This window comes from Aquarana catesbeiana, linkage group LG01 (genome assembly GCF_042186555.1).
Source record: "Aquarana catesbeiana isolate 2022-GZ linkage group LG01, ASM4218655v1, whole genome shotgun sequence".
Classification (NCBI taxonomy): Eukaryota; Metazoa; Chordata; class Amphibia; order Anura; family Ranidae; genus Aquarana; species Aquarana catesbeiana.
In genome coordinates this window covers 510,029,077-510,173,255 of record NC_133324.1, presented here as the reverse complement: position 1 = coordinate 510,173,255, position 144,179 = coordinate 510,029,077, and the positions used below count along the sequence as shown (strand labels likewise).

General features: G+C 43.1%; 1 protein-coding gene across 11 annotated transcripts; it reads left to right on the top strand.

Annotated features, from left to right (window-relative positions):
• Positions 1 to 41,545: 41,545 nt before the first annotated feature.
• Positions 41,546 to 135,614, top strand: LOC141103845 (transducin-like enhancer protein 1). Of its 11 annotated transcripts, none has more exons than XM_073593909.1 (23): positions 41,546 to 41,708; positions 49,191 to 49,282; positions 50,940 to 51,012; positions 94,775 to 94,837; positions 97,727 to 97,854; positions 98,526 to 98,589; positions 103,136 to 103,180; positions 104,751 to 104,813; positions 104,937 to 105,011; positions 110,871 to 111,057; positions 112,976 to 112,992; positions 113,444 to 113,548; positions 113,787 to 113,831; positions 113,942 to 114,097; positions 114,278 to 114,416; positions 114,524 to 114,693; positions 116,499 to 116,569; positions 124,101 to 124,350; positions 126,364 to 126,611; positions 130,348 to 130,495; positions 130,803 to 130,953; positions 132,339 to 132,415; positions 135,364 to 135,614. In XM_073593909.1, exons 3-23 carry the CDS (start codon positions 50,989 to 50,991, stop codon positions 135,469 to 135,471), a joined length of 2,334 nt encoding a protein of 777 aa, XP_073450010.1. In that variant the 5' UTR covers positions 41,546 to 41,708; positions 49,191 to 49,282; positions 50,940 to 50,988; the 3' UTR covers positions 135,472 to 135,614. The 11 variants fall into 11 exon arrangements, with proteins under 11 accessions (XP_073450010.1, XP_073450000.1, XP_073450025.1 ...); XM_073593899.1 differs by having other exon boundaries at positions 49,153 to 49,282; XM_073593924.1 differs by lacking the exon at positions 49,191 to 49,282 and having other exon boundaries at positions 114,281 to 114,416.
• Positions 135,615 to 144,179: the final 8,565 nt, after the last annotated feature.

Here is a 144,179-nt window from a genome sequence, read left to right as displayed (position 1 = left end):
AGAGAGAAGAAACCACCGGAGAGAGAAGAGGGAGAAGAAACACCGGAGGAAGAAGACAGTAGAGAGAGAAGAAACCCCCAGAGGGAGAAGAGGGAGAAGTAAGACTGGAGGGAGAAGACAAGATTTTAAATAAAGGACTTATCAAAAACCATCTCTTGTGTTTTGTAACATTACACTTTTTTTTGGCGAAAGGGTAGGGGTACAATGTATTCCATACTCATAGGGAGGGCTGGGATCTGGGGGTCCCCTTGTTAGGGGCTTCAAAATTCCTATAAGCCTTCTGCCCGCAGACCCCCACACCCACCGCCCAGGGTTGTTGGAAAGAGGCCCTTGTCCCCATCCATTAGCAACCGGCTATATACAGTGAATGTAGAGCAAAAAAACCCCACAAAGCGCAAATCGCGGAAATATTGTGGTAAAAACGTGAGAGTTGTGTTTTGGATGGGGGTCCATTGAAGTCTATTACATGCAAAATGCTGCATGCTGCAGGAAAAAAATCCCTGACCCGTTCCGAAAACGCAGAGGCACAAAAATGTATTGATGTAAACAGGTTCCATAGGAACTCATTTAAAAAATAATGTCCTGTGTTTCTGCAAAAAAGCATGAATAAATGCATTAGTGTGAATGGAGCCTAATAGTCAGATAGCAACAAGACCCAAAAGATCCACAGAAAGGTCTCCCAGCCTTAATGGCACACTAAGTAACCTAAAGACTAATGCCTAGTACACATGATGAGAAAATCAGACAAAAAAACTCCTTTTGGAGTGATCGTCCAATAATCTATTCGCTAGTACACAGCTTTCGAGAACTGATCAACACAGTTCATTCGAAAATATCCAAAGGGATAAGCACAAAAAAGTTTCTTGCATGGTAACAAAACGAGCGATTTTCATGTAATTAGTATTGTGCGGAGAAAATCATTTCACCAAGACCATGCATGCTCAGAAATGAAAGCATGCAATACAACACATTACATCACTTCTGAAGTTGTATTCTGTCATATGAGAATTTTCATAACTTTAGTAACCTATTGGTTTTTGATATGAGACTAGCATACAAAAAAAAAAAAAAAAACGGACACTCATTCGTCCAATATTCTTATCGCGTGTACAAGGCTTAACGCTTTACTCGGGAGGGGCTAACCCCAGATGGATGCTGCTAACCAGCAGTAGGTAGGAGAAACATTTGGCCAAGTCCTTTTAGGACAAAAGAGGGAGTGAGTGTACTCTGTCTGAGGGAAAGATTTAAGCCTCTTGCACACAGGATGTTTTTACAGCTGCTCTTAGGGGCGTCAGGTGTTTTTTTTTTACATCTTAAAAATGCCTCTCCATGTTATTCTATGTAAGATAAAAAATGTTGCACTAAAAATTATGATATAATGTGCCTATCACCTAAACAGTGTCGTGAATTGTATATAATAAAAATCACATTAAATAAAGTCCATAATATCCCAATATCAGTCCGTGCTAAAACAAATGCAGTGACAATTTCCAATGAAAAGAAAAAGAAAGGAAAAAGTGCTGTGTCCAAAGCCTCCACCGAGTGATCAAACTCGAGGCTTACCAGACAGAATTGACCACCTACAACAAATAGGTTAATTGATGCATATGTTGTAACAATCCTTGAATCCTTGATGGTGTAACCTCACTAACACTGTAACCTCGATAGCCGTCAGCTCCACATGTTGTATAGAGATAAACTATCTCTATAGTGTAACTCTGTAATATGTTGTTTATTGGATACAAAGTAATAGCACTCACATATCCTCCAGAAATAAAAGCGCTCTTCACATGTAAAAACCACTGGTGTGCACCAGTAAGCTTCCCAGTAGCTTCCAATACCGAAGTAGTGATGTCACAACAGGCTCCCCTTATGCATTTCGTCATACCTGGCATCATCTGGGGCACTGTTTTTCTATGTGTCCATACACACATAGGATTTTAGGAGCTGTAAGTGGCCTAGGCATTTTCAAGCTGCAAAAAAACCCAGGGCCAGTGCATTCTGGAGCCGCAGCCTTACAGCTATAAAAACGCTTGACGTGGCTAAACACGTGCTAACACTGTATACATCAAGCCTTTTTAAGCTGTAGTAATTGGATTTGGGAGTGAAAAAAAGAAGAGGACAAAGAAACGCTGCTTAACGAAAACACGACTAAACGTGCATTAACGGCAATGCAAAAGGCTTCTAAAAGCGCGTTTTTTACAGCCACTTTTCCTGGTGTCAGTACTGGCTTTGCAGCTCGTTTTCTAAAATGCCCTGTGTACATGATGACTTATGCTGCGTACACACGGTCGGATTTTCCGACGAGAAATGTTGTCGGAAATTCTGACCGTGTGTAGGCTCCATCAGACATTTTCCTTCAGAATTTCCGACAAACAAAATTTGAGATCTGGATCTCAAATTTTCCAACAACAAAATCTGTTGTCAGAAATTCCGATCGTGTGTACACAATTCTGACGCACAAAACTCCACGCAAACAGAAGAGCCGCACTGGCTATTGAACTTCATTTTTCTTGGCACGTCGTACGTGTTGAACGTCACCGCGTTCTTAACGTTCGGAATTTCCGACAAGATTTCTGTGACCGTGTGTATGCAAGACAAGCTTGAGCCAACATACGTCGGGAAAAAAAAACATGGATTTTGTTGTCGGAATGTGCGCTCGTGTGTACGCGGCATGAGAGTCATCACTAGTCCTGTGGGTACTTTGTTTAGTGCCATGTTGGCTCCAGGAAAGTTCTTTTACAGACTGGCCTTTTTAAAAAGAATTTTTTTTATTTTTTATTTTACCAATAGAGTTGCTTTAATTGTAAATTGCATGTTTCACCTGTCTGGCTGTGCATCGTGGAAAATGTATTTAAATAACAAAAGTGACTTACAGAATCACAGATCTTTGGCAGGTAAAAAGTAAATATATGTGTATTTAGCAGTTTGCCTGCAGTTTCGTTTTAAGTCACCTTTCACTACTTTCATAGGCTTTCCATTTGTTCACTTTCATGAACAAAGCCGTTTTTAGTTTTTCAGATGTGACAATTTGACAAGTATTCTTTTGTTTTTTTAGTCTTTGCAGCTGAACTTTTTTTCAGTACAGAGATTACTTTTTTATGGCACCATACATTTATATATGTAGACTTTTCACTTTTTAAATTATATGGGGAAAAAGGCTGAAAATGTGGGAAAAAAATAATAAATTTGGCCCCATCAATAGATTTTATAGCTAATACTATGCACAAATAAAGAAAACATATTTTTTCAAATAGATCTGACAGAAATAGATGGAGGCTAAACACAGAGACCAGTTATATTTATAAAGGGCTTCTTCTCCCTGACCACAGTGACCGTCTGTAAGTGACCTAGCCATAACTGTGGGACCACAGCTGTCTAGTGACACCAGAATCACGAGCCACAGGGCTGGGTTAGGATAAGCGATGATGCAGCTCATTGCTCTGCACTTCCTCAGCAGCTAGAGGGGCTTTTCTGAATGACAGACTCCATTCTGTGAAGGGAAGCAAAAGTAACAACATTGGTGGTCAAAAAATGCATGGTAAGGCCTGTGCACGCCAATGTGCCTTTCTTTGCTCACCCATGCTGTGTTTGAATGACAGCTTCATACAGCCATAGAGATGAGTGGAACCTGTTATTCATGCAGATTATGGGGTGTCATAAAAGAAATTAGAGCAAAGGGAGGGGCGAGGTGGCTATAATTTGTACATTTGAAGTGCAGTTATCTTTTAAAACATATCTCCATGATTTTATTTAATGCTTCTCTACTGGCTGCTTATAATAAACATAAATCAATTAAAATGTTTGACCTTCTTGTGCTCCAGTGCTGTCCTCTAGCACTGTTCCTCTTCTAGGTTGAATGACGTCCAGTTTCATGCAGCCCACTTCCTGTAAGCTCAGGCTTATGTATAATAACACTCGCAATAGAATGCTGCATAGACTGGCATTCACGCTTAATAACATAAGCATGGGTCTGTGCAGGAGAAAGGACTACCGATGCTGTAGAGCAGGGGTGTCCAACTCAATTTCATTGCGGGCCGCATCAGCATTATGGTTGCCCTCAAAGGCAGTGGTGGCTGGTGGGTTTTTCATTAAGGAGGGTGGAAAACTACCCCCCCCCCCTCCCCTTCCGGCACTTACCCCATTTAGGTGGCGGTCGGTAGATTGCGGGCAGCGGCTCCGCAATCCAGCATGGATGAACCTCAGCATGGCGGGCTGGGAGCAGCGGCTCCGGTGTCCTTTCCTCCATGGCTTCCGCTGTGCATTTCCTCTCTCCTCCTCCTTCTCCTTGGCATCCAATAGGATCGTCTGACATTTTGGCCAATCAGGAAACAGGTCTCAGACCCGCTTCCTGATTGTCAGGGAGGAGATTTAGTGTGAAAATAGCAGATATTCATTCACTATCGTCACACAGCTGGGTGGGCTCGGAGCGCAGTGCTCTGCGCCCTGAGCCCACCTTTTTGTGAAGCCTATTAGAGCCTTTGGCTCTAATCACGTGCTTCAAAACACACCGCCCCTATTGGAATCCATGCATCCAGCACCCTGTATGTAGATTGGGTGCCGGACACATAGATGGGGGGGCGGCGCCCGTGCGCCACTAATGGATGGGCCGCCACTGCTCAAAGGGCCAGTTTGTTCTTTAAAACTAGATGTTGAGAGGACCCCACCCCCCTTACATCAGATGTCAAGAGCCCCCCCACCATAAGAAGTCAAGAGCCCCCCACCCTCCCTTACATCACAGTTCATCCCTCTTTGCTCTGGGAAGAAGCTGGGGGCAGAGCTGGGATACAGAAAGTGCAGGGTCTGGAGGAGGAACCAAAGGGAGGCTGGGGTCAGCTGACAGAGTTAGCTGAATGCTAAGACCATGGGAGGCGGAGACAAGGGGATGCTGTGGCTGCACAGAGAGGGGCAGAATCTGAAGGAGCAGTCCTCCTCTCTGCTGCCGTCTGCTGAGACAAGGTGGAGGCAGAGGGGAGTAGAAAGAAAATTGGATCTGTGTAAAGCTAATAACTCCTACAGCAGGGAAATTATTTATTACATGTACTTTTATAGCGCTGTCAATTTACGCATCACTTTACATATATATTGAACATATACATCAGTCCCTGCCCTTAAAGTGTTACTAAACCTACAACAGTAAAATCAGTGTGTTTTTGCAGTAAAGCATGCTTGTTATACTCACTGTGGAACCTAAGGGGTTAATCCTCTGCATTGTGTAAAAATGCTGTTTGATCCTGTATGCACAGATCCTCCTCTTCCTGCATTGTCCCCATAACATGTCCGATCAAGACAGTTGTTGGTGTAATTTTTCTTCGGAGAGTGCATGTGATTAGCACAGGGCCAATCAGCACTGTCCAGGACAGAGGGTCATGGGTTCTGCATCCTGATAGGACAGCCAGTACAGTATGAAAACTCCTCCTACAAGCTTTAACCAGGCAAGGATAGCGGTCACAAGACTGCTATATACTGCTGATGAGAAAAGGTGTTTAGCAGTTTGTATTTACTAAAATGATTGCATTTCCATGTCTTGTGGGAGACCAGATATAGTGAATGCAGGGTCCTGGGTTTAGTAACACTTAAAGGAGCTTACAGTCTAAGGTCCCTAACTCACATTTATACATACATGTACTAGAGTCAATTAACCTACTAGCATGTATTTGGAGTGTGGGGGGAAACCAGAGTACCTGGAGAAAACACATGCAGAAAACACAGAGAGAATAAGCAAACTCCAGGCAGGTAGTGCCATGGTAGGGATTCGAACCAACAATGTAAGTGCTGCTAGACAGATGTGCTAACCACTTAGACACTGTGCTATGCACAGGTATGCTACTTCAAATACAGGGCACAGACTCTGTAAGCTTTTTGACCCACCAAAAGTTACTGTGCAATTGTGTACATTGATCACATCTGTCAGCATGCAGAGAATGATTTTGGATGTTGGAAAATGATCTTGTTTAAAGCTAAAATTTGACCAAAAAAAATCCCTAATACTTTAGTGACTTCACCTACCTGTAATGAAGTTACATAGTTACATAGTAGGTGTCGAAAAAAACGACACAAGTCCATCAAGTCCAACCTATGTGTGCGATTATATGCCAGTATTACATTGTATATCCCTGTATGTTGTGGTCATTCAGGTGCTTATCTAATAGTTTCTTGAAACTATTGATGCTCCCGCTGAAACCACCGCCTGTGGGAGGGGATTCTACATCCTTGCCGCTCTTACAGTAAAGAACCCTCTACGTAGTTTAAGGTTAAACCTCTAATTATCATTTAAAGTGGCCACGCGTCTTGTTAAAGTGGAGTTCCACCCAAAAGTGGAACTTCCACTCATCAGATTCCTCCCCCCCTCCGGTGACACAGTTGGCACCTTTCAGGGGGGAGGGGGGTACAGATACCTGTATATTACAGGTATCTGTACCCACTTCCGGCATAGATAGCCGCAGAGTCTGCGGTTATTTACGCCACTTCCTGCTCCCTCCCCGCTGCCTGCTGGGAAACACACGGGTCCCAGAGGCAGCAGGGACCATCCGTATTGCGCTGCGCGACTCGCGCATGCGCAGTAGGGAACCGGGAAGTGAAGCGGCACGGCTTCACTTCCTGATTCCCTTACCGAAGATGGAGGCGGCAGCACCCGAGGACGGAGAGACGCTTCGGCCTCGGGTGCCGACATCGCGGGCGCCCTGGACAGGTAAGTGTCCATGTTTTAAAAGTCAGCAGCTGCAGTATTTGTAGCTGCTGACTTTTAAAAAAAAAATTTTCGGCGGCGCTCCGCTTTAAACTCCCTTCTGCGAAAAAGTTTTATCCCTATTGTGGGGTAACCAGTATGGTATTTGTATATTGAAATTATATCCCCTCTCAAGTGTCTCTTCTCCAGAGAGAATAAGTTCAGTGCTCCCAACCTTTCCTCATAACTAATATCCTCCAGACCCTTTATTATCTTTGTTGCCCTTCTTTGTACTCTCTCCATTTCCAGTACATCCTTCCTGAGGACTGGTGCCCAGAACTGGACAGCATCCTCTAGGTGCGGCCGGACCAGAGTCTTGTAGAGTGGGAGAATTATCGTTTTATCTCTGGAATTAATCTCCTTTTTAATGCATGCCAATATTCTGTTTGCTTTGTTAGCAGCAGCTTGGCATTGCATGCCATTGCTGAGCTTATCATCTACTAGGACCCCCAGGTCCTTTTCCATCCTAGATTCTCCCAGAGGTTCTCCCCCCAGTGTATAGATGGCATTCATATTTTTGCCACCCAAATGCATTATTTTACATTTTTCTACATTGAACCTCATTTGCCATGTAGTTGGCCATCCCATTACATAGTTACATAGTAGGTGAGGTTGAAAAAAGACACACGTCCATCAAGTCCAACCTATGTGTGTGATTATGTGTCAGTATTACATTACATATCCCTGTATGTTGCGGTCATTCAGGTGATTATCTAATAGTTTCTTGAAGCTATCAATGCTCCCCGCTGAGACCACCGCCTGTGGAAGGGAATTCCACATCCTTGCCGCTCTTACAGTAAAGAACCCTCTACGTAGTTTAAGGTTAAACCTCTTTTCTTCTAATTGTAATGAGTGGCCCCGAGTCTTATTAAACTCTCTTCTGCGAAAAAGTTTTATCACTATTGTGGGGTCACCAGTACAGTATTTATAAATTGAAATCATATCCCCTCTCGAGCGTCTCTTCTCCAGAGAGAATAAGTTCAGCGCTCGCAACCTTTCCTCATAACTAAGATCCTCCAGACCCTTTATTAGCTTTGTTGCCCTTCTTTGTACTCGCTTCATTTCCAGTACATCCTTCCTGAGGACTGGTGCCCAGAACTGGACAGCATACTCCAGGTTATCGTTTTATCTCTGGAGTTGATCCCCCTTTTAATGCATGCCAATATTCTGTTTGCTTTATTAGCAGCAGCTTGGCATTGCATGCCATTGCTGAGCCTATCATCTACTAGGACCCCCAGGTCCTTTTCCATCCTAGATTCCCCCAGAGGTTCTCCCCATAGTGTATAGATTGCATTCATATTTTTGCCACCCAAATACATTATTTTACATTTTTCTACATTGAACCTCATTTGCCATGTAGTCGCCCACCCCATTAATTTGTTCAGGTCTTTTTGCAAGGTTTCCACATCCTGCGGAGAAGTTATTGCCCTGCTTAACTTAGTATCGTCTGCAAATACAGAGATTGAACTGTTTATCCCATCCTCCAGGTCGTTTATAAACAAATTAAATAGGATTGGTCCCAGCACAGAACCCTGGGGAACCCCACTACCCACCCCTGACCATTCTGAGTATTCCCCATTTATCACCACCCTCTGAACACGCCCTTGTAACCAGTTTTCAATCCATGTACTCACCCTATGGTCCATGCCAACGGTCCTTATTTTGTACAGTAAACGTTTATGGGGAACTGTGTCAAATGCTTTTGCAAAATCCAGATACAGCACGTCTACGGGTCTTCCTTTATCTAGATGGCAACTCACCTCCTCATAGAAGGTTAATAGATTGGTTTGGCAAGAACGATTCTTCATGAATCCATGCTGATTACTGCTAATGATATCGTTCTTATTACTAAAATCTTGTATATAGTCCCTTATCATCCCCTCCAAGAGTTTACATACTATTGATGTTAGGCTAACTGGTCTGTAATTCCCAGGGATGTTTTTTGGGCCCTTTTTAAATATTGGTGCTACATTGGCTTTTCTCCAATCAGCTGGTACCATTCCAATCAATAGACTGTCTGTAAAAATTAGGAACAACGGTCTGGCAATCACCTGACTGAGTTCCCTAAGTACCCTCGGATGCAAGCAATCTGGTCCCGGTGATTTATTAATGTTAAGTTTCTCAAGTCTAATTTTAATTCCGTCCTCTGTTAACCATGGAGGTGCTTCCTGTGTTGTGTCATGAGGATAAACACTGTAGTTTTGGTTACTGAAGCCCCCCGATTCACTCGTGAAGACTGAGGAGAAGAATAAATTCAATACCTTTGCCATCTCCCCATCCTTTGTAACCAGATGTCCTTCCTCATTCTTTATGGGGCCAATATGGTCTGTCCTCCCTTTTTTACTGTTTACATACTTAAAGAATTTCTTGGGATTTTTTTTGCTCTCCTCCGCTATGTGTCTTTCATGTTTTATCTTAGCCGTCCTAATTGCACCCTTACATTTCTTATTGCATTCTTTATAAAGTCTGAATGCTGAGGATGATCCCTCAACCTGGTATTTTTTGAAGGCCTTCTCCTTTGCTTTTATATGCATTTTTACATTGGAGTTAAGCCATCCAGGATTTTTGTTCGCTCTTTTAAATTTATTACCCAATGGGATACATTGGCTAATGCCCTTATTTAATATGCTCTTAAAGCAAACCCATCTCTCTTCCGTATTCTTTGTTCCTAATATTTTATCCCAATTTATGCCTTTTAGCAAGGTTTGTAGTTTAGGGAAGTTGGCTCTTTTGAAATTCAGTGTCTTTGTGTTCCCTTCATGTTTTCTATTTGTGTGATTTATACTGAAACTAATTGACCTGTGATCGTTGTTACCTAAATTGCCCCGTATTTCCACATCTGTGATCAGGTCTGTATTGTTGGTAATCAGTAGATCCAGTAATGTTTTATTTCTAGTTGGTGCGTCTACCATCTGACCCATAAAATTGTCCTGCAAGACATTAAGGAACTGGCGAGCCTTAAATGAATGCGCGGTTCCCTCCACCCAGTCTATGTCTGGATAATAAAAATCCACCATTATGATAACACTTCCCATCCTTGCTGCTAATCCAATTTGTGATAGGAGATCCGTCTCCACTTCCTCCCTCAGGTTAGGGGGCCTATAGCATACTCCCAGTATTATTTTCCCCTTAGCTTCATCCCTTTGGAGCTCTACCCATAAGGATTCCACCTCCTCTCTAGCTCCCTCAGTGATGTCATCTCTCACATTCGCTTGTACATTATTCTTGATATATAGGCATACCCCTCCCCCTTTTTTACCCTCTCTATCCTTGCGGTATAGGGTATACCCTTGAATGTTTGCCAGCCAATCATGAGAGCTGTTGAACCAGGTCTCTGAAATTCCCACAAAATCCAAATCCTCCTTGTACAACAGTATCTCTAGTTCACCCATCTTGTCCGCCATGCTCCTGGCATTGGTGAACATGCCATATAGTTTAGACCGGTCGCATATTGTCCTCGTATTGGGTGTTTCAAAATTGCAACTAGGACTTGCTACTATACTCACCTTGTGTTTTTGTGCTTTGGTTAACCTACCACTAATGCCCCCAATACTACCCTCTGGAATATCTTCCGCGCTGGCTATCACTGTCTCTGGACCCTCCCCCCCATCGCCTAGTTTAAAAACCCCTCTAACTTTTTGGCCATCTTCATTCCCAGCAGATCTGCACCCTCCTCATTTAGGTGCAGTCCGTCCCTTCTATAGTACCGGTTACCGACTGAGAAGTCGGCCCAGTCCTCCAGGAACCCAAACCCCTCCTTACTACACCAGCTCTTCAGCCACTTGTTTACTTCCCTAATCTCCCTCTGCCTTTCTGGTGTGGCTCGATGTACCGGTAGTATTCCTGAGAATACTACCTTGGAGGTCCTTTTCCTCAATTTAGCACCTAAGTCCCTAAAATCCTTCTTTAGGACACTCCATCTGCCTCTGACTTTGTCATTGGTGCCAACGTGCACCATGAAACCCGGGTCTTCCCCAGCCCCTCCCAGTAATCTGTCCACAAGATGTGCCGAACCCGAGCGCCCGGTAGACAACATACTGTTCGGCGCTTCAGGTCTTGGTTACAGATTGCCCTCTCTGTCCTTCTAAGAATTGAGTCCCCTACCACCAGAATCTGTCTTTCCTTTCCCTTTGCTGCCCCCCCACTCTCACTGGAGGAGTTCTTCCCCTGGCAGCTAGGAGAGTCCCTCATCTCCAGCAGTGCTGGTCCCTGACTGGTTTCACCAATGTCACTCAATGGAGCGTACTTATTGGGATGCTCCAGTCCTGGATCGGCCTCTCTGGCACTTCCCCCTCTACCCCTCCTGACTGTCACCCATCTACTCTTTGCTAGTGCCTGCACCTCTTTGTCTCCACCCGCCTCTGTGCTGGCCCCTGCCGGCACCTGCCGTGTACATTCCTGGCTCACCATTAATTTGTTCAGATCTTTTTGCGAGGTTTCCACATCCTTCGGAGAAGTTATTGCCCTGCTTAGCTTAGCATCATCCACAAATACAGAGATTGAACTGTTTACCCCATCCTCCAGGTCATTTATGAACCAATTAAACAGGATTGGTCCCAGCACAGAACCCTGGTTGTATGTCCCTCGTTGTGCTGACAATTTTTACTACAGGTATTCCTCTTCCTGTCCCTGAACTTCTGGCAATGGATAACAGCTTTGGGTCTTCAGGCAGAACAGCGGTACACATATTCTCACAGGGAGACACACCTCCTCCCTTGAGAGACATTCTTTTATTGATTATACTGCTTGTAACATGATCTGTGAATGGGGAGATTCTGATCAGTCACAGTATTCTCTTTGCCATTCACAGATCATGTTACAAACAGTGTAATCAATGAAAGAGCTTTTCTCAATGGAGGAGAAGGGAGGAGGGCTGTGTCTCCTTCAGATTATCTGTACTGCTGTTCTGCCTGAAGACCTGGAGCTGTTTACCACTGCAGCACTGAAAGTTCAAAGACAGGAAGAGGACAGGCACCCCTGCAGTGAGGATTTCTCCAAGATCCAGCTGCCTGCACAGTGTGGAACATACTTCTTAATAGGTGATGAGCTGTAGGAGTTGTTTTTTTTTTTTCTTTTTAGCTAAACCTCAGTCTTAAGATATTTTTTCTAGCTTTTCTTGAGGGGGTAATGACCATTCAGGGCTGAAACTGGGGGGACAGGGGGACTCATGCCCCCGCGCCAGCTTGAGGGGGCGCCAAATTGTCTGCAGTGCTGACACTAGCTGGGATTTAGGAGGTTGGATCAGGCTGAGCTGCATTTTCACCACCGGCTGCTCTGCGAGCCCACATTGCCACCAGGATCTGGACCCCGGGGATTCAGCCTGCTACTTTGCTGGTTTGAAGTCAGACCTGAACAGGAGGGGCGGCATTTGCTAGAACCAATCGGCTCTATTTTTCTCCTGCAGCCGCTGAAAGCCAAATTCAGTGGCTGCAGGAGGAAAATACAGCCAAATGTATCAGTTCTAGTAAATCCCGCCCCCTTCACCCCTCCTATCCTCTCTTTCTGCTGCCTGGGTCTCCCGTGTCCTTCCCCCCTGCAACACTGCTGGCTCTCCCGGACTGCTGCGGTATGTGTCAGGATGGAGAGCCGGGGAAGGGGCCGGTCATTTACTGTCCCCTTCCTCTTATGAACAGTGTGAGTGATCTGTACTGATCACTCACATTATTAATAACTGAAGCATAGTAAACTGTTATTTACTATGGTTCCGTTTGTGAATGAACGGGAAGCCATTCAGCACAGAGCACTTCCCATTACATAGTAGGTAAGGTTGAATAAAGACAATAGTTCATCCAGTTCAACCTGTGTAGGTGCACATGTGTCAGTATCTATAATTATTTCCCACATCCCTGTATGTTGTGTTCTTTAAGATGCACATGCAAGAGTCTCTTAAAAATATCCATACTCCCCGCAGCCACCACCAGTTGTGGAAGAGAGTTCCACATCCTTATTGCCCTGACAGTGAAAATCCCTATGCGCAGTTTAAGGTTAAACCACTTCTCCTCCAATCTCGTTGTGTGTCCCGTGTTCTCTAATGCCCCGTACACACGGTCGGACTTTGTTCGGACATTCCGACAACAAAATCGGATGTTGGCTCAAACTTGTTTTGCTTACACACGGTCGCACAAAGTTGTCGGAATTTCTGATCGACAACCACGCGGTCACGTACACCACGTACGACGAGACTAGAAGAGGACGCTTCAGAACCAAGCGCAGCACCCTTTGGGCTCCTTTTGCTAATCTCGTGTTAGTAAAAGTTTGGTGAGAGACGATTCGCGCTTTTTCAGACTCGTGGCTTTCAGATCGTTTTCTGCTGTTCAGTTTGTGCTTGTGGGTTTGTATCTGCTCTTCAGTGCGTGCAGTCAGTTCGTATCAGAGTTTTCTGTGTGATCTTGCCTGCTCGTTGCTGTTTTTCAGGTCGCTCTTCACAGGCCTTGCTGTTCTTCAGTGCGTTCTGTTACTTCGTTCTGAGCAGCCGACCGTTTTCTAGTCATGTTTCGTATGCGTACTCCTCGTACAGTTCGTGCTGTGCGGGGGCTTGGTGTTGGGGTCCTGACCTTGACACAAGTCCAGTCCATGAACAGGGTGGGGAGGAGTTCATGGACCAAGAATTGGTTGCTACAGCGTCACCAGTTCTCTCATATGCTTTTGCTCCGTGAAATCCGTGAGAATAATCCTGATGATTTCAGGAACTTTCTCAGGATGACGGACCCCGTGTTTCACCGTTTGTTGGCTTTGCTGACCCCTTATATTAGCAGGCAGGATACCTGCATGAGGCAAGCCATCACTCCGGAGCAGAGGTTGGTCGCTACCTTGCGGTATTTGGCCACAGGGAGAAGCCTGCAGGACCTCAAGTTCTCGACAGGCATCTCCCCCCAGGCTCTTCTTTGTGGACATTTACTGCTTGTGTTTGTTTGAGCTGACCCTGACAGAAATGTGTGGAGTGCAGAAAATGGCGTGATTGTGTAACCTTATACAAAGCACTGTTGGCTGTTATTTACTAAATGCAAAGACACTTTTCACTACAAGTGCACTTGCAACTGCACTGAAACTGCACTTGTAGTGCAAAGTGGATTTCCCCTTAGGAAATAACCCCCATTTTCTCATAAAACAACAATTACATCACCCCAAAAGTGTTGTAGCGTGAGACAATAATCCACACATTCTTGATGAACAATCTTTTTAATACCTGCACAATCACATGTGCATTTACCCTAGGTTTTTCTGACAAACCGACATGTTTGTTGTATAACAATTTTTGTGGTGTCATTATCCAAAATCAAAATGTGCATTTTATAGAAAACAGGCCTGTGTAAAACCAACAAGAAAGACACAAATCTTGATCTTACAAAGTTCACATTTGGTAGAACTGGAAGGCAATATCAGACATGAGTATTTAGGAACTGTGTTTGATATAGCGTTCAGATGGGGGGAAATCACCCCTGGAAAAGCCAAATTTGGAAGATGCACACAAATTTCCCAATGTCAACATGTGCTAGCTGCCATCACGGGGGATCAAGGGATGTGTTTTGGGGGAGAAAGCCCTTCCTCACCGCTACTTTATTATTGAGGAAGGGGTTGCACCCCCAAAACGCGTCCATTGATCTCCCGTGATGGCAGATAGCACATGTTGACACACTGTGTGCATCTTCCAAATTTGGCTTTGGGAAAAATCACAAAAACATTTTGCACATTGTAGCACACAAAAGAAGAAAGTGATTTGGAGGGGCTTTAAACTCGCCCCAAAACATCAATGATGTTTTTATATTTTGGAATAACATCATTGATGTTTTGCTTGATGTTTTCCAATTGTAAATTACACCCCATGATCTCCCCGATCAGGATCTGGGCACTTTCGGATGTGAAAGGATCTTGATCCACAACCTCACGATCACCTAAAAAGAGAGGAACCCCAAAATAAATTAGGTTTCCAAAAAATGCCGCAATCCATCTCTTATCGGAGCCTGTGGTTGCAGACACTCACCTGTTGTGGTAACTACTTCCACCACGTCTTCATCCTCCTGCTCAGCTTGTGTTGGGGGGATTTCCCCTTCTTCCAGAGGGGGGGGGGGCTCTGGTCTCCTCGGATGAGGGGTGTCCTCCGAGTCTTTTCTCCCCTATGTAAAACAAAAATGGTATAATTAGCACACAGATATTTGATGGCAGAACTATAAAGATAAAACATTGCTTGGAAGTGGGGTACAATTATCTATTTTAGCAGAGTTCCAACATGTAGCTTTTTTAGTGTCCTTTGTCAAGCTGCAATACTTTACCTGTTTGGTAAAAGCTTCACATATGTAGTCCCCCCTATAGTATACACTGGAGCACCTGTGTGGCCCCCTTATAAAAATGGTGTTCTTGTGTCCCACACTATAGTGCTCCAGTGTCCAGATGTGAAAACAGCTGCTCAGTGTCCTCTCCTTACACACAATCTAGTTTGCATTTCATTCTAGTAACAAAGCCATCTACACAACCCAATTCTTTGAAGACAAGTATAGGGCGTCAAAATGGTGGCCAAATGCATATGGCCTAAACAATGGTATTTTATCGTCCGAAATAACAATGTGTGATCCGAACGAATAATGTGCCAATGAACATGAAAGTTGCCATTTTAAACTGTACAACAGTCCCTAAAAGCACATGGAGCAGCACGAACGTAATAAACATAAAGAATAGGAACACAGCACAACTACTTACTTTTTTGCAGCACTCTCCGGATCTTTCTGTACTGCTCATGTTCTCGTAATTTCAGGTCCGACCACCGCTTCCTGAGCTGATCTTTCGATCGTCGTACCCCGAATTTCCGGTGCAGACTCCTGACCACTTTCGCCATGATCTTGGCCTTTCGGACATTGTGGTTGGGGTAAGGCCCATACTTTCCATCATAGTCGGCCTTCTTCAGGATGTCCACCATCTCCAACATCTCCCCAAAGGACATATTTGAGTCCTTTAATCTCCTTCTGGATCGGGACGTTTCAGGCTCTGGCCTTTCCTCCTCCTCCTCCTCCTCGTTGCTACAATTAGCATGATCCTGCTGTCTATCCGCCATGTGCTCTTCCCCCACTGCGCCGAACAAAAAGGGGCGGGGAATAGACTAGAAAGAACGTCAGGGGCGGGCGGAGTTATACGCATGCGCAGTGTGTATAAATCGTAACGCGCGCGTCTTACGTACGATCTGTGAGCGGAGGAAGGAGCATCGGAGACGCCGATCGTGCTAACGAAGGTAGGATCTAAATTTGGGCCTATACTGCTTCGAAATGGAAGCCTATATTGTAACAAGATTAGGGGAGTTTGGCCTGACATTAGGGTTTGTCTTGTGTTGTGTCTTACAGAGAAAATGGATGGGTTCAACGACCACAATTTCCTGCCCCTGTTCATAGACAAGTACAGGGAGCTGCTCTGTCTGTGGCAAGTGAGACACCCCCACTATAATCACAAACAGAAGAGGCAGGCAGCGCTGGAGAAACTGCTGGAGTTGGTGAAGCCGGTGGTCCCCACAGCAACCATCCCTTATTTGAAAGCTAAAATTGGTGGCCTGAGGAGCACTTATCTTAGGGAGCGCAAGAAGGTCACAGATTCCCAGAGGTCCGGAGCAGCAGCAGATGACATTTATGTCCCCAGGCTCTGGTACTACGAGAGACTGCGATTTCTGTCAGACCACACTGAAGTCAGGGAATCCCTCTCCACTCTTCCTTCCACGCTTCCTTCCATCCCAGCTGAGGCTTCCGATGTCCAACCTGGGCCTTCCAGCCAGGAAGAAGTGGAGGAGCCCAGCTGGAGTCAGGTATAGCATTCTTCTACAGATTTCTGGTCAATAAATAAATGATGTTTATTAGATGTTATTATTGATCACTAATTGCTGATTAAAAAAAGTGCTTTACATATCAATAAACAGTAGTGGGCACCCAAAATTGGGAAAAGAATGAAAACTGCTGGGCTCAGAAGGATAGTCTGTTATATTTGTTAACATTCAATTTGCAGCAGTCAGGAGGTGAAAATTGTGTGTGATTGATGAATAAAAAACTAAAACTATGTCCCTTTTTCATACACAGGAAGACCTCAGCCAGGAGGAGGTTGTGGAATGTGGCAGTCAGGAGGAGGCGGGGATTAGTGGCAGCCAGGAGGAGGCGGGGCTAAGTGTCAGCCAAGAGAAGCCAGGGACAAGTCGCAGCCTGACTGAGTCTCAGGTCCCTCCCCTCCGCCTGCCATATAAAGGAGCCAGGAAGGCCACTCCGAGTCCCGTGCAGGATTCAGCGTACAGGCTGATCCAGGAGGCTTCGGCGTCCCTCCGAGCCTTCCCCAGTCCTGAAGAGGCCTTTGCCTGCATGGCTGCCACAAAATTGCAGGGCATGCAGGAGGGTCAACGCAAGATCTCTGAGGACCTGATTTATAAAGTCCTTCGTAAGGGGGAGAGTGGGGAACTGACACACAAGACGGATGTCATTGAGATCGACGATCCTCCTCCTCCTCCTGCTGCCACAACTCCACCACCACAGCCAAAGGCTGGAAGGAAGCGTGGAAAGAAGACCTGAGAGTGATTGCCCTGGGTTCAGTCTGGTCTGACAGAAGCTGCAGTCTCTCGTATGACCACAGCCTGGGGACATAGATGTCATCTGCTGCTTTCCGGATCTCTGGGACTTCTGGACCAGACTGCCCTCCCTTATGATATGGACTCCTCAGGCCACCAATTTTGCTTTTAAATAGTTGATGTCTGCCCCGGGGGTCCAAGGCTTCGCCCACTTCTGCAGTTTCTCCAGCGTTGCCTCCCTCTTTGTTTAGTTGTGAGCCCTTAATAAAATTTTTTTGGGTAAATTCTACTCTCCTGTGTGTGTTTTCATCCAAAAAGAACAGTTTGTTGGTGACGATTCAGGTACATTTCTAAAGTACAATGTGAAATTAACAAGGGACAACAACACCAAACAATCTCCTACAGATTAAATAGAACAACATATTAGTGGTGTTGTGGGAACTTGTCACAAAAAACACACAAACATTTTCGGGAATACAAATCAAAATCACCAAAAAAAAAAAAATAAAAAAGAGAAACACAAAAAAAGAATCTACATTAAAGTCCAAAAAAAAAACAAATTTTGTTGTCAGATGTGAGAAATCAAAATATATTGAGGGAATCCCGATAAATAGTAACTAAATAAGTTTGTGAGAAGTGTGTGTGAATATGAGCAGCAAAACTACTTCATTCTTGTCACATTATAAAGAAGAAGAGAGTGCGCTGTATTAAACCATTTTGAACATTGCAGCGTGACGAAAGTGCTGTATCCATTCCGAACGCTACGTTTACCAGAACGAGCTGTCCCGTATCGGAATTTCTTCTGAGCATGCGTGGCACTTTGTGCGTCGGAACAGGCCACACACGGTCGGAATTGACGCGATCGGATTTTGTTGTCGGAAAATGTTATCTCCTGCTGTCCAACTTTGTGTGTCGGAAAATCCGATGGAAAATGTCCGATGGCGCCCACACACGGTCGGAATTTCCGACAACACGCTCCGATCGGACATTGTCCATCGGAAAATCCGACCGTGTGTACGGGGCATTACACTTCTTGAGACTAAATAGTTTTTTTCCTATGCTGGGATCCCCGTTAGAGGTATTTGTAAATCACTATCATATCTCCTCTGAAGCGTCGTTTCTCCAGGGAGAGTAGATTTAGTGTTTGCAATGGTTCCTTGTATTCAAGGTCCTCCAGTCCCCCTATAAGTTTTGTTGCCCTTCTTTGGACTCTCTCCAATTCCAGCACATCCCTTCTGAGGACTGGTGACCAGAACTGGACAGAATACTCCAGATGTGGTCTAACCAGAGTTTTATAAAGTGGTAGGATTATAGTTTTATCCCTGGAGTAAATCCCTTTTTTTATGCATGCTATTATTCTGCCGACTTTGGTAGCTGCAGCTTGACATTGCATGCTATTGCTCAATCATGCATCTACTAGGACCCCATAATCTTTCTCCATCCTTGATTCCCCCTCCTGTTCTCCCCCTAGTGAGTAGTTTGCATTTATGTTTTTTGCCCCAAGTGAACCCCCCCCCCACTCCAGACCAGGCGGAGTATACGTTATTTATCACTACCCTTTGGACACACCCCTGTAACCAGTTTTTTACCTAAGAACAAACCTTATGGTCCATGCCTGCGGACCTCAGCTTGTAGATTAAGCGCTTATGGGGGACTGTATCGAATGCCTTTGGAAAATCCAGGTACACTAAAGCCACAGGCCTTCCACTGTCTAGATGGCAGCTCACTTCCTTGTAGAATGTTAGCAGATTGGTCTGGCAAGAAGGACCTTTCGTAAACCCATGCTGATAACTACTTATGATATTTTTTTCCTCAGTAAATTTTTGGATATAGTTCCTTATCATCCCCTCCAATAATTTACCAACAATTGATGTTAGGCCGACTGGCCTGTAGTTTCCAGGGATTTGTCTCTGTCCTTTTTTGAATATTGGTACCACATTGGCTTTTCTCCAATCAGCTGGTACAAATCCTGTCAGTATGCTGTCCACAAAGATCAGGAACAATGGTCTGGCTATAACCTGACTGAGTTCTCTGAGGACTCTTGGGTGTAAGCCATCTGATCCTGGTGATTTATTTGTATTAAGTCAGGGGTCTCAAACTGGTGGCCCTCCAGCTGTTGCAGAACTACAAGTCCCATGAGGCATTCCAAAACTGACAGATATAAGCATGACTCCCACAGGCAGAGGCATGATGAGACTTGTAGTTCCGCCACAGCTGGAGGGCCACCAGTTTGAGACCCCTGTATTAAGTTTATCAAGTATTTCCTTCACTCCAGCCTCTGTTAGCCAAGAGGGTATGCCCTGTGATTTGTCACTAACAGTACTGTCACTATCGATATACCGCTCCTTTTCCTGCATAAAAACTGAGGAAAAGAAGGCATTTAGTACAGTTGCCTTCTCTGTGTCATCTGTAACCATCCTCCCATCCTCGTCTTTTATGTGGGCAATGTGCTCTGATTTTACCTTTTTACTGTTAATGTATCTATTTATTTATTATAGGTACTTATATAGCACCGTCAATTTACGCAGCGCTTTACGTATACATTGTACATTCACATCAGTCCCTAACCTCAAGGAGCTTACAATCTAAGGTCACTAACTCACATTCATACATACTAGGGACAATTTAGACAGGATCCAATTAGCATACCAGCATGTCTTTGAAGTGTGGGAGGAAACCGGAGTACCCGGAGGAAACCCACGCAGACACAGGGAGAACATGCAAACTCCAGGCAGGTAGTGTCTTGGTTGGGATTTGAACCAATGACCCTTCTTGATGCTAGGCGAAAGTGCTATCCACTACACCACTGTATCTAAAAAATTTCTTTGGATTTTTTTTACTCTCCTCCGTTATATGTCTGTCGTAGTTTTTTTTGCCTGCCCTGATTGCATTCTTACACTTCTTATTGCATTCCTTGTATTGTTGGAATGCTGACGATGACCCACCCCCTTGATATTGTTTAAAGGCCATTTTCTTCTCTTTAATCAGGCTTTTTAGATTACGGGTTTAGCCACCCAAGTTTCACCTTCGCTCTTCTATATTTATTGCCTATTGGAATGCACTGCGTGAGACCTTTGTTTAATATGCTCCTAAAGCATTCTCATTTTTCTTCCGTGTTCAATGTATTTAGGATTTGGTCCCAACTGATGTCATGTAGTAATGACTGCAGTTCGGAAAAATTTACTCATTTGAAAGTTAGCGTTCTTCTGCTTCCCTTGTGCCTCCGTTTTCTATGTTTTACGTTAAATGTGACCGTCCTATGATCGCTAGATCCCAAGTTGTCCCGTATTTCCAGATCTGAGATCAGACTAGGATCATTCGTAATTAATAAATCTAGCAGGGCATTCTTTCTAGTTGGGGTTTCTAGTTGTCCCACCAATTGGGACATGAAGTTGTCCTGTAAGACTTTCATGAAATGACAGGCCTTTAATGAGTGAGCTGTCCCCTCTGCCCAGTCAATATCGGGATAATTGAAGACCCCCATTATGATGAAATTTCCCTGCCTCGCTGCCATTTCTAAATGTGATAGATCACCCTCCTCCTTTAGGTTGAGTGACCTATAACATACTCCCACTAATAATTTCCCATTTATTTCTTCTCTTTGAAGTTCTACCCATACTTCTTACACCCCCCCCCCCCCCATCCCATTCACAATTTTGCTCCTCTCTACTACCCTTGCATCATTTTTTATATATAGACACACCCCTCCCAACCTCTTCTACCTTCTCTGTCTTTCCGATACAAGGAATATCCCTGTATATTTGCCAGCCAATCGTGTGAGCTGTCAAACCAAGTTTCAGTTATACCCACAAAGTCTAAGTCCTCCTCATGTAATAGCAGCTCCAGTTCCTCCATTTTGTTTGCTAGGCTCCTAGCATTTGTGTATACTCCTCTCAACGTTGTATGGGTGCAAATTTAATTTCCCCTTAGTTTTCCAGGGGCTTTGTTTTCGAATTGTCCTTGCATTCAACCCCAGGATTAGAAGTTACAGCTGTATTATCACTACTGACTCCACTATTAGCCTCTGTCCTATGCTCACTGCAGGCTTTTGCTTCCTCTGACCCCCCCCCCCCCCCAATACCTAGTTTAAAAGCCCCTCCAACTTTGTAGCGATCATACTTCCCAATAGGGCTGTACCATCCCCATTAAAGTGCAGCCCGTCCTTACTATAGAGCTGGTAACCGACAGAGAAGTCAGCCCAGTTCTCCAGAAACCCGAACCCCTCTTTCCTATACCAATTCCTCAGCCACTTGTTCAGTTCCTTAAGCTCCATTCATTCAGCTGAGGCTGCAGAGAAACCTATGTCCTCTATTCATTTCTCTGTCTTAAAATCGAGACATCGGGAGTCTGTTTAGACTGATATTTCATCAAATCCACTCCAACGGGCTCCAAAAAGATTGTAAAAAATAATTTAAAAAATAATTGTTAAAAAATGATAAAAAATAAAATAAAAATAATAAAAATAGAAAAATCACTAACACTGTCCACTTCCCTACCATCACTGTCCTCTGCCCTACTGACACCATCCACTGCTCTAGCGACTGAAACAATCCACTGCCTTACTGACAGCAACCTCTGCCCTACTGACACTGTCCACTGCTCTACTGATACTGTCCACTGCCCTACTGACACCAACCTTTCCCTTACTGACACTGTCCATCGCCCTACTGACACCAACCTCTCCCCTACTGCCACGATCCACTCTCTCTTACTGAAACTGTCCACTGCTCTACTGATACCAACCTCTGCCCTACTGACACCTTCCACTGATCTACTGACACTTTCCACTGATCTACTGACACCATCCACTGATCTACTGACACCATCCACTGCCCTACTGAGAACAGCACACAGAAGTCAGCCTTAATTAAGGCTCCATTCACACTGATGTGTTTTTTGATGCATTTTGCAGAAATGCAGGGAAATTTTTTAACATGATTTCATGGAACACATTCACATCAATGCATTTTAGTTTTGGAAAGGGTCGGGGACTTTTTTCCCGCAAAATACAGTGTTTTACAAGTAATAGACTTTAATGAACCCACATCCAAAATGCAAGTAACGCGTTTTTAACTCCATTTGCGTTTTTTTTTTTACACTGTATGTATCTGGTTGCTAAGGAGGGGGCCGGGAAGCCGTCCGCCATGTCCTTAACAACCGATGAGTCATCAGCTGTCAGCAAGCTTCCCCGCTGACAGCTGAAATAAAAAAAAAAAATGCTGGCTAAAAAAGAATCATGAAAAAAAACAGCATTGGGTCCCTCCCAGATCCATACCAGGCCCTTGGGTCTAGTATGGATTCGGAGGGGACCCCCCATGCCAAAATCTAAAAAAAAATGGCGTGGCCCCCCCAAAATCCATACCAGATCCTTATCTGAGCGATTGCCCCCCTCCTCAACCATGCCAGATCGCATGCCCTCAACATGGGGGGGTGGGTGCTTCTATACCCCCCACCCCAAAGCACCTTGCCCCCATGTTGATGGAGACAAGGGCCTCTTCCCGACAACCCTTGCCCGGTGGTTGTCGGGGTCTGCGGGCGGGGGGCTTTATGCAATCTGGAAGCCTCCTTTAACAAGGGTGCCCCCAGATCCCCCCCCCCCTTTGTGAATGGGCATCAGACACATTCTACCCCTACCCATTCACCAAAAAAAGTAGTATAGTGTGGAAAAATACAGTAGACAGTTTTTGTCAAGTCTTTTATTAAAAATATCTTCTTCTTCCCCACTTCTTCCTCCAGTCTTCCTGCATCTTCTCCCGCATCTTCCTCCTCCGGGTTTCTCCTTCTCCCGCTTCTTCTTCCACTCTTCTTCTTTCTCCTGTCATCAGGGAGCACAGCAGCAGAGGAAGAAGCATACCGGACAAAGAAGACAGGAGAAAGAGAAAGAGTGGAAGAAGAAGCGGGAGAAGGAGAAGCCCGGAGGAGGAAGATGCGGGAGTAAATGCAGAAAGACCAGAGGAAGTGGGGAAGAAGATATTTTTAATAAAAGACTTGTCCAAAACTGTCTACTGTATTTTTTCACACTACACTACTTTTTTTGGTGAAGGGGTATAATGTACCCCTACCCCTTCACAAAGGGGGGGAGGGATCTGGGGGCCCCCTTGTGAAAGGGGGCTTCTGGATTCCGGTAAGCCCCCCTGCCCACAGACCCCGACAACCATTGGGCAAGGGTTGTCAGTAAGAGGCCATTGTCCCCATCAACATGGGGGCAAGTTACTTTAGGGTGGGGGGCATGTGGCCTATGTTGGGGGCATGTGGCCTGGTATGGTTCGGGGGGGGGGGGCTCGTTCGTACCCTCCCTTTCCTGACCTGCCGGGCTGCATGCTCGGATAAAGATCTGGTATGGAGTTTGGGGGAACCCCACGGCATTTAAAAAAAAATTGGCGTTGGGGGGATCCCCTCCGAATCCATCCACCGGGGGGGCCACGCTGTTTTTTTTTTCACTATTTTTTTTAAGCCGGCAATTCATTTTTTTTTATATTCAGCTGTCAGCAGGGAAGCCCGCTGACAGCTGATGGCTCATTGGTTGTTAAGGACGTGGCGGTTAGCTTCCCAGCCCCCTCCTTATCAACCAGCTATATACAGTATAAAAGGAAAAGAAAACGCAAATCAGGGCAAAAACGCAGTAAGATTGCTGTAAAAACGCGGTTATAAAAAGACAGAAAGCACAGCAAAAAGCACTGCAGAAACACTCAAAAGCAGCATGCATACATGTGAATCGAGCCTAAAGCCTCGTACACACTGTACGGTTGTTGTCCAACCGAGCATCTGATTTTTGCCTTAAGGGCGTGTGACAGGATCTTGTCTTGCATATTAATGGTACACAATTGTCGTGCAACAAACACGAGCGTAGTAACGTACTACAAGAAATTTCAGCTCTTGAGCGCCACCCTTTGGCCTCTTCTGCTAATTTTGTGTTTGGTGAGCATTGATTCCGAGCATGAGTGTTTGTAATTTCGACTTTTGTGTGACGGATTTGTGTACTGACCATACGAAAATCTGATGTCAAACCGCTGTCCATCGAAAATTTACTAGCCTGCCATCCAACATTTGTTGGCCAAAAGTTGGACAACAATTGTCAAAAGGAGCATACTAAAGGTAAGATTTTAGGACAACAGTCTGTCAACAGGCAATCCCCTGCCAACAGTCGTACCGTGTGTACGTGTGTGTTTTTGGCTCACTTCTTCTTTCATGGCAACGCCCATCCTAATCCAGGAGGCTTGAAATCACAATCACCAAAACTTTTATTATTATTACCATCCTATGGCTTAGCTACGTATTTATTACACTTCCCTCTCTGGGCAAGGGGCTGGGAGTGTGTGGATTGAGAACTTCTTTCTAGAATGGGGGTGCCGGACATAGTCTTTGCCCCGAGTGAAAGAATGTATAGCTTCGTCACTGCAACCATTAGTGCAATACAGTAGCTGTTTGAAGACTTTTTCAAATCTTCTTCATATCTGATGAATAATTATTCCATCCATGGCTAGCTCTAAGTGCCTACTGAAAAGCACGCCCTTCAAATAAAACATCATCTAGCTCTACATTTCTAAGAACCATGCATGAATTTGTAATGATTTTTTGGAAGCCATGAAAGGGTTGAGAATTTGTGGCAGGTAGAATGATAATTTGTTCACCAAATGTAAGCAGTAAGGGGTTTCTTTGATGTAGACTAAGAAATTTAGTCTTGATCCTTAACACCCACCCAGAGTTCTTTGACACCTGTGGCAGAAAAAGTGTGTTGAATATTTGCTTTGATGTGTGGTGAGTTTAAATGAATTTGGGTTGCACCATCTGTCTGTGGTAAGACTGCACACCCGTCTTTCTTGAATGCCTTCACTGAGGAGGCTCCCCCAAGCCTACATACCTAAATATCAAAATCTGAAACATCTGGCTGTTTGGCATCCAAGTCATGCAGACATTAACAGAAATAGTGACAGTATACGTACACCATCATGTAACATCCACTTATTCAATGACCAAAAGGATGATACTGCTTGGTCGTTCAATACATAGGACCATTATTCAGAAAATAGATCTAAAGTTCAATTGTAAATGGGTACAAAGTTTTCCCACACAGATTGTTGAGGTGATCAGGTGAAAATGTGACTGCTGCTACTACTACACCCTACAGTATACATAGAAATGAACACACTAGCAATACACATATATGTAAACTACTGTACACCTTGACATCTTGTCGAATAAGAAAGAGAGAAGATGTGCATCGAATGCTTGTGCTGATCAATCTGTTTTGCTCTGAAGAAAAGCCTAGGTTAATGGGAAAGCTATGCATTTCTCGTGCCCTATATCAGCATTGTAGTTTAGGAGTGATGGCATGGAATTTTCATGGCACACATTAATGGCTCTCTCATATAAACTAATTAGTTCTATTAAATCATCTGAAATGTTTTTATTTCCACTAGGCTAAATAGCCATTTCCACAAGAAGGTTATTACAAGGATATTACACATTTAGTTGAGTAAAAAAAAAAAGTCACATCTAGGGAGAGAAGGAACTATCTACCAGTTTATTGAATGAAAGGAGATACAATTTAGATTGAGATGAAAAGCAACTTTTAGTGTTGCTTTAAGGAGAGTTTTTAATTGCATTCATCAATCATATTTAAAAATTGTATTTAATAGCTTTTTTAACAGCAATACTCTAGGCTGAGATATCCCTATTATATAACTCATTGGTCCTCTCTGTAATGTCTCTTATGCCCCCTGTTAATGCCCACTCCTCAGTGTCTCGCCCAATGTAGATGTCAGTAGCTTAAAGTTGAAATCAAGGTATAGATATTTTTACAGAGGTAAATTGGTCCAACTTGGACCAATGTAAGTATGCCTATACCTTACTTGTGAGATGCCCCTGGCCGATTAAAATCACTGTATTATTATTATTATTACTATACAGGATTTATATAGCGCCAACAGTTTGCACAGCGCTTTACAACATGAGGACAGACAGTACAGTTACAATATAATTCAATACAGGAGGAATCAGAGGGCCCTGCTCGTTAGAGCTTACAATCTAGAAGTAGTAGGCACCACTTCTACAGTGATCTCCACTAGCCTCTAGATCCTGTGCAGAGCAGCTGCTCTGCTGCATTGTGAATACAGGTAGTTGCCTGCTCGGCACAGGCACCTTTCAGAAAGCACTTTCTGCATTTTCTCAATGAACACAAAGCATTCTCTGATTGGATGAGGTAGAGAGTCGGGTGGTGACAACACAATTTTTTTTAATAGAGTAGGGGAAGGCTAGAACTTCTTCAGCACTTTCTTGTGGATGTCTCTGCTGCAGATTTTCTCTTGCTTCCTTTGCAGTGAAACAGTTATCACCAGCATATCTCTTCAAAGTAACCCAAAAAGCAGTAAACGCTTGACAGGGTTTCTAGTCCACCCCCATTCTATCAACAACAAAAAAAAAAGGGTTTGAATGAACATACACTTTTAACCACAATTATCAGCTCTCAGTGCTGACGCAATTTGAATGACATTTGCGTGGTCATACAACACAATTCTTTGAGACAGATAGAGATTTCTTTTGGTGGTATTTAATCACAACTGGGTTTTTCTTTTTTTGCTGTACAAAAAAATTGGTATACAATTTTGCAAATAAGTAATTTTTCGTCTTCACTGATGTGCGCTGAGGCTGCACTGATGGGCAATGATAGACTGCACTCATGGGCACTGATAGGCACTGATGAGGTGGCACTAATGAGCACTGATAAGCTGCACTGATGAGCTGCAATGATGGGCACTGATGAGGCCTAACTAATGGGCACTGTTAGGCGGCACTGATGGGCATTGATGAGGCAGTACTGATGGGCACTGATAAGCAGCATTGATGGGTACTGATAAACTGCACTGATGAGCACTAATAAGCTGTACTGATGGGCACTGATGAGGCTGCACTGATGGGCGCTGATACGCTGCACTGGTGGGTACTGATAAACTGCACTGATGAGTACTAATAAGCTGTACTCATGGGCACTAATGAGGCTGCACTGATGGGCACTGATAAGCTGCACTGGTGGGCACTATTGAGGTTGGCACTGATAAGCGGCACTGAAGGACACTGATAGGCACCAGGTAAGTAGAGGTTTAAAAAATGGGGGGGGGGGGGTCCGCTTTAAGAGGCTAGCTGGAGAATGGAGATACCTGAGGAGGGTCAGATCATGCCTCACCCTCTGACCACTCTCTACTGCCTATGGATGCCCTAGTCTTGGGAGGAAACCCACACAGGCTCATGGAAAACATGCAAACTCCATGCAGGTAATATCCTGGACAGGATTTGAAATGGGGACCCTAGTGCTGCAAGGCAGATATGCTAACCACTAATAGAGATGAGAATGGGCATCCTCCAAACCCCTCTCTAGCTGAAAGTTAAAGTGATACATTTTTTTTACTCCAATCAACTGTGGACATGTTATTCCCTGCCCCACAGCCAGGGCCTGTGCAAGGATTTTTGTCTACATAGGCAAAGGTGCATTTTACGTCTCCCGGGCACCCTAATGTGGCTGCCTAAGCATCCTTATACTAATGCCAGCCCTGTACACACTAAAATTGATCAAAATGACAAGGAGAGGACTAGGAAGCTGGCCACATCTATGTCTCAGCGCAAAAGTGATCTATAAGTCCCTGTTCACACCTGTGTGATTTTACAATTATTATTATTATTATTATTATTAATAAACATGATTTATATAGCGCCAACAGTTTACGCAGCGCTTTACAACATGAGGGCAGACAGTACACTTACAATACAAATCAATACAGGAGGAATCAGAGGGCCCTGCACGTTAGAGCTTACAATTTGTTGGCTGATACACATAAACAGGATTACCGTTCGTTAATATGGGGACCTTTCACACTGTATGATTCTCTTCTATGCAACTTGAGAAAATTCCAGATGATTTTTTTTTTTTGGTGCAACATGTGCATTTTTGGTCCTATAGATTTCAATGGGAACACATCAAAATTATTAAAAAGATATGTACAAATAGAACATAAACGTGCAGACACACAATGTGAACCTATGTGTGCATAGAGGAGCCCAGCATAGAATGGTCTGATTCCACATGGTAAGAAGGATATTAGAACAACAGCAACCAGCCAAGATTAAGACCCCTTTCCCACTGATGCACTTTTGCTGTGCTGGAACGCACCTTTCCAGTTGGACAAAAGCATATCCAAAGTATTTCCATTTAAATCGTCGTCCTGCTGCTGCATCTTTGGTGTGCTTTTAAAAAGTGCAACAAAGATGCACCTTCCATTGAAATCAATGGGAAATGCAGCAAAAACACACCCTGGGGGTCATGTGACAAAAATATGATGGTTGTTAAGGAGCAGGCACCCACTGGCATCCTTAACAACCAGTGAATAGCTGATTGTTAAGGTGCTGGCACATGTCGGCTTCCTTAACAATCAGTGGATATGGAAACAATGCCCCCCTGCCCTCTCCAGCCACCCCTCTCCTCTCATTCTGAGAGCTAATGCTCCCTACTGTCCTGCCCCTCTCCCTCTGGTGGTAGCATTTTTCCTACACAAGAGGAGCTGGAGCATGCTTACCACCAAGGAGGTACTGGGGGAGGCATTATTGCTGGTTGTTAAGGACTCTGTCATGTTCGGGCTCCTGAACAACCAGTGAATAGCTGGATGTTGTCCTTAACAACCAGCTATTCACCAATATGCACTGTAATGCAATGCATTTAAAATGCATTGTGTTTTAGAAGCTCTGCAGTATAAAAAAAGAAGCCTAATGTAAAAATCATAAATCACTGCAATAAACTATTTCATAGTCATAGTCCCCCCTCCCCCCCCCCCGGAACAAAATACATTCACAATTATTGATCAGTGGACAGTACTCCCATCACAGTATATACCAGTTACTGATCAGCAGTAGATCATAGCGAAACAGTCACTCAGCAGCCAGCCTCACTCTTGATCCTGCCAGTTTTCAATGCCTGCTCATTCGGGCCGGCTGCACCCCGCTTTCCACATCCAGGGAATCCGGTCTGGTGGAAGAGGAGCCACCGCCGCCACCACAACACTTAGCAGCCACTGGGGGACAGGAAGGATAACACCCCAAGGAAAAGCTGCAGGGGAGGGGGGCGAGCTAGGGTCTCCCAAGTCGGGGATGGACCATAGAGGCGGATCAGTGTCGGGCAGAAAGTCTCTCAACCTGCCGAGATCCGGAAGGACCATGTGCTGCTTCATGCACTCCAAAAATGCCCAAATCAACTCTCCCCTCCTCCTCCACATGTGCTCATAGGGGCGGCTCGCTTGTTTAACATGGCAGTGGCACGCCGGCATGGCGCCCCTGTCTAATGTGCGCCTACCTTGCCTGTAGGTAGCGCCGGCCCTACCCGCAGCAGGCATAAGCAAAGGAGTGGGATGCTGGAGACGTCATTACCTATATATGAACAGATGCCCACATTTAGCCTATGTCATCCCACCTCACTGTTTAAGGCTGGCCATAAATTATACAATTATACAAAACCATATAATAGGAGGTCAAACCTAAACACTTTCAATTTGTATGCAATCAGGCAGGCTCTTGCACTACATAGTTGAAGGTAAATCTAAAGAAAATTGAATAAGAAATTTGTATGGTGTATGGCCAGCTTAAGTGTGCTGCAAGGTGGGGAATGACATGACCCGCTGCTGATTCGGGTAAAAAAAGAAAAAAAAACGATCATACAACGCGTATGGACAAATCTCCTACTGCAGCTATTATATTCTGACAGCTCTGGCAGCTTTCAGTATACCTGAATAGCAACTGCATCTGACTGGACGGTTTTGATTTGAAGGATGTTGGGTGGGAGGGTATGACAGGGCGACCCACTGAGCAAACGACTGAAATTCACTCAGTGTATGGCCAGCTTAGCTACTGTGCTTTACCTTTTTGTTATCTTTTAATTACATAATTACAAATTAATAATTACAAGTTTGCATTAAAAAAAAAAAGGATAAAGAAATGAAGACATGACATCATGTTTATGGTAGGAAACCTTTGTAGTATCAATACAAATTTACAAATATATCTATTCTCAGAAACATAGATTTGAGCCAGGGTAGGCAAAAACACTTTGAAGTAAAATCCCCTCTATATTTTATGGTGGCCACACATGCTTTGATTTTTTTTATCTGACCAATTTAATCAAAACGATAGAATACGCAAACGATCAGATATCTGTTACTTCTCTTCCAATTGGTTTAGACTCAGTTTCACTCAGATTCACTCAAACTGAGTTGATTGGCCAAGGTGGAATTTTATGAATAGTTTTGCATTAGTTGGCAACGCTCAGAAAATTTGTTCTTGAATAAGATCGTATTTTGCTTATGGTGGCCACATAAGCTTCGATAAATGATTTATTTATTTTCTGATCGATCTCTTCTGATAGGAATAATCGATCTATAATCGACAATGATTCCATCTAAATGCCACACACAGGGAAGTCGATTTTGATCAATAGTTAATATATGATTATAATTTACAATCATGGATTGCATTTTTGTTTCTACCATGTAATCTCATGATCTGATCCTATCATTTTCATGAACAAAGCATCTCAGTGTTGCCTACTAATGCAAAACTTTACATCATTTTCTGCCATGCCCAATCGACTCAGGAAGAAAGTTTTAACTTTTATGTTGGCCTTTAATGCTTCAATTCTTTTATTCGATTGATGTGCATCAAGACTATCAAATCTGCAAACAATTTAAAAAGCAAAACTTCCCTTCCGATTGATTTATACTCTGAAGGGAAGAGATACGATCAATAATTTATCTTAACTAGTGATTGAAATCCACTTCCCCATGTGCGGCATTTGATCAAATAGATTGTCAACTATAGATTGATTATTTCAGAGGGAAATCAGAAGAGATCGATTGGAGAATGAATTGATCATTTGCCGAAGCTTGTATGGCCACCATAAGATTGTCTGCTGAGTTGATTGTTTTGATTGGATTGCACATCTATCTAATTTAAAAAAATAGAAGTATGTATTATTATTATTATATTATTATTATGGATTTCTATATTGCCAACAGTTTGTGCAGCGCTTTACTTCTTCTTGGGCCCCCCTCTGGCGCTCCTGGCTTCTCCCCCTTGACAAGTACCCCCAATAGCAAGCAGCTTGCTAGAGCTGCCCCCCCCCCCACTCTCTCCACTTTGGCTTACTGACTGTGATTGACAGCAGTGGGAGCCAATGGCTCCCGTTGCTGTGTCTCAGCCAATGAGGAGAGAGAAGGACAGCCAAGTCTCTCATGGACATCACTGGATCAAAAGGGGGTTCCGGCGAGTATAGGGGAGGGGCTGTGAGGAGGGAGGGGGGTTATCTTTAGCCTTTACAACCACTTTAAGAGGGCCCTGCTCATGAGAGCTTACAAGCTAATAGGTGTATGACCACCATTATTCAGATTATGAGTTTACACACACATCCGGGGTAAAATATGTGCAGTCTCTGTTATCACACATGTATTTAATACATTTTTGTTACATTTATGAATGTTATAACTATCTCCTCCTTTTGTTCTGTTTATAGAATTAAAGTTGATGCTTGCTCTATAATTTATAATATAGCTCCTGAAGAAGAGGAAGCTTGTCGGCGAAACATGTCAAGTGCTAGATACACAGATGGTATTAGACAACATGAAAGTGGTTGCCCTACAGTGTCACTGCATCTGTGATTTTATAGAGTTAGTGGGTGTCTTATAATGACACATCTAGCTGTGTTTTTTATATATATGTCTGTTTTTACCACTTGTTGGCCAGCTGCCGCAGTTATACTGTGGCAAGTTGGCTCGGCTGCGTGAATCGCCGTAGGTGTACATCGGGCTCGTACACAGCGATCTGTGGGCAGCAGGGGAGCCAATGAGTGGGTCCGGTGGACTCGATGTCTGCTGGCCACCCGCAATCATACCCCGCAGTGACAGAACGGGGTTCTGCCTGTGTAAACAAGGCAAATCTCCATTCTGACAGGGGAGATCACACAGATCCTGTCTTTCTGCTAAGCAGGAAGATGGATCTGTGTGTTGTCCCAGTGAGCTCTACCCCCATAGAGTTAGAACACAGTGAGGGAACACAGTTCTTGATTGATTGATTGCCCCGATGTTAACCCCTTCCTTGCCAGTGTCATTAGTACAATAACAGTGCATATTTTTAGCACTGATGACTGTCGTAATGTCACTGGTTCCCAAAACAGTGTCAAAAATGTCCGTTAGGTGTCCAATCTGTCTGCTGCAACGTCGCAGTCCCACTATAAATCACTAATCGCCACCATTACTAGTAAAAAAGAAATAAATAATAATAATGCCATAAATATATCCCCTATTTTGTAGACGGGGTAACTTTTGCACAAACCAATCAATATACGGTTATTGGGATTTTTATTTTACCAAAAATATGTAGCAGAAAACAAATTGGCCTAAACTGATAAATACATTTTTTTTTTGGAAATGTTTTATAGCAGAAAGCAAAAAAATTTAGTTTTTTCAAAGTTTTCGGTCTTTTTTTGTTTATAGTGTAAAAAATAAAAACTGCAGAGGTGATCAAATACCACCAAAAGAAAGCTCTATTTGTGGGAAAAAAAAGGAAATCAATTTTGTTCGGGTACAGTGTCACATGACCGCGCAATTGTCAGTTAAAGTGACGCAGTGCTGTATCGCAAAAAATGGCCCGTTCATTAAGGCCCCTTTCACACTGAGGCGCTTCTAAACTGCCAGTAAAACACTGAGCGCTTTTGAAGAGCTTTTCAGGTGCTTTTCAAAAGCTTTCCATTCATTTCAATGGAGAGGGGCGTTTTTTCACTGCCCTGCAAGCGCACTGCCCCAATGTGAAAGCATTCATTGATTGTAATTAAAATAATTTTCCGTGAGCTTTTTAGGTGCTTTTTTTAGCGTGAAAGCGCCTGAAAAGCATCTCAGTGTGAAAGGGGTCTAAGGGGGTAAATCCTACCGGTGTTGAAGGGGTTAAATCAATAATTCTTCGTAAAATAAACAAAATTTTTTATACTTACCTTGTGTATGTCAAGCCTTTGTACGGTACCATGAAAGTCCATGATAGCCTCAGTCCAATATTTACTCTTTATACAAGTTAGGACGTAGGTACCACTAAATGACATTTGGCGCTTTTTCCAGATTATGAGTTTACATGATGGAAACAGAGCTGCCATTGATAACTTATGATTTTAAGTTACGATCACATCCTGAAATTTACTAACCTGTGTGTGGCTTATCAATTAAATAGATTGTCCACTTTAGATTTATTATTTTTATTGGAAGAGATCAATTATAAAAGAAAACGGATGATTTATGGGTACATGTGGTACGCAACTCATTTTTTTTTTTTTTTTTTTTTTAGTCCTCAGTGTGTTAACGTATTTTTCCAAATTATAGTTACTTACAATTTTCCACATATCATTATCAGAGCAGAGGACAACTTTAGTGTAGCTTATTTCTACCAAAACATTATGGTATGGCAGATTTTCATAAAGGAAGGATTCTAAAATGGCATAAAATGTTTTACTGAAAAAAAAAAAAAAAAAAGAAAGCCTGGCAACATAATAAAATGCAGATTGATCCAATGGCAGGCAGGCAGCGACTAGAAGAAAGGGTTAACAGTGCAGGCACCCTTAGGATGTAATTAGAGGGACCTTGTTATAAAGAGGAGGAGGAGGGGGGCAGAGGCCAAGAAAAAGGAAACAAAAGGGAAGAGAAAAAGGAAGGAAAAGGGGGGCAAAAAGGGAAGGGAGGAGGGAGAAGGTGGCTTGAATAAGGAGAGAGATTGGAGGGAGGTCCTCTATTGTATTAATCTTGTTTATCCTTCTTCAGGGTTAACCCCCCATCCCCATGAGCATTCCATGCAAACAAGAAGGTATGTGAGGGGAGGGGGGTGAGCAGATTCAGGAGAAGATGGATGAAGAGGAGGAGGGGGGAAGAGATATAAAGGATTAGGGGGAGTGCAGGAAAAAAAAAAAAGCCTCCCCTTCTCTCTCCTGTTAGCAGTCTCCAGAGGAGACATGGGGAGTCCGACTTGTCAGGCTTGGATACAGGAGATGTAGCATCATCATTGTCCTCCTCATCATGGTACCATTGTACCACCACATCTTTCTCATCCACTGTACATCTCGGAAATATCAGGAGATCCCCCATAGTCGTACTTCTTCCCAGGAAAACAACCAGTTCACGTCGGCTGAATACTGGAAACAATATTACTGGAGTGTATTATATATTGGTGATCCTCTGAGAACCACTGATGACCTGATTTCATCATACATTTCTATCCAATCACTCTGCCTTTCTACCTTATGATGTCCATACATGCATTTAATAAATGGTCAACTTCTTTTCCAATTGATCACCCCTCCCCCCAATTGGATAATGAATCCATAGTCTACAACCTAATCGATTGATATGACCCACGTGATGAAGTGGATTTTGAACAATAGAAGTTATATTTGTAAATTATCAACTGTATCTTTGTTTTTTTTCCACCACACAATCTCCTAAATGAATTGTTCAAAATACAAATAAATTCACAAACATAGCATCTCGGTGCTGCCGATCAGTGCAACGTGATCAATAATATCTGTCCCAGGCATTCGTCTCGGTTTGAATAAATCTGATTTAAATCGAGTCTAAATCAATCGCAAGGTAAACTATGCCCATTTCGGTCGTTTGCCCATTTGATCGTTTTCATCGAATCACACATGGGTCAGATAATAAAATAGAAGTGTGTATAGCCACCACTAAAGAGGAATGCCACCCTTACTATCAAAAATGAAAGTGTATATTTCAAATACTTGTCCCTAGTCCGTATTTACTAATCCACGGAGTCCAGCATTGTCATGCTTGCAGACAAAGTTCTCCCTACACTGCACTTTTCTGGTGCAGTCTTCCTGAAATTGAGACCCGATGCATGCGCAGACATGCCATGGGGGGCCTTTGCCAGGTCTTTGGGACCTGGCATAGCCCTGCCACATGTTCGCATGTGCGGAATATAGCCTTTATTAGTAAAAAGTCCAACAGATACAAGCCACAGCAAAAAATGGGACAAACGATCTGACGTGTTTCACACTTAACAGTGCTTAGTCACGGTCTATGACTAAGCACTGTTAACTGTGAAACGCGTCAGTTCGTTTGTCCCATTTTTTGCCGTGGCTTGTATCTGTTGGACTTTTTACTAATAAAGTCTATATTCCGGAGTGTGGCTGTTTAGAACTTCCTTTTTGCCTCATGTTGCTATATGCTTAGCCGGCACCTGGTGTTCCAGTTCCGAGGAGAGTTCTATATCCACATTTCCACCTGGAGCGGTGATCCCTTTCCCTTCCCCCAATGTTCACATGTGCATTGTCAGTGCATGTGCAAGATCCCATAAACGTCGAACATCCCTGGAGCCAGTTCACTGGATCTTGTACATTATTATTATGCAGGATTTATATAGCACCAACAGTTTGCGCAGCGCTTTACAACATGAGGACAGACATTACACTTGCAATACAAATCAATACAGGAGGGATCAGAAGGCGCCCCGCTCGTTAGAGCTTACAATCTAGGAGATGCGCAGAAACACTGTGGGGCTCCCAAACAGATCTGTAGCATTTATGCACATATGAGGGGTATAGATATATCACCCTCACCTAGGTGAGGATAAGGACACAAATTTAATTTAAAAAGGGTATTTACTTTTTTTTAATTGTGTAAGAGGGAGAAGGGAGGCGGCAGAAGAGAGAACCTTAAGCACTATACATTATATAATCTGATTGTAAAATCCACTATATAGTGACCATACATACTTTGCTTTTATTATGTGATCCATGTGGAATTCGGGCAAAACGATCAAATCAGTAATCAATTAAATAGGCATGAGTTCACATCTGATCAATGAATTAATTTTATATATTTCTTACATTTATTTATATAGCACTGACAATTTGCACAATGTATTACATATTGTACATTCACATCAGTCCTCAAGGAGCTTACAATCTAAGGCCCCTATCATACATCATACACACACATACAGGAACCAATTAACTTACCAGCGTGAAACCCTCGCAAGCACATAGAACTTGCAAACAGATGGTGTCCTGCTTTGGATTTAAACCAATGATTTACACTCGATTTAGATTGGATTTGATCAAACTGAGTCGATCGCTAAAGGTTTGTGATGTATCGATCAATCAGCAGCACTGAGATGCTTTGTTTATGAATCAGACTGTATTTTGATGAAATGGTTTATGAGATTGCATAGTGGAAACAGAGATGTGATTGATAAGTTACAATCGGATCTTCCACCTATCAGTTGAAATCCACTATCGAACAACTGGGTTGTAGGCTATAGAACATTTTTTTAAACCAATTTCAATCAAATATTTATCAGAGTGTCTATGGCCACCATTAAATCTACCATCAACTATGCAGTACAAGGGCCCGCCTGTTTTGATACAAGTTAAATGTATTGTTTAGGCGTGTCCTCATATTACTAGTTTTGATAATCTAAAGAGATTGTAATATCAGATTGTATAGTGCAGTGATGGCGAACCTTGGCACCCCAGATGTTTTGGAACTACATTTCCCATGATGCTCAACTACACTGCAGAGTGCATGAGCATCATGGGAAATGTAGTTCCAAAACATCTGGGGTGCCAAGGTTCCCCATCACTAGTATAGTGTATGGACAAATTTAGGTCATATTTATTGTGCCACGCCTGGATACCTTAAAGTGGTTATAAACCTCAGTCATGAAATATAAACAAAGCATATTCCTCAATAATGTGAACTTGTCTCAATTTAGAGCACTAAGCATCATTTCTGTCTGCTGCTTCGTTCCTCTGTTATCAGCGTAAATCACTTCTGACAAGTTTTTCTGACACCAAGAGAAAAAGGGTGACAGGGAGGGAGCTCCAGCTAATTGACAGCCTCAGCTCTATTTCTGTGTGCTGTGTGGAGCGGGGTGTGAACCTTCCCTCCAATCAGCTCTCAGAGCTCTCCACACTGAGCTCTGCAGAGTGCAATTTCAGCTCTCTGCCCTCTGTTTTCTGACAACTCAGACAAGCTTTAAAAATTCTGCGCTTTGAGTGGATGTAGAAAAGAGAAGACTCCAGATAAACAGGTAGAACTTATGTAAGAGAATTTGTTTCATCTCTGTGTATCATCTGAGGCTAGTCACTTCAATGGGTATACAGAAGGGTTTACAACAGCTTTAAGTGACAGATATATCAATATTTTCTTCATGTCACGAGATGTATACAGTATTTTTTAATATTTCTTCATGGATATTGATGAAGCGATGGATGGAGTCCTGACTGCTCTAATGTCTTGCCTTTCTTGGTCCAGGTGAGGTTGCTTTTGTTTATGTCCACCTAGTCATGTCCCTTCAGTATATGAGCAATAATTAAGTTTTCAGCATTATACAATATTTTAATTTGCACATCTGTGCACATGACGTGTAATAGAGGAGCATATTTACGTACCCCATAGACTTTTAAAGTTTTTCAGGCATTCCCATGAAAACCTATGGGGCCAAAACTCGCAATTCTGCTTCAAAGAAACTCATGTACTTTTTCAATCTTCACGCAAAAGGCGACAAATAACACAACGCTCAGGTGTGAACAGGCCCATTGAGAATAATGGGATTCTTCGTCTTGAGTGTTGTCATGCTTTGGTAATTACTTGACAAGACATTCAGGTGTGAACAGGGGATAACTTAATGACATTTAGTTTACTAATATGCTGTAAATCATAAAATAATAGATTTTTTTTAGCTAACTGCTTTCATCTTTTTTCATCCTTGGTGGTATCTCAGAGCTGCTGATCTCCTGCATCCCGTTTACTACTGCATCCTGTTTATGTGGTGATGGCTGTAAGATATTTCTCAGAAATGGTTTCCTGATAGTGAGAACAGTGGAGCATGCACATGTAATGTGTTTTAAAAGGCCGTTTGTTGTCTCCTTCAGAAGCATATATGACAAGGTGACAACCTCAGGAACAATGGGGAGACATGGACACCCTCTAACAGGAAGTGCCTGAACAAGCACCCCTATGGCCTGTACACACAATCCGAAAATCAGACAAAAAAATACCGCTTTCGACGCAATTGTATGATAAGCTGATCGTTAGTACAGAGATTACAAGAGACAATCACGACAGTTTATCCGATATTATCCGATGGGACAAGCATGAAAATGTTTCTCGTATGATACCAGATCTTACGATTTTCATTAAATCAGTACAGTTGTTGTCCGAAAATACAATAGAAATACATAACACATGACAACACTTCTGACCTTTTATTCTCTCGTAAGAGAATTTTCGTAACTTTAGTAAACTCTCCATTTTTGATATGCGACTAGCAGACAAAAAAAAAAAAAAACGGACAACCTGTCATCCAATTTTTGGATCGTGTGTACGGCCATTAGGACCCAATCACATACAGGCGATTTGGAATCGCAGAGAGAATTGACGCAAATCTGCCTAGGATTCCAAATTGCAGCAAAACGCACAAGGAGCTTTTGAATGCCATTCATCCTGAATGGCACCCCAAACACGGCGCAAACATGAGAATTGCAGCGTGTAAAATTGTGCATGGCTCAGAGCCAAAATCTGGCCCCTAATTTTTTTTTGACGTGACAAACACGCATTGAGCAGCCCATTCAAGTGAATGGGCTGCCCTATCTGCATCACGCTTTCCTACGTATCAATCGCTCTTTTTAAATTGTTGCAAAACGCACAAGGCGTTTTTGAGTGCCATTCATTCTGAATGGCAACACAAACACGGCGCAAAATGTGAGAATTGCTGGAAAACATGTAAAATTGTGCCTGGCTCAGAGTCAAAAACGTGGTCCTTGAACATTTTTTGACATGACAAACACGCATAGAGCAGCCCATTCAAGTGAATGCACTGCCCTATGTGCAACATGCTTTTCCGCGTGTAAATCACTCTTTTTAAATTGCTCGCACGTTCCCGCTGAGTGATGTGTGAATGGGACCTTATGACAGGATCACCGGATATTATTTTCATGAACGTTACAGATTTAAAAACATTTTTGAAATGTCATTCACATCTTAATAATGGGGTTTACGTCTACTTTAGGTTGCAAAATCCTTGTGCTTAAAAAAAAAAAAATAGAAATGTCCCCTACTTTTTTCAGCGCAATATGTGTAAACGCATGTAAGCGCATTGCAATGTGCTTAAACACATATGTCATAACAGTCTGTTAAACTTTCCTTTACAAATAAAGCTTATTGAAGAAAAAAAAGTTGTAGGCCTTGTTTAGGTGGGCAGCAGCCTTTGCCACCCCTCTAAGGGAAGCAATATGCTGCCTCCTCATTGCCTGGTTTAATCCTGAAAAATGCCAATCCACTGCATTGCAATTTCATGCATGGCACATGGTTGCTTGTAGGCCCCATTCTCTTGAATGAGTTGCGTTCAGTGCAGGTGCTGGCGGCGGAACACGAAGGGGGGGTTAATATTTGTGCTGGCATATGTACGGCTCTGAGTGGTTGCATGTCCTTTTTTTCAAGTTGCACAATTGGAGGATGGTAAAAACATAGCTCAGCCGTCTGTTTTCACTACCTAACCGCCCGTGTGAATGAGCCCTTCCAGCGCAAGTTAAAATGCACAGCAATGCAGCACGCCAACACACATATTGAAGGGCAAATGAACCCTTAGGGCTCATTCATAGCAGTGGCTGCACCAGAACGCAGCTGCTGATGTGCTTGTAGGATGACAGCCGTGCTGTTTGTGGCTCACTGCAAGGTTTACCTTGTTTTTTTTATTATTATTTTTACTTTATTATTACTAGTAAAACTTTATTATTAACCCCTTTGGCTCCGAAAGGTTTACCCACGTTCATGAGCAGGCCATTTTTTGCGATACGGCACTGCGTTAATTTAACTGACATTTGTACGGTCGTGCGACTCTGTACCCAAATAGGGTTTTATTTGGGTGTCACCTGTGCAGTTTTTATTTTTTGCGCTATAAACAAGAAAATACTGACAATTTTGAAAAAAACAAAAAACAAAACACACGATATTTTGCTTTCTGCTATAAAACATATCCATCTAGCGGCCAAAGAAGGGATTAAAAGAGCCCGTGTTGCCGCACTTTTGAGGCGATTTGGAAGCGCTGCCCATTCATTTTAATGGGCATGTGCGTTTTCCCAAACCGCCTCAAAGATGCTGCTTGCGGGATTTTCCTAATGGCTCCAGTGTGAAAAGTCACACTGAAATGAATGGGAGGCGGTTTTCAGGACGTTATTTAGAGGTTATTTCTAGTGCTAAAAACGCCTGAAAACTGCCTCAGTGTGAAAGGGGTCTTATTTATTTTTATTAGTAATGGCAGCGATCGGTGACTTATAGCGGGTCTGCGACATTGAGGTGGACAAATGGGACACTAAGTGACACTTTTGCATACGCGCCTCAGACCCGGAAGTGCAAAATTACGTACAGGTACATGATTTTGCACAGGAGAGCTGCCTTGCCGCCAGAATATTATATATATATTATTGTAAGCGCTAACAAGCAGGGTCCCCTGATTCCTCCTTTATTGAATTGTAATGTAACTGTACTGTCTGCCCTCATGTTGTAAAGCGCTGCACAGACTGTTGACATAAATCCTGTATAATAATAATAATAATAATAATAATTATACAGGATTTATATAGTGCCAACAGTTTGCGCTTTACAATTACAATACACTTTAATACAGTAGAAATCAGAGGGCCCTGCTCGTTAGAGCTTACAATCTAAAAATATGTACAGTATTTCGGTGGTATTACTATATAGGATTTATATAGCGCTAACAGTTTGCGCTGCGCTTTACAATATAATATAAAGTGACGTTATATTAAGTTCTATTGGCCAAAGTGTGGTGCAAGGTGGTGGATTTCATTGTGCTGTGCTAAAAAAAAAAAAAAGTAGGGCATGCCTACTTTTTTCGGCGCGCGCTGCCGCACCGGCAACGCGCTTTTTTATGAGCGAAGGCATTTTGTCGTGCTTTGGGACCGCGTTGAAATAGCGTCCTACCGCACCTGGTGGAATAGGGCATAATAAGTCCATGTTCCTCACAGAGGTGACAAGACTGGCCCTCTGGAAGGTTGTACTCTTTTATTTTGCGGTACTGTTTCCTCCCAAAGTCCACACAGAGCTAGGAGAGGAGACTGAGGGGGTTAAAGCTTGAAGACACACTCTAAGTTCCAGGCTTTCAGGGGTTAAAGGAGTCCACCATCACTTTGATTGGCAGCTCGGCGACTCGCAACCAATGAGGGAGAAGCAACCGGGAGCCCACGTGGGGCAGAGCGGAGCGGGATTGGCTGAAGTTAGCTGGGGCAGTCTGCAGGAGCCCGGACCCACGTGGAGCTGGCGGCCGCTGATTGAGCCGGAGGGAGGGGCTGCACCGAGCACCGGGAGACTGGGCCCGACTGGACACCGGCTCCTCCTACCTCGGGGCCCGGTGAGAAGGGGCGATCCGGGGGGGAGGTGGGGGGAAGAGGACGGGGAGACAGAGAGGCCTATGAGGAGAGGAGAGGAGAGGGAGGAGGGAGAATCTCCCGTATGTGTGCTGTATACAGACAGGGGAGAGGGACACAGCACCGGGGTGACCACAGGAGGAAGATGTGTGTGTGTGCTGGAGGGACATGAGGCCGACCATTGTCTGGAGGTGATATAGATGTGAGGACATCCTGAGCCATCTCCATCCTGTGTTGTTGTGTATTGCTCACTTCCATTGATATACAAGGAAAGATGGTGGGGGCCTTCCCCCAGGGACATTCTAGGGACCATTCGTGCTGGTGTCCGCACACAACTTTTATTTGAAATGTTTACATGGATTGGGAGGAATTTTCGAACCTGGGGTCTGAGGGGAGTTTGCCCCATTCACACTTGCTGCATGCTGGGACATTTTATGTGTGGGAGGGGCCTTACACCGGGGCGCAGACCGGCCCGTATGCTAAATGGCGGTTTGACCATGTGGGCTGGTCGCTGTTGTGCGCTGGCGGGGCCTTGTGTTGTTACACAGCACCACCCCCATCACAGCCACCGGTCTATATGCTACAATGCCCTCATCTCCAGTCCTCAAGGCGCCCCAACAGGTCATGTTTTCAGGATTTCCCTCAGATGAAACGGTTGTGGTAAATTACTAAGGCAGTGAAACTGATCAGATCACCTGTACAAAATAATGGGGAGCCTGAAAACATGACCTGTAAGGGCGCCTTGAGGACTGGAGTTGAGAAACATTGTGCTAAAGGACATTCTTTTTACGTACAGGATGGTCCCTGTTGTGCGCTGGTGGTGCCTTATGTTGCTATAATGGACAGTGCCACCCCAATCACCAGCACACAACAGAGAGCGTCCTGTATGCAACAAGGAACGCGGTCAGCATGTTGTGTGCCAGTGTGTCCTTATGTTGTTACAAAGCACAGCACCATCCTCATCAGGGTGACCAGTCTATATGCTAAAGAACAATTATTTTTTTTTTTACCTAGGGGATGGTCCCAGTTGTGCGCTGGTGATGCCTTATGTTGCTATAATGAACAGCACCACCCCATCACACAACAGAGAGTTTCTTGTATGCAACAAAGAATGCGGGATGGTCCCTGTTGTGCAGGGCCTTGTGTTGTTACAAGGTACAGTGCCATCCCATCAGGGTGACTGGTCTATATGCCTACAGGATGGTCCCTGTTGTGCACTGGTGGTGCCTTATATCATAATGCACAGCACCACCCCAATCACCAGCACACATGTCAGAGATCGTCCTGTATGCTACAAAGAACACTGTCAGCATGCGGGACGGTCCCTGTTGTGTGGGGACGGTGCCTTGCACTGATGGACCGATTGGGTCCACCTGTCAGTTTTTTTTCAGCCATACCCGATTGGACCATCCATATCTCTGTAAGGAGCGGCGGATGATAGCGGAATCTGTCCGCTAAAAACAACAGACGGATGGGAATCCCCATCTGTCGATTGGATTGGTTGGATGGAATTGAACAGGCGGTCCATTTCCCATAGAGAACAGTGGGCTGTGTGGGGGATCTCTGACCGCCCCATAGAGAACAGTGGGCTTTGTGGGGGATATCTCTGCTGAGCAGGCGGATGATAGCTCCACTTGATGGAGTCCGCCCCATCTGAAAGGGGCCTGTTTACTTTTTGTTTTGATCTTCTTCTTTTTTTTTTTTTTTTTTTAAATTTCAGTGACATTTCATCGATTTCAGTTGAGCTGTGGTGTGTAAAAGTGCGGTATGTCTATATTTATCTGCAGCCCACCTTAAGGCAATGTTGGGGCATATGGGATAGAAAAACACCAGTCACTGCACCTAGTGCGAACATGACTTTAGGGCCCTTTCACATGGGCACCTTCTGTTCCGGTCAGCAGGGGATCTGTCTGAGCAGAGCGGGAGGGGTTACAGGTCTGCGCCCACTCAGAGCCCGCTTGGGACTAATTGGAGTCCACTGTCCGTTTTACACCCGGCTGCCTCCGATCCGCGTAAGAGAATGCAGTCGTCCTACCCCAATTTTTATTTATTTACTTATTTTTGTGTGAACCAGGGCTTACTGTCCCATTTAGGCCTCATTCACACAGGATGTACAATACCATAAACGCATGCATTGCAGTGATTACCCAGACAGGTGTCCCATGCATCGCCGTGCAGGGAGACTTATTGATGTCTGTTGGGATACAGCGGCTGTATTTCAATTTGACATTGGTATGGTTGCTGCCTGTGCTCAGGGATCTGTACCCAAATGGATGTCCTACTGGGACACAGCAGCTGTGTCCATGCAGCCACTCTGTGCCAATAGATATCAGTGGGACTGCATACGGTATTGTGTGTACCCTGTGTGAACAAGGCCTTACAGTGGTTTTCAGACAGGAAGTGAGGCAAAAGCCACATTGGGGACACAAACAGAAATCAAAATCGGACTCCTATTTGTGTGTTGTTGCTGGAGATTCTCTTTCAGGGGCTCATTTCATTGTGTTTAATGGGTCGCATTCAGCTGGTGGTACTGCACATAACAGGCTGTTAACTCTTGAAGCAAGGCATTGCAGGCTGCAACATATGTTCAACCCATCCACCTCCATCCAGCCTTTGGAGCTTAAGGGGGAGTGGTTAGGTGGCGGTAAAAACACAGCTCAATCAGAAGTTTTTGTTTTTTCTTTTTGTCCCCCCCCCCCCCCCCCATGCAAATGTAAACGAGCCCTAAGCATGGGGAATTTCTTATGGAGGATAGTAGGAATGCACAACAGGGATTCTATAAAGGAAAAAGTTTTGACCAAACATACGCTTTCAATATTTTATATATTTTCTTTTGTAACACTTCACTCTTACCACAAGTCTGTGTTCTCTGTGCCATGGGTTTCCTCCGGATCTGTCAGCACCTCTCCTCCCTGATCTCCTCTGGCAAGGCTTCAAACTCGGGATAGGCCGTCATGTTTCTGTGGCTGCCTTCAAGGCATAGGCACCCCTCAGCCTTTCTCCACACCTCTCCGTATACCTACACACCCTGTTCTTCCTTGCATCCCTCTCTTGCTGGCTTTCTGTGCCTGTAATTTAACAAGGTGTCTGCTTTGTGCGTTTATAACTTGTGGAATATAGCTGATAAAGGACTGTTTTGAAGTACTTTTGGTGATGTAGATTGGCTTTCTTCAGAGCCCAATAATGCTTGCTCCTATGTAAACAAGCCTGTTTAGTGACCGTAGTTCCTCATTATTCACTTCCTTTGTAATACTGTAGACAATAATATGCTATTTTCTGTTTGCAACATGTGCAAGTATTTATTTACGGTCTGTTCAACGGAAGTTTGTCTAAAAGGGATGTATTTTTTTTAGTTGTTATAGATGTTGCCATGGGTAGATTTCCTAATTGGCAAGCATGTTGTTTTGGTCATGTGATCTGTGTGTGCCCTATTAAGATAAAATTAATCGCCCCTCAACTGGGTCTTCCCATCCACAGGCAGGACTGACTTCCCAATCGTGTTTAGGCCTGGTTAATACCTATGTTTATGTTTTTGCAGAAGCGCACTACAGTCCATTTTAACATAGTTTCCTCTGGGACACATTCACATCTATGCTTTTTATTTTTTGCCACTGCGTTTTTGGAAAGCGTCAGGGAGCCTTAAATGCATGTGCCAAGACGCACTACAGAAACGGATCAAAAGCAAACTGCATAGGTGTGAACCAAGCTTTATTGTGGTCTCGCTGTCTCCTAATTATAACCAGAGACAGGAGCTCTTTGTGACAGCTCGACCACTGTGCTGTGAACACTCCCATCAGCACAGAAGCATTTGCCACACTGGACATACGTGGGCATTAAAGCCCACCCACCCTGCTGCCCCCATTATTTTTTATTTTTTTTTTTAAAATTGACAAACATATCTATACTTGCCTGCTCTGTACAATAGGATTGCACAGAGCGGCCCCGATCCGCCTCTTCTTGGATCCCCCCGCCAGCTCTTCTGGCTCCTCCTTTTTCTGGTGCCCCTAAAAGGAAACCGATTCCCATGGAGACACTCGTGCGAGCTTGCTCCTGAGCCCTGGTTCCACTCAGCCCCGCCCCCTGGTGCCGCATCATTGGATTTCATTGACAGCAGCGGGAGCCAATGGCTGCGCTGCTATCAATCTATCCAATCGAGAGCCGAGACAACGGGCAGAGGGAAAGAGCGCATCTCCGTCGTGTGAATCACAGGACTCGGGTGAGTAAAACAGTGGGGGGGCGGTTAGCGACTAAAGTTTTTTTCACCTTAATGCATAGGGTTTACAACTCATTTAAGATGAAAAAAAACCTTGTGTGTGTAGCAGCCACCCCAGCACCCCTTATTAACTTACCTGAGCCCCATCTCTCTCCAGTAATGTCCACGAATGTCTAAGCCGTCCGGAACACTCCTGATTGGCTGAGTGACTTTGAGTGACTGTTGCGGGAGCCAATGGTGCCGCTGCTGTGTCTCAGCCAATCAGGGGAGAGAGGGGGCGGGCCGGGTTGGGCTTCCTGTCTGAATGGACACACGGAGCTGTGACTCGGCTCCAGTGCCCCCATAGGAAGCTGCTGGCTGTGGGGGCACTCGATAGGAGGGAAGGGCCAGGAGCACAGAAGAGGGACCCGAGAAGAGGAGGATCTGGGCTGCTCTGCAAAACCACTACACAGAGCAGGTAAGTATAACATGTTTGTTATTTTATTTTTTTAAATGAGACTTTACAATCACTTTAAGGTATTGAATGTATTAGGCCCCTTTCACACTGGGGCGGTTTGCAGGCGGTATTGCGCTAAAAATACCGCCTGAAAACCGCCCCTAAACAGCCTCCGCTGTTTGTTCAGTGTGAAAGCCCGAGGGCTTTCACACTGAAGCGGTGCGCAGGCAGGGCGGTGAAAAAAGTCCTGCAAACCGCTTTTTTGGAGCGGTGAAGGAGCGGTGTATTCACCGCTCCTGCCCATTGAAATCAATGGGACAGCGCGGCTATAGCCGCGCTGTACGAGGGATTTTAACTCTTTTTCGGCTGCCAGCGGGGGTTAAAATTGCACCGCTAGCGGCCGAATACCGCTGCAAGAACGACGGTACAGCAGCGCTAAAAATAGCGCTGTTGTACCGCCGACGCCCCCACCGCCCCAGTGTGAAAGGGGCCTTAAGGTAAACAATCTTGAGACTTTAAAACAACTTTCAAATAGTTGTTAAAAATTTGACTAGGGATATTGTCTATATATTTCTTTCTTCCTTTTTTTTTTTTTTCTCTCTGGAGATCCCTCCCCTGTCACTTCTTGGTGTCAGAAAAACTTGTCAGAAGTGATTCATGCTGAAAGCAGAGGAACTATGCAGCAGACAGAAATGACATTTGGTGCCCTGGATAGAAAGTCTACACTATAGAGGGATATGCTTTGTTTAAAGTTCTATGCTTGAGGTTTACAACCATGTTCTGGACTTTTAAAATGCAATGTATTTCAATATTATTTGGTTTAGTTCTACTTTAATGCTTTCTTTTCTTTTTAGGAAAGGTTAGTGTAGTTTAATTGAGCAATATTGAAGACCTTGTGTGAAGTTCTATCTCTTGCTTTCCTACAATCCTATGAATGGAATATACCTTGTTCAGCATTGCTCAAATTCTAAAATGTGGGGGGGGGGAAAAGCTTGCACGAAGGAGTACAGTGAGTGTATGTGCTTCTCCTTTACCCAGCAAATAAGACAAGCCTAGGGAAGTTTAAAATAGAATCTAGGGTATGATTTTATTCAATAGTTCTGTTAGTCCAGCTTGACCAAATACCTGAGCGATTACTGTGGTAGTTTTTGCTAATGGTCCTGTTCCGAGTGGGTTCCATTCTGCATAGTAACCATAGTGGGGTTTGGCACTGTCCCATTTACAGAAGACTATTATTTTTTTTTTTTTTTTTAAAGTGGTATTAAACCATATGGAAAAAAAATTCTTATATTGCAGCTTACCAATTCCTATATGTGATAGCTCTGGAACAGGGGTAGTGAATCCGGTAACTAAAAAATGTTTTCTGCCGAGGTCCGAATCACAAATCTGTGTCATGAAAGAGTGTACGTGTCTACTTTTCTTTTTTTTTTGCTGCAAGCCGCGTTTGGCGCATTTCTTACTGTTTTCGCCGCACGCTCTGCCAATACTCTGTAAATGTTCCTAATAATGTTCCTACCACAGTAATTCATTACATTGGGTGCCCCCATAAATCAGTTGCCACCATCGGAGTACTCTTATATCGGGTATTCCTGTTATAGTGCCTTCTTACATCAGGTTTCTTCATCAGAAGGCCTCCTTACATCTGGTGTCTCCCATCAGCGTGCTCCTTTACCTCAGGTACCCCCATGACCGTGCCCCCCACTAACATATGTGCCCATGACCCCCACTAACATATGTGCCCATGACCGTGCCCCCCACTAACATATGTGCCCATGACCCCCACTAACATATGTGCCCATGACCGTGCCCCCCCACTAACATAAAATAAGGGGCTCTCTGGACATATTTAATGTCAAGGGGCACTCTGGGCACAACAAAATGTGCCCATCAGTGTGCCCCTGAGCTGCGCCAGGAGTCTTGTTGAAGGGGCGCGCATAGCACGTCATACCTCACGGCTTCCAACTCTCACTCGGCGATCACAAACAGCACGGGGGGGGGGGGCGGGGCGCACACGCAATGCCATTGGTTGCAGGGCGCCCGTGGTCCCAGCAACCAGTGACTGCTGAACGGAGCAATGTGGATGTGGTGCTGTACACTGGCAGCCTGATGGTTCGGACAGTCCGGCTGGTCTAGGAGTTTCCTTTTTTATAGGCTTTCTTTCTTCTGTTTTCATCTGGTGATCTAGCCAGTAAGGCCTCTTTCACACGAGGGATCCATATGTCCGTTTTTCATCCTTCCGTTTTCGGGTTAAAAAAACGGACATACATGTATCCATATGGAGCGTCGGATGTCAGCGGTAAAATGTCCGCTGACATCCGACCCGCTCCGATCCGAAAAGTGTAACGGAGGAAAATCCTACTTTTCCATCCGTTATCGGATCGGGTGACAACGGACACTAAGGTCCGTCATCATCCGATCCCCCATAGGGGAGAGCGGCGCTCTGACAGGTCCTGTGCAGCGACGGACCTGTCATCTTTCTGCTCAGCGGGTGTTCACTGGGCGGATCATCACTGATCCGCCCCGTGTGAAAGAGCCAACAGTCTGTTTTTTCAAAACCACAAACTCCCCAGCAGAATGTATCAGTTTAGATGGATGAGACAAACCACTTAACACTGGAAGGGGTGATTAAAATGATCAGCTTTTATTTATTCATGCAAAACCTTTATCCCAAAAGGGGAAAAAAAAGTTTGCTGTAATTCATTATAAAGTGTGAGTTGGAGTTTGGCTTCAATCTGTTAGTATATTTAAATCTGCTAATACATTTAACCCCCTCCCCCAGACTGACAATGCTGCCGTCTACTGTGCTCATTCCTCCAGTTGTCTAATACAGGAGGTGTGTTGCTGGCCAGATCACTATGGAGAAAAGCAGAAGAAAAGAAAACTAATACAGCCACCACATCTAATGATTGGTAAGCTGCATTATAATACATTTTTAGCTTTAAAGAATACAAGACATTCTCTTATTGGATGAGGTGAAGAGTGATGTCTTCTTCACACACAGCCCCACCACATCCAATCAGGAAACTCCTTGTATTTTTCTTATTATAATGCATGGTGATCTGTGAATAGCGGCATTGCCAAGTGAGCGATCCCTTGTAGTTGCAATGCAGAAAGGCAGCCGCTCTATCACTGTAATAGAGACGACTCTTACATTGATGTACAATTTCCACAGGGACTGCTCAGGTATGATATATAATTATACTTCAAATGGTCCAAGCTAGACTAATGAAATCAAATTCATACCTAAGCTTCATGATGTGTATAATTACACCTTTCTATTTGAAAACCCTCTTACATAGCTTTTGTTTTTTTTTTTTTTTTTTTTTTTTTTTGTGTTGCATTGTAGCATGCAGATGATCCCTTAAATACTCCCCTACTTCTTCCTTTTTTTTTTCTGTGGTATTTTCATATTGACCTATACCAAACAAATATTCTGCCTGTCCTTCTCAAAACAACTTGACAGTTGCCTCTACTAAAAAAAAAAAAAAAAAAAAGAGAGAAACCGCGAGACTTGGCTTTGGCTGTCTAGCAACACGCCAGACTAGAAGCTCATACATTCACTGCTGCCAGGTTGCATTGCTTTTCTACAGAATAGAGAAGAGGGAGGATTTTTTTTCCTTCCAGACTCTACAGCTTCTAGTGGGAGATTAATTGCTGCTCTCTGGATTCCACAGAAAGGCAGTGCGCCCTGTCAGGCGGAACTATGTGTTTGGAACTTCTTCACTCTCAGACTTGCTTCTCTCTCTCCCTAAATAGTAGCTTCCCATACACAATGCAGGCTAGAAGCTCTAGTTCAGTGGTTCTCAACTCCTGTCCTCAGGGCCCACTGACAGGCCAGATTTTAAGTATTACCTTGCGGAGATGCAGTCTAGAACTCTGCAATCACTGAGCAGCAATTGATATCACCTGTGATGTATTTCAGTTATCTTGTAAACCTGGCCTGTTAGTGGGCCCTGAGGACAGGAGTTGAGAACCACTGCTCTAGTTCCTCAGCTTTAGTCATTGGTTCTAGTAAGGGAAGAAGCTGTGGGATGCTAACTTTGTAACAAACCGTTTATTTCCCTTCTAGTTCTTTATACTTCACTTCCCAGGTTGTTCATCTAGCCTAAGTGTTGTAAAAGCTGTGTAGCCCTGTAAGGCAGTGAGAAGGTATAAGGGAGAATGAATGAGCTATAAAGAAGTATGCAGCAGCAAAGTAGATTAGATGATGAAATTGTTGCTCGAGAGCCATAGCCAAATTGAGGCAAGGAAGCAGTGGAGAACCAGAAGATATGGTGCACATAAGGAAGATTAGATGAATGTGTATGGGCAGTTACAGGCTCAGGAACAATGATGCACCTGAAGAAATCCAAAACCACAAGAAAAATAATTTGAAAGAAAAAAAGACCTAAAAATACAAAAAAAATCAAAACTGTACATGCAGTTTAAAGTAGCAGGTGCTTTTAAATAGTTATAAGAAGTTTTAATAACTGATTATTTATAGATTTTTCTATGGCATTAGCTAACAGTCTTATACCAGAGTGAATGATCAGCTGTTTTAAAGACTGTTCCTCTGTTCTTTTCCAGGACAGGTCCATAATAGAACTTGAGACAAGTCATCCTACCTCTGTTGAAGATGTTTCCACAAAACAGACCCCCAGTAAGTACATGTGTTTAATGGTGCTTTAGCCTCTGTATGCTAGAATGACATTACCTGTGGTTGATGGCTAACAAAGAGTGAATGTTTGCCTTGGAGTATTCATAATCCCCCTAAATTTATTTGAAGATAAACAGTGTTTTAGACTTTGTGAAGCAGTATTTTGTCTGGGTAATTCTACTTAAAGGATGTTAAATCCCCTCAATGTAAGCTGCAGCAGTGCACAGTCTGCCGTGGTTCATGTATGCACCTTTTAGGTGACCACTTGGCAGTCTGCCAGAGCCTTCTATATTGATCAAATCTGACCATTGATATGGATGGCCTTATCAGTTACACATAGGGACACTTGCAGCTGAGGAGTATGTGTCAGAAATAAGTCTCCAGACAGGGTAGGAAATCTGTGGTTTGAAAGTTGATGTCAGAGTATCTAATTTACTAAGATCTTTCACACATGTGGGGAGGGGGTTTTACTGCTACCTCACAGCCACCCAAATAAAATCTAACATACAGCAGAAGTGGGCTGTTCACATGGTATAATGCTTTGCGGCCAAAGCAAATTTAATGCAGCTTAAGTTGTCAGATGGCACTGCTTGTTAAACTTGCTCATTCTAATAAATGAGGCCATGCTGCAAATGCTTGGCTTGTGGTTGCAGCCCATTAGTTCCATTTTCAATTCCCATTCAGCAAGGAAACTAAGCAAAAAAAAAAAAAAAAGTGCATCCAATAAGTGGCAGGGTTGCCTCCTGAATGCCTGAAAGCTGCTGCTTAGTTGCTCTCCTGAAAGTGATTGTTTGTGGGTGCACTTAATTTATCCCTAAAGTAACAAAATCTATCCGAGATTGTCTTGAATATTTGAGTTGACAAAACCATATAAAATGGACACGCAGCAGATTGTAAATTAAGAGTTCTGTGGTCACAGCATACTTTTTTTTTTTTTTTTTTTTTTTTTTACTTTATAATGTCAGCATTGTAATAACAATACAAACCGTAGTTATTTGACAGTACAATATGCTTACATAAAACAAAAAAAAAAAAAAAAAAAAAAAATCCCCTTCATTTTGTGAGTGCTGTCTATCTGCTGGTCGTCTTTGCATGACATCCTGGATTCCCTGCATGCTTTGCAGCTTCTCCTTTGCCATTTATTTTTATTTTTATTTTCTAAGGACTACATATCCCTGGTACCTTGCTGTCTGCAAGCTGATTCCTACTGACTCCTCCCCTCAGCACCTCTGTAGGTCAGAAGGCAGGCTCTGTAGCGCTAAAAATATAAAAAAATAAACACTGAACAATGAATCAAGTGTTGTGTGTAAATAATAAAACCTTTGTGATTAAAAAAATCGATCTCAAATATAATGAATATAAAACAGCTTGTGTATATAATGAGTAGAAACACAGGCGAGAAAGTCCCAAAGGTGAAACAATCCTATGGTAAGCATATATATGGAGTCCACCGCGTAAAGTTGTTGCTCAGTAGTGGGGTACAAAGGCCTCATCAGGGATAGTGTGTCCTCCACCCGAGATAAGGGGTATACTCTCTTACCAGAAATAGTGGACTTGAATGCCAGCGACAACGAGTCAATCAAGCGAGGATAGCCCGATCAGCAGATTTCCAAAACAATCCAGGTAAACCAAAGCGCTCAAAGAACAAATCCAGGGAATCGTGCAGGTAACCGTGAGGCTGGAACTCAGATGTTAGGCAGCCAGACCGGACCACTTTTGAGAGAAGTGAAGAATGTGAACTTTTTGATGACTCAACAATGTGATCTTGTAATCAGATCCCTTCGGATGGGAGTTTTGGCTTTCCAGTCTGGCTGCTTAAAGTGGAGTTCCACCCAAAAGTGGAACTTCCACTCATCGGATTCCTCCCTCCCTCCGGTGTCACAGTTGGCACCTTTCAGGGGGGAGGGGGGTGCAGATACCTGTATATTACAGGTATCTGTACCCACTTAGGGCATAGATAGCCGCAGAATCTGCGGTTATTTACGCCACATGCTGTCCCCCCCCCGCGCCCCCCGCTGTCTGCTGGGAAACACACGGGTCCCAGAGACAGCAGGGACCAGCCATATTGCGCTACGCGATTCGCGCATGCGCAGTAGGGAACCGGGAAGTGAAGCCGCACGGCTTCACTTCCTGATTCCCTTCCCGATGATGGAGGCGGCAGCACCCGAGGACCGAGAGACGGTTCGGCCTCGGGTGCCGACATCGCGGGCGCCCTGGACAGGTAAGTGTCCATGTTTTAAAAGTCAGCAGCTGCAGTATTTGTAGCTGCTGACTTTTAAAAAAAAAAAACATTTAGGTGGAGCTCCGCTTTAACATCTGAGTTCCAGCCTCATGGTTACCTGGACGATTCCTTGGATTCCCTGGATCATTTTGAAAATCTGCTGATCAGGCTATCCTCACTTGATTGACTCGTTGCTGACATTCAAGTCCACCATTTCCAGTAAGAGTGTAGACCCCTTATCTCGGGTGGAGGACACACTATCCCTGATGCTCTACATGTCTGCTAAGGCTTTTGTCACAGAGTTTTTATTATTTACACACAATACTTGATATATCGTTCATTGTTTTTATATTTTTAGCGCTACATTTTTCACTGATCTTTTGCATTGAATTTTTGTCACATTCTTATGTAGCAGCTGTTCATTTTTCTTCACTAATTGAGTTAGCGCAGTAATATCCCCTATCCACAGGCTCTGTGAAATGTGTGACATGGCTGTGCATATTCACAGGACATAGTGACTAGTGACTATCATGCACATCATTCCAAGAAACATGTTGGACAGTTGATTCACCTGCACCATATACACTAGCTACACATTCTAAAATAACATTGTCTCACTCTAAGGCATAATGTGCCTGTGTGTACCCCAAAAGTCCAGTTATTTATATGCTTCTTAATGATCAGTCTATATTTGGATGTGGTACCATATTTTGAGCCCAGTCATAGTGAATGTTTCACAGAATTCAGTGACTTAGTGTAAGATTCTTCACAAAGTTGGCTTACAAACTTCAAGATCATTCAGATTAATAGGAATACACTAGAAGTAGTATTGAATATATGATTTTACATTTTGACCACAAATACTTTATATACAATAAAATGTTTGGCTCTGGTCCCATGATAATACAGTGAGGTGATTGCAGTTACTGAATAGGATAGAAAGTAAGAGGGTTTAAAAGCATTGTCCTAGACTTTCATTGTGTGACTCAAGTTATTGTGAAAAAGGTTTTTGTGTCCCTAGGCAGGGATGCAGCAGGGTTACCATGGGTTTACTTGCAAGGAAGGGGTGTTTTAGGAAGAAAACAAAAAAACGTTTGCGCCATAGACTGGTGAAGGTGATGAAATGTGTGTGGGTGTTACAATAGGGTTGTTTTACTAAATGAGTACAGGCTGTTTACTGAGCATTGTGAATATTCCCTTTTAAAAAGTGAATTTTTACTGGGCTTAGTGAATGAGTCGAAGCTGTCCTGTGGCTTCAGTCATCCAATAATGTATGAGCAATAATCCTGTTTGTGTGTGGGTATTTATTTTCCCCACATTATTGGATATTTGAGTAAATTCTCACTTGGCTTCTTCTCATTCAGATTGCAAATTGAACATGCTATAGTCACAAATCATCCCATTGTAGGAAGTTGCCTGGAGTCTTTTCTTAGTGCTTGTAAAGCCACTCTAACATGTATGCACCATCAGTGCTGTCTCCTATTGCAGTGTACCCCTCTGTGTGTGATTTTTATAAAAATAAATGTTGTAAATACCTCATTTCAGAGCCAAGATCTGTGATCACGTGGCCAGCTCTCTCCTCTCCCCATCTGAAAGATGCAGCGGAAGGGGCCGAGCTCCCCCGCTGACATCGAGAGGAGGAGAGAACCGGCCGGTCTGGTGATCGCAGATCTCAGCTCTGAAATTAGGTTTTTACAGCATTTATTTTGATAAATCACACACAGAGGGGGACACTGCAATAGGAGACAGTGCTGATGGTGCATACATGTTAGTTATTCAAGGAGCAGGAGGGGGTGGGCACTGTCAAGAGCTGACAGGGAGGGACACAGGAGAGCAGGGCTGTGGATGACAGAGGCACGTAAACTGACCACGGTGTTAGGGCTCAGCAGCTGTGATGCACCATGGTCAGTTTACATAGGGGAGGGTAGAAACTGGTAGGATCAGCCAGGTTTTTTAGGTGTTTCAGGGGACCAAATGACACGGCACAAGCACCGTCTAATATAACATGCTTTAAAGGAGCAGGATCCATTCCCCCACCACCCCCCTCTCTAAAGCATTGGTAAAGTTGAAGCGGCTTACTAAGGCCCCAACCTCTGTCTCTCCTGAGAAAGTAAGAGCAAAGATGTGCCAGGCTTTTTAGTCACCAACAGAGGCTTGATTTTTAGTATTGGGTTGGAGTTTTAGTCCCATATGTTAAAGAATAACTATTTTCTTCAATGAGAATCATGGGGTATATGAAAAAAAAAAAAAAAAATTCTCCTCCATAGTGCAGCATCTGTGTTAACACTGCAGCTGTCCCATGCAGACTCTAAAGCCAGCCAGCCATACATGGAACTAAATTTGGTTGGTGCACCAGGGACTGGCCAAATTTCGATCCGTGTGTGGGCTAGCTGGTTGTCCACTAATCAATCTATTAATCAACTTTGTTTACAACCAGCCATTTTTCCTGATTGATCAGTGCCGCCAACTATATCTGGCAACACCACTGATCATTGTATTCTGCTGGTGGGGAAGGCTTAGCGAGAGGCTTGATGTGGATGGGGCAATCTGCTGCTTTATTTTCATCCAGCATGCTGGTTGAACAAAAAAAAGATATTTGTGTTGGCTACCTAAGAACAAGAGCCAAGAAATATAGGGCTGCCTCTTGAGGATTGTAAGTCTGGAGTTGGATAAGTCAGTTTGTGGCTCTTGGAATTTGAAGATATTGAATCAAGCAGGTAACCACATTGACTCTGTACTGTGGATAGGTGCAGACAGGCTGAATGTTTAGACTGTCCCAGGTCTTTTGATTACGACTTTCAAAGCACAATTGGCCTTGGTTTTTATGTAAATTTGTACTGCTGTTTTACGCTTCTGTTTCTGTAAGCAACTGTTACTTAAAAGAAATAAAACTAGTATAAAGTAAAGGCACACAAACCGGCTTTAATTGCATCTCTGTAATATGTGCATTTCTCCATGTTCTATCCCTTTTTAATGACTACAACATGAGAAGTGGGAGGGGTAAGTCTGCTCCCTGGAGATGCCATAGGAAGTGTGCCTCTGACCCATTACATATCTACAGGTAATTTCTTGCCACGGATGTATAGGCTATAGCAAAAATTTTTTGCCAAGGCAAAAGGGAGTTACTAAGATCAACTCATTGTTTGGTTCTACATACATTTCAGCATCTAGTCTTTAGCCAGCTTCAGGAAGCTTTGTTGAATCTCTAGGCTAAATGCACATGGTCACATTTCTCCATTCAGCATAAAGACACTGTGAATTTCCAGTGTCCCAATGTTCTTGAGCTGTGTACAGCCACCTATTGACCTGAATGGGTGAAGGAGTCTGTATGTAGCTTTTTGCATTAGGTAGTGTGTACAGGTAGGGTGCGTGTTACAGTAGGTGGATAACGCCTCCTCCATATGTTCTCGATTAACTTATTGGGGGCCAAGTGTGGTACACATGGAAGGCCTACCCCGGGGTGGGTTCTTTTGGGCTGTCAGGCGATGAATGGGGTCACACTTCTCAGCCCAGGGGCAACGCCTTGCCCAAGTACATGCTTACCAATGCCTTGGACCAGGTGAGGGCAATGGTCATGTGAAAGCCTAACATTAAAACAGTCTCCCAATAAGAGATGAGCCACTTGTGTGTAGTGTATGCGGAGTTCCTCCCAGAAGATGTTGTCCCTTGTCCCATGACCTACACACATGGAACAGGTGTATGCGTTGCATTAGGAGGGGCATGCAGAGTCTATGCCCACTCCACCAGGCAGTATACCTCTGTTACAGCACTCCCAGTAACAGAATGGGGTCCCGCCAAGTACATATCGTGGACCTCATGCATGCTCCACTTAAACCCTTCTCGTTCTGTACCAAGTGGCCTGGTATTAGATTTCCGTAACGCTAATCCGCTCCCGTTGACCGACCGAGACAGCTAGGGAGAGAGACGAATACCGATGCCCCTCACTATTGAAGAACATGTCACCTATTCGGGTACCTCGTCAATGACTGGTTGCTGTTCTTCCTTCTGGTTACTCATAGCAACTTCTTTGCTTGTTAAGCTTTTGCTGTAGTGATGTTTCTTAGACCCAGGTTCCTTAGAGAGACGCCAGAACCCCACATGCACCCCTTGAGTAACTTCAAACCAGGCTTTTAGCAGAGTAAACGATTTTATTGAACATTTTGCAGAACATGTACAACATGCGACAACATCCTTTCCCTAACTAAACTTAACTGTGGCTGTCCCAGGTTCTACCTATACGGGTGAAGCATCTTTGGAAAAGTCCAAACTGGCCATAGCTCAAACAAAGGAGTTCATGTCCTTGGGAGTATTCCAATGGGGCGGCGTTCCAACAAGGTTTTGAGCCCATACTAGGTTCCCATACTTATTGGTTCTTCCCCATTCTAACCCCCCCCCACCCCCCCGGTTCTGGACCTCACACACGGGCTATCACACAGGACAGAGGCTGGGTCCCAGAGAAAAACACACAAGGAAAGGAGACACAAGCATTAACCCCTTACCTTCCAAGCTGGGTAGCCTGACTAAACAAAAGTAGGTAACCTGCTTACAAGTGCATCTGTGCACTACAATACGTAAATGGCGACACATAGCTGTGTACAGTGGCTTTCGCCTAATGTGTAGCTGTACGCCGCTCCGGGACATTTAGAACACCGGAAATATGCAGTGTCTTTACGATGCACAGGCAAATGTCTTATGTGCATGTAGCCTTAAAAGCAGCCTTCAGCTCTAGTTGAAGTTATGCTAAACACAGATGGAAATGAAAAAGAGTTGGCTTTCACTTCAAGCAAGCTGGTAGTAGGCTTTCAAGTAGGTTTTTATCAAGTTTCAAGTAGCACTGAAGTTTTCTGAAAGCCTGCTAGCAACTTGTTTGAAGTGTCAGCCAGCACTCTCATTATGATCTGTGTTTAACAGCCACAGACTTCAGCTGAAGGCTACTTTTAAAAAGGCTCCAAGATATTTGCTGGAAGCTGCCTGAAGGCTCTGTAAATGTTTTATAAATGCGTGCTGTACACACTGTTCTGTTACAAGCTGAAACCTGTGTGTGTATAAGGCTTAGAAAATGTAGAGGTTTTGAGTCTGATAGGCCTCTCCTCATACTCCTGAAAGAAAAGGTGATGATATTCTACTGGGGAGAGAAGCATTAAAGACCAACCCCACCTTTTGTTTAGCTTAAAATAAACAAAAACAAAAAATTACCAAGTGCCCTATATTTGCTTAAAATTTTTTATTTATTTTTTTTTGCAAATGATCCTTCAAAGCATTGCAACCCTGATCAGTGGATAGGAAATGCAGTGCACAGGCTCCTGCAGACTGTTCCCCCAGCTCTGTCCTTATCAAGGTATGGACTTTCAGCTACTGAGCTGGGGGAAGTGTCCATGCACTAATCACTATGCTCGTGTTCTAGTGAGAACTACTAGTCTGTCTGTCCTGGTGTTGGACCTTTTCATTCATGCACAGATTTGTATGAATGAACGATCCAGCTGTATGGACAGAGCCACACACAGCTGTGCAAATTATAAGTGAAGGCTTCCAAGGGGGAGAAGAACGTATGCATGCATGCTGTTGGGGGGGCAGTCTGCTTGCAACCATGTCGCACCCCAACTATGTTGTAAAAAGGTGGAGTTAGCCCTTAATACAAATCTGTTTACCCTGCATAGGCAAAGCTTTTTTAATTTTAGGTATACTAAGAATTGTTAGTGGTCTATCAGATTTTGGTTTCTTTTTTTTTTTTTTTTTTCCGTCCTGTGTCCTATTTCTTTCACTTCCTGTCCCAGAGCCCAAGCAGGAAGTGAGAGGAGATCTCTTCATATCCCCTATTGTCACCAGAACAGGTTTTCCTGTTGGAAAATTTTCTCTTGCCTCTTGTTTTGGTGACAACATATTTTGGGTTTTCCATCGTGTTCTGGAAAGGTGACAGTGGTCATTGGGACAAAAACTCAGTGGAGGGACAGAGAAGGACGACACCTCTTCTATTGGTGGCACAGACCGGGGGTTGTGAGACCCCTTCCGCCCACAACATGTCTGCCCCCCCGCTTGTTTTCAGGGAACTACAAGTGGGCGTGTCAGGCCGCTGGCTAAAGCTTAGGAGAGGGATAGAAGCCAGCGGTCTTACAAACAGGATGTTGGCAGCCAAAAACGTTTCAGCAAGTTCAGCGGCCTATTACAGAGGAACTACAAAGCTCAGAAGAACATGGATGGCAAAGTTGGTGAAGGTAGGAGATCAGCAACAAGGACATGGAAAAATTTTTTTGGCAGGAATTCTTCTTTAATGTGGCATTCCAGCCCATATCTAACTAAGTTTACAACTGCTCTCAACCCCTCTTCTAATGCTTATACTAACTATCCTGTAGAAGGAAGATGCTTATACTTGCCTATTTTGGGGGCATTCTGGTTCGGTCACGTGATCAGTTGCCAGCGGTGGCATCAGGGTTAAGGAGAAATCGCCGATAGTGGCTGAACTGCCTAGGCGTCAATGTCACCCATAGGCTTACTGTAGGGCATCTGTCAGCTGTATCTTCTCTCTCATGAAGCCACTGCTGGGAGCCGATCACACGACATGCCTTGAGAATTGTAAGCATAGGCATCTTCCTTCTACAGGGTAGTTAGAAGAGGGGTGGGAGCCATTTTAAGCTATAGACTGTAATTCCACATTTAAGTTTGCCATCATGGATGTGGAACTGGAAATATTGGCTTGGACGTATCGGTAATTTTACACAAACCTTTCTCGGTGAAACTGTATAATTCCCTCCGTGTTTTGTCCTACCTGCCATTTAACCACTTGCCGCACACATATACGTTGGTAGAATGGCACAGGCAGGCAAATGGGAGTACCTGTATGTCCCTTTTGAATTTGCCACTTATCGGGCGCGTGCCAGCGGCCCGCAATTGCGGTGAGGAGAGGCAGAACAGGGAGATGCCTATGTAAACAAGGCATTTCCCTGTTCTGCCTAGCAACATGACAGGGATCTACTGCTCCCTGTCATCGGGAGCAGTGCTTTCTGTCATGTTGTAGTGCCCCCCCCCCAGTTAGAATCACTCCCTAGGACACACTTAACCCCTTGATCGCCCCCTAGTGTTTAACCCCTTCCCTGCCAGTGTCATTTATACAGTAATAAATGGCACTGGTCTCAAAATAGTGTCCACCATAATGTCGCAGTCCCGATTAAAGATCGCAGCTAGCCGCCATTATTGGTAAAAAAAAAAAAAAGTAATAATAAAAATGCCATAAATCTATCCCCTATTTTGCAGACGCTATAACTTTTGCGCAAACCAATCAATTTATTATTATTATTATTATTATTATTATTATTATTATTATTATTAACACCTTCTCATCCAATCCCCGTAAACTCTTCTCTACCTTCAACTCTCTACTTTGTCCTCCACCGCCTCCACCCACTGACTTACTCACTGCCCAGGAAATCGCTAATCATTTCAAAAACAAGATTGATACAATCCGTGATGAAACCTACATTCTACAGGTATCTCCCCCAGCTAAGACCTCATGTCAACAGGTACAACTGACACTCCCCCTATTCAAATCTGCTACTACAGACGAAGTTGCTAAACTCCTTTCTATAGCTCACCTAACCACCTGTCCCCTGGACCCTGTACCCTCTCAAATGCTGCGGTTACCCTCTGACCCCATCCTACACTCTCTAACCCACATCTTCGATCTCTCCCTCACCTCTGGCATCTTCCCCGATGCTCTAAAACATGCACTGGTCACCCCCATACTCAAAAAGCCGTCCTTGGACCCTACCAATCTTAACAACCTACACCCTATCTCCTTGCTCCCCTTTTCCTCTAAGCTCCTTGAACGCCTGGTTTACAACCAACTGAGTGACCACCTCATTAAAAACAACCTTCTTGATCCCCTTCAATCTGGATTTCGCCCTCAACACGCCACAGAAACTGCTCTTTTAAAACTCACAAATGACCTACTAACTGCAAAAACCAACGGACACTATTCTGTACTCCTACTTCTGGATCTTTCAGCTGCCTTTGACACGGTTGACCACCCCCTCCTTCTCAAAAAACTTTACTCCCTCGGTCTCCGTGACTGTGCTCTTCAGTGGCTCTCATCCTACCTATCCCAACGCACCTTCAGTGTCTCTTACAATTCTACTTCCTCCACTCCTCCTCCCTTCTCTGTTGGGGTCCCCCAAGGTTCTGTTCTTGGACCTCTTTTATTTTCAATCTACACCTCTTCCCTGGGTCAGTTGATAGCCTCTCACGGCTTTCAATATCATTTCTATGTTGATGACGCACAAATCTATCTCTCCACCCCTCAACTCACTCCATCAGTCTCCTCACGCATCACTAACTTACTAACCGACATATCTGTATGGATGTCACACCACTTCCTCAAACTCAACTTGTCCACTTCCTCAAACTCAACCGAGCTTATAATATTTCCTCCCCCACGTGCCTCTTCCCCTGACTTCTCTGTCAAGAGCAATGGCAAAACCATCCACCCGTCCCCACATGTCAGGGTGCTAGGTGTTATCCTGGATTCTGAACTCTCCTTTTGGCCCCACATCCAATCACTTTCCAAAGCTTGCTGCCTCCACCTCCGCAACATCTCTAAACTACGTCCCTTTCTAACCAGTGAAACCACAAAGCTCCTGATTCACTCCCTGGTTATCTCTCGCCTTGACTACTGCAACTCACTCCTCATTGGCTTACCTTCAAATAGACTATCCCCCCTTCAGTCCATCATGAATGCTGCTGCCAGACTCATCCACCTTACAAACCGCTCAGTGTCTGCTACCCCTCTCTGCCAATCCCTCCATTGGCTACAACTCGCCCAACGAATTAAATTCAAAATACTAACAATAAGTTACAAAGCCATCCACAACTCTGCCCACAGCTACATCACTAACCTAGTCTCAAAATACCAACCTAATCGCCATCTCCGTTCCTCCCAAGACCTCCTGCTCTCTAGCTCCCTCATCACCTCCTCCCATATCCTCCTCCAGGACTTCTCCCGAGCCTCGCCTATCCTCTGGAATTCCCTACCCCAATCTGTCAGACTGTCTCCAAATGTATCCACTTTTAGGCGATCCCTGAAAACTTTCCTCTTCAGAGAAGCCTATCCTGCCTCCATCTAACAACTGCACTATTTTCTCCATTAGCTCATCCCCCACAGCTATTACCTTTTTTGTATAACTTGACCCTCCCTCCTAGATTGTAAGCTCTAACGAGCAGGGCCCTCTGATTCCTCCTGTATTGAATTGTATTGTATTTGTACTGTCTGCCCTAAAGTTGTAAAGCGCTGCGTAAACTGTCGGCGCTATATAAATCCTGTATAATAATAATAATAATAATAATTATATTTTTTAAGAATACATATCGGCCTAAACTGGAAGAAGTTTGTTTTTTATATATTTTTTTTGGGGATATTTTTATAGCAAATAGTTAATATTTCCTTTTTTCAAATTTGACGCTTTTTTTTTTTTTTTGGTTTGTTTGTCTTTTTTTTGTTTATAGCATAAAAAACACATAGGTGATCAGATACCACCAAACGAAAGCTCTATTTGTGGGGGGGTGGAAAGAGTCAATTTTGTTTGGGTACAACGTTGCACGGCCACGCAATTGTCAGCTAAAGAGACGCAGTATAAAATCTCAAAAAATGCTCTGGTCAGGAGGGGGGTAAATCCTTCCGGGGCTGAAGTGGTTAATGATTGGGAAATGCTAATGGAGTGTGTTAGGGTAGCACTTCTTAAACCATCTACTTCCTGGAAATTCTGTAGGATTACTTCTCAGCATGTGTGGCATGTGTAATTCTTGAAAAAGGAATTACTTTCTAGACTTATTTTCCGCAAAGGCGGTCAATGCATGAGTTTGTTGGTGTAATACAAAATTTCATCTAGGTGCTGTTGTTTTTGAGTAGTTACTGGAGAGTGCAGGGACAGCTGTGTTGAGATGTCTCACTTCTGTGCAGTTTTGTGCTACAGAATCTCAGGTGAAAAGAAAATCTATGGTCAAATATATAGACACTTTTTATTTATTTTAGGATTAGTGCACTTAAAACCCAAGTTCATATACTCTTTTCCCTGCCCTTACTTACAGTGGCTTGCGAAAGTATTCGGCCCCCTTGAACTTTTCAACCTTTTGCCACATTTCAGGCTTCAAACATAAAGATAAAAAATTTTAATTTTTTGTGAAGAATCACCAACAAGTGGGACACAATTGTGAAGTGGAACGAAATCTATTGGATATTTTAAACTTTTTTAGCAATTAAAAAACTGAAAAGTGGTGCGTGCAAAGTTATTCGGCCCCTTTACTTTCAGTGCAGCAAACTCACTCCAGAAGTTCAGCGAGGATCTCCTGAATGATCCAATGTTGTCCTAAGGCTCGGTTCACACGGGGGCGACTTGTCAGGCGACCTAGCCGCCTGACAAGTCGCCTCCCGTTCTGTACAATGGAACCGTTCTAATCGCGTTGCTCCGACTTAGAAGAAAGGTTCCTGTACTACTTTGGGGGCGACTTGCATAGACTTCTATACAGAAGTCGTCTTGCAAGTCGCCCCGGCAGTCGTGTGCAGGTCGCCTCGGTGAGGCGACCTGCAAGTCGTGCCGCCTCTGGTGTGAACCGAGGCTAAATGACTGATGGTGATAAATAGAATCCACCTGTGTGTAATCAAGTCTCTGTATAAATGCACCTGCTCTGTGATAGTCTCAGGGTTCTGTTGAAAGCGCAGAGAGCATCATGAAGAGCAAGGAACACACCAGGCAGGTCCGTAATACTGTTGTGGAGAAGTTTAAAGCCGGATTTGGATACAAAAAGATTTCCCAAGCTTTAAACATCCCAAGGAGCACTGTGCAAGCGATCATTTTGAAATGGAAGGAGTATCAGACCACTGCAAATCTACCAAGACCTGGCTGTCCCTCTAAACCAGGGGTCTCAAACTGGTGGCCCTCCAGCTGTTGCAAAACTACAATTCCCATGAGGCATTGCAAGGCTGACAGTTACAAGCATTGCTCCCATAGGCAGAGGCATGATGGGACTTGTAGTTCTGCAACAGCTGCAAAACTACAATTCCCATGAGGCATTGCAAGGCTGACAGTTACAAGCATTGCTCCCATAGGCAGAGGCATGATGGGACTTGTAGTTCTGCAACAGCTGGAGGGCCGCCAGTTTGAGACCCCTGCTCTAAACTTTCAGCTCAGACAAGGAGAAGACTGATCAGAGATGCAGCCAAGAGGCCCATGATCACTCTGGATGAACTGCAGAGAACTACAGCTGAGGTGGGAGAGTCTGTCCATAGGACAACAATCAGTCGTACATTGCACAAATCTGGCCTTTATGGAAGAGTGCCAAAAAGAAAGCCATTTCTCAAAGATATCCATAAAAAGTCTCGTCTAAAGTTTGCCACAAGCCACCTGGGAGACACACCAAACATGTGGAAGAAGGTGCTCTGGTCCGATGAAACCAAAATCTAACTTTTTGGCCACAATGCAAAACGATATGTTTGGCGTAAAAGCAACACAGCTCATCACACTCAACACACCATCCCCACTGTCAAACATGGTGGTGACAGCATCATGGTTTGGGCCTGTTTTTCTTCAGCAGTGACAGGGAAGATGGTTAAAATTGAGGGGAAGATGGATGTAGCCAAATACAGGACCATTCTGGATGAAAACCTGTTGGAGTCTGCAAAAGACCTGAAACTGGGACGGAGATTTATCTTCCAACAAGACAATGATCCCAAACATACAGCAAAATCTACAAAGGAATGGTTCACAAATAAACGTATCCAGGTGTTAGAATGGCCAAGTCAAAGTCCAGACCTGAATCCAATCGAGAATCTGTGGAAAGAGCTGAAAACTGCTGTTCACAAACGCTCTCCATCCAACCTCACTGAGCTCGAGCTGTTTTGCAAGGAAGAATGGGCAAGAATTTCAGTCTCTCGATGTGCAAAACTGATAGAGACATACCCCAAGCGACTTGCAGCTGTAATCGCAGCAAAAGGTGGCTCTACAAAGTATTAATGCAAGGGGGCCGAATAATTTTGCACGCCCCACTTTTCATTTTTTTTATTAGTTAAAAAAGTTTCAAAAATCCAAAAGATTTCGTTCCAACTTCACAATTGTGTCCCACTTGTTGGTGATTCTTCACAAAAAATTAAAATTTTATATCTTTGTTTGAAGCCTGAAATGTGGCAAAAGGTTGAAAAGTTCAAGGGGGGCGAATACTTTCGCAAGCCACTGTAGTGTCCCTAAACCCACATCCTAAAATTAAGTGCTGCATTACATGCTGTTCATACTCAGTCACGGAGATTCATTTTCTGTATTCTGCAAAAATTCTGGTTGATCCTGTTCTCTATCTCCACCTTCTGTTCATGCCCCCAATTCAGCTAGGGGTTTTGCAGCTGTTGTGACAAGTCTGCACATACTCAGTTTCCATGCTGAGCATTTCCTCCCTGTCATGTCTGAGCATCCCATGTGACTATAGAGTCTCACATGTGCCCATATACACAGTGATAAATGACAGCCCACTCCTTCCCTCCCCACCTCCATGCCCACTAGCCAGCTAAACACAATGGGGTTGGGATATTGCACGTAGATTAATGGAGGCTTCACCTCTCTCTTATTCTAAGACACAGGCTGAAGGGGCGTGACACAGTCTGTGACTGGCAGAAATCTATCCCCACCATGTTATTGCTACAGAAGAATAAAGATTTAATTCCAAATATACTTGTATGCCAATTTAAAACTGTTTGTTAATAATTTTTGCCCTGTATTCCAAAGGCTGTTTTTTTTATTTATTTTTGAACATGTGACCAGTATCAGAGGGCTAGAAGCTGCTCCTGCTTGTTTCCTTGCAGACAGGCTGGGAAGGATTTGGGTCACATGACAGCTTTTTCTCGATCGGGAAAAAGGTACTTTGGTATGTTTGTGGGAAAACGCATGTATCAGTGTAGCTCCCCCTTAGTGATCACTATTATAATGCAAATATGCCAATATGCCACCATATAATGTTGATATAAACATCAGTGCAAATATGCAACCCACTTGCTGTAATACACCACCTCCTCCTACACAATACAATATTTTTTGTGCAACTTACCAAAATCCATAATTCACATAAAGTTCTTGGTGCATAATAAAATTCATACTGTAAAGATTGGGGTGATTAAACTCAAGTGGTGCATGCGTTTTCAAGAAGGTGTGCCGGTCTAGAACTGCATTTTTGAGGGCATGGCAGCCCACTTTTATTTAAAGGCACAGACAGCAATTTCCCACATAGGGCTTTCACCATTACTGTAACTTGCACAACACTTCAGCCTCCTGGCTTACTGACTTGCCACATGGCTGCTTCAGGCCTCAAGCCTAGGCCTTAGGTTTGCTCGTCAGACCAACGCAAAGGTTTCCTTCTCATGGCTTACTCGCAATAAGCTCGTTGCTGCTCTGTCTTGGACTACATCTGCCTCCTGCAGACATGAACACTCTCGCTGCCCTATGCAGCCACTCTGACTCCTAGAGAGGATGGGAGTCGTCCTGACTCTCATGCACAAACCTCCTGTCTGTTGGGTGGAGCCCTGAGCTCTATCTCCAGGTCTATTATGAACCCAGCCAAAACCTGTGCAATCGGCGTGCCTGCTTTTCAAAAAATCTGGCTGTACATGGTCAAATTTCTAAAGAATTTTCTTTTGAAAGTCAGAAATTTTGTGCATTTTGTGATCCGATGGTGCCACCATTGATTTTGAAATTCGACCAATCAAGCCTTAAATTTCACCTCCTGTTGCTACAGAAAAGATTTTTCGTGGCTGGGAATCTTGTTTTCTTTCCGAGAATTTTCTTTTCTTGCACTCATGCGCATTTCTTTTTTGATTACATTTCATTACATATCGTTAGTTTTTCAAAAAATTTCCAACATGCCCAACTACTTACATTTGACTGCCGTGCGAAAATCGGCTGTTGCTGCAGCCCACTAATGGTGCGAAATTCAAACGAAAATTCTTTAAATAAGACTTTCGAAAAAATTAATTCTAAATTCGACCCATGGCCTGCCTTAAACTGCTAAAATAAACCGTGGCACAGGCTCGCATCTCCACAATACAGACAGCATATTAAAAAGTTTAGTGCATAGCAGAAATGATTATATATATATAAAATGTATGTGTGTTTATTTTATATTCCATGGAACGCAATAGCACTCCGGACATATTGTATAACGCAGGTATTTACATCTACTGTGTAAGGGTTTTCATGCTTTTGCAAATGTTGATACACTGAGGATTCCTTTGTTCTGTTCCATGTTATATGGGTGGTCCCTGGAAAGCAATTGCTTATAAGAGAATTCCTGGAGGAGAGATCCCTGAGCGCTTTTTGACCCGCTTAGCATATAAGGGGTCACGGATGGACTGTGAGTGCGGTGTTCAAAGGGGGAGCACAGAACACAGGCACTGGAGTGGATATTGCACCTTTAAATTCAACTTTAAGCACCGAAGCACATAGTTGACACTTTATATGGACTTTGTTATGCTATATATAATTATATAAATTTCCACTATGCACTAAACTAAACCTCTTTTTTTTTTTTTTTTTTTTTTATGCTGTATGCATGAATTTGTTTATGCACATTATGTGAATTATGGAATTTTGATAAGTTGCAAAAAATATATTGTGTAGGAGGGGGAGGTGTATTCTAACACCAGCGTGGTTTGCATATTTGCACTGATGTTTATATTAACCCTATATGGTTGCATATTTGGTTTTAACATTTGCATTCTAAAAGTGATCGGGGGGGGGGGGGGGGGGGGTTTGTGGTATAATTTAGCGCCGCACCGATACAAGGTTTTTCCATTGCGTTATGTTTTCTGATATAATTCGGGGTGGAGGCAACTACTTGGCACAGGATTTGTATATATTTTACTTAAATGTTGTGGGGTGTTTTTTTTTTTTTTTGTTTTTTTTTTTTTGTTTTTGTTACAGTGCCAGAAATGGAAGGGACAATGTAAATTTAAGTGTGTTTAGTATCACTTTAACCCGCCCTGTCCATCCTTAGATGCAATTTCTTCAATCGGATAACCATGGCTTCGTTGTTTACAACCCTTGTCACAATTTAAGGGTATACCCTTTATCGCAGGGGTAGTGAGGGTAAAAAGGGGGAGTGGTATGTATGCCTATATATCAAGAATAATGTGGATGTGAGAGATGACATCACTAAGGGAGCTAGGAAGGAGGTGGAATCCTTATGGGTAGAGCTCCAAAGGGATGAAGCTAAGGTGAAAATAATACTGGGAGTATGCTATAGGCCCCCTAAACTGGGGGAGGAGGGGGAGACTGATTTCCTATCACAATTTGGATTAGGCTTCATGTACACAGGACGTTTTTCCAACCTCTCCTGAACGATTTAACTTGACACATAGTAACCCACATTTAAAACATCTGTTTTGCCGCGATTGCATATAGAAGCGTTTAAAAAAAAAAAAAAAAAAAAAAAATGGGCACAAATTTAAACGGCTTTAAACGAAACGTGGGTTACCGCGTTTAGAAGCGTTTGGCGCTTGAAATGCCTCTAAACTCAGCTTTTGAACCCATTTTTTGCGCTTCAAAAAAAGCCTCTAAAATCAATGTCCTAGAAATGAATGTAAATGACCCTGTGTACATCTACTGGTAAGATAACCTAGAGGAGAGTTCAGGAGCAGTTGAAAAAAAATTCCCTACTGCTCCTAAACGTCTGTTTAGCAGCAGTGTACACGGGGCCTAAGCAGCAAGGATGGGGAAGTGTTATCATAATGGGGATTTTAATTATCCAGACATAGACTGGGCGAAGGGAACCACGCATTCGTCTAAGGCTTGCCAGTTCCTAAATGTCTTGGACAATTTCATAGGTCAGATGGTAGATGCGCCAACTAGAAATAAAGCGTTACTGGATCTACTGATTACCAACAATACTGACCTGAGCACAGTTGTGGAAATATGGGGCAATTTAGGAAACAGCGATCACAGGTCAATTGGCTTCAGTATAAATCACACAACACAAACTTAAGGGGAATACAAAGACACTGAATTTCAAAAGAGCCAACTATAGGTTGGACTTGTGTCTTTTTTTCGACCTCACCTACTATGTGTGTAACTATGTAACTTCCCTAAACTACGAACCTTGCTAGAAGGCATATAAATTGGGATAAAATCTTAGGAACAAAGAACATGGAGGAGAGATGGGTTTGTTTTAAGAGCATATTAAATAAGGGCATTAGCCAATGCATCCCTAAGGGAAATTTAAAAGAGTGAACAAAAGTCCTGGTTGTCTTAACTCCAATGTAAAAATGAATATAAATGCAAAGGAGAAGGCCTTCAAAAAATATGAGGTTGAGGGATCATCATCAGCATTCAGACTTTATAAAGAATGCAACAAGAAATGTAAGGGTGCAATTAGGATAGAACACGAAAGACACATAGTGGAGGAGAGCAAAAAAAATCCCAAGAAATTCTTTAGGTATGTAAACAGTAAAAAAGGTAGGACAGACCATATTGGCCCCATAAAGAATGAGGAAGGACACCTGGTTACAGAGGATGGGGAGATGGCGCAGATATTGAATTTATTCTTCTTCTCAGTCTTCTCGTGGGAATCGGGGGGACTTCAGTAACCAAAACTGCAGTGTTTATCCTTATGATACATCACAGGAAGCATCCTCATGTCTAACAGAGGACAGAATTAGAAATAGACTTGGAAAACTTAACATTAATAAGTCACTGGGACCAGATGGCTTGCACCCGAGGACCCTTAGGGAACTCTGTCAAGTAAATGCCAGACCATTGTTCCTAATTTTTACTGACTGGAATGGTACCAGCTGATTGAAGAAAAGCCAATATAGCACCAATGTTTAAAAAGGGCCCAAAATGCATCCCTGGGAATTACAGACCAGTTAGCCTAACATCAATAGTATGCAAGCTCTTGGAGGGGATAAGGGACTATATACAAAATTTTAGTAATGAGAACGGTATCATTAGCAGTAATCGGCATGGATTCATGAAGAATCGTTCTTGCCAAACCAATCTATTAACCTTCTATGAGGAGGTGAGTTGCCATCTAGATAAAGGAAGACCCGTAGACGTGGTGTATCTGGATTTTGCAAAAGCATTTGATACAGTTCCCATAAACGTTTACTGTACAAAATAAGGTCCGTTGGCATGGACCATAGGGTGAGTACATGGATTGAAAACTGGCTACAAGGGTGAGTTCAGGGGTGTGTGATAAATGGGGAGTACTTGGAATGGTCAGGGTTGGGTAGTGGGGTTCCCCAGGGTTCTGTGCTGGGACTAATCCTATTTAATTTGTTCATAAACGACCTGGAGTATGGGGTAAACAGTTCATTCTCTATTTGCAGACGATGCTAAGCAGGGCAATAACTTCTCTGCAGGATGTGGAGACCTTGCAAAAAGATCTGAACAAATTAATGGGGTGGGATGGCAAATGAGGTTTAATGTAGAAAAATGTAAAATAATGCATTTGAGTGGCTAAAATATTAATGCAATCTATACACTGGGGGGAGAACCTCTGGGGGAATCTAGGATGGAAAAGGACCTGAGGGTCCTAGTAGATGATTGCATGCACTGCCAAGCTGTTGCTAACAAAGCAAACATAATATTGGCATGCATTAAAAAGGGGATCCACTCCAGAGATAAAACAATAATTCTCCCGCTCCTACAAGACTCTGGTCCGGCCACACCTAGAGTATGCTGTCCAGTTCTGGGCACCAGTCCTCAAGAAGGATGTACTGGAAATGAGTACAAAGAAGGGCAACAAAGCTAATAAAGGGTCTGGAGGATATTGGTTATGAGGAAAGGTTGCGAGCACTGAACTTATTCTCTCTGTAGAAAAGACACTTGAAAAGGGATGTGATTTCAATTTACAAATGCCGTACTGTTGACCCCACAATAGGGTTAAAACTTTTTCGCGGAAGGGAGTTTAACCACTTCCTTCCCCGCCCATAGTCAAATGACGTCTGCAGTAGGGATCTCCCATCCTGGGCGGGCATCATATGATGTCCTCTGCTTCCTGGCCGTCTAGGGGGCACGTGCGCCGCCTTGCTTGGGAGCCGATGTGCGTGCCTGGCGGCCGCGATATCCACCGGGCACCCGCGATTGCCGGTAATACAGAGCAGGGACATGGATCTGTGTGCGTAAACGGATCATGTCCTGTCAGGGGAGAGGAGACCGATCGTGTATTCCCAGTACAGAGGAACACTGATCGGTCTCGTCCCCTTCCCCCTACAGTTAGAATCACTCCCTAGGTAACACATTTAACCCCTTGATCGCCCCCTAGTGTTAATCCCTTTCATGCCAGTGACATTTATACAGTAATCGGTGCATTTTTATAGCACTGATCGCTGTATAAATGTGGGTGGTGTCCGATCTGTCCACTGCAATGTCAGTCACGATAAAAACCACAGATCGACGCGATTACTAGTAAAAAAAAAACTTGACTCTATCCCCTATTTTGTAGACTCTATAACTTTTGCGCAAACCAATCAACATACGCTTATTGCGATTTATTTATTTATTTTTTCCAAAAATATGTAGAAGAATACATATCTGCCTAAACAGAAAAAAGGAAAAAAATGAGTTTAAAAAAAAAAAAAAAATTGGGATATTATAGCAAAAAAGTAAAAAAATATTGTGTGTGTTTTTATTTTTTCAAACTTGTTGCTCTTTTTTGTTTATAGCGCAAGAAATAAAAAACACAGATGATCAAATACCAGGGGGTGAAAAATGCCCTGTATTGAAGTGGTTAACAAGACACGTGGTCACTCACTAAAATTAGAGGTAAAGAGGTATAACCTTAATCGCTTCAGCCCCGGAAGAATTTACCACCTTCCTGACCAGAGCACTTTTTGGGATTTGGCACTGCGTCGCTTTAACTGACAGTTGCGCGGTCGTGCGACGTTGTACTCAAACAAATTTGCCGCCCCCCCCCCACAATTAGAGCTTTCTTTTGATGGTATTTGATCGCCTCTGCGGTTTTTAGTTTTTGCGCTATAAACAAAAAAGAGCGACAATTTTGAAAAAAAACTCATTATTTTTTACTTTTTGCTATAATAAATTTCCCCCAAAAATATATTTAAAAAAAAAAAAAAAAATTTTCCTCCGTTTAGGCCCGATATGTATTCTTCTACATATTTTTGGTAAAAAAAAAAAAATCGCAGTAAGCGTATATTGATTGATTTACGCAAAAATTAAAGCATCTACAAAATAGGGGATAGATTTAAAGCATTTTTATTATGTTGTTTTTTTGTTTTTTTTTTTTTTTTCTAGTAATGGCGGCGATCTGAGACATTTTTTTTTTTTATCGGGACTGCAACATTATGGCGGACACATCGGACACTTTTGACACATTTTTGCAACCATTGGCATTCATACAGCGATCAGTGCGATTTTAAAAATGCATTGATTACTGTAAAAAATGTCACTGGCAGTGAAGGGGTTAACCATGTTTCCCGGGAGGTGATTCTAACTTAAGTGGGAGGGACTAACTGCAGGAAGTGACAGATCGTGGTTCCTAGCAAATAGGAACACACGATCTGTCACTCCTGTCAGAACAGGGAAGTGTGTGTTTACACATACTCGTCCCTGTTCGTCTCCTGCTCACGATCGCTCGTGGCCGGCGGTCATCCGGCGGTGGCCGGCGGCAGTTAAACTACGTAGAGGGTTCTTTACTGTAAGAGTGGCAAGGATGTGGAATTCCCTTCCACAGACGGTGGTCTCAGCGGGGAGCATCGATGGTTTCAAAAAACTATTAGATAAGCACCTGAATGACCACAACACACAGGGATATGCAATATAATTCTGACATAATCGCACACATAGGTTGGACTTTATGGACTCTTTTTGTCTTTTTTTTTTTTTTTCAACCTCACCTATTATGTAACTATGTATGTAAGTCTCCACTATCTTTATCACACTTTTGTACAATAGTTGCATAGACATCTGAGGCCAGAGACACTCATAGTTGGTCCCATAGAAGTCTATAGGGCTGTAATGTGCAGTCACAGCCTGGATAGCATATGTCGAACAGTAGATCTGGTGTTATTTGTGACAAACATGGGGGGGGGGGGGGGGATGAAGTCTTATGGTTCTCTTTAGGATAGCAGCTTCTTTGTTCTTTGATATGTTTGCCAGTATGCTGTTCACTGGACCTTTCTGCTCAGAGGTCAGGCATTGACAGCAATGTTTGTCAGTGGTACAGCATTCCTAGAAAGCAAGAGCAAACCTTGTTTAATTTTTAGCTAATGTACGAATTTGCAAACTGCAGAATGAATTGAATTTATGTGAAGATGGTTTTTGGCGTATTAACCTGTGTGGGTACTTGGAGCTTTTTAGTTAACAGATGTCGTGTTTTGAAATGTTAATTTTTAGATTGGAATCCTGGAAAGTTTGGTTAGTTATGTGACACTACATATGAGTAGAGTCCAGGGCCATTATAGCATCAAGAATCCATGCACACTATGTTTGTCTGTTGTCAGTGGAATAGACCAGCTGTTATGTTAAATGGTTTTGTACTCTACTCCAGACTTTAGAGTATCCTTATTACCTGGTGTATATGAAGTGACCAGGAGCCTCAGATGGCTACTTTATTTCCAACTTCCCAGGAGCACTTCTCCTAAGGTGTATCCTGTGGGACAGATATCACAAGCATGGTGTTTTGAAGTCAAGGAATATGACACTTTCACATCAGTGGGCTGCACAATCCTTTTCCCCCTATTTCCAAAGCAGCATCTTTGGGCTGGGGTAAAGCAACCTTTTTAAGTCCTGGTTCACACTGATGTGAATCTGATGCCTTCTAGAATGCATATGTAGCCACCCCCCTGGATATACTGGGAGCAAAGAGGATACCTCCAGATACAGGGAGCGGACTTGCATTCACCCCAGGGCTGAGTCCATAGCTATAATGGGGAGTTAGAACAAATGTGGACACCAGTCACTCTAGGTATTTTTCAATGCTTTAATTATAACTTGAGTAAGGTTGTAGAAAAGAGGTTGAGGGGAGATTTCAGATACCTTTTTTAGCAGATCACTTAGGCCCCTTTCACACTGGGGCGGTTTGCAGGCGTTATTGCGCTAAAAATAGCGCCTGCAAACCGCCCCTAAACAGCCTCCGCTGTTTAATTGTGAAAGCCCGAGGGCTTTCACACTGAAGCGGTGCGCTGGCAGGAGAAGAAAAAATCTCCTGTCAGCCGCATCTTTGGAGCAGTGAAGGAGCGGTGTATTCACCGCTCCTAAACCACTCCTGCCCATTGAAATCAATGGGACAGCGTGGCTATACCGCGGTAATACCGCAGCTATAGCCGCACTATACGAGGGGTTTTAACCCTTTTTCGGCCACCAGGGGGGGGTTAAAACCGCACCGCTAGCGGGCGAATACCGCGGTAAAACAGCGCTAAAAATAGCACTGTTTTACAGCCGACGCCCCCTACCTTCCCAGTGTGAAAGGGGCCTTATGCCTCGTTTCCACTGAGCGGTTCGGTACGGTACGTTATTTTGGGTGTTTCCATTATGAAAGCAGCCCATACAACCGAACCGTACCGCTCCATTCAGGGTCCTGCTTCAGATGTGGGGCCATAGAAAATGGAACGGTTCGCTTAGGGTGGAGCTACTGGCATCACACGATACATTCCACTGATTGGCTGACAGAAAACCCTCTGCTGTGCTATGCTGAGGCATTTTTTTCTAAACCCTGTATGGTCCCTTGTGGTCCCACTTGCAGTGGAAACACTCACCAGAATAGACCGGACCATTCTAGGCCATTCAAACTGTACCGACCCGAACCAATCCGCTCAGTGGAAACGAGGCATTACAGACTCCTTGAATCAAAGGACAAACCACTTTCTTTCAGCAGATCTTGAATACCTGGGTATGTCTCTCTCACACAGACCTAGCAACCAGTAAGTGCCTGGATAAGCCTCTCTCACAGACTTGGCAGCCAATAGATGCCTGGATAAGTCTCTCACAAACTTAGCAGCCAGGAGCTTGTTACCTTGATTGGATTATAGAACAGCTTCACAGTACCAGAACCTTTAAGCCATCCGGTGGTACTGTGAGGGTAGTTTAGATGTAGGTGTGTCCTCCCACCGAGTCACCAGGCCCTTCTGAGAGACCAGCCTTCATCCTGGCTCTCTCCAGCAAGGGTCCTCCCCTGTATCTCCTCAGCTTGACTCAGCTTCTTGCATTCCGGCAAGACAGCCTACGGACCACCTCAAGAGTAGTAGGCCCCAGGCAGGCTTCTGGGCCTACTTGCAGAGCCTGCAGCAACGTAGCCTCAGGCCTGGAGGGCCACGAGGTGAGAACTGACTAGAGCACATGGCCTCTGTCCAATAAATACCCCTTCCCAGAACGCACAGCGGCAGGAACCTTCTACTGGGCTGTTTCCGGAAAAAGAATATTCATTACAGCTCAACCTAGTTGTTTTCACACTGTCCTGTAGTACCAGTGACACCTACTGGCAACAATGGGAAATGCACAACACAGTCAAGTTTTTAGAACCGAACCAATAAACTATGTACAATCAATCTGAGCTAATTACAGCTCAGCCAAAAACTAAATTTACATTATAGCCCCATTTTTGGGAACAGGGGGCTACAAAGATTTACATATCAACTGAAAAAAACATTGTTTCCTATGAAGGCTGTTCACATGCAGTGCGATTTTGGTTTGGTTAAAAAAAAAAAAAGGGTCCTGTGCGAGTTTAGTGCGAAGCTGTGAGATTTTTAAGCTCTACAGTCGACAGAAAAATCAATTTTTTTTTTTTCTCCGTAAGTTAAACTTGAATAAAAAACAAGTACAACACCCTCTATTCATAATATGTCTGATACCAACAAATACCCAATCCGGAGATGGAGATTCAAAATAAGCATTTAAATCTAGGACAATTGGATCACATGTAGGTAGTTGGTGTGATATCAGCATAAATCCTCTAGATTATTGTCCAGAATGACTCCCGTTCTGAAAAGTCAAGGCATTTCATGAAGATATTCCTCGGGACTGGTTGGGTGGGTGTTGCTATATAGGATTTGAAATAGAACAATCGTAAGTATCCAAATTTACAATATCATAAAATACTTTACTTATTTGTGTGTGTATATAGCATGCTTGCCTGATCAGAATGTATGTAGGAGCTGGATGTTAAAAGAAGAAGAAGGGAATTAATCACCCCAGCCCTGGACCCGATCTAGTGGGCAAACTTTTAAAATGTATACGTTTCAAATCTCATGGAGTCCACTACTTAGGAACACAAGATATCGGGGTTTATTTACTAAAGGCAAATCCACTTTGCACTGCAAGTGCACTTGGAAGTGCAGTCGCTGTAGATCTGAGGGGGACATGCAAGGAAAATTAAAAAAAAACTGCATTTTTGCTTGTACATGATTGAATAAAAAAAAATCGGGAGAGTTTCCCCTCATTTCAGATCTTCCCCTCAGATCTACAGCAACTGCACTTGCAGTGCAAAGTGGATTTGTCTTTTAGTAAATAAACTCCATAGTGTGATATGACTACTCCTATTCCTTGATCGTAATTGCACTAACTCTCACGGTTCCAAATCTACCCTATGGAGTAACATTGAGGTCATCAATACCCAACAGGGTAAAAGTCAGACTATCCCAGTGGTTCATCTACATATACAATTGAATTGTTAACCTAGGTCTTAAAGTGGTTGTAAACCCATATGAAGGGTAGGGGGAACCTGCTAGACAAAGGCATAATGAGCTAGTATGCATAGCATACTAGCTCATTATGTAATGCTCACCTGAGATCGAAGCCCCCGCTGTGGTGCCTGTACACAGCACCGGCCGGCGACATTTCTCCCCAGAGTTACTTCTGGGTGTCGCAGCTTTGGGGCTGTGATTGGCCGGAGCCGTGATGACGTCACTCCTGCGCGGGAGCTGCCGGTAACCGCACACTCACTGAAGCAAACGGCACGTACGTGCTATTGCTTCAGTGCGCATGTGCCAATGACGTCGGCACATGCAGATACAGGGGATATCTCCTAAACCATGCAGGTTTAGGAGATATCCAGGGTACCTACAGGTAAGCCTTATTATAGGCTTACCTGTAGCAAAAAGTGGATTGTAAGGGTTTACAACCACTTTAATGTTACTCCCATGGGGTAAGTTTAGAATCGTGAGAGTTAGGAATACTCCTATTCCACGATAGTAATTTCACTATCACATTATTCTATCTTGTGTTCCTATATAGCAGACTCCCATGAGATTTGAAACTTATACATTTTGCAGTTGGCCCACTAGCCTGGCTCCAGGCCAGCTGTGATTATTTTCCCCTTCTTGTGGGGCTCCTGTGTCCAACCCCAAGAACTTTTACCATCCATCTCCTACACATATTCTGATCAGGCAAGCATACTATATACACACTAATATGTAAACTCTGTCATGATATTGTAAATTATGTATACTTATGATTTGTAATTTTATATCCTATAGCAACACCCACCCAACCAGTCCTGAGGAAGGAAGAAATCTCAGCAAAACGCGTTTTTTCAGAATGGAGTCATTTTGGACATTAATCTTGAGGATTTATGTTGGAATCAGACTAATTGGCTACCTACATGTGATCCACGTGTATGAAAGAACATTGTCCTAGATTTAATGCCTGTTTTTAATCTCTATCACTGGATTGGGTATTTGTTGGTATCAGACATATTGTGAATAGAGGGTGTTGCACTGTTTGTTTTTTTTATTCAAGTTTTAACTTCTGGATAAATAAAATATTGGATTTTTTCATTAAAGTGTAACTTCACTTTTGTTGAGAAAAAACATTCCCCTCTGGGTGATCTATGTACATTGCAAGGATTATAACAAACTTTGTTGCAGATTCCTACCTTTTGTTATTCTGAAGAAATACCTCTGTTTTTCTCTGTGCCTCTGTTGTAAGTGGGTCTGGTTTCATAATTATCAATCAGCTGTTCACCTGCAGAGCCCTAATGAGGAAATCTGCTGTACCTGCATCCCTTTAGACATGTTCCTATTGAAAGCATCTCTCCAAAAATTACATTTTTGTTGCAGGGGATGCCTGAAATCTGACTTGTATCTTAGGTCCCTTTCACACTTCTACGACTTGGAACTGCAAAGTCGCATGACAAGTCGTTCCCCATGATTTCCAATGACTACCATTCCTATTAGTAGACTTCAAAGTAGTCCCAGTCCAACTTTGAGCCTACTTCAGCCCATTGAATATCACTGAAGTCGGATTGCCGTATTAACTGATTTGACTTTGGCATGCGACATGTGCTCTGATGATCTTGAAGGGGAACTCCACGCCAATTTAAAAAAGAAAAAAAACTGCATGGGTTCCCCCTCCAAGAGCATACATGGATTTTAAGGGGAACCCCCACACACCGAAAAACTGCGTGGGGGTCCCTCCCCAAAAATCCATACCAGACCCTTATTCGAGCACACAGCCCGGCAGGTCAGGAAAGGGGGCTGAACTGTACCAGGCCACATGCCCTCAACATTGGGGGGTCGATGCTTTGAGGCACGGGGCCCTGCACCCCCCCCCCAAGGCACCTTGTCCCCATGTTGATGACAAAGGCCTCTTTTCGACAACCCTGGCCGTTGGTTGTTGGGGTCTGTGGGTGGAGAGCTTATCGGAATCTGGAAGCCCCCTTTAACAAGAGGGCCCCCCACCCTATGTGAATGAGTATCGGGTACTCTGTACGGAGGAGGTCGAGAAGACATCAGCGGAGGAGGCAGAAGACCCAGAGAGGGGAGAAGAAGTCGGAAGAGACCCCGGAGCTGCCTAAAAAACACAGTACACAGGTTTTTTATTTTTGACACTATTTATTTTTTTTTAGGTGAATGGGTAGGGGTGCAATGTACCCGATACTCATTCACATAGGGTGGGGGGTCGGGATCTGGGGGCCTCCTTGTTAAAGGGGGCTTCCAGATTCCGATAAGCTCCCCGCCTGCACACCCTGACAACCAACGGCCAGAGCTGTCGGGAAGAGGCCCTTGTCCCCATCAACATGGGGGCAGAGTGCTTTGGGCTGCCTCAAAGCATCCACCCACCCACCTCTCCATGTTGCAGACATGTGGTCTGGTTCGGGGGGGCGGCACTCACTCGTCCCCACCCCCTTTCCTGACCTCCAGGGCTGTGTGCTCGGATAAGGGTCTGGTATGGATTTTGGGGGATTTTCCCAGCAGTCTGCCTAAGGCCCCTTTCACACTTGTACGAAACAACAGTGGACCCGACTTCAGCCCTGCAAAATGAAGTCTCACGTCAATTAACAGGGATCAGACTTTGATCCCGACAAAACCAGGCACTGTCCTGTATGAATCTTTAGGAGGAACTCCACGCCCAATTTAAAAAACAAATCAAAAACTGGCATGGGTTCCCCCTCCACGAGCATACCAGGCCCTTCGGTCTGCTACAGATTTTAAGGGGAACCCCCCACGCTGAAAAAAACTGCGTGGGGGGTTCCCCTTAAAATCTGTAGCAGACCGAAGGGCCTGGTATGCTCGTGGAGGGGGAACCCATGCCAGTTTTTAATTTGTTTTTTAAATTGGGCGTGGAGTTCCTCCTAAAGATTCATACAGGACAGTGCCTGGTTTTGTCGGGATCAAAGTCTGATCCCTGTTAATTGACGTGAGACTTCATTTTGCAGGGCTGAAGTCGGGTCCACTGTTTCGTACAAGTGTGAAAGGGGCCTTAGGCAGACTGCTGGGAAAATTTGGTGAGCCAATCACACAAGCAGGAAATTATATTTCTGATGTGTGTGTCCAGTACACATTCTATGTACAGAACACTCCAGGTAGCCATATTGCAATGCGTTTTCAGAAAATTACAGTGGCTACAGATTGAAAACAAAGGGTAATTCAATTACAATATGACTTGTGTCGCAATTATATGCGCTATATTTTTTCTTTATTTGCTATTTTTTTTTCCCCATGAAAGTGGAGTTGCCCTTTTAAGCTGACCCGTGTTGTGCTGACAATCTGCCTTTTTTTTTTTTTTTTTGTAACTCTGGTTCCAAATAAATTTTATAATAAATGCAGGTCATCTAAGGGGGTGCCGCAGCTGGTTGTTGGACAGCTCAACATTTTCTGGAAAATTTTACATTAATAGAGGAGCAGATTCGCTTTACTTAGAACGAAAGGCTTTTTAAAAAAAAAAAAAAAAAATCTGTGCCCACTTGGGGGATTGGGAATTAATGTTTTTTACCAGTGTCCCAGTTGGAAGATTCCCCCCTCTGTTCCTGTTCTGGTGACAACCCAAAATGTGGGGTTTTCTTTTAATTTTACTCTCAGTGATAACCGTAAACAGGACAGCGTGAATCTCCCTAAAGAACTAAAAAAAAATTGCCTTTCAGCAGGAGGAGTTTGTTTTTGGAGTTAGAAAGAGTTCAGCGACATCTGGCAGAGTGGTTAGCCTTGTGCTGCTGGGGTTCTTCTTTTGGTTCCTAATGATCTGCATTGTTTGTATGTTATCTCGAGATTTGTTTTTGGTTTCATCCCAAAACCCATTGCAATCTACTTTTGGGAGTAGAAAATATTGTAAATGGGTCTGTCTGCAGTAAGATACAAAGTAATGTGTCAGCACTTTATGAATATTAATAAATGTCAAAGTTCCCACTGCCAGTTATATCATTCCTTCAAGGGAATTGCTAGTGTTTTGTATACATTTTCTGTATTCTGTTCAGAAGTAAAACAAAAAAAAAAAAAAAGATTAAATATCAAAATCTTGCCCGTGGATGCATATATTTTCAGCAATCTAATAAAGTCCTCGGTCTCTTTTCACATGTAAATCTATTTTTAACTGGGGGGGGGGAGGTTAGGTGTGTGTGTTGGGGGGAGGAGGGGGGGGTGTACTTGTGGTTTTTTTTTTTTTTTTTTTTTTTTTTTTTTTTTTTTTTTTTTTTGCCCAAGCTCTAATTTATAGACCTCCATAAGTTCAAACTTCCATCTACAGTATGTATATATTTGCATGCACTATGCCAATAACATCAATGGTAGGCCTGTTTACACGGGCTTCAGCTTGTTTAAGAGCTGTGTAAATGGCAAGCTTTGACAAAGCATTTGCAGAGCTTTCAGCAAGCTTTGTTGAAGTTTTTAATGTGCCATTAAAGTTTGTAAACTTTACAAACTTTCCAGTTTGTAAATGTTGAAAACAAAACCTAATGGGAGAGTTGCTTGCCACTTTAAACAAGCTGCTAGCACACTCTTGAAGCTTGTTGGAAGCCTTCTACCAGCTTGCTTAACCACTTAAAGACCAGCGGTTGGCTCTATTGCGTGACATCGCCGTCGCTATGTGTAATTGATATAGCGCGGACCCGCGACCTGTGCGCGTGGCCAGTGGCATGATGTCTGCCGGCCACCCACGATTGCTCCACACAGAGCCAGAATGGGGATCTGCCAGTGTAAACACAGTGGATCCCTGTTCTGACAGAGGAGAGGAGTACAAATGGGTGAACCGCTCCAGGTGGTGTACTGAAGAAAATGCCCTCCTCAAAGCAGAAGCCAGGTGCAGGCTCAGCACAAGCAATATTGATGAAATGGATTCTGGACAGCCGCACTCCGATAAAAGCCTTCATTGTAATGAATAGTCAACGTTCATGTGACAACAGAAGCAGGACAAACGGCTGTCGCGTTTCACAACATTGTTGCTTGGTCATAGGGGAGATCTCTCCTCTAGTCAACCCAGCCCTCATACAGTTAGAAATACCTTCCAGGGAACACATTTAACTCTTTGATCGCCCCTGGTGTTGACCCCTTCTCTGCCAGTGACATTTCTACAGTAATCGGTGCATTTTTATAGCACTAATCGCTGATACCAAAAAAAGTGTCAAGTGTTCGCCTTGGCCTCCACAATGTCACAGTCCCACTAAAAATCGCAGATCGCTGCCATTACTAGTAAGTAAAAAAAAAAAAATGCCATAAATCTATCCCCCATTTTGTAGACACTAACTTTTGCACAAACCAATCAATATACTCTTATTGCGATTTTTACCAATAACATGTAGAAGCATACATTTTGGCCTAAACGGAAGATAATATATATATATATATATATATATATATATATATATATATATATATATATATTTATTGTATATATATATATATATATATATATATATATTTATTGTATATGTATATATATATATATTGTATATGTTCTCAAAAAGTAAATTTTTTTCTTTTCTTTTCTTTTCTTTTCAAAATTGTTCTTGTTTGTTTATAGCACCAAAAATAAACCGCAGAGGTGATCAAATACCACCAAAAGAAAGCTCTATTTGTGGGAAAAAAAGATGCCAATTTTGTTTGGATACAGCGTTGTACCACCGTGCAATTGTCCATTAAAGCAACGCAGTGACGTATCGCAAAAAATTGCCTGGTTATTAACTACTTCAGCCCCGGAAGGTTTTACCCCCTTCCTGACCAGAGCACTTTTTACAATTCGGCACTGCGTCGCTTTAACTGCTAATTGCGCGGTCATGCAATGCTGTACCCAAACGAAATTTGCGTCCTTTTCTTCCCACAAATAGAGCTTTCTTTTGATGGTATTTGATCACCTCTGCCGTTTTTATTTTTTGCACTATACACGGAAAAAGACCGAAAATTTTGAAAAAAAATGATATTTTCTACTTTTTGTTCTAAAAAAAATCCAATAAACTCAATTTTAGTCATACATTTAGGCCAAAATGTATTCGGCCACATGTCTTTGGTAGAAAAAATGTCAATAAGTGTATATTTATTGGTTTGGGCAAAAGTTATAGCGCCTACAAACTAGGGTACATTTTCTGGAATTTACACAGCCTTTAATTTATGACTGCCTATGTCGTTTCTTGAGGTGCTAAAATGGCAGGGCAGTACAAAACCCCCACAAATGACCTCATTTTGGAAAGTAGACACCCCAAGGAATTTGCTGAGAGGCATGTTGAGCCCATTGAATATTCATTTTTTTTGTCCCAAGTGATTGAATAATGACAAAAAAAAAAATTACAAAAAGTTGTCACTAAATGATATATTGCTCACACAGACCATGGGCATATGTGGAATTGCACCCCAAAATACATTTAGCTGCTTCTCCTGAGTACGGGGATACCACATGTGTGGGACTTTTTGGGAGCCTAGCCGTGTACGGGGCCCCGAAAACCAATCACTGCCTTCAGGATTTCTAAGGGCGTACATTTTTGATTTTACTCCTCACTACCTATCATAGTTTCGGAGGCCATGGAATGCCCAGGTGGCACAAACCCCCCCTAAATGACCCCATTTTGGAAAGTAAACACCCCAAGCTATTTGCTGAGAGGCATGGTGAGTATTTTGCAGCTCTCATTTGTTTTTGAAAATAAAGAAAGACGAGAAAAAAATTTTTTTTTTTTTCTTTTTTCAATTTTCAAAACTTTGTGACAAAAAGTGAGGTCTGCAAAATACTCACTATACCTCTCATCAAATAGCTTGGGGTGTCTACTTTCCAAAATGGGGTCATTTGGGGGGGTTTTTTGCCACCTGGGCATTCCATGGCCTCCGAAACTGTGATAGGCAGTGAAGAGGGAAATCAAAAATTTACGCCCTTAGAAAGCCTGAAGGCGGTGCTTGGTTTTCGGGGTCCCGTACGCGGCTAGGCTCCCAAAAAGTCTCACACATGTGGTATCCCCGTACTCAGGAGAAGCAACAGAATGTATTTTGGGGTGTAATTTCACATATTCCCATGGCATGTTTGAGCAATATATCATTTAGTGACAACTTTGCGCAAAAAAAAATAAAAAAAATAAATTGTCTCTTTCCCGCAACTTGTGTCACAATATAAAATATTCCATGGACTCGACATGCCTCTCAGCAAATAGCTTGGGGTGTCTACTTTCCAAAATGGGGTCATTTGGGGGGGTTTTGAACTGTCCTGGCATTTTATGCACAGCATCTAGAAGCTTATGTCACACATCACCCACTCTTCTAACCACTTGAAGACAAAGCCCTTTCTGACACTTTTTGATTACATAAAAAAATAATTTTTTTTTGCAAGAAAATTACTTTGAACCCCCAAACATTATATATTTTTTTTAAAGCAAATGCCCTACAGATTAAAATGGTGGGTGTTTCATTTTTTTTTCACACAGTATTTGCGCAGCAATTTTTCAAACGCATTTTTTGGGGAAAAAACACACTTTTTTAAATTTTAATGCACTAAAACACACTATATTGCCCAAATGTCTGATGAAATAAAAAAGATGATCTTAGGCCGAGTACATGGATACCAAACATGACATGCTTTAAAATTGCGCACAAACGTGCAGTGGCGACAAACTAAATACATTTTTAAAAGCCTTTAAAAGCCTTTACAGGTTACCACTTTAGATTTACAGAGGAGGTCTACTGCTAAAATTACTGCCCTCGATCTGACGTTCGCGGTGATACCTCACATGCATGGTGCAATTGCTGTTTACATTTGAAGCCAGACCGACGCTTGCGTTCGCCTTAGCGCGAGAGCAGGGGGGACAGGGGTGCTTTTTTTTTTTTTTTTATCTTATTTTTAAACTGTTCCTTTCATTTTTTTTTTTTTTTTTTTTTTAAATCATTTTTATTGTTATCTCAGGGAATGTAAATATCCCCTATCATAGCAATAGGTAGTGACAGGTACTCTTTTTTGCAAAAATTGGGGTCTATTAGACCCTAGATTTCTCCTCTGCCCTCAAAGCATCTGACCACACCAAGATCGGTGTGATAAAATGATTTCCCAATTTCCCAATGGCGCTGTTTACATCCGGCGAAATCTAAGTCATAAAATGCTCGTAGCTTCCGGTTTCTTAGGCCATAGAGATGTTTGGAGCCACTCTGTTCTCTGATCAGCTCTATGGTCAACTGGCTGAATCAACGGCTGCATTCTCAGGTTCCCTGTCGAGACAGGAGAGCCAGAGAAAAACACGGAAGACGTTGGGGGGGGGGGGGCATTCCCTCCCACTGCTTGTAAAAGCAGTCTAGAGGCTAATTAGCTGCTAGGATTGCTTTTACATGAAAGCCGATCGCTGGCTGAAAAGAATGATACCAAGATGATACCTAAACCTGCAGGCATCATTCTGGTATAACCACTCAAAGTCGTGAATGGCGTACCTGAAGACAAAAAAATGGTTAACAATAAAGCACAGTAAACAGTAAAGTATAAAAAATTGCATACCTGAAAAGCAAACATAATAAAACATAATAACAATAAAACATTGCAGAATAGAATACAGTAAAAAAGAGCAGAACAAGAGAGAGAGATTAGAGAGAGAGAGAACAATAAAACGACGACTATTTTTTTTTTTATTTCATATTTTTGTATGTGGTTTTTTTTTTTTTTTTTTTTTTACACTTTTTTTTGTAACTAACTTTTATAACTGTAACCGGTTCCAGGTTCGGGTCTCTCAAAATGCGATGGCATCTTGGGAGACCCTGTGAAAGTGTGCCTAGTCTGTGCAATGCTGTACCCTACGCTAATACTCAACTAGTGAATGGTAGCGTTCAAAACATTCACCAATGCAAAGACCAGGATTGTCAGGACAGGAGGGACAATAATAGCGGATGTCACGCCTATATCCGCGCTTGCTGCAGACGCATCATCTTTTTTGGGGGGGGTTCGCTGGGTAGGGGTACTCGGGAGGACATAAAGAAAATGCCTCTCATGCAGCCGACTGCATTTGGTTGGGGATGTGAATGGGGGAAGTACGGGCGCTGCAGAAGCAGTGGGTTCCCAATTAGGATTGGCGAATGCAGCAGGAAGGGCACTATGGGCACGACGGGCCTGTGTTTGTCTTTTTGGTGGCAGCGGGACACTACTTGTGCTTGCCACCTCACCAGCTTGAACTGCACTTATGGGACTCGCCACGTCACCAAGTGTTACTGCAGTGCTGGTTTGACTACGACCGGGGTGTACTAGGCCGCTGGTGCTTGCCAGTTCACCAAAACGCTACAAAAAAAACTGTTAGCGATCGCAGGGATCAGGCCTGACTCTGCGAACGCTGCAGTTATGCGTTTAGTGTTTTGTAAGTGTCAGTGATCGATCGATACTGCACTTGGGTGGGCTGGGCTGGGCCGGGCGGAGGGGCAAAACGCAGGTGCTAGCAGGTATCTGGGCTGATCCCGCTAACACTGCGTGTTTGGGAACCCTAAACTGCTGGGGACGCTAGTATAGATCTGATCGGATCAGATATTGATCCGTTCAGATACTATACCACTAAGGGAGGTGTACGCTGCGTGCGTGGGTGTTAGCGGTACTGGCGCTAACCTGACGCTGCCTGGGGCTGGTGCTTGCCAGTTCACCAAAACGCTACCAAGAAAACTGTTAGCGATCGCAGGGATCAGGACTGACTCTGCGAACGCTGCAGTTATGTGTTTAGTGTTTTGTAAGTGACAGTGATCGATCGATACTGCACTTGGGTGGGCTGGGCCGGGCAGAGGGGAAAAACGCAGGTGCTAGCGGGTATCTGGGCTGATCCCGCTAACACTGCGTTTTTGGGAACCCTAAACTGCTGGGGACACTAGTATAGATCTGATCGGATCAGATATTGATCCGTTCAGATACTATACCACTAAGGGAGGCGTATGCTGCGTGCGTGGGTGTTAGCGGTACTGGCGCTAATCTGACGCTGCCTGGGGCGACGCATATCACCGCCGGGCGATCAGGGGGCTAAACCTTTATTCGGTAATAAACGGCGGGTGCCCTGACACTATAAAAAATAAACGAACTAACCAGCGTCACCCGTAACGGTTATACGGTGATCAGTGGTGAAAGGGTTAACTAGGGGGCAATCAAGGGGTTAAAACATTTATTAGGTAGTATGTGGGGGTCCCTGTCGCTATAAAACGCTGACGGCGAACCTAAATATTTAGGTCCCTAACTAGCGTCACCAGCGACACTAATACAGCGATCAGAAAAATGATCACTTAGTGACACTGGTGACGGGGTGATCAAGGGGTTAAAACTTTATTAGGGGGGGTTAGGGGGGTATCCTAGACCTAAAGGGGGGTAATACTCACTGCCCTAACACTGTAACTGTCACAAACTGACACCATGCAGTAATCAGAAAAAAAAAAAAAAAATACTGCTTGCTGTCAGTTTGTGACGGGGGGGGGGGGGGGGGGGGGGGGGATTGGGGTGTAAAGTATGCCTGGCATGTTCTACTGTGTGTGTGTGTGTGTGTGTGTTGTGCACTCACATGTCTTCTCTCCTCGGCGCTGGAAACTGCCAAGCCGAGGAGGGATGACATCACATCCTCTGCCTGTGTGAAACTACACACAGGCAGGGGAGGATTCCGATTTGGCTGGGAGCGATCGCGAGGGGGGGGGCACGATCGGATGGTCTCCCCCTCGCCTCCCAACGCTCCCAGTCAAATGCCGACCGCCGCTGGCTCCGGGGGGGGTCCGATCGGACCCCTCGCCCGCGGGAGGCAGATCACGTACGGGTACGTGATTCTGCCTGCCCGTGCCATTCTGCCGCCGTATATGTGCGTTAGGCGGTCGGCAAGTGGTTAAGGGGGTAAATCTTTCCGGTTCTTAAGTGGTTAAAGTGGCAATTGGCACTCCCATTAGGTTTTGTGTTTAATATTTAGAAACTGGAGTTGAATGGCACTTTAACCACTTTAATACCGGGCACTTTCACTCCCTTCCTGCCGTGGCCAATTTTCAGCTGTTTCACTTTGAATGAAAATTGCACGGTCATGCAACACTGTACTCATATGACATTTTTATCGTTTTTTGTGACAGCTTTCTTTTGGTGGTATTTAACCACCTGACAACTGGGCACTTAAACCCCCCTCGTGACCAGACCAATTTTCAGCTTTCAGCGCTCTCACACTTTGAATGACAATTACTCAGTCATGCAATACTGTACCCAAATGAATTTTTTGTCCTTTTTTTCATACAAATAGAGCTTTCTTTTGGTGGTATTTGATCACCTCTGGGTTTTTTATTTTTTGCGCTATAAATGAAAAAAGACCGCAAATTTTGAAAAAAAACGCATTTTTCTTAGTTTCTGTGATAAAATTTTGCAAATTAGTAATTTTGCTTCATAAATTTTGGCCACAATTTATACTGCTACATATCTTTGGTAAAAATAACCCAAATTAGTGGATATTATTTGGTCTTTGTGAAAGTTATAGAGTCTACAAGTTATGGTGCAAATCATAAAAAATTGATCACATCTGATGTACTGACGGCCTATCTCATTTCTTGTGACCCGAACAAGTCAGGACAGGACAAATACCCCCCAAATGACCCCTTTTTTGAAAGTAGACATTCTAAGGTATTTAGTAAGATGCATGGTGAGGTTTTTGATGTTGTCATTTTTCCCACAATTCTTTGCAAAATGAAGATTTATTTATTTTTATTTTTTTCCCCCACAAAATTGTCATTATAATAGGTTATTTCTCTCACATGCCATGTATATACCACAAATGACGCCCCAAAATACATTCTGCTACTCCTCCTGAGTATTACGATACCACATGTGTGGGACTTTTTCGCAGCCTGGCCACATAGACAGGCCCAACATGCAGGGAGCACCATCAAGTGTTCTAGGAGCATAAATTACACATCTAACTTGTTGACTACCTATTACACTTTTGAAGGCCCTGGAGAACCAGGACAATGACACGTGACACTGACGTGGCACTGATGACAAATGGCACTGATACGTGGCACTGATGTGGCACTGATGACAGATGGCACTGATACGTGGCACTGACACTGATGTGGCACTGATGACAGATGGCACTAATACATGGCACTGATGACAGGTGGCACTAATGACAGATGGCACTAATATGTGGCACTGATGACAGATGGCACTAATACGTGGCACTGACAGATGGCACTAATACGTGGCACTGACAGATGGCACTAATACATGGCACTGATGACACGTGACACTGATGACAGATGGCACTAATATGTGGCACTGATGACATGTGGCGCTGATGACAAATGGCACACTATGTGGCACTGATGACACGTGGCACTGATGAAAGATGGCACTAATACATGGCACTGATGACAGATGGCACTAATACGTGGCCCTGATGACAGATGGCACTAATACGTGGCACTGATGACAGATGGCACTGATACGTGGCACTGATGACACTGATGACAGGTGGCACTGATACGTGGCACTGATGACAGGTGGCACTGATGACAGGTGGCACTAATGACAGGTGGCACTAATGACAGGTGGCACTAATGACAGGTGGCACTAATGACAGGTGGCACTGATGACAGATGGCACTTATACGTGGCAGTGGGGACAGATGGCACTGGGGGCAGATGGCAGGGCAGATGGCGGGGCAGATGGCAGGGACAGATGGCAGGGCAGATGGCGGGACAGATGGCAGGGCAGATGGCGGGACAGATGGCGGGGCAGATGGCGGGACAGATGGCGGGGCAGATGGCGGGACAGATGGCGGGACAGATGGCGGGGCAGATGGCGGGGCAGATGGCGGGACAGATGGCGGGACAGATGGCGGGGCAGATGGCAGGGGCAGATGGCAGGGGCAGATGGCAGGGCAGATCACATGGCAGGGGCAGATAGCAGGGCAGATAGCAGGGCAGATCACATGGCAGGGGCAGATAGCAGGGCAGATGGCAGATCACATGGCAGGGGCAGATGGCAGGGCAGATGGCAGATCACATGGCAGGGGCAGATGGCAGGGCAGATCACATGGCAGGGGCAGATAGCAGGGCAGATGGCAGATCACATGGCAGGGGCAGATGGCAGGGCAGATGGCAGATCACATGGCAGGGGCAGATAGCGGGGCAGATAGCAGGGCAGATCACATGGCAGGGGCAGATAGCAGGGCAGATCACATGGCAGGGGCAGATGACAGGGACCGTTAACAGCGGGACACTTTTTTTTTTCTCTTTTACACTCACCGCCGCAGCGGTTCCGCTCTCCCTCCTCACACGCTGTCTCTGTGTGAGGAGGGAGAGCCGGCGATGAGAGATGATCTCATATGTTTACATATGAGATCATCTCTCGTTGGCACCGCCGATCGCACTGTAAACGGCCGCTGTCATTGGCCGTTTACGGCGATCTGTGACTGGCTGTGTCCGAGGGACACGGCCAGCACAAAACTTCCGCGATGCGCGCTCGCGGGAGCGCGCAATGCGGAAGTAAACAGGAGGACGTCCAGGGACGCCCTCCCGGCAATTGAAGTCCGCGCTGTAGCCGTCTTTCGGCTATAGCGCGGACGCCTAGTGGTTAATCACCACTGTTGTTTATTTTTTTTGTGCTAAACAAATGGAAAAAGTTTTTCTTGGTTCTGTTACAAAATTTTGTAAATTTTTTTTTCCACTGATGTGCGCTCACGGGCACTGATATGCAGCACTTATGGTTGGTCACTGGCGGCCTTCACTGGTGGGCATTGCGATGGTACTGCACTGATTATCGGCGCAAATCCCCGTCAGGAGAGCCGCTTATCGACTCTCCTGTTCTGCGCTGTGAGCATGATAGAGGAATGACGATAATCGGCACTTCCTATTTACATCGATCAGCTGTGATTGGACACAGCTGATCACATGTAAAGAGCCTACATCGTAGGCTCTTTATTGTGATTGGAGGTGTGGTGTGTCCGAGCGACACACCGCACCACTGATCGCCACACTGCGTGCCCAGCGCAGCATGTTGTGAAGGACGTCATGAAGCCCACTCACATTGAAATCCCTGCTCGGCCTTTAGCAAAATGATGGTGTTAAAAGTTTCAACAAACCTTATAAAAAGCTCTGCAAATGCTTTGTCAAAGCTTCCTGTTCACATTGCTTGTATGCAAGCTGAACCCATGTGAAAGGGACCTAAATGTTTGTCAGAATGGGCTAAACAGAGCCTGCAACACATGATGCTGGATAATTTTATGCATACAGCACCCTTTTTTAAAATTGACCTTTTTTTTTCTTTTACACTTGGATCTAGTGAGAACCTAAAGAAGTGCAAATTAATACAGTATTTATAGTGGTGTGTGGAGTCAAAAATGCTTACAGAAATGTTTCTAGTGAACATTTTAGTAGAACTTGGCATAAGGGGATGTCAGATCATAGGGAACTTGCAATATGAAAATAGAAAACTTGCTCAATGTCAAATGTTCATGGCTCAATAACAAAAATCTGCCTACACCCGTATTTTTTTTCTAACCCTCAGTGTGGCATGAGGGCCTGTATGACTCATTGAGATGTATGTACTTTGCATTATGTGGAGGGATTTTCTATGCTCCAACTTCAAGAATTAGTAGCTTTTGGCATATTCTATACTGCACATGTGGCAAGATAGATATTTCCTGGGGCCTTATGGTGCCTTCTGTTACACAGTTCTTGGTTTTACAGCCTGAAATTCTTATGTGCCCATGGAAATTGTGTTTGTGTGTTTGGAAACTTTAGTGAATATATCACCTGGATAATGTTGTAAAACAGGGGCAATGATTTTAGTAAACCCTGAATATGAGTGATATTTGTAATTCAGACTGTGATGTTTGCCAAGAAACTAATGAGAAAATACAATAAAATGTTATTGTGATTACTTCTTTTACAAGTGTTCAAACTGTGACTATGGTGTACTGACTGCTTGGCATTAACTGCAGTGTGCTGTGAAATTGCCCATGTGTACAAGTCCCAGATGCGTACGATGTCTGAGTAAGTGTTGAACACAGCAGATAACCCTGGGGTATCATGATCAGAAGAAAGCTTCATGAGCACATTCCCAATTCTTCTTTGGCATTATAATATGTCATGGTTTTTAGAGACGGGTTTTTTTTTTTTTTTAGTGCTTTTTAGAAACAGATCGTTTAATGGTTGTCAATACCTAATGAAAGGCCTATTTTTAGCATGAGCTTTCACATGCCTGAACTTAATCCTATAGCGTTTAAATGGTCAGTTTCCTTGAAAAAAATGGTCTGGGATAAGTGCTAATTTGTTTTTAACTCCCACTTGATACCTTATCTGTTGAGGTGTCTGGAAATGAGAGAGTTCCCTCCCAGCTCTTCCCACCTCCCATAAGTGTCGGCCTTCCCTGGTGGGTTGTATATGTTGTATTTATGTATGAGAATCATTATAATTACTGTAGCAGCAGTAGTGAATCATTCATTGCCAGGAACTTGGAATGAAAGCCGTATCTGGTGGAATCTCCAAGACTTAAAGGAGCAGTATAGCCAAAGCTAGTTTGGCTGTACTTCTATGGATCACAGGAGTGCAATTCGTTTTGCGCTCCTTTGACCCGTTTTCAGCAGAGAGTGGGCTGAAGTCTGCTCTCTGCTGACGCCATGGATGTCAGTCCAGGCACCGCGTCATCCCGACCACAGAGTCTGGATCTACCAGGTGCCTGGACTGACACCCATCTCAGCCTCTCAGCGAGCTGCTGAGATGGCCGCTCCGCCCCTTCCACAGCTCAGCGCTCCAATGAGGGAGGAGGGAGAAGAACAGAGTAGTGACTGGGACAGATACAGCATCAGACTGATGCTGCATCCACTTAGACAAGTATAAAACGGCAAAAAAAAAAAAAAAATTCCTTCTTCTCTTTTAACTTTGTTTTGAATTGATGCTTTTGGCTGCTGATGCATGGAGGTTGTCATCCAGTAGAAATTGCACTAAGAGTTACATCACCTGCTGCATCCTTGCTTTCTAAAAGACTGATGTAGGGTCTGCTAATATAGTTGGTCACATAGTCACCAGAGAAGCCTAGATACGGCTTCTGCTGTAGTTGAAGACCTCTCGGGGCATAGATTGTAGCATGGCATTGTCTACATTGAAACTAAAATGCATTTCCTAAATTGTTGACACACTTTTTCAGACCCAGTTAATCTCTATAGAACTAGCTGTTTAGCTGTAAGGCCTCTTTCACATGGATGACCAGATGGAAGCGGAAGTGCATCCATTTACATTCAGGTCCATTCAAGCTTGTTGAGCTGAATGCAATAAATATGCATCTAGGTCCAATATTGTGGAACCGACTGGATAGGAGCAGATGTAGAGATGTTTGCATCCAGCAATCCATACAGATTACATGGGTCATTTTTTTTTCTAAATGGGATAGACACAGGTGCCACATATGTGCAATGTTTCCATTTTGATTGGAGTCAGCAGGGCCTTTGCTGCACTGAAATCCTAAGTGGTTTGTAAGCCCTGCCCAGTTCTGTAGTCCCAAAGGGAGAATGTGTCCTTCTCATCCTCATAACATTAGTCAGAAGTGTTTTATAGAAGAATACTATCGGTAACTGTGAAAAAGGAGGGAGTGTTGGTTTGTATGCGTGACTGCAGGAATGTGTATATCCTGCTCCAACATACTTGGTATTTTCAGTAGCCATGCTAGCATTGAGGGTTTTCCAGCACATAGGGCTCACTAGCCACTTTTCAGTGTATGCATTAAGCTATTAGTGGGCAGTCTGCAGTGTATGTACATTAACCCTCAGTGATCACCGCCCACAGAATAAAAGCCTATCTCCAGCTTGTATGGCCCCATATCATATGCCCTGTCTTACCTGCCGCACTGCTCTCCTGCACATACTGCTTGCAGAGACACCTGTTCAGCATTGTCCTTCATATGCCCACCCCTGCCTGTTCTGGAACACACACTCTTTAAGCCACTTCATAGCTCCCCACTTACCCAAGCATTACTGTTGTCTGCACTGTTACATGGAAAGCACTGTCACTGCCCTAGATTGTTGGTTGCAGTTAAGTCTGGAACTGGTTGATTAACAACCAGGGCATATATTCACTGGGATACAGCATTCAATACAAAGATGTATTCCTCAGAATAGATGGGTTGCCAGGAAACCTAGGAAGCACTGTAATAGAAAAGGGACGAGCAGATTTTGTGCTGCAGAAAATCCTCTTGGATCTGAGCTATTTATGCCTAGGAAAGGTCTTGATTGTAGATTCTAGCACCATTCTCTAAAGGGCAAGGTTATGACCCATCCAGCCTTTCCCATGCTACATATTGGCCACCTATCAGCCTCTGTTTTTTAAATGCATCTTGATTGCTCCTTCTGCTTTAACTTTTAGTGAAATCATCTAGTAATCCTAATGGAAATCTATACTGGTAAATATAGAGCTTCCATTATTGGCCTATTTCTGCACACATTGGTAACCTAGCTGCCTCCTGGTTTTAATCATTTCTGATTTCCTGCAGGCTTTCATGCAGGCTGTGATTCATTTTGGTGCAGGTGAGTGCAGTAACTCATTGCAACTAGTCAATACATCTTGTACTGGACAGACTTCAACAGAGGGAGTTTAACAGGTTGTCAACGGTTACTGCACTTAATAGGCTCAGAACTTTACACGTGCACTTTTTTTAATCACATGTATTTTTTTTTTTTTTGTGTTTTAAAACGACACAAAAGATCGCAATGGTTGAGGATTGGTTTTTAGGGGTGTCTAAACTTTTTGGCAAGCATGCTGTTGGTTACGAGGACACCGCCTAATTGCAGACTGGATGTGGCCTGCAGACTATAGTTTAGAATACCCCTGTTTTAGCACATGAAATGAATATTTATATAGTGAAAGCATTTTTTGATTAACCAGGGTTTTTAAATAATGACTTAATTTTTTATCTTTACCTGGAACAGCTCCTTTATCTGGTCTCCACAGTAGACAACTCAAGGAGACACATTGTTAACGACAGCCAGAAGGTAATTTTAGGATTGTAAGTCTGTGAAATAATCTGTAAATTGACTTTTGTCTACAGAATGCCCCAAACATTTAATATAACATGTATGTGGTAAGTTAGCTGATTTATACAACTAAAGGCTCTTGTATGACATTCTGCATAAATCCCAAATCCAGTAACTATGTGATACACAAGCCTTGTTAAGTTTAAAAAAAAAAAAAACAAATAAATGTCCTTTACCTTCTTTGATTGAGACAAATCTTCTATGTTTGGGTAGATTTAGATGTGCGTCCAAATCTCCTTTTAGTCTGGAGCACAATCCAGGTTTGGATCTTGCTTTAACCCCATGATTGCTGACAAATGCACCACAATGGCGTGTATTGCGGGGCATTTGCGGCGCCTCCCCATTTTCTAGAGTGTGTAATCTCGCTACATGCCAGGTAAAGTTTGCCATGGGCTTGAAGCGAAGCATCGCGACCACAGAATGTAAACACTGCCTATTGCATCGGGGGGGGGTTGACGGGTGGCAACAATGCATGTCTAAATGAAGCCTTTGTGTTTTCACATGCTTACCCTCACAGACACTGCAGCTGAGTGGGGCGTTCAGCAACAGTATACACCTGCAACATTTTTTCACCCTACTGTAGCAAACGCAGCCTACATGAGAATAGCAACGCTGCTGTGATGTCAGGAGCTTGTGACGATATCTGCTCACCTGTTCACCTCAGCCAATCAGAGGAAACCTTTTATTCATGATTACTAATACAAGACTTCTTCAGAATGGCTGGACTCATTTTGTTCTGACAGCAGATGGGAAGTCATACTGTTGTGGGACACAGTGCTGAATACTCCGTAGTTAATGCTGCTACATTCTACCATGCTTGGCTTACAGTTGCTGAATTGCTTAGTAATGAAAATGGGCAGAGAGACTATTTTTTTAAAGTGACAGGAAACCTGGAATTCTGCTTTAAGTGAAATCCTCCAAATTGTGTATATACTGTAGGAGGTCTGCAAGTGGTTAAAGTAAAAATGAAAAGTGAAATTCTGACTCAAATGTATAGCAGCATGGAAGGTTTACTTTAGTCCCTTTTTTTAAAATCATCTGTTGCACTGAAGCACACCTGTTTACATATATTCAGCTTTATAGACTGTACTTGTGGAGCAGTTTCAAACTGCCCTATGTTTGTACTGGAGAATCACTTAGGCCTTTTACTTATGTGGCCATACTGGTGGGGTTATAGTCTCTGCATAAGAGTTTTGGGAATTAAGTACACATGCATAATTTATATGGCTGCAGAAATCATCATCTGTTCCAGCGTGTCCGTTTTTTTTGTTTTTTGTTTTTTTGTCATTAATTTGAATATTTTAGCTCTACAGATGCTTTAAAGGATAACTATAGTCTCATTAATGTGGTGTGGGGTGTTTTTTTTTTTTGTAAGTATAATTGTGAAAGAGATCAGCTTGATTAAAATCCTATTTCTATTTTTGATTTTAAAGCTTTCTTTCTGTACACTTGTGTGAAGGCCATGTTTTGCCTGCATGGGACACACAGGTGTTCCCTGTGTCTGCGTGCAAGCAATCCCATTCATGTCATTTGGGATGCAGCAGCTGCATGATCTCAGCAGCTGTGCTCCTAATCTGACATTTTGTGTATGCTTGTCCCTGAACACACACTGGTAGGTTCACCTTTTGAACCATGGTATTCAGGGTGTAACTTGGTGCAAATGACTCCGATGGCTGCTCAGGAAATACCTGTAATGTCTGTATTTGCATTTCTCTGTAATTCCCACTCCCAAAGCTATAAATCTGCAGTGTGGTTTATACCCCTGAATGTTCCAGAAAGGATAACGAGGCCTCTTGTTGCACCATTCTGTAGTTTGCAAAACAGCAGAAATGTATTTTTATATTCTGAGTTAGGCCCCTTTCACACGGTCCATTTACACCCGCCAACATCGAATCCTATCCACTAAAAAAAAAATGGATAGAGGATCCATTCCCCATCCATCTGGCGGACCGTTTACATCCGACTGCTCATAGAGATGAGTGGGCTGTTTCCGTGTCCGCTCTGCAAAAGTGGAGCGGACATGGACCTATCATCCACTCTCTCAGCCGGGATCAGCAGACAGATCTCCCCCACTGAGCAGGCGCATCCGCTGGTAGAGTCCGACTGTGTGCAAGAGCCCTTAGGCCCCTTCCGCACATGGCGGGCTCCGTTGGAGTCTGTCTGCTCAGTGGGGAGTCTGTTCACTGATCCCCGCTGAGCAGGCGGATGACTGGTCCATGTCCGCTCCATTTATGCCGAGTGGACATGGACACAGCCCGCTCTCCTCTATGGGTGGTCAGATGTAATTGGACTGCCTGTCCACCAGGTGGATGGGGACTGGATCCCCATCCGTCAGTTTTAGCAGATAGGATCGGATGTTGGCGGGTGTCAAGGAACGTGTCTCTCCATAGAGGAGACTGGAGGGTCCAACTGAAAAACTTGCAGGAGGACTTAATTGATCCACTAGTGTAAAAGGGGCCATGTACTCTCATTCTTTCGGCTGTCTTGACCTTTCAAAGTAGGTATGTCCATTTACAGATCCAAAACATTAACATAAAGTGCTGTGCAGAGAAGACTTTCTTTTTGCGCTAAAGGGTACTGCTCCAACCTTTTTAGCAGTGATGGAGCCAACCTTCAAAAGCTATAACGACATTTCTAGTTATTCAATATGATGCATCCTTCCAGACCATCCAGATGTGTCATTAGTATAGCATGGTGAAACTAAATAGTAGATTTGTGTAACCAGACCCCTTTTATCTTGACTGATAGTGCAAGCTTTATTTGATGTCCGCACTGGTTACAAGGTTCTTTTTATGATAGAAAATGTGCTTGCATTGATGATGAATTCTGATGCATGGCTTTTCACAGACACACTTGCAGGCAGCCGTGGCAGCTGGAACAGCATCTGGCCCTCCGCAGAGCCTTAAACTAACATATCCAGAGACTTTGGATCGTATTAAGGAAGAATTTCAGTTTCTGCAGAGTCAGTATCACAGGTATGACTTTTTCATTTTCCTTTTAAATATGTTTGTTTTGAAAAGGCATTTTAAAGCGACTTGGGTTCTGTTTGAAGAATTCTCTTACTCTGCAAACTTAGTAGCACAATTAGGAGAGTTTGTGTTTTTTTTATATTTTTTTTTTTTTTTTTTTTTGGACAGAGCAGGGAAGGTTAGATTTTGTTGTGGTATTTTCTGCAGACTGTGACGCTAGAATAGGAAATGGTTGTCACTAGGACAGGAAGCTGCTGACAACCAAATAAACCTCAGTACATCTATACATTCCCCAGTTTATACTAAAACATGGGGTGTGTTGCAGTTGGAGCGATTTCCCCTAACCTCCTGCCCTTCTGACACCCTGCCTCAGGAACAATGGGGGGTGGGGATATCCCAAATAAGGGCACAGCTCAGAATACATATCTACACAAGTTTCAATTTTTTTTTTTTTTTTTTTTAGGGCAGCCTTCAGTTTTGTCTACAGCCTGGCGAGTAGAAATCTTTTGTAGGGCTTCCCTTATCTGCCCACCCCATACACTTGAGTGAAGTCAAAGCAAACACAAAATAAGTTGCTACTGTTTTTTAATACATCACTTGCTGCTTTCAAATGTTTTAACTTAAGCCAAGTATATTTTGCCACATAGCCTTGATGAATGTGTGTTTTTTATATGCAGTTTAAAATTGGAGTGTGAAAAACTTGCAACAGAGAAAACTGAGATTCAGCGACATTATGTCATGGTGAGTTGACCTAAAATGCAAATAAAGTGGAGAGAGACTAATGGTTATGTTTGATTCAATTAATGCATGCCTGGATCCTACTATTTTGAACCTGGGTGACATGAGCAGAGGAAGTGTGCCAAACCAACCACTTTCCACTATTTTAGAGCATGTTGGTAAATGAAGTGTGTAATTGGCTGCTGTTTGCAACACTTCAACTTTGTTTTCTTATTTTGATAATCACGATGCATTCACTGCAATGTTGATGACATGTGACCGTAGTCATTTGAATTGTAAGCCATATGGTAGTGTAGAACTTGAAGCAAGCACTTTGATTGGGTAAGCATTGGTCCAGTTCATACCTGTTATTATAAATGGGTTGGAGTTAATGTCCAGGAGATGAATCTATTATATTGGAGTTGATGCATTTTGGTGGTTTTTCCTTTTTAAAGGATAAGCTCATCTTTTCATAGAAATTAATAAAGGCACTTTTTTTTTTTTTTTTTTTTTTTTTTTGGTAGGTAAAAAAAAAATTACATTTATTTTCTAGGGAGCCTGCCAAGCATTGCACGTGCGATCAGCAGATCATGGTTGCAATGTAGGGCTCCTGCAAATTCCCAAGATAGCTGCCTACCTGTGCCTTGTACAGGCAGGCAATTACTTGAGAACAGGAAGAATGAATGAATTATGAAGGCACTTACCAGTGCCATCGCAGTTCATTGAGAACTACAAGCCATCAGCTGCAATGGCTGACAGTAGTTGTAGTTTATTCATTCACAGGAAACATGCTTGTCAAAAAGTGATAGCGAGTGGGAGAAGAAGATCCCCCATCCGCTGTTTCAAAGCAGGGGAGATCAGCAGAATTGGTGGCAGGAGCTGGAACGAGTTTCAAGTTCCACCCTAAATATGGTTGGACATGTAACATGTTTCAACGTGAACTTATCCTTTAACGTGTTAATTAGAAGACTGAAAATACATTTTAGGCCCTTTTCACACTATCGGTCCAATCAGGCAACCTGTCTGTTTTTCGGGCGAGCCCGATCGGATCCTACATTGTGAAGCTTGCATCCGATCTGCTAAAAACAGAAGGATGGGGATCTGTAACGCTTTGGGATCAGAATGCAGTTGGGGTGTAAACGCAGGCAGTCTGTTTACATCCCACGGGCTATGTCTGTCTGCTCTGCATAAGCAGAGACAGACCAGTCATCTGCCTGTTAAGTGAGGATAAGTGGACTCCTGGCAGAGTTCACCCCATCTTCTCACCATCTATATTGTAACATTTTTAAAGGCTTCCTGAAATTCTTTTTCTAAATACACAGATGAATATACAGTGGGGAAAATAATTATTTAATACCCTGCAGATTTTGTAAATTTGCCCACTTACAAAGAAATGAAGGGTCTGTAATTTTTATCATATTTTAAATGATAGAAACATAATATCAACCAAAAATCCATAAACACATGCTAATAAATTGTTATAAATTTAAGTTGCAGTTTAGTGAGTAAAATAAGTATTTATTTGATCCCCAAGCAAAACGTGACTTGGTACTTGGTGGAGAAACCCTTGTTGGCAAGCACAGAGGTAAGACATTTTTTGTAGTTGGTTACCAGGTTTGCGCACACCTCAGGAGGGATTTTGGTCCACTTTTTTCTTTACAGATGCTCTCTAAATCCTTAAGGTTTCTTGACTGTCGCTTGGCAACTCGAATTTTCTATAGGATTAAAGCGGGGTTCCACCCAAATTTTGAACAATATCTGTATGTATTCTCTTCCTTGCCTAGATGCTGACATGCCATTTAAAAAAATTTAAATCGCCGTAATTACCTTTTTATTTTTCTATTCTTCTTTGCACTTCCTGGTTCTCCTCCCGTGGGAGTAGGCGTGTTTCTAGCCTCTCCCAGACTCTGCACAGTCTCCTGGGAGCTAGTCTCAGGCTTCCCAGGATGCCACTGAGCATGTGCGGGAACAAGCGGTGAATGCTGGGAGTACAGCATTCACCGCATCCAGGAAATAAATGCTTGTGGGCTTCAAATGCCCACAATGAAGATGGAAACCGCCTGCAGTGAATAATATAAGTTATTCTTTCCGATGAAATTTGACACAGGCGGACAGATTACACACAATATGTGAGTATGTAATGCTGAGAAGAAAAGTTTGTGAATGAACTCAAAAAAAAAAAAAAAAAAAAAAAAAATGATAGGTAGACCCCCGCTTTAAAGTGTTACTAAACCCAGAACCTGCATTCACTACATCTGGTCTCCCACAGTACACAAAACATGGAAATGCAATTATTTTAGTAACTATAAATGGATAAATACCCTTTCTCATCAGCAGTATATAGCAGCATTGTGACTTCTATCAGTTCCTCTGTCTGGGCAGTGCTGATTGGCCCTGTGCTGATCACATGCACCCTCCCAAGAAAAAAAAGAAAAACTCTAACAATACACACCAAACTGAGCATGTGCAGCCTGCCCACTGGCTCTGTAAATATCAGGTTATTTTTTTTGGGACAGTTGAAGAGGAGGATCAGGGAGACTGTATCAAATGGCCTTTATACACAATGCAAAGGATTAACCCCTTAGGTTTCACAGCGAGTATAACAAGCATGCTTTACTGCATATACAGACTGATTTTACTATTGTGGGTTTAGTAACACTTTAAGGTCTGGAGACTGGCTAGGCTAGTCCATGACCTTCATGTGCTTCTTCTTGAGCCACTCCTTTGGTATGTTTTGGTTCATTCTCATGCTGGAAGACCCATCCATGACCCATCATCAGTGTTCTGGCTGAGGGAAGAAGGTTCTCATCCAAGATTTTACAATGCATGGCCGCATCCATTGGTACCTCAAAGCAGCATAGTCGGCCTGTGCCTTTATCAGGGAATTGGCCCCAAACACAATGTTTCTACCTCCGGGCTTAAATGTAGGGATGGTGTTCTTGGGGTCATAGTCAGCATTTTTCTTCCTCCAAACGCGGAAAGTCGAGTTAATGCCAAAGAGCTCAATTTTAGTCTCATCTGACTACAGCACTTTCTCCCAATCCTTCTCTGAATCATTTAGATGCTTATTGGCAAACTTCAGACAGGCTTGTACATGTGCCTTTTTTGAGGAGGTGGACCTTGCTGGTGCCTCAGAATTTCAGTCCATGGTGGTGTATTGTTACGATTGGTTTGTTTGACTGTGGGTCCCAACTGTCTTTAGATCATTTAGAAGCTCCTCCCATGCAGTTCTGGTCTGATCCCTCCCTTTTCTCATGATCATCCTTGCCCCATGAGGCAAAATCTTGCATGGAGTTCCAGACTGAGGGCGATTTGATGGTTATTTCTTGTATTTTTCATTTACGAATAATCAGTCCACCAGATGTTTCCTTCTCACCAAGCTTCTTGCTGATGGTCTTGTGGCCCATTCCAGCCTTGTGCAGGTCTACAATCTTGTCCCTGACGTCCTTTGTCAGCACTTTGGTCTTGCCCATGATGGTGAGGTTTGAATGGAGGAAAGATTCTGTGGAGATTCTTTTATACACATAACGAGTTGTCGTTGGGAGCACCTTCTTAAATTGACAGGACTAATCTGTGTACCACATGAGCACATATTGTACCCAGTCTGTGGGAGCCAGAATTATTGTTGGTTGGTAGGGGATGAAATACTTATTTTACTCACTGAATTACAACTCAATTTAAAACATCTGTATCATGTGTGTTTTCTGGATTTTTGGTTGATATTCTGTCTCTATCATTTAAAATACACTTATGATATAAACATGATAGATCCTTCATTTGTTTGTAAGTGGGCAGTCTTACAAAATCTGCAGGGGATCAAATAATTTTCCCCACTGTACATAGGAAGTTTGTTCTATTTGCCCAAAGATTTGTATTTGTCATCCTTCTCTGTGATTTAACACAGCTCTTTCAACACAGTACACCCAGCTTTTAGTACTGTACTTTTTCTATTGCAATTATGTAATACAACTAGGTTTTTTTTTTTGCTTCTCTTGGCCTGTGATTGGACAGTTGAGGAGAAGCAGCAGACTAAGCTCATCTCTCTAATCAGTCTGCTTCCTCCTGAGCACAGCAACAAAACAAATTGGTTCCTAATATATAGGAGCACTTGCCTAAATGAGTTGGGGTGTCTTTTTGTTCTGGGTTTTGTGCTGAGCGGCTGGCCTGCTGCATTCTGTACACAGGTGGTTGGCTGCTCGGCATGATGCCTTTCAAAGAGTGCTTTGCAAGCCAGCCACTCGGCACAGGACTTGGAAGCAATCTGAGAATACTGAAGTCGTGATTTCCAGCTTCCAGGGGCATCGGTCATGTTTTGGTATGTGCATGGTTACATTGGCCCAAGCTGAACCAGTGTTCAACATATCCATACATAGAATTCTTCCATTTTAAAGGTAGTTTATGCTGGTCAAAAAGCTGGTAAGCATAAGCAGCTGGTGGAATTGCCAATAAAACAAAGTGGGATTGCTCTTAATTGGCAAAGAAATGATTCACATTAAGGTTTTGTATTTGTCATTAGTACACACGTATTGATAAATTTTAATGTGTGTGTATTTTTTTTTTTTTCTTGCAGTATTATGAAATGTCCTATGGTCTGAATATTGAAATGCACAAACAGGTAACCTTTTCCATTCTACCATGTGTGCTTATTACCCACATTTTACCCACTAGTTTTCCTCCAAGCTCTTCCTCCTCCTCTCACTGTGCCAGCAGCTTACTCCATCCTCATGCTGTGCATATAAAAGTAGCAGTAAATTGCACAGTAATGAGTGGGCCTGTCCTCCCTCTGTTAGGAGGTAAAATCCATCACAGCCCTTTAAAGGTGGCTTTACTCTGCCACAATTCCTTATTACTGCTATCCGGAGGGCATGGAGAGTGTTAGTGCCATTAGGCGAGGAGGAAGACATCAACATTCTGTCATTTGATGTCACTTTTTGTGCTAAACCCTGGTATCCTTTCCTATTTTTGTTTGTTAGGTAACAGGACTACCCTGCTTTGACATGGGATGCTCCATCCTAAGAGATACCATTCATTTGCCTTAGAGAAAATGTATTGTGTGATAAGGCAGATGGTTTATATTTGCTTAACTTTTAGTAAAGCTGACTATACAGCTGCTATTCTGGCTGGTTGAGATGTCTGATTGTTGAGGTTCAACCATACGTGCATATCATTAAACTTAACAGATTCAGCTGTTCTGTGCTGGAGTCATGAGGGCGGTAGATAGATATTGCTTTCATAGGACTGCATTTCCTAATTTAGCCATTTAGTAATTGATCTGGTTTACACAATAATCTTTTGTGTATATGCATTTTAAAGTATATCAGGAATGTGTAACTTATTAATAAGAAGGGTTTTTTTTTTTTTTTTTTCTAAAACCCACTCTGCATCCACCAGGAGTGAGGTCATGACTTGGATTTAAAGATAAAAATGAATTGCTCATTGACAACCATATTGAAATGTTAGGCATATCACTGGGCTGCATCCTAGTTTTGTTCTGCAAGTTTAAATGGATACTGTTCATAATGTGAAGCATGACTTAGAGGAAAAAGGCTGGTTTTAAAGCCCCACCCTGGGAACCTGAAAATTGTCCCTTGCAGTGAGACTGTCTGCACTGCAAGGGTTAACTGCTTGTTTAGAGGGCAGCAGGCTGCTAGACTGGAGCCTGCAGCATCATCTTCCCCATGTTCCAGGGTTCTAAGGTCCTGACATGATCAAGAACAATGCAGGGTTCAAGAACAATCAAAGGGTTAAGTGATCCCTAGGGAGGTGCTTTCTAACGGTCAGGGGGACGAACTGACTGGGAGTAGAGAGATTGCTGTTCCTGATCACTAGCAACAGCTCTCTCTCGAACGGGGATCTGCCTTGTCTACATAGGCAGATCCCCGTTCTTCCTCTTTACCACGATTGCGGGTGGCCGGCAGACCCTGGACCCGTGGGCGAGCTCGCACTGACCGATGTACAGATACGTCAGTTCGCATGGGAGGCCCGGAAGTGGTTAATCTGCACGGAGATCTGTCTGCTTGGTTTGTATACTCTTTTGCAGGAATGAGGTTTGTTCTCTTATTACGATTTTGTATATAGCACTGTGCAGCCTAAACTACAATACTGAAATATCTGCAAGCAATTTTAGGTGGTCTTTCATGTTTCAGCCCAAACTAAACATCTTTTTGTGGATGTTGTCCTTTTAGACTGAAATTGCCAAACGCTTGAACGTCATCTGTGCCCAGTTGGTGCCTTTTTTATCTCAAGAGGTAAGTCTTGAGATTGTTACCTGTACAGCATATTATTTTCTTTTGCCTATGTAGCCATAATCCTCATCTTTTTTCCTCCTCCCATTACACATCTGCACCTTTCTATCCATTTTATTAATCTAGCACCAGCAGCAAGTGGTCCAGGCTGTGGAGAGAGCAAAGCAAGTCACAATGGCAGAGCTGAATGCAGCCATTGGGGTATGTTTTATGGTGATGTAGTGCTTTCTGTCTTCATATATAAGCAGAGCAGTTGACGTTGATGACAAAGCTTTAGCACCTTTTGTAGATGTTATGTTACTAGAGCAGAAAAAATATGACGACTCCTTTTCTTATAGCTTGAGGACTTGGTTTCAATAAAAAAAAAGGGGGGGTTACACAAGTTTTTGTGTCTACACATCCTATTTCACATCTTTTTTTTTTATAACTGTCACTCTTAGTTTGGGGGTGGGGTATGGAAAACATGTGGATGAGCTGCGTTTTACAGTTTCTCAGGCGCTTCCCTTGTGATGCTTTGTGGCAAAAATTCTCCCCTGTTTCTATGCAGGCAGTTGTGGGTTTTAGGGGTTGAAACAGCTGGTAAGGAGGCCATATAATTCCTCCTCACTGCCTGTGACAAGGCCTCTGAAAAAAGGTTTGCTGCGGACTGCTCCTCAGAGGGCAGAGGTAGAAATGGTGATCTACAACCCCAATTCGAAAAAAGTTGGAATGCTGTGTAAAATCTACATAAAGACAGCATTGATTTGCAAGTTTCATAAACCCTCATTTTATTTCCAATCGAAAACCTGTCAAATGTTTAACCACTTGCCAACTGCGCTATAGCCGAATGACGGTTACGGCGCAGTTGTCCAGTTCTGGGAGGGCATTGACATCCTCCCAAAACTGCGGCGCGCTTTTGAACACAGCTGATCACAGATCGGGGTAAAGGGCCAATCACAGCGGCCCTTTACCACGTGATCAGCTGTGTCCAACCACAGCTAATCACAATGTAAACACTCTTGCTGGTTATTGGCATTCCATTCCTCACGCTGTCGCAGCCTGAGGACAGGGGGTAACCGGCAAGTGTGGAGGGGGACATCTCCACTGATGATCAGGGCACTTATTGGTGTCCTGATTATCAGTAATGCCCCATCAGTGCTGCCTCAGCAGAGCACATCCATGAAGAAGAAATATTATCTGTTTGCAAAATTTTATAGCAAAACCTTAAATTTTTTATTTTTTTCTTGTCAAACCTTTTGGTCTTTTTTTCGTTTAGTAAAAAATAAAAAACCCAGGGGTGATTTAATAACACCAAAAGAAATCTCTATTTGTGTGAAAAATGATAAAAATGTCATATGGGTACAGTGCTGCATGACCATGCAATTGTCATTCAAAGTGTGACCACGCTAAAAGCTGAAAATTGGCCTGGGCAGGACGGGGGTAAAAGTTCCCAGTAGGCAAGTGATTAAACTGACAAAATGTACAATTTTAAGAAAAAAATAAGGTAATTTTGAAATTGGCAGCAACACGTCTCAAAAATGTTGGGACAGAGCCATATTTACCACGGTGTAGTGGTAAATAACACTCTGTAAATGTCTGCGAACTGAGGAGTTGCTGGGGTTTTGTGGGAGGAATGTTGTCCCATTCTTACCTGATATAGGATTCTAACTGCTCAACAGTCCTGAGTCGTCTTTGTCATATTTTCATTTAAAGATGCACCAAATATTGTCAGTTGGTAAAAGGTTTTGGCTGCAGGCAGGCCAGTTAAGCACCGGGACACTTCTACTATGAAGCCATGCTGTTGTCATAGATGTGGTTTAGTATTGTCCTGCTTAAAGTGATATTAAAGTTTTGTGGGTTTTTTTTATTTTATTTTTATGTTCTACTTACCTACTCTGTGCAGAGAGTAGCCCTGATTCTCCTCTTCTCGGGTCCCTCGCCAGTGCTCCTGGATCCTCCCTCCTACCCCCACAGCAAGCAGCTTGCTGTGGTGGCACCCTAGCCTTTGCTCTGTGTCCATTCAGGCATGGAGCCATGGCTCGGCCTCGCTCCCTCCCTCTACTCATTGGCTCACTGATCTTGAGTGACAGCGGGAGCCAATGGTGTCCGCTGCCATCTCAGCCAATGAGGGAGAGTCCCCGCACAGCCGAGGCTTTTGTGCAACATTGCTGGATCGAAATAGGGCTTAGATATGTATTAGGGGGGCTACTGCCTAGAGATGCATAGACTGCTTGAAGATAAAAAAAAAAAAACTGCCTTTAGAACCACTTTAAATGTGTAAGGGAAAGGGGTCATCTGTATAGGAGCATATACTGCTTTAAAACCTGGATATGTCTTCCAGCATTGATGGTGCCTTTCCAGATGTGCAAGCTGCCCATTCCATACACACTAATGTACCCTTTTACTATCAGAGATGTGGGCCTTTGAACTAAGCGCTAATAACAAGCCGGAGGGTCCTTTTCTTTAGTCTGGAATTTGTTAAATTTTCGATGTGCCTGTTCACAGAACAGTTTTCTACTTTGCACAGACAGTTTTAAATGAGCTTTAGCCCAGAGAAGATGGCAGCATTTCTGCATCATGTTCAGATATGGTTTCTTCTTTGTATGATGGAGCTTTACCTTGCATTATTGAAAGGCACGGCAAACTGTGTTCAGACAGTGATTTCTGGAAGTATTCCTGAGCCCAAAAAGTGATATCCATTACGTAATCATGCCTGTTTTTAACGCAGTGCCCAGTGGGCATCCAATATTGCGTTTTGACCTTGTCCCTTGTGCCCAGAGCTTTCTCCCAGATTCTCTGAATCTTTTAATGATCTCTACTGTAGATGATACATTTTAGTCTTTTGCAAGTCTTTTGCATTTTATGTAGAGGGAACATTATTTTGAAATAGTTTGATAATTTTTTGACGCAGCTTTTCAGATTGGTGAACCTCTGCCTCTTTACTTCTGAGACACTCTGACTCTTATGCCTTGTACACACGATAGGATTTTCTGACAACAAAACTGTGGATTTTTTTCCGAAGGATGTTGGCTCAAACTTGTCTTGAATACACACGGTCACACAAATGTTGTTGGAAATTCCGAGCGTCAAGAACGCGGTGACGTACAAGATGTACGACGAGCCGAGAAAAATTTAGTTCAGTAGCCAGTGTGGCTCTTCCGCTTGATTCAGAGCATGCGTGGACTTTTGTGCGTCGGAATTGTGTACACACGATTGGAATTTCCTACAAGCTCACATCCAACATTTGTGAGCGTGTTGTCGGAATCGTGTGTACGGGGCATTAGGCCTGTTTCACACGAGCTTCAGTTTGTATAAGAGCAGTGTGAACAGCAAGCTTTTCTGAAACTTTCAGCAAGCTTTTGCAAAGCTTACATAGGTTAAAAAAAGACATCCAGTTCAACCTTCAAAACAATAAATAAATAGAATAAAAAATATCGTACAATCCAATATACCCAATTTTATACCCACAGTTCATCCAGAGGAAGGCAAAAAACCCCAGCAGAGCATACTCCAATTTGCTACAGCAGGGGAAAAAATTCCTTCCTGATCCCCCGAGAGGCAATCGGATTTTCCCTGGATCAACTTTACCTATAAATGTTAGTACCCAGTTACATTATGTACATTTAGGAAAGTATCCAGGCCTTTCTTAAAGCAATCTACTGAGCTGGCCAGAACCATCTCTGGAGGGAGTCTATTCCACATTTTCACAGCTCTTACTGTGAAGAAACCTTTCCGTATTTGGAGATTAAATCTCTTTTCCTCTAGACGTAAAGAGTGCCTGCCCCTTGTCCTCTGTGTTGACCGTAAAGAGAATAACTCAACGCCAAGTTCACTATATGGACCCCTTATATATTTGAACATGTTGATCATATCCCCCCTTATTCTCCTCTTCTCAAGAGTGAATACATTCAGTTCCTCTAATCTTTCCTCATAGCTGAGCTCCTCCATGCCTCTTATCAGTTTGGTTGCCCTTCTCTGCACTTTCTCCAGCTCCCTATATTCTTTTTGAGAACTGGTGCCCAAAACTGAACTGCATATTCCAGATGAGGTCTTACTAATGATTTGTAGAGGGGCAAAATTATATCTCTCTCTCTGGAGTCCATACCTCTCTTAATACAAGACAGAACTTTGCGCGCTTTGGAAACCACAGCTTGGCATTGCATGCTATTATTGAGCTTATGATCTACCAAAACCCCTAGATTCTTCACTACGGATTCCCCCTGTTGTACTCCCCCTAGCATGTATGATGCATGCATATTCTTAGCCCCCAAGTGCATAACTTTACATTTATCAACATTAAACCTCATCTGCCACACAGTCACCCAATTAGACAGTGCATTGAGGTTGGCTTGTAAATTGGAGACATCCTATAAGGACGTTATTCCACTGCATAGCTTGGTGTCATCTGCAAAGACAGAAATGTTACTTTTGATCCCAGTCCCTATATCATTTATAAAGATATTAAAAAGTAAGGTTCCCAGCACTGAACCTTGGAGTACACCACTGATAACCTTAGACCAGAGTAAGAATCCTTAACCACTACTCTCTGAATTCTGTCTTTTAGCCAGTTTTCTATCCATTTACAAACTGATATTTCCAAGCCTGTAGACTTTACCTTACACATGAGCCGCATGTGGGGAACTGTGTCAAACGCTTTTGCAAAATCCAAGTATTCCACGGCCACCCCTCTGTCCAAGGTTTTACTTACCTCTTCATAAAGAGGCTTTTGGTAAGCTTTAAAGGAGAAGTTCACCCTGAGCTTGTTTGGCTTGGCTTCTCCTCATGGGTCACAGGATCGCAATTCGTTTTGCACTCCTGTGACCTGTTTTCAGCAGAGAGTGGTCTGAAGTCCGCTCTCTGCTGACGTCACTGGAATCGATCCAGGCCCCGCGTCATCATGACAAAGTCTGGATCCGCCAGGTGCCTGGGTGATGCCTGTCTCAGCCTCTCAGCGAACTGCTGAGAGACTTAGATGGCCCTTCCACAGCTCAGCGCTCCGGTGAGCGTGGTGGAGCAGAGAGGAGAGCTGCTGATTGACAGCAGCTCTCCTCTCGGGGATCTGTGAGAACCGAGCCATCGCCAATGTGTTCAGTGGCTCGGTTATCAGTGTAGAGACGCCGGGGGTCAGATGCAGCATCGGTACCATACTGCATCCACCTAGGTAAGTATAAAGGGGGGGGGGGGGGGTGAGGACCCTTTTTTTTTTTTTTTTTTTTTTTTTTTTTTTTTAGCAGCTTCCCCTTAGCCTTGAAAGTGCCCTTCATCTCCTGTTTGGAAATGCTATACACAGATCTTAATGGGAGTGCTAATTGTCACTTTAAGCTGCTAGCAGGCTTCAGCAAGCTTTTAACAAGCTAGTGCTGAAGCCTGCTATAGCTTGTTTAAAGTGGCAGTCAGCACTCCCATTACAATCTGTTTTCAAACTGGTGCTGAATGATGCTGTAAAAGCTTCAACAAAGCTGGCTGAAAGCTCTGCAAATGCTTTATAAAAGCTTGCTGTTCACACTGCTCTTATACAAGCTGAAGCCAGTATGAAACAATCCTTAAGATGCTCTGACTGACCTGTTGCCAATTAACACAATCCATTGCAAAATGTTCTTTTGCTCTTCCTTGTTAGTATCACCTACTTTGCCAGCTTTTTGTTGCCCCGTCCCAACTTTTTTGAGACATGTTGCTGCCATCCATTTCAAAATGACCTTATTTTTTTTTTCTTCAAATGGTACATTTTCTCAGTTTAAACATTTGATATGTTTATTTTCTATTGTCAAAAAGTGTTTAATATTGGCAGATCATTGTTTTATGTAGATTTTACAAAGCGTCCCAACTTGTTTAGAAATGGGTTTGTATTTGAGCACATGTAAATCATTCACACACCAGGTTGTATAACTGGCTTTTGAGATTTACCATTCATTATATGTAAACAGGTTAATTTCTGTGACCATTGATTTCTTGTCCAGTAAAATTTTATTTTTATATATATATTTTTTTTTTTTTTCCTCTTTCATCCTTTTGTTCGCCCCCTTTCATATATTGCTCATAAACTTCTATTACTCTTCCTATTCCTTCCGAACCTGCAACCAGCATCAGCTACAGGCTCAGCACCTTTCTCATCATGCTCCTCCCATTCCTCTTACACCTCACCCATCTAGTTTGCAACCTGGCCTAGCTGCTGCATCTAGTGCCTCCAGTTTGCTGGCGCTTTCGGGTGTCCTTGGTCTGCAGACTCAGCTGGCAGTGAAAGAGAGTCTCGCCGACTCAGACCACAGAGGTATGTTCAGGATTTAGTTTAGCTATTTTGTTGAGAAATTGGACTGATCCCTTCTTTAAGCACTTCAGCCCTGGAAAGGTTTAACCCCCTTAATGACCAGGCCATTTTTTGCGATACGGCATTGCATTATTTTAACTTCCAATTGTGCGACGCTGTACCCAAATAGAATTGTCTCCCCACCACCCCCAAATGGAGCTTTCTTTTGGTGGTATTTGATCACCGAGGCGGTTTTTATTTTTTGCACTATAAACAAAAAAGGAGCGACAGTGTTGAAAAACATTTAAAAAAATCTAATTTCTTCAATTTAAGCCAATAAGTATTCTGCTACATGTTTTTGGTAAATTTCCATAAAAATATCCCATTTGTAGATGCTATAACTTTTACACAAACCACTATACACTTATTGGGATTTTTTAAAATTTATTTTTGCTAGTAATGGCGGCGATCAGTGATTTTTAGCGGAACTGCGATATTGCGACGGACAAATCAGACACCTAACTGACACTTTTTTTGGGGACCAGTGACACTAATACAGTGATCAGTGCTAAAAATATGTACTGTTACTGTACTAATGACACTGGCAGTGAAGGGGTTTAATACCAAGGGAGATCAAAGGGCTAAGTGTGTCCCTAGAGGGTGCTTACTGTGGGGATTGCTCTGATTGGGAGAACACAGATCCGTGTGCCTGGTTAGCAGGAACACTAGATATCTGTCAAAACCAGGTACTGGTTTTGCTAAATGTGAAGAAAGTGGAGAGGGGGGCAGAGGAGGAAGAGTAGAACTTCCTTTTTTTGGGCGAAGTTCCGCTTTTAATCTCCTTTTTTCCTCTGACCATAATTAAGAAATATATGTGGACAACCATCATACATTATTTTTTAATTCCAGGTGCCTTTGCCTGAGTACATAAAGGCTATTAACCTCTTTCCAAAGTGGTATGAGACCTGTGTAGGTTATAAACTGATTTGGCAAAATTGATAAAATATTTAGTCAAATGGATGGCCTCATACATGTAATGAATTGTACCAAATTTTTTTATTGTGAGGATAAATACAAGGCCTTCTTCGCATGACCTTTTAGCTGCATACACCATATTCCAGCAGCAAGAATCAGTGGATTCTTGTGGCTTGAATGACAGGTGCATAGGTAGAGTGACACTCTACCTATATAAAGTAATGACAGGCTGACAGCAGCTGCTGCGGTTTGCATGTAGCTGCACACCAAGCAGTTACCTGCAGTTTACGGACTGATGTCAAAGCCTAGACACAGCTGACTGCGTCCAGGCTCGGACATCCATCCCTAACCACAGGAAACCATGTGGGTATGAGGCTTCATGCAAACAGTGGCAGCTGCTGTCAACCTGTCATTAGTTTTTATAGGCTAAGCAGCCACTGCTATTTGCATACACCTCTCATTCAAGCCGCAAGAACTCACTAGATCTTGCTGCTGGAATCGGATATATGCGGCTAAACAACCGTGTGAAGGAGGCCTAAAAGAACTAGACACTCCAGGCAGGAGGCCTTAATGTACATTCCAGTTGAGAAAAAAAATGCAAGAAGGGCCTGTGACATAATTATGCAAACAGACTGCTGTGCTAAATTTAGGTTACAAGCGAGACGAGTATGTTAGACATTTAGTGCCGGTTTGCAGCTTTTGAGTACTGTTGGTAAAATTAACCCTATTGTTTGTGATAGCTTATATTTGGTGAGGAAGAATGGAAGAGATCAGTGACCGGGAAACACAAACTGAACTGGTGTGGGTAGAGTGGGTCAGATGTCTGCTGAAGACTTGTGAAGATTTAGATATGTGAGAACTAGGATGATTTTTGCAGTGGGGAAAGCGGGATGATAAATTAATAATCTTGACGAAAATTAACCAGCTATTTTTCCTTTTCATTGCTCACTTGTTTCCATGGAGACAGACAGAGACCCAGGACCAGTGAGTATAACATGTTATATTGTTGTTGTATGGGTGGGATTGAATCTCTGGTTTTGGTTTTAATTTTGGCCTGGTACTATCAATTTGTGCTTACAGTCTGAGCTGAAAATATTGATTTTAAAAGGTGCTATTTTAATATACTACTTCGTTTTTCAGCATGCCAAGTGCTTGCTATTCACAATTAGAAATTCTGTTTTGTGAATAAAAGAATATTTGGAATGGCAGCTCTTTAAATGTTTGATCTTTAAAGCTGTCTATTGGCACATTTTTAGGCTACCATTGTATTACTTCCTGGCAGTCTGTATAATTTGGGTTCTGTGACGGAATTTTTTCTGGTTGCCATAGGGTGTTGGGTCCTGTATTGTTAATGGACTTCCCCTGTGTTTTTGTCTTCCCTTTTAGATGCTATATATGTGCCAGTGTGATTTAAATATTTTCCTTTCTACTTCAGAGCTGTGTTACTCTGCCAAATGGGGAACGTGTACGGACCTTGTCAGATTATCTGAACAGCAACAAGAAGCGTAAAACCGAAGAGAAAGACTTTGGAACAGACTATGTGAGTGGCTCTCACTCATTTTGTAATGGTTGACTCATTTATAGTAATCATAGGTATGCATGCTCTATGGTCAATTTGGGCATTAGCCAGTTAACCTACTGGGATGTTTTGACAGTCTTAATAGTAAAGCAGTACCATGGCAGAAACCCACTTAAGCATAAACAAGCTCAGTACGGAGATAACTCTGTCTAGGATCTCTGATAGTGCTCAATTCTGACAATACTATTGTAATTTGCAGGGCAGTGATGCTGACCGAAGTGAGGACAATCTTGTGGTGGATGAAGTAAGTAACTTTGAAGTTCTCATCTTTCAGGCAAAGTTTTGTTTGGTGGTTATTAAGGATTAAAAAGGCAAATGGCTGAGAGGTACAGTGAGTGTGATATGTTTCTCCAGGATCCAGCTTCACCGCATAGTGTCCATTCCTACTCCTCACGGGAGAATGGTGTGGATAAAACAAACCTACAAAGGAAGGATCCTCCTCCCGCTAGCCCAAACTCCATGACCTCATCTAGCAGTGTGTCTCCTTCCAGGGGCAAGGACCTTCCAACGGTAATAGCATTGTAATATAACACATTAACCCAATCCCAAGGCCTGGAGGCAAGTGTTTGAATAGCATAAGCATGTTTTATTTCAATACCCTGCCTCAAAAAAAAAATTCCAACAAACAGAAAACGGTAATACTGAAGTTCAAGCATTTTTAGATTCAGTATAATGTTGTTCCTATTTCAGCAGGTGGAAAAGGCAGGAACCCCAGGTTTAAAATCCAGTACTCCAAACTCCCAAAGTGACATGAGCACTCCAGGTCCCAGTGGTGCTAGCGCATCTCAGTTCCGGCCTCTTTCCAGCAAATCTGCTATTGATCCTCTTGGTATGTTAAACTTTTCAGGGGTGGAGGGAAGCATGAAGTATTTGTGGTCTTTGCTTAAATCGGTTTCTGCAAGCTGTTACACTGGCTTTCCATTTCTGTGTCTACAGCTCTGGGACTGCGTGCACCTCTGGGAGCACAGGGAGGCTATCCTGCAGCATTTAGCATTGCTCACCCTTCCGCCAGTGCTGAGGGAGCTGGAGCCTATGCAGGCCTTCATCTCATGTCACCACAGATTAATGGAGCAGCAGCTGCTGGAACCTATGGAAGAACCTCTTTAGTGAGTACCAATTTTCAGCCAGTCTTGCAGATTTACTGAAAGGAGAATCTGACACAAAGAAAAGAAGAAATTGACAGGCAGCACGCACGTTCATTGTCCTCAGTCTCTGTCCTTCCCCAGCAGCATATAATCACTTGCCACTCTGTTCAGCTGCCTGAAGTGATGAAAATATCCAGTACTTTAGGATATAGAGGAGTATCCGACTCGCTCCCTTTTTCTCTTGTTAATGCTGGCCTCATGTTTGTCACTTGGGATGGGAAAGCAATCTTCAAGCCCTGTGTAAGCTCTAGCTACAGCAGCTGGGAGCTTACACAGGGTTTCTCTTCTTTTGCTCCTGGTATTTGAAAGTGCTGTTTTTTGTCCCAACTGGGCATAGCATAGGTTTGCATTAAAGTGATACCAAAGGCTGCTTTTTTTTTTTTCTTATAAATAACCAACATGTTATACTTGCCTGCTCTGTGCAGTGGTTTTGCAAAGAGCAACCCTGCTCCCCCTCTCTCCTGATTGGCTCACTCACTTTGACAGCAGTGGGAACCTGCTGCTGTCTCAGCCAATAAGGAGGGAGAGTCCCGAACACCCGAGCTTCCTGTACAACATCGCTGGATCAAGATGGGGCAAAGGGTAAGCATTAGGGACGCTGAGATGGGGGGAGATGCACACAGAAAATGTTTCATCTTAACCACTTCAGCCCCAGAAGATTTGGCTGCTCAATGACCAGGCCATTTTTTGCTATACAGCACTGCGTCGCTTTAACTGACAATTGCAGGCGACACTGTACCCAAACAAAATTGATGTCCTCCCCCCCCCCCACAAATAGAGCTTTCTTTTGGTGGTATTTGATCGGCTCTGCGTTTTTGTTTTTTTTTGCTCTATAAACAAGAGCGACAATTTTGAAAAAAACTTTTACTTTTTGCTGTAATAAATATCCCACATTTTTTATCAAAACAATTTTTTTCCTCAGTTTAGTCCGATATGTATTCTTCTACATCGCAATAAGTGTATATTGATTGGCTTGCGCAAAAGTTATAGAGTCTACAAAATAGGGGATAGATTTATGGCATTTTTATTTCTTTATTTACTAGTAATGGTGGCGATCTGCGATTTTTATCAGGACTGCGATATTGTGGCAGACCGGACATTTTTGACACATTTTTGGGACCATTGAAAATCATACAGCGATCAGTGCTATAAAAATGCACGGATTACTGTATAAATGTCACTGGCAGGGAAGGTGTTAACTGTTCCCTCACTTTGTTCTAACTGTAGGGGGGATGGGACTGTTTAGGAGGAGAGAGAGATTGTTTTTCATACATAGTATGAACACACGATCTGTCTCCACTCCCCTGAGAGAACTGGGATCTGTGTTTTTACACACAGATCCCGGTTCTCGCTCTGTCACAAACTATCGCGGGAGTCTAGCGGTCATTGCGCCCGCCGGGCACTCGTATCGGTTCCTGGCACACGCTGCGGGGGCGCGCGCCCCTAGTGGCCAAAAGCCAAAGCGACATAAGATAACTTTGTTTCACCCAGCCATGCCATTCTGCCGCAGTAAAACTGCTGCGGCTGGTCGGCAAGCGGTTAATGCATAGAATGCATTAAGATAAAAAAACCTTTTGCCTTTACAACCACTTTAAGCATTTGTTTCCACAAATGATAGGCTTGCTTTATTAAAATACAAAAGGCTTGTCATTAGAAAGTTAATGCTGTCCCTTGACACACGTTTAAGCTGAAATTGATACTTGCTGTGAATAAAATTGGGAGAAATTGGAGAATTTTACTGTTTGTTCATTACCATTTTACTTTAGGTCGGCTATGATCCACATGCACACATGCGAAGTTTGGGAGCTGCTATTCCAGGGGCTGCATCTGGAAAACCGTGAGTTTTTGTCCTTTTTGTTCTCCAGTATATTTGTGTGATATCTAGTCTAACAGGATCTTAGTGGTAAAATAATGCAGTGATTGGTCTCTAATTCCATGACACTGTATTGCCTGTACACTTTACTATTTAACCCCTCGGTTAAGTAAAGAGTGATATCTGTAAGGCTGTTGGACAGAAGGCAAAAAAATCTGAAAGATTAAGCCAGGTCATTCTTTTATGTTTCATTTAGAACTACTGTTAAGAACGTTTTATATACACCCTGGAGTCCCTTTTTTTTTTTTTTTATGGTCGGCAGGTTAATGTAAGTAGCTACACGACAAGTCAGAATTCTTGCTGCAACTTAATACATTTAGCATGCAGATTTGGTCAAGTGGTTCTCTACAAAAGTTAGAATAGGAAAAATGACTGATCTAAGTGACTTTGATGGAATTTGCTGATCTGTGATTTTCACACACTACAGTATCTGCAATTTAAAGAAAACCATGTAAAAAATATCCATTGGTCGTTTTTGTAGATGAAAGCATCTTGTAAATAAGTGAGGTTAGTATAGAATAATCCGATTTTGTTCAAGCTGGTAAGTGGGCTGTAGAAATAACTGCTGTTTGCTGCAATGGTAGGACATCTGTGAATGCACAACGTTAAACATTGAAGTAGAATGGCATCACCAAAATGTCATTCAAAGATTGGAAAACTGTGCTGCCTCTGACATATCTTGATCTATGATGTAACGTGTAGGTGGTTGAGTGGGAGTTTGATGTTAACCATACAAATCCTAAGGGTGTGGCATGGACCAGAATTCTTTAGGTACACCTGTCATCAGTGAAGTATGGTGACTGCCATTTTTATGGGGTTTTTTTTCTGGGAATGCTAGTTGCCTGACTGTCCAATACTTTGGGGTCTTTAACTTGGAACAAGCATGCTGTATAGAATTGGCAGAATTCTTTTTCTCTGTACTTGTAAGGCCAGTGACATTTTGAAGCCCTGCCCATGTTTTGCACGTTGTGGCTCTGTTTGCTTGTGCATCTTTGATGCACACAACTTGTTAAGTAGTGCTATTTTCTCCTATTGGCATCTAAAACAGGTAAAGCCCATATTATATGTACATAAGATGCAACTCGCAAGTGTGAATAGGGCCCTAAAGAGTTTCAGAAAAGAAAGCCTGCATAATTCTCTGTGTGTACTTTTATGGAATGCTTCCAGTCCTGGACACAGAGAATCTAGGATATTCAGAATACAAAGGGTGATCTGAATCGGTACTAGATATGTGTACATAATTCGCTTGTAAGTAGAATGACATGTATACCAAATGTTGGGAAACTTTCAATATGTGACTATAATGCCGGATACACTGGCTTTTCTTTTATTTTACTTGTTCTTTCTTGCAGTGCTTTAAATAACCCCTTTTGCATAAAAAATCCATCTATATAATGGCCTCATCTATAGATAAGAATATTGTTCATTTCAAGCACCAAATCAAGCTTTTTCTCCTATTCTATAAAATGGTGTCAGATTTTTTTTAAACTTTATTTTAAACGTGTCTTTATTTGAAAGATTTTAGGGCAAATCTGTAGTAATAGAGCAGGCCTATTAATGAGGTGAGCTTGCTTATGTGTCTTATGTAAGGCCTCATTCATACGAGGCGGATCCGTTTAGTGGAGTTCGCCAGCTCAGCAGGAGATTGCTGTGTTGATTTCTGCTGAGCTGGCGGAAGACAGGTCCGTCTCTGCTCACTGAGCGGGGAGGGGCCTGTCAGAGCCCGCTGATTCCTATGGAGAGCATGTCCGTTTTTCATCAGATTTCATCCAATTCACCAAGACGGATGGCGAACATATCACCATTTGTCTGTTTTTAGCGGATCGAATGGCAGACGGGTGTCAGCGTACACATCTCTGCTGACATCAGTCACCCCATAAGAGTCAATGGATGGCCCACTTGGATCCGCCTGAAAAATGGACAGGTGGATCAGAGCGGGCTTGCCGTGTGAAAGGGGCCTAAGTCCAAATTAGGCATTTTCTTACCCACCTTATATTGTGCCTTTGTATTGGAGTTTTCTTGGGGAGCCTAAAAATGTAGACTGTCAGTTGATATTTCAACTCCAACACAAACAGGCTCATACACACGCTTTATAATCTGACTGCACAATTTCCTTTCTTATGAGGATCAACCTAAACTAATTGTTTTGTGTACAATCAGGCAACCCTTTGCACTGCGTAGTTGTTGGTAGACCTAAAAGAGGCTGTACAGTCATGTTGTACCACATTTGGTGAGCTTATGTTACATGGAAACATTGTTATGAGCCCTTTTAGTTGCTGTGTTAACATGTAAAAAACATTTAGTTAACTTGTAAGTATGCATTTCTTTGGTTAGCTGGAACAGTGTTCTTTTCTGTAGATAGCTGTTCAGAAGTAGTTCTATTGTAAACTATTTATTGATTTGAAAGAAGAGTAGTACAACAATGTAGAGACCTCAAATTGAGTTAACAATAATAAAAAAGACAGATTATTTCCCCTTGGCAATTAAAACCTTGTCTAATATATAGTCCACAGTCTTGGTATTGGGGGATGCACTGTAGAGCACAATGGAGGAGGCACCTTTTAAGTGCATAGAGAACATATCATGCTGTTTATTGCTTCATAATTTCATTTAGCAGTTGCTCTCTATAGGTTCAGTTTAAAGTATAAGTTCAAATTTCCTGAAAAAAATTAATGTACATATTTTTTGCAGGAAAAAATATGCAGTTATTTTTTTCCTACAAGAGCCTGGAAAGCATTGTACAATGTCAGACTTCTGCGCACACGCCATGCAGCTTTCTGGCTGTATGTTGAAATCTGCAGGGCTTGTTGATGAAATATGAGAGCACTCATCAGCACCCTCACAGTCCATTCAGAACTACAAGCCATCAGCCGTGGTGGCTGATGGTAATTGTAGTTCATTCATTCACAGGAAACTGAATTAATGATGCTGTTTTTAAATTGTGACAGCGGGTGTGGGGAGAAGATCCCCTGCTTGCTGTCACATCCAGGGGGCAACAAAGAAACTGGCAGCAGGAGCTGGAATATTGTTGCATGTTCCACCCTAAATATGAGTTGACCATGTAAAAAGATGAACTTAGCCTTTATAAGGTCTGATGTGCCTTTTTAAGGTGTGCTCTCATAATATTGTGACAAACTGAAATTACCCTTGCTGTTAATTTTTTAACATGTATTCCCCATCATGGTACATAATCTAACCATGGTTTGAGTAATCTATGTATTTTTGCTGTCTGTATTGTGGATCAGCTCTTTTGACGAAAGAAAAATTTAGATGGTCAATCCTTGAATTTTTCCAATAACCAAGTCAAAAAATTAGCGGACTTTGTGGGCACATAATGAGAGAATCAGTGAAAATATACATTTTATTACAACATAGTTAAACATATAAACATATAAACATACAAACGCCTGTATGGACACAGTTACCAGTTAGCCAATAATGCCGTTAGAGGACTGGACCTATGGTACAAAGATTAATTTAATACTGTATCAAGGTAAAAGAAAAATTTCTGATCCAGTAATGCCTCCAAAAACTTGCTCGTCTACGCGTTTCACTAAAATATTAGCTTCCTCAGGACAGATGCTGGGTAGGTGCTTGTAAACTTGTTGGCTCAAGGTGTGGGAGGTCTTGACCAAACTGACAAATGACCAAACAAATGAAATTGCATATGTGTGTCTATAGTGGGATACTCATACATCATGTGGTCTATAGTAGATACCACTGGTATATAGTAGTCATGAATAGGTATTTGAGTAGAAATCGCACACAGCAGTAAGTGGTCACAAATTCCCACTATAAGCGTGTTCAATACAATATCAATAGTATCTAGAGATAGCCCATGGATACCGACCCAAGTTATTAAATGGGTAAGTATACAGTCCCCTTAAGTGTAGAGGCGAATGGAATATCTGAATGTGTAAGAACTGTGCTTATCATAGGGGAAGACCTTTTGTTGGGGCTCAAGTTGGTATTGCCGCATACATAGGGGAAAAGTGTGCCCCCCTTTTGTGCTACACCCCTGTGGATGACTTTCCTTGCTGTGTGTTATTGGAAACCTAAATTTTGTAAAATTTTTTTAGGTAGGTGTATTATCTTGTTGCGATATAGTATCATAGGAGATTGTGGAAAATCAGTTCTGTGCCACGCACAGAATCCTCCTGGTGAATAGGAAGAGCAACATGAGCTGTCCATGCTCTGATATTTCAGATCAATAATGCTTTTAAGCAACCACAGGCTGGCTCTTACATTTGCCCTGCCATTGAACTAAATGACCCACAAGCCACAGACACTTAAAGAGAATTTTATCAAAGAGGTTGGCTTATAGCAGCTTCCAGTTCATGTTTTTTTTTTCCAGCATCCTTCATTCATTTTTTTTCTTGATACTCTTTAAGCAAGGCACACATTATTCCCCTTGAGCCATATTTGATTTTGGCTTTGGCATAAAGGTCAAATCAGGATAAATGGGTTAGGTCTTCAGTAATTTACCTATTATACCATTACATGAAGGGATCATACACTTGGGTACTTGCTATGCACTTGAGGTCTTAGTGACTTGTGCTTTCCCCCAGGTACAGAATATAAGCCGTTGGTTACGAGAGAAATATTTTATGTGGTGGACAGAGATTTCCACGCTCATTCCTTGGTTCTTGCATTAAAATGTGAGCAAGGTGTTGATGAGGATTGACACCTGTATGACACATGTATGTATTTACCAAATTTATATAATTGGAGGAAACGCCTATCTAGCCAATCAATCTCTATAGCCATTTAGGCAGGCTCTTGCACTACATAATTGATGGCAGATCGAAAGGAGATTGTACAATCAGATTGTATAGTGTATGGCCATCTTTTATACACCTAAAATTACTAGTTGCCCTTTCAGTGCCATTAACCTCACACCAAACACAGAAGCAAACACACATTTTGCCTTGTGAAAAAATGAGTGGCAAATACTGCAAAACACACAGTAAAAAACATGCAACCCACAAAACGCCAAAATGTCCCATAAGCCACATGTAGTGTAGCCAATTGAGATCAGGCTGCTGTATGCGTGTCAAAGGAAAAAGGAGCCACAAAATGTGTGCTCCCACTATGCTGGATGTGAATGGCACCTGAAAGTGAAATTGGTGCGTTAACACAAGAACAACGAGGCTCCATTTAAATCTGTGCCTTTCCTTGCATTGCAGAAATGTGCAGCACCAACAAACGCACCAAGCTTAACGCTAAAAAAAAAAAAAGTTTTGAAGCTGCTTTGGGGCGATTGCTATGTGTAGGGTGGCCCATTCAGTTGGATGGGCTGCCCTATGTTTGATGAGTGAAAATGCTTCAAAACTCCTCCCCCACTTGCTAGAAAACAAAAACGCACGTGGGAATGCGAGTTCCCACTATGCAGAGTTGTGAACGGGGCTTGACAGCTGAGTGTTTCTGTCCACTCCCTTCTATGTACTTGTATAAAGATGGCCATACACTATGCAATCTGATTGTATATTGTGTATTTAGCGGGAAGGGTGATCACTGATTGCATTTCATTTAAAAAATGTGCAGCTGGGAGTGGGAGGGTGGATGATGCATGGTGTGTGCTAATGAGGTCAACTCCTTCCTGTGTCATAACCTCCAGTCTGTAAGGAAGTACGACAGAAGCAATAGATACGTTTGGAAACATGGATGGAGGACAGTAAGGTAAGTGTCTGTAGTTTTTATGGAAAGCGTTGAGATTTTTGCAAAAAAAAGTACATGCATGCTATTATGGTACATAGAGGAGCTGGAATTTGGAAAAAAAAGGTGAACTTATCCTTTAAATATACTACAAAAAACACTAGCAGACCCCCTTAAATCTCAGGATTTTTAATCAAAAATAACAAAGACCACATTTCTGAAGGTTGTTGTGTAGTTAGAGCTACCCTGTGCTTTGCCAGCTCACATTCTGTGGTGAGATTTGGAGGTAGAGAAAGCTCTTTCATGTTGGAGTTTATCTGTATGCGAACCAATTAACCACTTACTGACCGCCGCACGACGAGGTACGTCCAAACTTTGGCGGCGGATATCGTTGTTATGGCAGCAGCGGTGGCCGGCTTTCAGATAAAAGTGGTCCCTGCGGCGGATTCGCAGCGAGATCACTTTTATCGGTGGCGAGAGAGGGGCCCCCCCCTCCCGCTGCGATCCTGTGCCCTCCGCCGCTTACCGGAGCCGTCGGTAGCGGCGGAGGCGATCGCGTCCTCGTCCTCCTCTGTGGTGTGTCTGGAGACGAGTGAGGCTAAGATGGCGCCCACTCATCTCCATGACACTGCTGGGTGGAAGCGACGTCAAAACGTCACTTCCGTCCACGCCTCTTAAAGGCACATTTTTTCAAATGACTTTTTTTAATGCATTTTAGTGTAAATATGAGATCTGAAGTCTTTTTGACCCCAGATCTCATATTTAAGAGGTCCTGTCATGCTTTTTTCTATTACAAGGGATGTTTACATCCCTTGTAATAGGAATAAAAGTGACACCATTTTTTTTTTTTAAACAGTGTAAAAATAAAATATTGTAAAATAAATAATAATAAAAAAATTTTTAAACCCCCCCCCCCCCCCTCCCGACGAGCTCGCGCACAGGAGCGAACGCATACGCGAGTAGCACCCGCATATAAAAACGGTGGTTAAACCACACATGTGAGGTATCGCAGCGACCGGTAGAGCGAGAGCAATAATTCTAGCCCTAGAACTCCTCAGTACTGCAAAATATGCAACCTGTAGAATTTTTTAAACGTCGCCTATGGAGATTTTTGAGGGTAAAAGTTTGACGCCATTCCACGAGCGGGCGCAATTTTCAAGCGTGACATGTTGGGTATCAATTTACTTGGCGTAACATTATATTTCACAATATAAAAAAAAAATTGGGCTAACTTTACTGTTGTCTTATTTTTTTCTATTCAAAAAAGTGAATTTTCTCCAAAAAAAAGTGCGCTTTTTAAAACCGCTGCGCAAATACAGTGCAAAAAAAGTATTGCAACGACCGCCATTTTATTCTCTAGGGTGTTAGAAGAAAAACCATATATAATGTTTGGGGGTTCGAAGTAATTTTCTAGCAAAACTGTTTTAAACATGTAAACACCTAAAATCCAAAACAAGGCTGGTCCTTAAGTGGTTAAATGGCAAGGCAGAAGTTTTTCTCCTAATAACCATATAGTTACTAAATAGTAAGAAATGTATCTATTCACAGTAGAGAAATGCACAGTTGCTGCATTATCTCTACCAGCCATATTATGCATGATGAGCACATGAAAAGCTTTTGTTTCCTGATCAGAACAGTGGATGGAAACTATGAAGTGGAGTCAATGGAACTAATGTAGGCTGTAAGGTCGACTAAAGTCCACCCTATCTTTACTGTGGCCTTTTTCTAAGCAGTAGTAGCAGGCTGTGTTTGGATAATGAAAAGATATTTTTCAATAAATAGGTATGTTTTACTGGTCAGCAAACTAGATAAATGATTTTAATATTCTTCTTGTGCACAGGGCCTATTCATTCCACGTCAGTGCAGATGGACAGATGCAACCTGTTCCCTTTCCACCAGATGCTCTCATAGGGTCTGGCATCCCCCGCCATGCCCGGCAGCTTCACACATTAAACCACGGAGAAGTGGTCTGTGCTGTGACCATAAGCAACTCTACACGTCATGTCTACACAGGAGGAAAAGGATGTGTAAAAGTTTGGGATGTAGGGCAGCCTGGTACTAAAACTCCTGTGGCACAGCTCGATTGCTTGGTAAGGCTTGCTGATACACTTCAAAATAAATATGAATATGTAAATGTATTGTAGTTTAAAAAAAATATTTACACACACATAATACATGCTACAGAACTAGGGTTGTCCCGATACCGATACTAGTATCGGTATCGGCACCGATACCGAGCATTTGCCCAAGTACTTATACTCGGACAAATGCTCCCGATGCTTCCCCCGATACCTTGACTGTCAGCGGTGATCGGCGCGTGGGGGGAGTTACAAGCTTCCCCCCCGCGGCTTTCAGCTGCTTTAGTGACATACAGCGGTGATCGGTGCTTGTAACTCCCCCACACGCGATCACTGCTGACTGTCACCTCATCCCCCTTAGTCCCCCTCCGTTCCTCTGTCCCCCTCCGCTGTCCTGCTCCGTTGCTCTGTCCCCCTCCGTTCCTCTGACCCCCTCCGCTGTCCTCCTTCTTTGCTCTGTCCCCCTCCGTTCCTCTGTCCCCCTCCGCTGTCCTGCTCCGTTGCTCTGTCCCCCTCCGTTCCTCTGACCCCCTCCGCTGTCCTCCTTCTTTGCTCTGTCCCCCTCCGTTCCTCTGTCCCCCTCCGCTGTCCTGCTCCGTTGCTTTGTCCCCCTCCGTTCCTCTGACCCCCTCCGCTGTCCTCCTTCTTTGCTCTGTCCCCCTCCGCTGTCCCCATCCGTTCCGGCTTTCCGCTGTCCCCCTCTCTCTTCCTCTGTCCCCTCCGTTCTGCTGTCTCTCCGCTGTGTGAATGGACAGAGTCAGCTGACTCTGTCTATTCACATAACTGAAACATTGTAATCACCTGTGATTACGATGTGTCAGTTTATGAATGGAGAGGAGCCGCTGTCTTCTCTCCATTCATTCTCAGTGCAGCTGAGGCTGCAGAGAAAGGGACTGGGGAATCTCTATCCCCTGTCTCTTTCTCTGTCTCAAGGGGGAGATATCAGAGGTCTGTTAAGACCCCTCATATCTCACCAAAGCCCCCCAACAGGGCTGATTAAAAAAAAAAAACACACACATAGTGCAATAAAGAATAAAAAAAATTAAATCGTAAAAAATAATAAATGTAAATGAAAAAAAAAAAAAACACACACACACACACACACACACACACACACCGTTCACTCCCCCCCCCCCCCCTAAAAAAAAAAAAAAAAAAAAAAAACACTGTCATGTGACATTAAAAAAAAGGATCGGTAATCGGTATCGGCGAGTACTTGAAAAAAAGTGTCGGTACTTGTACTCGGTCCTAAAAAAGTGGTATCGGGACAACCCTATTCAGAACTTGTTCTGCAGACTCTTAATGAGGTGTGCATGACTGAAATGCTTCATCAGTAAAGCCATTTAAAGTTAGTATTTGCTGGTAATGTATTGATGTAAAATAAAGCTGTAGAAGTTGATTAGCTATATGGAGGAGGTAGCCACAGAGGTGCTAAGAGCCTTCTCAGACCCTGGGGCAAACAACTTTTTTTGGGCCATCTTTCCCTCCCTACATTGATCCAAGACATTAATAAAATAAATAATTTCCCATTACAGTGACTGTTATGCCAAAAAGATGCTTTCCTTGTCTCTAGGTGTTAAATGGCAGAAAAGTGTGTTTTTTTTTTTTTATAGTATGTGTGCATCCCAAAATGACTGCTTTACCCAATTTTGTTTTGTGAATTCTTCCAGTCAAGTTATATGCACACACTTGCAAAATAGCCGACTGTCCACCTTTCACAAGGCTTAATTTTTTAAATGGGGAAATGTCTCTGAAGATTGTGAATTCCAGACGTCTTGTAAAGGTTTGCATCCTGCCTGATCGGGTGCAGTATATCTCTCTCCTGAAAAAATAGTGCCTGCTGTACCAAACTTACCCCTTTTAGGAATCTTGGTTCTGGAATCTGTATCCCCACTGTCAGGCCCAGGGAACCAAAAGTCTCAGCTGCTTGGGATAGTATGTTTGTAAATATTTATGGACACTTGAATGCACAACAGTCAGTATGTTGTGCTGGAGATTGATAACATTTTTTGCATATCATTCCAGAACCGTGACAATTACATTCGCTCTTGTAAACTCCTTCCGGATGGCCGCAGTTTGATTGTTGGGGGAGAAGCCAGCACCTTGTCTATATGGGATCTGGCATCACCTACTCCAAGGATAAAAGCAGAATTAACATCATCTGCTCCTGCTTGTTACGCCCTTGCTATCAGTCCAGATGCCAAGGTCTGCTTCTCTTGCTGCTCTGATGGGAACATTGTTGTTTGGGACCTACAGAATCAGACCCTAGTCAGGTAAGCTTTGACAAACCTTTTTATTTTGCATGAGGTATTCATTTTTCTTGACTTCACATTCTTTTAAATACCTGGTGCCCAGCCTGCAGCCTAAGGGGCCGCATGTGGCCCTTTGGTATATAATGTTGCAGCCCTCGGACCTCAGCCATCTGTAGTGGGCGCATTAATTATGATAGCATAGATCTCTACTAGCCTCGTGCAATCTGTCCCTAGTTTTGTACTGTCTCTACCATATACCCAGCCAAAAATGTAGCATGTCCACACACTTGACCCTTATTTCCTCCATTAGGTCTGTAGTTTGACTGTCCTCTCAAGCATTACATATATTGAACATTATGTGCAGCCCTTTGGTCATGCCCCTGGCCGCATTTGAGGCCCCATTTTAGCTCATAAGTTGACTGGCACAGTTTTAAATGGTTACTGTATTGTAGTACTAGATGAACTCAAACCTTTGATAACCCTCACATATACACACAGGCTTGGCAAAAGTGTTATCCAAAAAGTCAGATGCCAGTTATTTCAGACTTTGTATCCCCCCCCCCCCCCCTTTTCTACAGTGGACATATATCTAGTTATGACCTTTTTGCATGCTCCTATACAGTTGACTTGCCCCCTCTTCCCCTTCCCAAAATCTTCCTAATTGCATCCCTATGTAAAAATCTCCTAAATGCCTCCACCCTATATAGCAGCCATATATAAAATTATTATCATTATTAATAATATACAGGATTTATATAGCGCCAACAGTTTGTGCAGCGCTTTACCACATGGGGGCAGACAATATCATTACAAAACAATTCACTACAGGAGGAATCAGAAGGCCCTGCTCTTTAGCGCTTACAATCTAAGAGAGAGGGTCAAGTGATACGTAAGGTAATAACTGTGGGGGATGAGCTGATTAAGAAAATAAAAGTACAGATGTTAGGATATATACAATTTTATGTAAATACCTGTCCCATAGTAGTCACATTAGACGCACTGCCTTCCACCCACATGATTTCTTGCTCTAGTATATAACATTAAGTGATTATTACTATATACTCCATAGTGGTCAGGCATAGCAGTAATCATTAAATATTCCCCTGCCCTTAGACTTATTTGCAATGAAATGAGCGACTCACTGCACAGTGTTCTTTTCATTGGGACCGGGCTAAACCTGTGCTCTATTATGCGATGGAGAAATGTCTGTTGGTCAAAACCTTGACTCTGAATTCTTTGTGTATGTAAAAGTAGATCATTCTTGTCTCTGACTGTGAAAGTAGCAGTACAGATGGTATTGATATCTGAAAAATTAGCATTAAATTGTTTTAGATCCATAACTTTATGGGTGAATTTTGTAGTATAGTCCATATTAGGACAAAGACCTGGTATTGTACTGCCATTACAAGATTCATTGTGTAATTTTTAGTGGTTTAAAATAAACTGGTCATAAATCTCTGGGCAGTTCAGACCAAGCCCCCCCCCCCCCAGCAAGCAGCTTGGTATTGAGGGCACTGGCTTGACAGGAGGAGCCAGGAGCGCCGGCCAGGGACCCGTAAGAGAGACGGATCAGGGCTGCTTTGTGCAAAACCACTGTACAGAGCAGATAAGCATGACATGTTTATTTTTATTTTATTTTTTTCAACCTGCCTTTAACCCCGGTTCACACTGAGGCAGCGCGACTTGCAGCGCGTGTGCCTCAGGCGACATGGACACAACAGGGGCGGCAACTTGCAAAACGACTTCTATATAGAAGTCTATGCAAGTCGCCCCCAAAGTAGTACAGGAACCCTTTTCTAAGTCGGAGCGACGCAAGTCGTTTAGAACGGTTCCATTGTACAGAACGGGACGCTACTTGTCAGGCGGCTAAGTCGCATGACAAGTCGTCCTAGTGTGAACCGACCCTTAATGTCACTTCAACCTTCCATAGCTACTGAGCTTTCGTGGTGGTCATCTTAACCAATGTGGAGGCTCAGGAGATTGGAGCATCAGTTTGTGTTATTTTTTTAATTTTATTTATTTATTTTCATTCTTATTACAAAGCTTATACAGATTAAAAGCCTGTGTTGACAGGCCTTTGTTTGCATCAGAACTGTTCTTCTCTCCCTTTTATAAGTCTATGGCAATGAAAAAGCTGCTTGACGGTCAAAGGCAGGTGCGAAGGAGGTCAAATACAATTGTCAATTATTCTGAAAGGTCTCTGAAGCATGTCTGGCCTCTGTCAACAGCAAACTGCTCTTGCCTTTCAAGACAGACCAAAACCCCATCAACAGAAGTCCTTAACCTAGGTAGTGGCAGGTTTATTCCAAGTTATAGATTAGAGGTCGACTGATATATCCCAAATGACTTCTGTAATTGAAGTCAATTGCAAGTTGTCTGAAGTTTTCTTCTCTCCTCCTCTGGGCAGCCTGCCAAATCTGATAAGAAGATACATTGTATCTCTTTCAGGTTCTTTTATCAATAGACTGAACTCCCGTGGAGAAGTTTTCAGTTTAACCATTTAAAGACTAAATCTTTTCTGACACTTGTTGCTTACAAGTAAAAATCCTGTATTTTCTGCTATAAAATCACTTAGAACCCCCAAACATTATATATATATTTTTTTTTAGCAGAGACCCCAGGGAATAAAATAGTGGTTGTTGCAATATTTTATGTCACGTGGTATTTGCGCAGCGGTCTTTCAAACGCAATTTTTAAAAAAAAAATACACTAATGAAATTAAAAAAAGAAAAAAAAAAAAAAAAGCAGTAAAGTTAGCCCATTTTTTTCATCCAAAAGTTTTGATTACCTGTTTTTGTGTATTTAATATTTAAGATATAGTTATTTATTTTTTTTATCTAAATTCTACATACAAGTGAACGGATTGGAGGTTTGTTTTGTTTAATAAATGTTTAAATATAAAAAATGTTCTGTATCACTTATTAAGGCTGCTTTCACACTGGAGCGGGCATGCGTTGACGGTAAAATGCTGTTTATTTTAGCGGCGCTTTACCGTCATTTTAGCGGCGCTATTCGGCTGCTAGCGGGGAGCTTATAACCCAGCTAGCTGCCGAAGAAGGGGTTAAATGCGCCCCTGAAGTGCTGCTGCTGAAACGCTTTGCAGGCGCTTCGGCAGCGGTGCGCATTCATTTCAATGGGCAGGAGTGGTGGAGGAGCGGTATACACCGCTCCAAAGATGCCGCTTGCAGGACTTTTTTTTAACATCCTGCCAGCGCATCGCCTCAGTGTGAAAGCACTCGAGCTTTCACACAGACTGCAGGGGAGCCGTTTTACAGGCGCTGTTTTTAGCCCAAAAGCGCCTGGAAAAACGCCCCAGTGTGAAAGGGGTCTAACTGTTAGATTTTATGAGATGAAGGGAAAAGAAAAAAAAAAATCGGCCTAATATATCGGCCCTAAAAAATCGGCATCATATATCGGCCATCGGCCACCGCGATTTCTAAATATCGGCTTTGGCATCGGCCAGAGAAAAACCCATATCGGTCGACCTCTATTATAGATGCAAAGTTATTAGTGGATCTGCACAGATATGGCTGAGAATAAAACTGCAGCCACCTAAAGGGAAAAAAACATTTTTACCTTTGAAGTTTTTCGAATGCACAGAATAGTACTGGTAATATGGAGGCAAAGTTTTGTAAGCAGGAACAGTAGGTGGTGTATGTTTCATTAGTTAATACTAACCATTATTGCATTTACTGTCATGTCTATTAAAGATACTTATGTCAATGATTTCCTGTTTTTATTCTTTTCATTTTTAAAGACAATTTCAAGGACACACAGATGGTGCCAGCTGTATAGACATTTCTCATGATGGCACCAAACTATGGACTGGTGGTTTGGATAATACAGTTCGTTGCTGGGACTTGAGAGAAGGAAGGCAACTTCAGCAGCATGACTTTAACTCCCAGGTACTGTTTAATCAGTAAAATATTGCCACTTATCTCATAAACCTCATATGAAAGCAGGGGTTTCTAAATTCCAGACGATAGACTGGATTTAAGGTAGTTATCACCACTAAAGCTGATCAGGTTGAGCTGCAGGGGCTCAGAAATTGCTCACTGCTAGAAGTCAGTAAACTGGGAGTTGATGATTGCTTCCAGAGGTGGCTCCAGGGACTTATATTTTGCTTGTTGACAGACTTGCTGTAAAACATTTTCATATGTGATCTATATTTTGAAAAATTCACTTTTTTTTTTTCCCTTTATACACGGACAGATCTTCTCTTTGGGCTACTGTCCCACGGGGGAATGGTTGGCAGTTGGTATGGAGAGCAGTAATGTTGAGGTCCTTCACGTTTCCAAACCTGACAAGTACCAGCTGCATCTGCATGAGAGTTGTGTCCTGTCCTTGCAGTTTGCTTCCTGTGGTAAGTTCTCTGGGGAAGCCAGCTGTGAAATGCTTATTTTAGGCTGTTACAAAAAAATTATTAAAAACTAGCCTCTAGAAAACAAAAGGTGAAGCAAAAAATGAAGGAGAAATACCGTATATACTTGCGTATAAGCTGAGTTTTTCAGCACATTTTTTTTGTGCTGAAAATGCCCTCCTCGGCTTATGCTCGAGTCAAGCACTTTTCTGCAGCAGAGAATGACATTTTCCGAACTGACTTTGGGGCCCCGTATCTCGGGGCCACTTGGTGCTAGGAACCCCAGCTTTGGATATGTTGTAGTGCTAATTCCACTGGGTTTGCACACCACATTTGGGGTTCCTAGTACCAAGTGGTCCTGAGATACGGGGCCCCAAAATTGGTCAACTGTGTCCATCTGCAGCAATGTCATTTCGGGACCCTTTGGGTCCAGAGACCTTAAATTTTGGCTGCAGTTAGGGGGCATCTAGGAACCCTTAACTACCAAGTTTGAAGTTCGGGGGACCTATGGCTGCAAATGGGCACAGTGAGGCTGCAAATGGGCATTGTTGACCCTCTTCTCCACTTACAGTAGCTGCGCATTTCTCACCCTAGGCTTATACTCGAGTCAAAAAGTTTTCCCAGTCTTTTGTGGTAAAATTAGGTGCTTCGGCTTGTATTCGGGTCGGCTTATACTCAAGTATATACGGTACTTTTATTTTTACAGGGAAAAAAAACAATCTTTTACCCAAGCTTTCCTCCAAAGAAGGCTCTTGGCTGTTTAAAGCTGAAAAAATGAGGCCCTGATTGCACAATGTATGTAATGCGGCAAAGCAGTATGCATATTCTCTGTTTCTAGTTTGTTACAATGACTGGTTAAGGTTTATTGCCACTAGTCCATTTTTCCTTTATTAGTATCCTACTTTGCTTTGCCCTTTCATGTTGACCTGCTGACACCAAGACCTCTGTCTTTTTTCAGGCCTAAGCTCAGAATGCTCTTCATGCTCTTGTGTATGACTTGTGTAGCTTCAGAATGTTATACTTAACATGTGACACTGTGTCGTACTGTGACCTGCTTCGTGCCCTCTAGCTAATTTGGAAGGAAATGCTGTCAGCTTCTGATGGTATAGGATGCAGCAGCAGCAAATAATATATCCTATCTTGGAGAACAACATCCTTCTCTGTGTAAGTTCCAGCTTACACAGGGTTTTCCATTTAGAATGGCTGCATGGTCAAAGTGACACAGTTTAGGATTGTAGATGCAAAGCTGGTATTTCAAATTTAAATGTGGAGTTGCTAGTTAAATACTGTAGCGTGACACTGCTCTGAAAATCAAGGAAGTTCAGACACCATCAGCAAGTTGTAAAAAAGACTTTTGATGTAACAATGTATTGGTAATCTGTTTTCAGGTAAATGGTTTGTAAGCACGGGAAAGGACAATCTGTTAAATGCATGGCGGACGCCATACGGTGCCAGCATTTTCCAGGTGAGAGAATTGCATAAGACCAATTTTGCCTTTAATTACATTGATCTTTATTCTGTTTTTGCTTTTTTGAAGTAATTTTCTATTTGATTTAATGTGGTTGTAAACCTCAGTCATGAAATCTGAACAAAGCACATATATCTGTAGTGTTCACTTGTCTCTCCAAAGCTCTAAATGTCTCTGATGCTTAGTTACTCTGTTATCAGCACGAGTCACTTCTGAGAAGTTTTCCTGACACATGACATAAATGTGTGACCTGGAGGGAGCTGAGCACACAGCTTGTCTATTCAGAACACAGCTCTGCATGTTCCTTCGTTTCTGTTCTGTGTGTGGAGGGGAGTTGTGCCCCTTTCCTCCAACCAGCTCTCACAGTGTATAAGAGCTGTAACTGCAGCTCTCCACCCCCTCCTCTGCTCCTGACAGATGAAGGATTTTATCACAGTTGTGCATGTAGAGAAGAGATGACTGCAGATAGACAAGTAAAACTTTTATGTGGGAGGATTTTTCATGCCTGTGTATCACCTGGGACTATTCACTTCACTGGCTATATGTAAGGGTTTACAACCACTTTAATACAGTGGGGACGGAAAGTATTCAGACCCCCTTAAATTTTATACTTTGTTATATTGCAGCCATTTGCTAATAATATTTAAGTTCATTTTTTTCCTCAATGTACACAAAGCACCCCATATTGACAGAAAAACACAGAATTGTTGACATTTTTGCAGATTTATTAAAAAAGAAAAACTAAAATACATGATCTTAAGTATTCAGACCCTTTGCTCAGTATTTAGTAGAAGCACCCTTTTGATCTGAAACAGCCATGAGTCTTTTTGGGAAAGATGCAACAAGTTTTTCACACCTGGATTTGGGGATCCTCTGCCATTCCTCCTTGCAGATCCTCTCCAGTTCTGTCAGGTTGGATGGTAAAAGTTGGTGGACAGCCATTTTTAGATCTCTCCAGAGATGCTCAATTGGGTTTAAGTCAGGGCTCTGGCTGGGCCATTCAAGAACAGTCACGGAGTTGTTGTGAAGCCACTCCTTCGTTATTTTAACTGTGCTTAGGGTCATTGTCTTGTTGGAAGGTAAACCTTTGGCCCAGTCTGAGGTCCTGAGCACTCTGGAGAAGGTTTTCGTCCAGGATATCCCTGTACTTGGCTGCATTCATCTTTCCCTCAATTGCAACCAGTCGTCCTGTCCCTGCAGCTGAAGAACACCCCCACAGCATGATGCTGCCACCACCATGCTTCACTGTTGGGACTGTATTGGACAGGTGATGAGCAGTGCCTGGTTTTCTCCACACATACCGCTTAGAATTAAGGCCAAAAAGTTCTATCTTGGTCTCATCAGAACGAGAATCTTATTTCTCACCATCTTGGAGTCCTTCGGGTGTTTTTTTTTGGCAAACTCCATGCAGGCTTTCATGTGTCTTGCACTGAGGAGAGGCTTCCGTCGGGCCACTCTGCCATAAAGCCCTGACTGGTGGAGGGCTGCAGTGATGGTTGACTTTCTACAACTTTCTCCCATCTCCCGACTGCATCTCTGGAGCTCAGCCACAGTGATCTCTGGGTTCTTCTTTACCTCTCTCTACAAGGCTCTTCTCCCCCGATAGCTCAATTTGGCTGGACGGCCAGCTCTAGGAAGGGTTCCGGTCATCCCAATTGTCTTCCATTTAAGAATTATGGAGGTCACTGTGCTCTTGGGAATCTTAAGTGCAGCATAAATTTTTTTTTGTAACCTTGGCCAGATCTGTGCCTTGCCACAATTCTGTCTCTGAGCTCTTCAGGCAGTTCCTTTGACCTCATGATTCTCATTTGCTCTGACATGCACTGTGAGCTGTAAGGTCTTATATAGACAGGTGTGGGCTTTCCTAATCAAGTCCAATCAGTATAATCAAACACAGCTTGACTCAAATGAAGGTGTAGAACCATCTCAAGGATGAACAGAAGAAATGGACAGCACCTGAGTTAAATATGAGTGTCACAGCAAAGGGTGTGAATTCTTAGGACTATGTGATATTTCAGTTTTTCTTTTTTAGTAAATCTGCAAAAATGTCAACAATTCTGTGTTTTTCTGTCAATATGGGGTGCTGTGTGTACATTAATGAGGAAAAATGATTTTAGCAAATGGCTGCAATGTAACAAAGAGTGAAAAATTTAAGGAGGTCTGAATACTTTCCATCCCCACTGTATATACTGTATGTCCCATTAAATCCATGTGCTGGTATAACAAAGGACCTCTATGGAAGTTTGCATAGATTGGAAACCATTCTAAAGTTACCACATAGCCTTTGAACTTATCTACTGCTTGCTTTAGATCTTGAGGATGCTTACATTTCAATGTTAACCCAGCAAAGGCCACTTTTCTGTGCACTGTGAAACTAAACCCTCCTCTCTTTAACAGCTAGGGAAGCTGCTGCCTTAGCCTTTTGTTTGCAATGTAGTTTCAATTGTGCTGCATATGTGATCAGTTATGACCGTTTGGTTGAGAGCATAATCAGCTGTGACAGGTATCATTTGTGGCATTCCTTGAATGTAACTGTTTTTGGAAACTTTTACATCAGTGGCTTTAGTTCCACTTTAAGGCTAGGTTCACATCCTTGCAGGTTGTTCCCGCTGCAGGTCCGCACCTGTTCCCGTAGCCGCAACCACCCGCATAGAAAAATACAGGAGATGAGTTGGCAGTGCCATTCATCCTAAAGGCATGTTGCACGCACTGGAAATCGTCTTTTTTCTGCGTGGGAAATGAATGGGCTGCCGTGCAAGTTGTGGCTCACAGAGCCGCATCAATGTGAACCTAGCCTAATGAAACTCTGGGATAGTGATAATTTGACAGTTGTTATATTCACACTTGGTCTTCTGATGAGACAAATGGCTGTATTACTTTAATACAATTGGATGAAGTCAGTCACTTCACTTTTTTTCTTTTCTTTTTTGCAACCTTTCTTACAGTCAAAAGAGTCTTCATCTGTTCTGAGCTGTGACGTATCCACTGATGACCAGTTCATTGTCACAGGTTCTGGTGACAAGAAAGCCACAGTATATGAGGTCATCTACTGAAGACCTCTTTCTTCAGTATCAGTCCCCCTCCTACTGCACGGACCCATGAGGGGTGATCATCTGTTTGGGTTAGTTCTGTTTTTAGGTGTACATTTTAACAGTATCGGCCAGCGTGTATTTAATAATAAAACTGGAGAAAACTGTTGGTTGTCTCTTTCTTGTTACAAGAGAAAAAAATGCCATGTTGGCAGGTAAAAATTTAAGTCCTGACTGGGCGGGTGTTGAAACTTTAGTTATTAACAAGATGTAAGTACTTTTTTTGTGAAAGTAAATATCCCTTTTCTCACAAATAAACTTGTCTAATTAAAGCCCTCTTGGGAATGTTCTGGTTTTCCACTTGAATGACTTCTAAAAGGTGATCTGAACTCTGTTTAATTCCTAATAAATACAGACTTGTTAAACACACACACCCCTTTTATACCTCCATATTGTTAAGGAAGAAAGTACTTAGTAGTAGTTAGTCAAAGCTATTGATGGGGGGAAAATATGTAAAAACCTTAGAGTTAAAGCAGTATTAAACCTAAAACAATGCCGCCGGCGCTGATGAGTGTGTTCTAACGGCGGGAAAGTCTCCCTGTTGGCAGAATACAATTGTTCCATGAGAGGGATTCCCCCCCATCCGCACACCCACTGGTTGAATGAAAGAAAATGTATTGTGTATGGATGAGACAAACCATTTACCAATGACAGGGGTGCTTACAATGATCCCCTTTTTATTTATTCAAGCAAAACCTTTCTCCTCTTTCAATAAATTTTATTGGAAAGTTTTAAAGTATACAGCATGCAACTGCAACCAGATATACAGAAAGGAGCATAGTGTCTCTACAGTCATACAAGTAAAGAAATTGTAGCAGATAACATTTAACATGTCAAATAGTACATTAGCCATGCTGTAACAGAAAAAACAATTTAGATGGGAAAAAAAGAAAAATGAAAGCAGTGCGCCTATACCAGGGAGGTGGGTGCTAGTGGATGAGAAATATATATTACAGTATCTCACAAAAGTGAGTACACCCACATTTTTGTAAGATATATTTTATTAGATCATTTCATGTGACAATACTGTGTAGCAAAGTGTCATTTCTTCAATGTAAAGTAGTGAGTTGATGGCTTGTATAACAGTGTACATTTGCTGTCCCCATAAAATAACTCTACACACAGCCATTAATGTGTAAACCGCTGGCAACAAAAGTGAGTACACCACTAAGTGAAAAATGTCCAAATTGGCCCCAAAGTGTCTATTTTGTGTGGCCACCATTATCTTCCAGCATCGCCTTAATCCTCTTGAGCATGGCGTTCACCAGAGCTTCACAGGTTGCCACTGGAGTCTTCTTCCATGACAACATCACGGAGCTGGTGGATGTTGGACACCTTGCGCTCCTCCACCTTCCGTTTGAGGATGCTCAATAGGGTTTAGGTCTGGAGACATGCTTGGCCAGTCCATCACTTTTACCCTCAGCTTCTTTAGCAAGGCAGTGGTCATCTTGGAGGTATGTTTGGGGTCGTTATCATGTTGGCATACTGCCCTGCGGCCCAGTCTCCGAAGGGAGGGGAATCATGCTCTGCTTCAGTATCACGGTACATATTGGCATTCAAGGTTCCCCTCAATGAACTGTAGCTCCCCAGTTCCACCAGCACTCATGCAGCCCCAGACCATGACACTCCCACCACCATGCTTGACTGTAGGCAACAGACAAACTTGTCTTTGTACTCCTCAACTGGTTGCCGCCACACGCACTTGACATTGTCTGAACCAAATAAGTTTATCTTGGTCTCATCAGACCACAGGACATGGTTCCAGTAATCCATGTCCTTTTGGTCTGTTTGTCTTCAGCAAACTTTTTGCGGGCTTTCTTGTGCATAATCTTCAGAAGAGGCTTACTTCTGGGATGACAGCAATGCAAAACAATTTGATACAGTGTGTGTCATAGGGCCTGAGCACTGACAGGATGACCCCCACCCCTTCAACCTCTGCAACAATGCTGGCAGCACTCGTACGTCTATTTCCAAAAGACAACCTCTGGATATGACACTGAGCACGTGCACTCAAGTTCTTTGGTCGACCAATGGCGAGGCCTGTTCTGAGTGGAACCTGTCCTGTTAAACCTCTGTGTGGTCTTGGCCACCTTGCTGCAACTCAGTTTCAGGGTCTTGGCAATCTTCTTATAGCCTATAAAAATTATTTTATTCAGATCCTCCGAGTTCTTTGCCATGAGGTGCCATGTTGAACTTCCACTGACCAGTATGAAAGTGAAAGAGATGACACCAAATTTCACACCTGAGACCTTGTAACACTAACGAGTCACATGACACCGGGAGGGAAAATGGCTAATTGGGCCCAATTTGACCTTTTTTCTTTTTTTTTTTTTTTACTTAGAGGTGTACTCACTTTTGTTGCCAGCGGTTTAGACATTAATGGCTGTGTTGAGTTATTTTGAGGGGAGGGCAAATTGACACTGTTATACAAGCTGTACACCCAAACCTATTACACATGGCCACGACTTAGTCGCGCGATGTTCCAGCCGCGATTTTGGACCTCAACTCGCATGAAAGTCAGACCAAAGTAGTACAGGGACTACTTTGAAGTCGCACATATATGAATGGTTATTGGAAATTGTGGAACAACTTGTCATGCGACTTTGCAGTCCCAAGTCACAGGACAATTCGCACAAGTGTGAAAGGGGCCTCACTACTTTACATTGTAGCAAAGTGTCATTTCTTCAGTCACATGAAAAGATCTAATAAAATATTTACAAAAATGTGTGGGGTGTACTCACTTTTGTGAGATATTGTGTGTGTATATGTATGATAGTGTGTGTGTGTGTGTGTGTATATTTCACTTATGTAAAACAAAGGAGAAACAGAAGTGCGCAAGGAGAAATCTGTACGGAAGAGCCTAGATATGTAGCAGGAGATAAAAAGGGGGGTGGGGAAGACGGAAGAAGAACATTAGAAGCACACAAACCAAAAACCCAGGGTCCCAGTGCTCAAAGCAATGTATAACTGGCTGTTGGTATTGAAGGGTGAGCATATTGGATCCATATTTCTCATGCTTATCTAAAAGAATGCCGGAGAGGCTTTTTAGTAGTGAGAAAATAAGTCTAAGCGGTGGTGGACTTTTAGTAAAGAGTAAACTGTTTCCAAGCTCTCGTTATTGTTTGTTTTGTTGCCAGCAGTACATAGGTAGCTAGTTTGAACTGAGGTTTGGTGAGGCCTGGAGGTTTCAAGGTGTAGCAGGACATACCACGGATCTCTTGCAAAGCGGCTGGTGAAGAACGATTGTAAAAGTTTTGATAGTAAGTTTTGTCAAAAACTGGGAAAGCATAGGGCATGTCTACTATGTGGAGGATGTCTTCTGGAGCAGAGCAACCCCTGAAACAGGTGCCAGGGGCAGATGGGTAAAGATGTGCCAAATGAGACAGTACCTTGTAACTGGTTTACAAGCCGATTCAGTTATAATAATGTTAATGGAACATGAAGTCCATGTGGTCCAAATTTGTGACCAGCTTCCACTGTCTTTAGTGCTTTTGAGGTCTCTTTCCCATCTGGAGACATAGGCTGGGTTCACACCTCTGACAGATGCGGCTCGGAGCAGGAACCTGTTCTCAATTTTCAGGGATGAATCGGGACTGAATTTTTGCCTTAATTTGTCCCTGAAGCAGAGCCAAAGATGCACAGCACTCCTGTGCAAGCCGCAACGGAGATATGTGAACTGACTCCATAGAGAGCCGGTCACAATCTCCTGTCATGCGAATTGGATGCAGAGAAATCCGCATCCAATTCACATAGGTGTGAACCCAGCCTTAAGTGTAATTGTTAGTGTTTTTGCGGTTATTCAGCTGTGAGTAAAGAGTAGATATAAGTTTGGGAGAGAGAGGTGTCTGACAAATGTGTTTAAAAAATGACAGGTCTCTATTTGCGAGCACCGAAAATGGCCAATGCTTGATTTGTAGAAATCTAGAAAGTTCAGTATGGGGGGCTTGATATTTGTGTCTAATTTTTGCCCAGGTATAGACCGAACGACCAGTAAAGAACGAATTAATGCAGTATAGCTAATGGGAAATCCACCAATGGAAGGCACACCGCTCATACAGCGCCTCAAAGATGCAGCTTGCAGGACTTTTTTGGCGTCCTGCCAGAGCACCACTCCAGTGTGAAAGCACTCTGGCTTTCACACTGGAGTGGGAGGAGTGGCTCTTTACAGGTGCTATGTTTAGCGCTATAGCACCTGTAAAACGCCTCAGTGTGAAAGCAGCGTCATTCCAAAAGAAAAAAAATAACTTATTGCCTATAAAGTGTAAGCAGGAGTTTGGCTGTGTATCTAAATCTGCTAGGACATCTAACACTCCCCTCCCCCAAACTGACAATGCTGCTGTGCCCCTGTGCTCATTCATCTAGAGGTGGGGGCACTCTAATACAGAAGGTGTGTTACTGGCCATATCCCCCGGTGCAAACTGAGAGAGAAAGAGAGACAGACACTAAAAAAAAAAAAAAATGATTGCTTTATTGCTTTAAAGCCCTCCCTTGCTGTGAGGCTGTACCTACAGTGCAAGGTAAATGCTCGTTTTTATGTCTAGGGGGAATGGAAAAGCACTTTTACTTGCACTTTTACTTACCCAATACTCCACTCCTCTGACACTGCTCCCCCATGCTCTGGCAGTAGACTGTTTCTCAGCGTCCTTACATCCAGTCCAGGGCTATGCACTGTGGGGCTACCACCAGCTCAATATTCTTTAAGCAGATGAGACAAGTTAATATATTCAGAGCCAAAGAGCTTTGAATTGCCTGGAGAAGGGTTAAAACCCTGTCAAATTTGTATTGCTTTCTGCATCTGATTCCAACTGTCTTTGTCCTAGTGGCCATTGTCCAGTGATATGAAATGCAAGTTTTTACAGGTGTCACTGGAACAGCTGACAAGTTATCTTAAGTAAGTAGAACTTTGGCCAGGCTAGACACAATCAAATATCTATCTACCCTTAAGCTGTAAATGTGCTTTAAAACAAACCCTCACTGACCTTTGTAGCTGCAGACACTGTTGAGCAAGAAATTCTCAGTCATTAAAGTTAGAAATGCTTTCTCCCCTCTTCTACATGTGCGACTAGAGTGCTAGCATTGGCTAAAGGTGAAGGAAAACTTAAGTATTTTCTTAGTGTTACAGTACAGCACAGGATACTTTTTAAGTTTTGATCATGGCTTACATACTGCCAGCTTCTGCTGAAGACACTGGCAAACAAAGTTGTTAGGACAGTCAATATAACCCCTCCTACTGCCAGTGACCTTCAGTTTTTCTTGCTAGTGTTTTTAGGTGATGGAGGACCTCCCTCTACTGAGAGCAAGTTTGGCTTGTAATTCCAATATTTCTGGAAGAATGAAGACTATTCTTTGGATCTTCACAGAGAGCAGTCTCTTCTCCCCCTGGTTTCATAAACGCCACTGTGGCAATATGTATACAGCCTCCCAGATCGGTCATCCCGCAGCTGCGCCTCAGGTAGCCATTTGCATACCCTACCAAATTAAAGACTCAAAGCTGGCCTGTGACGCTCCCTTTGACACTGGACTCTGCATTTGGTGCTCACGCTTTGCACATTTTTGAAGTGTGGTGCAGTTAGCAGTGGAGTCCTCTACAGGTTTAGGACTGTGGTGATCAACAAATTCCAGTAGTTCCATTCCCTTAAGAACCTTTGCATGGAGGAGATGGTAATTCCTCCTGAAATGGGTGAAGCCGGAAACTGGGTTTTTCCTTGGGAAGGAGCCAGCGACCTGGTTTGGTAAGTTTGGGTTTTGGGGGCCCCGCCTTCTGTGGTGTTTCTCACTCCTTTCACAACAAAGCTCAGGAGGCAGTCACTGTACGCCAGGCTCCTGCCTTGGGCACAGGGGTGGGTCTTGCCCTCTCTAGGAGGCTCTCAGCCTTCTGCCTAACACCAGCCACCATCTTGAGCACACGGCTCTTCTACAGATCCAAGCGCTTCCCTGATCCAGGTTGTTGACCAGGTCTCTGCACCACCTTTGCTGGAACAGCTGCACCCCCTCTGCCACAACAGTCTCTGCACTGATTAAGGTTGTGAGTATCCCACAGGGTATCTGCTCACCATGACAGATGTCAGACAATTATTTCCTTGGGTACTCCCAATGCTTCCTCTTTAACTAGAGAGGAATAAATTAATAGTACAGTGCAGAACACCGGAAACCTATTCATACATCACGGGTTAAAGCTTCCCACTTTAAGGTTATGGGATGCTAGCATGCTTTTGAACACACAGCCCTTGGGGTTCCTCCCCCATAACCCTACCCCTCACTCTGTTAGAACTGTTTTCTACAGTGTCTGTAGGTGATGGACCTCTTCTTAGAGAAATTAGCTTTACTACTTTATTTGCCTAAAGAATTCTTCATTCAACCATCACTTTCCACAGAATAAGTGTATCCGGATTGGTGCAACCTTTGGAGCCTTACCCAGACTCCACCCTCTAAGGATGTCCTATAATTTTGCTTTGGGCACTGGATCCTGCCTAGGGGGGCCCACCATGGCACTTGGTGCAACATGTTGAGTTAGCTACAGGGTGCTATATAGGTCCAGGGCTGTGGTCCATCACAAATGAAAACCAGCCAGTTCTTGAAGACCCCTTTAGAGGTATGCCCACCATGATGGATGAAGCCTGGACCTTATATACAGTCCAGCATTGTGAACAGATGAGACAGGATCACCCTGTATAATGGACCATAACTGTGTAAAGCAGGGCAATGTTTAGAATGCATTCACTTTACAGAATAAAATTTTCAAACTTGGCCCTAAAATGCATCCCCTCAGAGCTCCGTTTGGATGGATGACCAGGCGATACATCACCCCAATAGTTGCACCCAACAGGGGAAGACATTTACTTGTAGATATGACAGAAACCAGGTGAAAGAGAACTAACTCTAAACAGCAGGTAAACATTCACTCTGTTGAAGGCCCGCACAACAGTCAGCCCAAGAGTAACGATGTGTCCCTTGCACTGAAGCAGGAATTGGTTTTAACACAGACTTTAGAGCCAGACCCTGATGCTACTCTTAGAGGATGCTCAATCAGAGGGTAATACGTTCGATGTAGAGGCAGTGTTGGAGGAGATTTCTCTCCCTTGACACTGTTTTAGTTATAGTTAGTCTGGTTGAAAAAAAGACCATCTATAACCAGTAAAAATAAAAAAAAATGTACAATCTTTTATACCCACAGTTGATCCAGAGGAAGGCAAAATAAAAAAAACCTAGCAAAGCACAATCCAATTTGCTCCAGCAGGGGAAAAAAATTCCTTTCTGATTCCCCAAAGGCACTTGGATATTCCCTAGATCAACTTTACATATAAATCCTAGTATCTAGTTATAGTATGTACATTTAGGAAACAATCCAGGCCTTTTTCAAAGCAATCTACTGAGCTGGACAGAACCGGCTCTTGAGGGAGTCTGTTCCACATTTTTTACTGCTCTTACTGTAAAGAAGCCTTTGTGTATTTGGAGATTAAATCTCTTTTCCTCCAGACATAAAGAGTGCCTCCTTGTCCTTTGTGATGGTTTTTAAAGTGAATAACTCGACACCAAGTTCACTATATGGACCACTTATGTATTTATACATGTTGATCGTGTCCTCCGTAATCTCCTCTACTCGAGAGAATAAATTCAGTTCCTCTAATCCAAGAGTCTTCAAACTATGGCCCTCCAGTTGTTTAAGAACTACAATTTCCATCATGCTTAGCAATGTCTGTGAATGTCAGAGTTTTACAATGCCTCATGGGATGTGTAGTTCCGCAACAGCTGGAGGGCCGTAGTTTGAGGATTCCTGTATCTTTCCCCATAGCCCAGCTCTTCCATGCCTTTTATCAGTTTGTTTGCCTCGCTCTGCACTTTCTCCAGTTCCCCAATATCCTTTTTGTGAACTGGTGCCCAAAACTGAACTACATATTCCAGACGAAGTTTTACAAATGCAAAATTATCTCTCTCTCTCTCTCTCTCTCTCTCTCTCTGGCGTCTATACCTCTCAACATAGGAAAAGATTTTGCTCGCTTTGGAAACCACTTAGCATTGCGTTCCATTATTAAGCTTATAATCTACCACAACACCCAGATCCGTCGCCACCATGGATTCCCCCTTAGTATGTATGCTGTTGCTATGTAGTTTATTTACTACAGCTAGAGAGGGCAAAATGAGTCACAATTCTGCAGAGAAACCAATCAGCTTCCATGTTTTATTGCTAAAGCTTAATTAAAGCTAAGCTTAGAAGCTGATTGGTTTCTCTGCAGAATTGTGACTTATTTTTTCCCGCGCTAGCTTTAGTAAATAAACCCCTATATATTGATAAGGGAGCTTCCCACAATATGCTTGCTTAATATGGTGAAAAGCTCATTGCCTCTGTCCGCAAAAGCCTTGGCATTATACAGGGGCACTCCCCTCGTCTCACTACGCTCCTTTGAGTACTTGCCTACTAAGATTGCAAAAAATTCCCTGTTTATGAACAAATAGAATGTGTAGTCTATGATGAATGGATCATTCCTGAGAGCATTTTCCTTCCCCCAAAGATTTTTTTTCAGAACTCTATTAATTTGTAGAAGTTTACAAAAAAGTGGGCTGTTCTGCGATTGACCCTGCTGTCTGTGATAAACAAATTCCTCACTGTACCCATTGAAGATGCTCCATCTTTTAACGATTCTGTGGAAAGAAACTCTTTACCGTGATAGACC

Excerpts from the sequence above, each read along its gene's own strand:
- LOC141103845 (XM_073593885.1), top strand. The coding sequence starts at position 50,989 with ATGTTTCCACAAAACAGACCCCCA. Across the intron at positions 114,098-114,277 it reads GGGGCAAGGACCTTCCAACG|CAGGTGGAAAAGGCAGGAAC; the intron begins GTAATAGCATTG and ends TTCCTATTTCAG. Across the intron at positions 126,612-130,347 it reads CAGAATCAGACCCTAGTCAG|ACAATTTCAAGGACACACAG; the intron begins GTAAGCTTTGAC and ends TCATTTTTAAAG.